This window comes from Oncorhynchus tshawytscha, linkage group LG01 (genome assembly GCF_018296145.1).
Source record: "Oncorhynchus tshawytscha isolate Ot180627B linkage group LG01, Otsh_v2.0, whole genome shotgun sequence".
In the NCBI taxonomy this organism is placed as follows: Eukaryota; Metazoa; Chordata; class Actinopteri; order Salmoniformes; family Salmonidae; genus Oncorhynchus; species Oncorhynchus tshawytscha.
Window position 1 is genome coordinate 28,838,543 of NC_056429.1, and position 144,179 is coordinate 28,982,721.

General features: G+C 43.4%; 2 protein-coding genes across 3 annotated transcripts; both read right to left on the reverse strand.

Annotated features, from left to right (window-relative positions):
* Positions 1-36,681: 36,681 nt before the first annotated feature.
* On the reverse strand, positions 36,682-100,183 carry prdm5 (PR domain containing 5). The gene is made up of 16 exons (XM_024418410.2): positions 99,930-100,183; positions 99,074-99,157; positions 95,635-95,757; positions 93,944-94,112; positions 92,000-92,177; positions 91,222-91,320; positions 90,958-91,079; positions 89,411-89,490; positions 86,979-87,063; positions 86,713-86,870; positions 79,002-79,095; positions 66,145-66,305; positions 61,843-61,936; positions 47,212-47,297; positions 40,252-40,356; positions 36,682-37,285 (listed from the first exon to the last, which is right to left on the reverse strand). The coding sequence occupies exons 1-16, from the start codon at positions 100,026-100,028 to the stop codon at positions 37,121-37,123; spliced, it is 1,902 nt and encodes a 633-aa protein (XP_024274178.2). The 5' UTR covers positions 100,029-100,183; the 3' UTR covers positions 36,682-37,120.
* A 16,683-nt stretch (positions 100,184-116,866) lies between these two features.
* On the reverse strand, positions 116,867-128,274 carry LOC112248948 (protein NDNF). Of its 2 annotated transcripts, XM_024418422.2 has the most exons (5): positions 128,064-128,134; positions 127,364-127,745; positions 121,115-121,318; positions 120,545-120,669; positions 116,867-119,000 (listed from the first exon to the last, which is right to left on the reverse strand). In XM_024418422.2, exons 3-5 carry the CDS (start codon positions 121,312-121,314, stop codon positions 117,607-117,609), a joined length of 1,719 nt encoding a protein of 572 aa, XP_024274190.1. In that variant the 5' UTR covers positions 121,315-121,318; positions 127,364-127,745; positions 128,064-128,134; the 3' UTR covers positions 116,867-117,606. The 2 variants fall into 2 exon arrangements, with proteins under 2 accessions (XP_024274190.1, XP_024274199.1); XM_024418431.1 differs by lacking the exon at positions 127,364-127,745 and having other exon boundaries at positions 128,064-128,274.
* Positions 128,275-144,179: the final 15,905 nt, after the last annotated feature.

The following is a 144,179-nucleotide window of genomic DNA, read 5'->3' on the forward strand; positions in this document are numbered from 1 at the left end:
TACATGCAAGGAAAAAGGCTAATAACGTAGTCCGGGAGATCAGGCAAGAGGTTGATGACAGGAAATCTGATACAAGCAGGGAATAGCAGGGAATATATGCAGGGAATAGAAGGGAATATAGGCAGGGAATAGGCAAAAAACATTGTTAGTGAGGATGGCCAAAAACTACAATACATGGGAGGACCCTGAAAAGCAATCTTTATTATGGAAGAGGAGTGAAAGACCCTAGAATTTCACAATACCCTATGGTTATTACTGTCAAGGCCTTTTATTGCATTCATATCCTCTATGCTGTGATAAATATGCTATACATATTTAAGAAGTTATAAAGGCACATAGGTTTTCAATCATTGGCTTTCCCCACATAGATTATTTCCCCTTCATTAATATGGCTTCATCATAGCTTTTGAGGAAACTTCAAAACCGTTAGACTCGGAATACAGACAATACTGTAGGTAGCTAATATTCTTCATTTATTGTTTCCTCTATTAGTTTACTTGTAATCTCTCCTTTCCCCTCCGGCCCATGTTCCAATAAGACCTTTGGCCTCAGGGTAGAGGAGTAGAGGAAGAGGAGGCGGGGAGGGGGGGGGGATAACAGGACACACATGTATCAAAGTCTCTCACTCCACTCCTCTGGCCAATAGAGATTGAGCAGGCCAGGGATCAGAGGTCAGGGGCTGTACATTAGTCAGGCATATGTGGTGGCAGTTACTGATGCCAGGGTTTGGATTAGTGGTGGATACTGGATGGAGCATTGGACTGCTAAAACGGGCTAAAATCTGAGTAGGTGTTACAGTGGGTGACAGAAGCTTGGTTACAGTAATGCACACCACCCCTGTCATCCTTATTTTCCTGCGATGCTGTTGATACAGCATATTACTTTGAACCTGAGGGTGGTAGGTGAGTGTACAGAGCCCTAGAACCTGGGACCTGGGTGTTGGGGTGGTCTCACAAGGTCTAGTACAGATGGTAGAAAGATGCTCTGCTACTTTTCCCTCTCCTCTGGGAGACACGACACGGCAGCCCTCTATCACCCCCAGTGTGACCCTGGACCGTGGCATGAGTTCAAAGGTATGTGCAGCCTCCCAATCACCTTAAGAATCTCTCCCATCTCTCCCGGTCTCCTCCCCCCACCTCCCGGGCTGGCATCTGTCTTATTTCCATATATCAGAGGTGAGTGTTGGCCGTAAAGGGGATTACTCTGAGGGGAGTGTGCATCCATTTCCACCATTAAACAAGATTCAGGTGGGACTGCCTCTTCTGCTCTCCATAGGCATCCTGTGAGTAATGGATACCATGTCTCTCTCTCTCTTTCTCTCTTTGCACTTTCTTATCTGCAGTCTGGAGACACACACAGACGCACACACACACACACACACACACACACACACACACACACACACACACACACACACACACACACACACACACACACACACACACACACACACTGCACTTCCCTTCAGTTATCTGCAGTCTGGAGGTACTCAACTCTAATGTACCACCCCAGTCCTTCTCTAGCCTTGAGAAGCTCATCCGCACATGACGCTCTCTTCAGAACATTGTCATCGAGACTCCAAGTTTAATCTTTAATTTGATGAATTTGTGTATTAATAACTATAGTCTACACTAGGGTTCTCCAACCCTGTTCCTGGAGTGCTACTGTCCTGTAGGTTTTAGCTCCAACCCTAATCTGGAGCACTTGATTCTAATAATTAGCTTGTTGATAAACTGAACCAGGTTAGTTACAACTGGGGTTGGAGTGAAAACCTACAGGATGGTAGCTCTCTACAGGAACAGTGTTGTAAAGTCCTGCTCTATACAGTCCCTTTGTGATCAAGGGGAATGAGAAGATGGACCACATCTTTTAGGTGCATTGTGAAGACAGAATGGAATCTCTTACTGTATGTTGCCGGGGTTGTCTTTGGGTGCAGTGACTATGAGTCCTCAGATCAGGCTGGACTGTTGCTAACACTCCATTGGCCTGACCCACACTGAGTGCTAAAAGCCTTCAACACATGGCTTTACTGGCTCATCCGTAACACAGGAACCGTTTTCACGACTTCCTGGGAGGATGACAGTGTCAGAGAGGATTTATGTGGAAGGGAGGCCTGTAATAGTTGCAGAGATGAAGGAACTGTTGACCCTGTGATTTAGTCTAGAGAGACTGAGCGAGAGACAACGAGATGGAGACAGAAAATGTTGCCTTTAATTCTCTGGGATGCATCAACAGGTCACGCTATACAAAAGAACAAACCGATATTAAGAGAACAAACAAATCAGTACCGAACATTTGAGGCTCAGCAGTGGAGATTACCGGAAGAGCCAAAACATTTCCAGAGCTAATTATGCTTATTTCTCTGAGTGGTTGGAGGTTGTGTGGAGAAGACACTGCTAATTAGCCTGGGGCTGCATTGCCTCGGGACCATACTTTAGCTTTTAATTACAGTCATCAAAATATAGTCCTTGCGTTCTGTGTGTGTACCAGTGGAGCCTTGTGTTTGATGTATTTGATACCGTTCCATTAATTCCATTCCAGCCATTACAATGAGCCCGTCCTCCTACAGCTCCACCACAAGCCTCCTCTGGTGTGTACATCTCTCTCACTGCTTGTTTTCAGTTCCGCACAGTGAGGAGTAATTGGCAGCAGTACAGTTTACCTGGGTTTGTTGTCTATGAAGTTCAAGATATTTCAAAAGTATGCTAACCTTGTGTACAGGGTTAGGATTTTAATTTGATCACTCTGCTGCAGGAGAACTTTCCTGCCATGCTGGACATTTAAAACTTTTAGTGTATTTCAGGTTTAAAAAGGCTTCCCATTTCGAAATTTCAGACTTGAAATGTATCAACACCTACACAGATGTCCAATAATTACAATCAACATAATAATTCACATTCCCTAATGCTGCAAGATCATTTTCCTGCTGTAGCAAACTGGCTCAAATGAAGATCCTACATCTGTAGTAATGTAGGACTGGAGCTACAGGAACAGCGAGAGACGGCATGTTAGAACAGTAATAGAAGGTTCCATCTGAATCAAAGGCTGGAAAGAGAAGCCACTAATTTAGTCTCTTGAGCTTAGATCTAACTCATGCTTTCCCTCTACTTTCCTCATCATCCTCCCTTGTCTTCAATATACACTCAGTGGACAGTTTATTAGGTACACCCATCTAGTACCTGGAAAATGACCGATATGGATATTTTGGTATTTTGGTATTTTATTAGGATCCCCATTAGCTGTTGCAAAAGCAGCAGCTACTCTTCCTGGGGTCCACACAAAACATGAAACATAATACAGAATGACATAATACAGAACATCAATAGACAAGAACAGCTCAAGGACAGTACTCCATACATTTTATTTAAAGGCACACGTAGCCTACATATCAATGCATACACACAAACTATCTTGGTCAAATAGGGGAGAGGCGTTGTGCCGCGAGGTGTTGCTTTATCTGTTTTTTGAAACCAGGGTTGCTGTTTATTTGAGCAATATGAGATGGAAGGAAGTTCCATGCAATAAGGGCTCTATATAATACTGTTTTCTTGAATTTGTTCTGGATTTGGGGACTATGAAAAGACCCCTGGTGGCATGTCTGGTGGGATAAGTGTGTGTGTCAGAGCTGTGTGTAAGTTGACTATGCAAACAATTTGTGATTTTCAACACATTGTTTCTTATAAAAAGAAGAAGTGGTGCAGTCAGTCTCTCCTCAACTCTTAGCCAAGAGAGACTGGCATGTATAGTATTTATATCAGCCCTCTGATTACAATGAAGAGCAAAACATGCCGCTCTGTTTTGGGCCAACTAGGTCTTTCCTTGCACCACTGGACCACATGACTGGACAAGAATCAAGATTAGACAAAACTAGAGCCTGCAGAACTTGCTTTTTGGAGTGTGATGTCAAGCAGAGCATCTCTTTATTACGGCTAGACCTCTCCCCATCTTTGCAACCACTGAATCTATGTGTTTTGATTATGACAGTTTACGATCAAAGGTAACGCCAAGTAATTTAGTCTCCTCAACTTGTTCAACAGCCACACCATTCATTACCAGATTCAGCTGAGGTCTCAAACTTAGGTAATGATTTGTACCAAATAGAATGCTCTTAGTTTTAGAGATGTTCAGGACCAGTTTATTACTGACCACCCATTCCAAAACAGACTGCAACACTTTGGTAAGGGTTTCAGTGACTTCATTAGCTGTGGTTGCTGATGCGTATATGGTTGAATCATCAGCATACATGGACACACATGCTTTGTTTAATGCCAGTAGCAAGTCAATGGTAAAAATAGAAAATAGTAGAAGGCCCAGCGAGCTGGCCTGCGGTACACCACACTTTACATGTTTGACATTGGAGACTGTTCCTAAGTTTGCCCACTTTGACAATGAAATAATCATTAAAATAATTGGCAACATCAAATGGTTTTGTGATGAATAAGCCATCACTTTCAATGAAAGATGGAGTGGAATTTGTCTTTCTGCCCATAGTTTCATTTAAAGTACTCTAAAGTTTTTTTCAGCGTTCTTTATGTCATTGATCTTGACTTCATAATAACGTTTCTTCTTCCTTTTGTTGAGTTTAATAATATAATTTCTCAATTTGCAGTAAGTAAGCCAGTCAGATGTACAGCCAGACTTATTAGCCACTCCTTTTGCCCCATCTCTTTCAACCATACAGTTGTTCAATTCCTCATCAATCCATGAAGCCTTAACAGTTCTAACAGTCAGTTTCTTAAAAGGTGCATGTTTATCAATAATTGGAACAAAGCAATTTCATAAATTCATCAAGTACAGTGTCGGATGTTCCTCATTAATCACATCAGACCAACAAATATTTTTAACATCATCCACATAAGAGTCACAGCAAAATATTTTGTATGATCTCTTATACACTATTTTAGGCCCAGCTGTTGGAACTTTGCCTTTCCTGGATATAGCCACTATATTGTGATCACTGCATCCAATGGGTATGGATACAGCTTTAGAACAAAGTTATACAGTATTAGTAAAAATGTGATAAATACATGTGGATTATCTTGTTCCTGTAGTGTTTGTAAACAACCTGGTAGGTTGATTAATAACCCGAGCCAGATTACAGACACTGGTTACAGTGAGCAGTTTCCTCTTGAGCAGACAGCTTGAGGAAAACCAGTCAATGTTCAGGTCCACAAGAAAGTAGACCTCTCTGTTTACATCACATACACTATCAAGCATTTCACACATATTATTTAGATACTGACCGTTAGCACTTGGTGGCCTAAAGGAACACCCCAAAAGAAAAGGCTTTAGATGTGCCAAGTGAACCTGCAACCACAACACTTCAATAACACATGACATCAGAACTTCTCTTCTCTAAGCATTACAGGGATATGGCTCTGAATATATAACTCCTCCCCCATATAACTCCTCCCCCATAAGCATTTCTGTCTCTTCTATAAATGGTATATCCTTATATCGCTACTGATGTAGCATCAAAGGAATTATCTAAGTGAGACTCAGAAATGGCTAATATATATGATAGTTATTTATTTCATGAACCTTATTTCTAAGGCTACATTTATTCATATGGGCTATTTTCATCCCTTTCCTGGGTAGCTTATTTATGAGAGATACTATTGACATAATATTGATAAAGCAAGAGAAAAAAATATACATTCAGCAGTCCATTAATCAATTGTTGTGTGTGTGTGCTGCGGGGTTGAGGCTACGAACCCATAGGCTTGGCTCTCTCATCCCTTTAGGGCCAATAACGATTTTGGGGGGTTAAGGAGGCCGATGGCCAATATTTTAGGTTGCTTCCCGACTCTCAGCTTGCTTCCCTCAACTTGCTTCCCGACTCTCAGCACACATTGTTACAGAATAACACCTCACCTAAGAGAAGCATCAGGGAGTACTTTAAAAAAAATATATATTGTGTCAGGTGGAATGACATCAGGTCCGGGAGCCACTACAGGCTTTCATGCCTCAGCCGGATTGTCAGGCTCCCCTGCCTCAGCCAGCACAACAGGCTTTCATGCCTCAGCCGGATTGTCAGGCTCCCCTGCCTCAGTCGGTCTGTCAGGTTCCCCGCGTCCCAGCCAGCGACAGGTTCCCGTGCATCAGCAGGGGTGACCGGTCCGCTCCTGATCCCCAGGATCGTCCCTTGGGTTGGCGTCCCACGTGTACTGTCACGTGTGATCCCTCTCCGGCCTCTAGGTCACCAGGCTGCTCATTATGGCACACGCCTATCACCATCGCTACGCGCGGCATCAGACTCACATCGACTCCATCACTTCCCTGATTACTTTCCCTATATATGTCAGTCCCTTTGGTTCCTTCTATAAGGGTACAAGGCGAGACCAAATGCAGACACAGGAGGCAGATGGGTGAGCTCCGATATTTATTATACCATAAGGGGTAGGCAAAAAGCAGGTCGGGAACAGGTGAGAGTTCATAAACCAGGTCAGAGTCCAAACAATACAAGGGGTTAGGCAGGCTCCAGGTCAGGACAGGCGAGAGTTCATAAACCAGGTCAGAGTCCAAACAATACAAGGGGTTAGGCAGGCTCCAGGTCAGGACAGGCGAGAGTTCATAAACCAGGTCAGAGTCCAAACAGTACCAGGGGTTAGGCAGGCTCGGGGTCAGAACAGGCAAGAGTTCATAAACCAGGTCAGAGTCCAAACAGTACCAGGGGTTAGGCAGGCTCGAGGTCAGAACAGGCGAGAGTTTATAAACCAGGTCAGAGTCCAAACAGTACCAGGGAATATGCAGGCTTGAGGTCAGAACAGGCAAGAGTTCATAAACCAGGTCAGAGTCCAAACAGTACCAGGGGATAGGCAGGCTCGAGGTCAGAACAGGCAGCGGTTCAGTGAACAGGTCAGAGTCCAAACAGTACCAGGGGATAGGCAGGCTCGAGGTCAGGACAGGCAGGGGTTCAGTGAACAGGTCAGAGTCCAAACAGTACCAGGGGGGTTCATAGGTCAGAGTCCAAACAGGCTCGAGGTCAGGACAGGCAGGGGTTCAGTGAACAGGTCAGAGTCCAAACAGTACAAGGGGTTAGGCAGGCTCGAGGTCAGGACAGGCAGGCGCATTCGGCGTCAGGACAGGCAAGGGTCAAAACCAGGAGGGCTAGAAAAAAACAGAGACTGGGAAAAATAGGAGCTAGGAGAAATACTGGTTGACTTGGAAAACAAGAGGAGCTGGCACAGAGAGACAGGAAACACAGGGATAAATACATCGGGAACTAATGGGGAAAACAGGAGACACCTGGAGGTGGGTGGAGACAAATCACCAAGACAGGTGAAACAGATCAGGGCGTGACACCTTCCCCAGGCGTTATTGTTTCTGTTTCAGTTTCATGTTTGTGCGTTGTTCGCGCTTCTCGTTATGTTGAGTTTATTTAATTTAAACACTCACTCCCTGAACTTGCTTCCCGACTCTCAGCGCACATCGTTACAATCTGCCTCTTCATACAGCAAACCAAATGACTCACTGTCTGTAGGTGCAAACCATTTTTGTGTACAGGGTGATGTACCTAATAAATGGTCTGGGTTGTATATTAGAATTACCGAGACGGCAGCCATATTAAGCATCTGGCAGCGGCACAGCAACTGCAGGAAAGGTGTTGTCTCTCTCAACAGACAACCACACAAGTGAAGACATTTTAGAAAAACATTCCCAAGTTCATTATGGAACTGTTTGTTGCTAATGTACATCCACGCTGCTGCTTAATGACAAACATGGCTGTGTAGCTTTGTTCCTGCCCCAACATGGTTAGAGGCAGTCAATGTTGAATTGCCTTTGATACTCTCATAAAAGCTGCTGGCTGTTGTGATTTATCACGCTGGTTAGGCGGTGATATGAGGATAGATATGGAAAGGGCCGACGTTTCAGTATATGACACGGCTTTCTAAAAATAACAGTCCCTCATCAAACCCTGAGCGCAGGCCATAACTCAAAAAGCATGTAACCAATTACAGGCCTCTCCCTGTATTTCAGATTTCTAACTAATAAATCATCTCTAATATTGTAGTGATGATGGTGAGCTGGAAGGCTGTGTGGCGTCAATTTGCCACCCGCCGTCCTCTCACTACACCAAAACATCTCTGAAATGCTTTGAACACAACCTGGCCATGTTTAATCACCGGTGCTGAAAGACGGACATCAGGAAAATGGAGTGAGGTGATCACAACTCAGGTGATTTTACGCATTGACGCATTTGACGTGGTGATGGACTCGAAATGACTCAGGGGCTCCATGTCCTAATGGGGCTGTGGTTACCTAGTGTGTGTGTGTGTGTGTGTGTGTGTGTGTGTGTGTGTGTGTGTGTGTGTGTGTGTGTGTGTGTGTGTGTGTGTGTGTGTGTGTGTGCGCGCCCTATGATGTATGGGCTGTGTATTTCATCATGGCTGTAGTGGAGAGAGGGCTCGTAGGAGCCCCTGTCAGTGTGGAGTCATTGCCTGCTACCAAATAGGGTAATCTGTAAGAGGCTTGAGATTCTGTACTGTACATTAAGGAAGACTGGCTTGTCAGTTGAAACTTACTCTAAGATGTATAAGGCCTGTTGTATCATAGACCTGACCTTAACCCTCTCCCTAAACCTAGCTTAATGTCCACATCCAGGCTCAACCCTAAACCAACCCTAAGCCTATGATCCATGTTTTTTTGGGCCAAACCGGTAACAGCCCACAAGGCTTGTAGACTAAACACTAAAGTAATCTCATGGTGCCCAAGGCAGGAGAGAGGGCATTCAGTGTTACCCGCTGGCCTCTGCAGACTGAGGACTGAGGTGTGAGGGGTGACATTGCCCTGCGTCAAACAGACATCAGGGAAAAGAGCACAGGGGAAACTGATGTCATACAGCACACATGGCTGCATTGGGGCGGTGAAATAAAACTCTCCCCCTGCCCAGGCCATGTGTTTGACGTGAAACATTCCAGAAGCGTTCAAATGATTCCTGAACGAAACCCAATCCGTCCCCCGGTCGGGTTTGATCATGCCACCGCAGTTCAAAGTTGTCCTCCATGAAAGGCTGCTGTTTTTCCCCTGTTTACTTCCTGCATTACAGGTAAACGTCCATAATAATTTATGTCTCCTGGTTTGGGAGAAGAACATCTTTGATGAATGAACCACCCATATGAAAGGGGACCAAGAAGTGTTTCTGAGGAGCTCAGGTTATTCATCAAAGACCCTCCACGCTCCACCAGAACCATAACATCAGTTACCTCCCTCAAACAGCAAAGACTTCTGGAGGATCCTCCCGTGGAGCCTCACTAGAACACCTGAAAGGACACAGACTGCTGGGAAATTCCCTACCCAGAGGCCTATCACAGAGACATGCCATAGAGAGGAGGTCTGTTGCTCTCAGAGCTCAGAGACTACTATGTAGCATGTAATTACCTGACTTAGATATATCCTTTACTCTATCTCAGAACTCACAAATCAAAGCCAATACTAAAAGGTGAGAAAAATGAGACTACTCCTCAGCGATAAATAAAGGAAGTATTATTGTGAACTATTTAGCATAGAGTAAGTACGTGGATGTGAATTTACGCTGTGTGCATGTGAATGACTTTAAACTATGTGTTTCCTAACTATAGAGAGAGTGTTATTGCCTGTGACTAAAGAGCATGTGGGATTTTAGTTAGTGTGTGGACTGATGTTGGGTCTTCATATTTTGCCCTGACTCAGGGTGAGACAGAGGGGACAGAGGGCAACTTAATGAGATGTATGAGAGGTGACTTGATGACAGATGCCAACGGGGGACCTTATACAAACAAACCCACTGAAGACAATGTCAATCAACAGGCCCAGATTAGAGCTCAGAGTTTCGGGCTATTGCTCAAGACTAGAATCCTTCATCTCCCCTTGAAGAGGACAAAGCGCAAAGAACTGAACTAACCCACAGATAGACTACAGCACAGCAACCTGGAACAGGCCGCAGACATAACTTCTGTCCCGTTTGACTGTGAGAAGACTGCATTCTTTAAGGCTAGTACATCCCTTTAAGGCTAGTACAACCCTGTGTTTAAGGGAATCGTTCAACAACACCCACTGAGCACAGACGTCAATTCAACGTCTATTCTACATTGTTTCAACATCCTTTTTGTGAAATTACATGGAAACAACGTTGAATCGAGAAGTGTGTGGTGATTGTTTTTGTCCATAGAGCTATTATATCATAGCCTTCCATAGTGACTAATCTGATAATGATTAGGGCAAGTTGATGGGCAAGTTTTGCTGTTTAAAGCATCTGGTCTCTGTGAAGTTTATAAAGGCTGTCTGACTGTCTCTGGCTATTCCCCAGAGCCCCACACATAGAGATTTCTATCACCAGAAACCAGGTGTTTATTTATAATTGGCTAGCTGGGCAAGCGATCTGAAATACCAGACTTATTCCCTGAAGTACCTAACTACCATGGAGATTGTATGTCAGACATCAATTGAAATACAGTATTCTGTAGAATATTGATGCAGGAATGTTTACAATTGTTGTAGTGAACTACAGCATGGGCTTTGGTCTGGTCTATCTCTTGATGAGCGATGACAGTTGTGAAAATAATGCATAATCAGATAAAAAAGTATGAAAACAGCTTTCTGATAGCATCTGATTAAAGAAACGTCTATGTTCTATGTTCTATGTTCTCCACAAGCAGCTGATCTGTCAATGTTTAAAAAGCCTTTGTGCTTTTGTCATCCTGGGAAGCCCTCGTTGGTGATGAGGTGAGGTGTATATTTGTGTTTCTATGTTTTTAACGACCAGTAGTTATTGTTAATGTGACTTTGGATCAGTAGTGTGGTAGGATGAACTACTTGCACAGAGTCGATGTGGAAAGCAGGACGTTAATAGAAATGACCTCAGCTTCTCACCAGTTTACGTTAGACAATGTGGTATTGTTATCAGGATAAGGATGTGGAAGGCTACCTTTCTCTAGAAACTAGAAAACCAGATCACTGTATAGACCGCATGCAGTATATCTGACGTAATGACAAACTGATGACATACACTATGTGATATCTGTATCGAACAAGAAGATTAACCCCCAAAATTATATTGTTTTCTCGTTTCGTAATATTGTTATTTTACAATGGACAGGAACTTGTAGCATTACACACTGTAATGCATGCAGTCACATGGACCCAGGCATGCACAAACACAAACACACGCACATACACACACGCACGCACATACACACATGCACGCACATACACACACACACACACACGCACATACACACACGCACGCACATACACACACACACGCGCACACACACACACACACACACACACACACACATACACACACACACACACACACACACACACACACACACACACACACACACACACACACACACACACACACACACACACACACACACACACACACACACACTCTCTCTCTCTCTCTCTTTTCTTGCTTCAGGGGTGAAGAGTGCGTAAACACGTGTGATTCCCATCGTCTCTGCTGATAGTTAGCTCTATTTTACAGACCTGCCTTACTCATAAATCTACAGCTGTTTCTTGGGTGTTTTTTTATAAAAGTGAAATCACCCATTTTATATTTATAGATCTCACAAGCTCTTTTCCACACTCCAGCAACACTTGTAAATGCAATCTCTCTGTGGAGGGTTTTATGGAGTAACCCAATGATTTGCAAGAGGAGCCAGAATGGATTTGGGTTATTTTTCAATAGCTGCATGTGTGTGTCAGAGCAGGTCCGGTAATGTACAGTCAGGTCCAAAACTATTGGCACCCTTGATAAAGAAGAGCAAAAAAGATTGTATAAAATATCTAAGGCAAATACTGAGCTACATTGTGTGCTCAAAAAATTAGACAATTTGAATATTTAATACTAATACTGTTGCTCAGAGGAAAATATTTAGTTTCAAATAAATATATATAAATATCTAAAAGGTAGGTTTAAAACATTTTGGTAGCCTTGTTTTCAGTAGTTTGAGCAAATCAAATCAAAGTTATTGTTCGTATACACATATTTAGCAGATGTTATTGCGAGTGTAGCATAATTATTGTCTTCCTAGCTCCAACAGTAAAGTCATATCTAACAATACACAACAACACACATTAATTTAAAAAGTAAAATAATGGAATTAAGAAATATATAAATATTAGGACAAGCAATGTCGAAGTCCGGAGAATATATATATATAAATATATAAAGCATATATATATTAAACTGATATATACAGTACCAGTCAAAAGTTTGGACACACCTACTCATTCAAGGGTTTTTCTTTATTTTTACTCTTTTCTACATTGTAGAATAATCAGTCAATAATCATCAAAACTGAAATAACACATATGGAATCATGTAGTCACCAAACAAGTGTTAAACAAATCAAAATATCTTACACTTAGATTGGTCAAAGTAGCCACCATTTGCCTTGATGACAGCTTTGCACACTCTTGGCATTCTCTCAACCAGCTTCACCTGGAATGCTTTTCCAACAGTCTTCAAAGAGTTCCCACATATGCTGAGCACTTGTTAGCTGCTTTTTCTTCACTCTGTGGTCTAACTCATCCCAAATCATCTCAATTGGGTTGAGATCGGGTGACTGTGGAGGCCAGGTCATCTGATACAGCACTCCATCACTCTCCTTCTTGGTCAAATAGACCTTACACAGCCTGGAGGTGTGTTGGGTCATTGTCCTTTTGAAAAAATATATATAGTCCCACTTATCGCAAACTAGAAGGGATGGTGTATCGCTGCAGAATGCTGTGGTAGCCATGCTGGTTAAGTGTGACTTGAATTCTAAATAAACCACAGACAGTGTCACCAGCAAAGCACCCCCACACCATCACACCTCATCCTCCATGCTTCACAGTGGGAACCACACATGCGTAGATCAACTGTTTACTACTCTGCGTCTCACAAAGACACAGAGGTTGGAACCAACAGACCAAAGGACAGATTTCCAGCGGTCCAATGTCCATTACTCATGTTTCTTGGCCCAAGCAAGTCTCTTCTTATTATTGGTGTCCTTTAGTAGTGGTTTCTTTTGCAGTAATTCGACCATGACAGCCAGTTTCACACAATCTCCTCTGAGTTGATGTTGAGATGTGTCTGTTACTTGAACTCTGTGAAGCACTTATTGGGCTGCAATTTCTGAGGCTGCTAACTCTAATGAATGTATCCTCTGCAGCAGAGGTAAGTCTGGGTCTTCCATTCCTGTGGCGGTCCTCATGAGAGCCAGTTTCATCATAGCACTTGATGGTTTTTGCGACTGCACTTGAAGAAACTTTCAAAGTTCTTGACATTTTCCAGATTGATTAATCTTTATGTCTTAAAATAATGATGGGCTGTCGATTCTCTTTGCTTATTTGAGCTGTTCTTGCCATACAGATGCTTTACCAAATAGGGCTATCTTCTGTATACCACCCCTACCTTGTCACAACACAAATGATTGGCGCAAATGCAGTAAGAAGGAAAGAAATTCCACAAATTAACTTTTAACAAGGCACACCTGTTCATTGAAATGCATTCCAGGTGACTACTTCATGAAGCTGGTTTAGAGAATGCCAAGAGTGTGCAAAGTCATGTGCTGTCATTTAAAATTAAAATGGTTTATTTAACCTTTATTTAACTAAGCAAGTCAGTGAAGAACAAATTCTTAAATACCAAGACAGTCTACCCTAGCCAAATCCTCCCCTAACCCGGACGGCGCTGGGCCAATTGTGCGCAGCCCTATGGGACTCCCGATCACAGTCGGTTGAGATACAGCCCTGGATCAAACCAGGGTCTGTAGTGACGCCTCTAGCACTGCGATGTAGTGCCTTAGACACCTGCGCCCCATAGGGTATCATCAAGGCAAAGGGTAGCTAGTTTGAAGAATCTCAAATATAAAATATATTTAGATTTGTTGAACACTTTTTTTGGTTACCACATGATTCCATTTGTGTTATTTCATAGTTTTGATGTCTTCACTATTATTCTACAATGTAGGAAATAGTAAAAAATAAAGAAAACCCCTGGAATGAGTGGGTGTGTCCAAACTTTGACAGGTACAGTATATACACTATATCTACAGTATACAGTGCGTCCAGAAAGTATTCAGACCTCTTGAACTTTTCCAAATTTTGCTATAAAATGGATTTGAAAAAATTATGAAAAAAATACCTTTTTACCTTAAGTATTCAGACCCTTTTCTATGAGACTCAAAATTGAGTTCAGGTGCATCCTGTTTCCATCGATCAACCTTGAGATGTTTCTACAACTTGATTGGAGTCCACCTGTGGTAAATTCAATTGATTGGACATGATTTGGAAAGGCACACACCAGTCTATATAAGGTCCCACAGTAGACAGTGCTCATCAGAGCAAAAACCAAGCCATGAGGTTGAAGGAATTGTCCATAGAGCTCCAAGACAGGATTGTGTCAAGTGTCAGATCTAGGGAATGGTACTAAAAAATGTCCACAGCATTGAATTTTACCTTTTTTTAACTAGGCAAGTCAGTTAAGAACAAATTCTTATTTTCAATGATGGCCTAGGAACAGTGGGTTAACTGCCTGTTCAGGGGCAGAACAACAGATTTGTACCTTGTCAGCTCAGGGGTTTGAACTTGCAACCTTCCGGTTACTAGTCCAATGCTCTAACCACTAGGCAACCCTGCCGCCCCAAGAAGGTCCCCAAGAACACGATGGCTTCCATCATTCTTAAATGGAAGAAGTTTGGAACCACCAAGACTCTTCCTAGAGCTGGCCACCCAGCCAAACTGAGCAATCGGGGGAGACGGGCCTTGGTCAAGGAGGTGACAACAAGATTCAACAAGATTCTCTGGTCTGATGAAACCAAGATTGAGATCTTTGGCCTGAATGCCAAGCGACACGTCTAGAGGAAACCTGGCACCATCCTTATGGTGAAGCATGGTGGTGGCAGCATCATGCAGTGGGGATCATTTTCATCGGAATGGACTGGGAGACTAGTCAGGATCGAGGAAAAGCTGAACAAAATACAGAGAGATCCTTGATGAAGAGTGCTCGAGAGTGCTTAGGACCTCAGTCTGGACCGAAGGTTCACCTTCAAACAGGACAACGACCCTAAGCACACAGCCAAGACAATGAAGGAATGGCTTCGGGACAAATCTCTGAATGTCCTTGAGTGGCCCAGTCAGAGCCCGAACTTGAACCCGATATAATATCTCTGGAGAGACTTAAAAGCTGTGTAGCAATGCTCCCCATCCAACCTGACAGAGCTAAAGAGGATCTTCTGAGAGGAATGGGAGAAACTCCCCAAATACAGGTGTGCCAGGCTTGTAGCACCATACCATAGACCCGAGGCTGTAATCGCTGCTAAATGTTCTTCAACAAAGTACTGACTAAAGGGTCTTAATACTTACACTACCAGTCAAAAGTTTGGACACACCTACTCATTACAGGGTTTTACTTTATTTATGCTTTTTTCTACATTGTAGAATAGTAGTGAAGACATCAAAACTATGAAATAACACATGGAATCATGTAGTAACCAAAACATACTTTATATTTGAGAGTCTTCAAAGTAGCAAACCCTATGCCTTGATGACAGCTTTGCACACTCTTGGCATTCTCTCAACCAGCTTCACGAGGTAGTCACCTAAAATGCATTTCAATTAACAGGTGTGCCTTTGAATTTGTGGAATTTCTTTCCTTCTTAGTGCGTTTGAGCCAATCATTTGGGTTGTGACAAGGTAGGGGTGGTGTACAGAAGATAACCCTATTTGGTAAAAGACCAAGAAGAGCTTATTTAAGACATGAAGGTCAGTCAATCCGAAACGCTTCAAGAACTTCAACGTTTCTTCATGTGCAGTCCCAAAAATCATAAAGCGTTATGATGAAACTGGCTCTCATTCGTCCCTCCACAGGAAAGGAAGACCCAGAGTTGTCTCTGCTGCAGAGGATACGTTCATTAGAGTTACCAGCCTCAGAAATTTGGTTATTGGAAAAGTGGTTATTCTTTGAAAACGTGATGCACATGGCTACAGTAACATAAAGTAATGGAAATGCTATTGTATTATTTTTAACAGTAACTTTGTTTGTATAGTAATGATACCCAAGACCTTCATGAACATGACCAAATGATTGTTTTTCCAATAGCATTCATGAAATATGTTTATTAGACTGTTAGAATGTTGGAGTCAAAATGATTCCTCATTGGCAGGAAGGTGAGTGAAACGAGGCCTTTCTAGAGTTAACAAGGGCCCCCGGACCAGTAGAAGCAAAACAGCCTCATGACACAAAAGATCCGCCACCATATTTACAGTAGGTGTGAGGTTCTTTTCTGCATATGCATCCTTCTTTCGGGGTCCAAACAATCACTGGTGAGCCTGGCCAAAGAGCTCTATTTTTGTCTCATCTGACCTTAGCGATCCAACTGCCAATGCCATTTAGCAATCTCCTGGCGTTTACATTTTTTGGGTGCTTTCACGGAGGTGGCGTCTATCAGCAGATATGAAGACTTGGTGACCGCAACATTCGTCCAAGTTCTGTAATTCTCCAACTGTGGCCCTTGGAGTTTTCTTTGCCTCCCGAACCATCTTCCTCACTGTGCAAGGGGACAAGATACACTTGGGTCGTCTACCAGGCAAGTTTACCACTGTTCCAGTGGTTTTAAACTTCTTCATTGTTTCCCTAGTGGTTAGTGGGTTTTTGTACCCACTGGCTGATTTATGGTGTCAACAACCATTTGTCTATTTTCATTTGTGAGTTCATTGCCTTTCCCCACGGTGATGGGTGACAAAAGGATTTAATGCAGAGTCTTTAGGGGTCTTTCCATAGATTTTTTTACCTGTTGAACAAAATCTCTTTTCCGAGCAATTGTATTCATAGAAAATAATATAATCTTCCACAAAACAAAGTAGCATATAATATAGCTCAGTATTTTCATTTTGTTTGCTAATCTTTATCAATGGTGCCAATCAAATCAAATCAAATCAAATCAAATTTTATTTGTCATATACACACATACATGTATGGTTAGCAGATGTTAATGCGAGTGTAGCGAAATGCTTGTAGCATAGCATCATTTTGGAGGTCACTGTATATATGACTTGATAACGATTGGGAAGTCAGACCAGAGTTGGAATAATAGACCCACCTGGTGGGAAAAAGCCTATATTTTTAGTTTTCAAAATCAACTTTAACAAAACCACAAAATAACACATTTTCTGTAACAACACAGTTCAAAAAAAAGTTGTTAACAAGTGAATGCAGTGAATGCTGTTGTCAGTCTGTCTGTTGTTTGATTTAGTGAAAGGGCAAGGTCACTGTGTCTATGACGTTAGTACAGATGTAGGATCTTAATTTGATCATCCTGTTGCGCAAGAACTTTAAAATATGTATTTGAGGTATTAAAAGGTTTCAGATGTTTGTAATTTTCACTTTAAAATATCAGACTTTATTTTTTTTTTACCTTACCAAAAATGTATCAAAGCCTACAAAAATATCCATTAATTATAATCCACATAATATTTCAGGTTTCTTGTTGCTGCATGAATGTTTTTCTGCTGTAGCAAACTGGCTCAAATTAAGATCCTACATCTGTATGGACCTTATGGACCTCACTGAAATCCAAACCACAGAAAAAAAACATCAGAGACATGAAATGTATTTTGGCACCACTGACTGCTCATGGGCCATTTGATATTTAACCCCAACTATGTTCATCAATATTCAATTAGTTCTCTCAGTAACGTCAGCGTCTTTGTCCAATTAGACAGGAGAGAATGTCTTATGTTGTAATTGTATGCATTTTTCTTACATCAGTCACAATCATAAAACCTGAAATCATATCATGATTCTTCCCATTCCCATCTGCACCAGACAAATCCAACATGGCAGCCGAACACAGCCAACATAACCTAAACAGGCTATCTGATCACAGCCAAAGAAAATTGTTACATGGCACCATAGAGTAACTTCAGCATTGGCATGCAGCAGTATACATTTATACATAAACATCAGGCATTTCAGGGCTTCTGAAGGTTCCTCTCTCCACTTATAGAGGCTCAACTGAGACACATGATACGTACGCTGCTTATTAAATAGAGCTTACTGTAATTACCCTCACAGACGCTTCAGTTTGAGATGCTTTTTTCCATGTCTTCTCCTCCCAGAGTGATGAGTGAAGAGTAATGGGTTTCATAATGTGTTACCGAGAAATGACAGACTGTTGAAAACCGGGAGACAGCTACGGCAAGAACTTGCTCCTTACAAACTCAATTAAGCCAAACACTTTTTGTTTAGCACTTGATGAACATGGTAAATGAAACCTAATCTCCAAAGTCATGTTCTTTTAAACTGCCCCAGCATTTATTATGTCTACGAAGTTAATGTAAGTGATATGGCAGTGTAATTATGTCTTATATGCAGTAATATAGGTGAACAAATGTATACATGATACAGTATACTACACGTGTTGTGCAATATAGGCCTAGCTGAGGACCTGAAAAATCATCTTTATCGCTCAACATACAAACCATTCATGATAGGTGAAAACAGAGGAGGCCATTGAGATTAAGACAGGAGAGCCCCAAACCCTCCTGTAGTCCATGACCTGACTCTGGATGTCACTGTGCTTCCCCAACTGACATCATGTGCACAGTTTATGAAAGGAAGTCTTTCTCTCTGTTTGCCTGTTTATACCGAGAAGACAGAGCAGATAAGCAGAACAAGTCAACCTGAAGATAATGGCCACGTTGAAAGATTACGATTAAGATTGAGATTGGGATAAATGGCCCCGTTTTGAATCCATCAACATCCTTTGTTTAACCATGCCACTAAAACAAGGAAGCACTGTAATGGAATTAGTATAGCTTCAGTGTACCTTATGGACATCCAGAAGTCAATAACATACAGGTACAGTCTTATAGCTGACCAGTCAGACTAAATGTGATGCAACATGTAACCCAGCCGTGTAGTGAGGCAGGAAGCAAGGTTTGCCCTGTGCCCACAGCAAGCTAAAAAATGGCATCAGGAGCTGGTCCTGGACTGCTGCGAGTGTTTCTGGTTCTACATGTGTAGGCCACCGACACCTCACTCCGGACCTGCAGAACACACAGAACACAGAAATGTGTTTTACCGAAACATCTGGCAGCATGCAGGTCTTTCTCTGCTCCCTTGCCAATTAGTGTTTTTCATCACTTCAAAAACCTCACTCCTACACATTCCCATTCTGGCATACAGAGCACATCACCTTCCTCTCTCTGTTCTGTTCTGAACCTGCTCTCCCTCACCAGGTTGGACACACAGGGACACCAACATGAAAGGAAACCCATAAAAAAGGGCTAATCTCCCCATTTTAAAACATGGAGAGTTTATTTTTACAGTCTCCAGCTGGACTTCCCCTTCAGTGTTTGGAAACAATCAGTAAACAGAGAGAGAAAGAGAGAGAAAGAGAGAGAAAATAATTGCGCGATCACAGACTTGTGCGTCACCAAGCCCTTAGGATAACTTATGGAACTCATAAAGTGCTTGTTGAAATAAATTCTGCTGTGAGTGCTTGTGCAATTGTCTCAGCAATTGATGCAGCATTGTTGCCTTTTTGTCTGTGGAGGATGAAGGGTTGTTTTGTGAAAATTGAAACATTTGCTTTGTGTGTCTGGGCTACATGCCCATCATCAGCCCTGGAAAGCCACTTCAAAGCCCCTTAGTCACTCAACGGAATGTAAGAGAACACCAAACATTTCCATGTCTTTGTCTCATGTTGTTTCTATTGATGTACCCAGGAAGTCATTGTCAACCATATGACTGATATTATGTGACTGTGATGTGTGCATTGCATATGAGCGTGCCTCAGCATTTTTAATAATAGACAAACTGCCCATCCAATAATGACTGTGTTCTCTATCATCCAGCATTGTATGAACAGTGTCCCAGTAGAGTACACTAGTAGAGATGTAGAACCATTAGCAGGAAATCCTTCTTTGAACAGCGAAGAATGTCTTCCTCCGTCCACCACATGGGGTGTGAGTGAATGTGCACTTTCAAGTACTAATATATACAGTAGGAAGTGTTTAACATGTGTCACAGGCAGAATTCAAGTGTGAACTTCCCGGTGGAAGCATATGTTGTATGTACCTTTTTGCTTAGGTGGACTAGTATGTGGGCATATGTCTGTGTGTAGCGTCGGTGAGATAAAGCCTCATTGAACCTGGCCAGGAACCTTGGTGCTCCCAGGGGCAGAGTATGACTCTCCTGTGCTCCTGTTGGGCCTGTTGGTCTGACAGGCTGTAGGTCTGATGGATGTGCTCTGTCCATGTGGCCCTGTGCTTTCATCAGGCCCTCTCCGGGCAGACAGGCCAGGAGCGATGGTGGAGCATCCCATGCTTCCTGCACAGGAGATAAAACGACCATCCCGTGTCACCACGCGGAAGATAAAGCAATCCTGCTCTTCACAGATCGTGCATCAACGTTATGCAGACGGACGCCAGGAAGCGGCAAGGCATGCTGGGTAGGTGACACACCTCAGAGATGGATGTCTTTATCTGAGGCGTAAACACATAAAGTATCCTACAGCTCAGGAGACACTTAGCAATGGGAAGATGGTTTCAAGTCCGAAGATTAACAGATGTATGTTGAAGTTGAACAGAGAATACCAGCAAAAATCACTAATAACCATTGAAACTGTTGATAATAGTAATTATTTGATCTTCCCTGATATTATTTCCTCACTTGTGAACCTGGCATAATTTACAATAGAAATCTATCATAATAGGCCTCCTGAGTGGTGCAGCGGTCCAGTACGGGTTCGATCCCGGGCTGTAGGACAATCCCGGGCTGTAGGAACCCCGATCCCCGTGATCGGGATTCCCATAGGGCGGCACACAATTGGCCCAGCGTCGTCCAGGTTAGGGGAGGATTTGGCCGGAGGGGCTCTACTTGGCTTGTGTGTTGCTGGAGATGGATAGAGTTGTGGACGATAATAATGTACTCTGGGTAGAAGGGGGCTGACATCAGACTTTCATTGTATCGTTTGGCGGTTCCTCCTGTGTTCTCCACATTTCAAACACAATTACACTTGATTGTTCTGTTATCCTGAGTGCACTGAGCTCCAGCCACCCCGTCCTCCTCCTCCTTGCCGATTACCAAAATGTGGTTTTCATCTCCCTAACATGGTTTAGATTTCTCTTTCGAGGAGCAGGGCTGAGTTTTCCCCTTTCTGTGACCGTGAACTGGGCAACTGGGTGGATTACGGCGTGGTTGAGACGCCCGCTGCTTGCGGGGGGACTGTTTATTTGGAGAGCTTGCCCTGCCGCAACACTACAACACTACCACCCAGATGAGAGCACTACATGCCTTAATTATTGGAGTTTGAAATGAGGCACTATTAAAATGAATGACCTCCATTAAAGCAGTATTAGCTAGAGGACAGATGCCTTTGCTGGTGGGGTGAACGTGGAGCACAGGGGGGGGTACACTTGACCAGACGCACAAGTGCCTGAATAAACAGCTTGGCAGCTTTTTTCTTTCTCCATCAATTTTTTTGAAGCCCCACTACGACTGACTTCAAGATTACAACCACCTGGCAGTACAGTCCAGTCCCCCCCTTCACCAACCATTTTAATCATGGATGAAATTCATTTATATGTTGCGATAATTGTCCCTAATTGTTTCTTTGAAGGGGAGTAAGGCCAGCAGCATCTGGTTGACATATGGCTAGCTGCCTGCCTGCCCCGCCTGGCTGTTGGGAGAGTAACTTTGTGCCCAGCATGAAACTGCGGGTCCTAATCCTTTCCCTAATGCCATTTGAGCCAAAATGGACATGTGCCCTGAATGATACCTTTGAGCCGTAATGGAGGCGTATGTCTTGGTGTTGACCTTCTGGCTGAGGAGGTTATACCCTGGATAGGTGAAATGTGCTAATCCTCTCCCCGACTGTGTGAGCCCCAGTGGAACTGTTCCATCACAGGGACTGGCTGTCTGGTCTGGACCTGTTCTCACGCTCAGGAATTCAGCATTCCTACTCTTTAGTCCTCTATCTGGGATTCCCCTGTCTGATTATACATTCCATTTGAGCCGCTTCGAGCAAGACGTGCTCCTCACAAACACATCTACTGTAGTGTATGTACGCAAACTAACAGTATACACATGCGAACAGACACACACTTCCTTAACACGCAAAGACATGCTCATAAGCATACAGAAAAGCACTGCCACTTTCACACGCATAAACTGAAGCATGCCCCTTGTGTTGATAGATACACACACGGGTTGGCACTGAAGAGGCGATTATTTTTCTCTCTCTGCCTGAGTGATGTTTCAATCCACTTTGAGAGCCTGTCACTCATCCCCCCCTTCGGTGGGTGTCGTTGATGCTGACCTGTCACATCTGGAAGCTCTTCTGTGGGTCTGCTACGTAGGCATTCTCATAGACATTTCTCTGCTTTCCTATAGGCTGGGAGTGTGAATCTCCTGCGATTATGTGTAGGGGCAAACCACGACCTCATTGTGTTGAAGTTCAAGTAGTCGGGACACACATAGTACACCAGCTCAAGGATTTGGTTGTCCAATAAGAAAATATTTAAATCATTCCTACTATGCCATTTGGGCTATATGTCCTTTGCTGTAAGGATGCGTTCACACCTGGTTTATTCTGAAGGGATTTCTCAGGCTGGAATTTAAAAGTACGGAATGTTTAAAAAATTCAAAGGTATGGGCATTTTTAGAAATTTGGTTTGCACCCTAAAAAGGTGTCTAAAACTAAATTGATGGAGAAACAACCCTTTGATGCCATTTCCATTGTACAGGTGTGGCAGCAACCTAAGTAAATGCAAATCTTACCTACATACAACATAGCAATAGCAGTGGGTACAGTGTACACTTGTACACTGTTGTCAGTGTCACCCTATGCCAGTTAGTTCTGACAGTGACCTGTTTGGGCCCTTGGTTCCTGTGGAAAGGGGATGGTAAGTGTGCTGTACTCTGTCAAGGTGTTTCCTTGGCCAGAGGAGAGGGTGAAATAACCATTAATGTGTCTGAGGGGTGCAATGTACTATGATGATGTCATGCACACTGAATAAATGTGTAGCCGTCAGGCCTTGTAAGACTAGGATAATGTTTCACAGGAGAAAGTGACACTTTGGTCCAGATTGACTCCCAGGTACTGAGACATACTCACACACACACGCATGCACACACACACACACACACACGCACCTATTCACACACACACACAACACTAATGTAACAATGTCCACACATCCGCCGAGATGAGGCCAGTCTGCTTCCAGTTAGATTGCACACTGTTCCTCTTGGACTAGCTGGTGTACAAAGGGATGGATCCAATTTCAGGACATGCTTTTAATGAAACTCAAACTGGAACACATTTCAGATCACAGAACAAAGAGGGAGAATCAAAAGCGTTAGAGGTGACCTGGGGTAGAGTGTGCTCTCGGCTCTAAACACACGCCTCACCATGATGGCCCAACTGTAAACAAGACGTCTCCGAAGCAGCCAGTTCCCCATCTCTCTCCCAAACAGGTAGACAAATGAAAGCTGCATGTTTTAATGTTGGTGCCTAGAGTTCCGTATTGTTTTTAAAGCTCAATGGCATAATCATAAACTACAATTAAAGTGGTTTTGACTTCCAGAGCAGTAGAGGCCGAGAGCAGAGGCTACTGAAACTAACTGGCTAAGCTTTGAAGATGAGAAACGATTTCAAAAATCTGTTAAATGAACGGTAATCCTTAACAAATGTGCTCTCAAAGACATTAAGTGTTGAGTTATCTCAGACGCAGCGAGGACACATGAAAAGTATCGAACGCAAATGGAACAACATGTATGTCGGCAGATAAGTTATGACTTTTCACAGCAGCTTTAAAAAGCCTTACAACTCCATCCTACACAAACGTATGTTGCTGTGAAAAAATGATGGAGTGAGAGATTTATTGGAAATGAAAATTACTTACTGAATGTTATAAATCACTAAAGTATCTGTTGTTAAGCAGTGGGGCGTTCCACCCAGAAGAACCCAAGGAAACGCCATGCAGCTTCAAGCCCACCTTGGACTGCCTCCACCCAAGTAAAACATTCATTAAACGCCACTCAAGCTATGTACCTTGCCATTGCATCGTGGAAGGTTTTTGATTCGATGATTGGATTGTTTACTTGAGCAGATTATATTTCATTAGTCTAAAGATTCATAGATCTTCCCTTTAGATTGCCGATGGGTTTAGAGTGATTGCAGGTGGGTTTAGATTTAGATTGCAGATGGGTTTAGAGTGATTGCAGATGGGTTTAGGTTTAGATTGCAGGTGGGTTTAGATTTAGATTGCAGATGGGTTTAGAGTGATTGCAGATGGGATTAGAGTGATTGCAGATGGGTTTAGGTTTAGATTGCAGATGGGTTTAGGTTTGGATTGCAGATGGGTTTAGAGAGATTGCAGATGGGTTTAGGTTTAGGTTGCAGATGGGTTTAGGTTTAGATTGCAGATGGGTTTAGGTTTAGATTGCAGATGGGTTTAGATTGCAGATGGGTTTAGGTTTAGGTTGCAGATGGGTTTAGGTTTAGATTGCAGATGGGTTTAGGTTTAGATTGCAGATGGGTTTAGAGAGATTGCAGGTGGGTTTAGGTTTAGGTTGCAGATGGGTTTAGGTTTAGATTGCAGATGGGTTTAGGTTTAGATTGCAGATGGGTTTAGATTGCAGATGGGTTTAGGTTTAGATTGCAGATGGGTTTTGTCACGCCCTGGTCTTAGTATTTTGTGTTTTCTTTATTTATTTGGTCAGGCCAGGGTGTGACATGGGTTTATTTTGTGGTGTGTTTGTGTATTGTTTTTTTTTCGTAGGTTTTGGGATTGTGGCTTAGTGGGGTTTTCTAGCAAAGTATATGGTTGCCTGAGGCGGTTCTCAATCAGAGGCAGGTGATTCTCGTTGTCTCTGATTGGGAACCATATTTAGGCAGCCATATTCTTTGAGTGTTTCGTGGGTGATTGTTCCTGTCTTTGTGTTAGTTGTCACCAGATAGGCTGTATAGGTTTTCACGTTCCGTTTGTTGTTTTTGTATTGTTCGCTTTTCTTCTTTATTAAACATGTATGTAAATTACCACGCTGCATTTTGGTCCGACTCTCCTTCGACGGAAGAAAACCGTAACAGAATCACCCACCACAAGAGGACCAAGCGGCGTGGTGACAGGCAGCGACAGCAACAGCAGCGAAAAGAGGAATGGACATGGGAGGACGTTATGGACAGCAAGAGTATGGACTATACTACTTGGGAGGAGATAGACAGGTGGGCGGTCGATCCAGAGAGAGTGCCGGAGCCCGCCTGGGATTCGCTGGAGCAGTGCGAGGAGGGCTATAGGAGAATGGAGTTGAAGAGAAAAGCACGGCGGCGCAGAAGGAAGCCCGAGAGTCAGCCCCAAAAATGTCTTGGGGCGGGGCTCAGGGAGAGTGTGGCAGAGTCAGGGTTCAGACCTGAGCCAACTCCCCCTGTTTATCGTGAGGAGCCAAGGAGGAGACCAGAACCAGAGCCGGTGTTGGAGGTGAGTGAAGCAGAGACTGTGAAGGAGTTAATGGGGAAAGTGGAGGAGAGAGTTATGAGGGAGTTGCTAGGTTGGTGCTTTAGGTACGATATTCGCCCGACGGAGCGTGTCGGGGATTTGATGGCACCTGGTCAGCGCTCCATACTCGTCCGTGTTAGTGCGTGTTAGTCGGCTGGTGAAGATTGTGCCAGCCTCACGCACCAGGCCTCCTGTGCACCTCCCTAGCCTTGCACGTCCTGTGCCAGTCCTGCTCTCAGGCTCTCCAGTACGCCTTCACGGTCCGGTCCATCCTATGCCACCTTCACACACCAGTCCTCCGGTGGCAGCTCCCCGCACCAGGCTTCCTGTGCGTGTCCTCGGCCCAGTACCACCAGTGCCAGCACCACGCACCAGGCCTTCAGTGCGCCTCAATGTTCAGCGCTGGCAGAGCCTTTCTCCTCTCCAGTGCTGTCGGAGTCTCCCGCCTGTTTAGCGCTCTCCCGCCTGTTTAGCCCTTCCTCCTCTCCAGCGCTGCCGGAGTCTCCCGCCTGTCTTGCGCTATCAGTCTTCCTCCTCTCCAGCGCTGCCGGAGTCTCCCGCCTGTTTAGCGCTATCAGAGCCTTCCTCCTCTCCAGCGCTGCCGGAGTCTCCCGCCTGTCTAGCGCTATCAGAGCCTTCCTCCTCTCCAGCGCTGCCGGAGTCTCCCGCTTGTTTAGCGCTGCCAGAGCCTTCCTCCTCTCCAGCGCTGCCGGAGTCTCCCGCCTGTTTAGCGCTGCCAGAGCCTTCCGCCTCTCCAGCGCTGCCGGAGTCTCCTGCCTGTTCAGCGAAGCCAGAGCTGCCAGTCTGCATGGAGCAGCCAGAATTTCCAGTCTGCATAGAGCAGCCAGAGCTGCCAGTCTGCATGGAGCAGCCAGAGCTGCCAGTCTGCATGGAGCCGCCGGAGCTGCCAGTCTGCATGGAGCAGCCGGAGCTGCCAGTCTGCATGGAGCAGCCGGAGTTGCCAGTCTGCATGGAGCAGCCAGAGCAGCCAGTCTGCATGGAGCAGCCGGAGCTGCCAGTCTGCATGGAGCAGCCGGAGATGTCAGTCTGCATGGAGCAGCCGGAGGGCCAGTCTGCATGGAGCAGCCGGAGATGCCAGTCTGAATGGAGCAGCCGGAGATGCCAGTCTGCATGGAGCAGCCGGAGATGCCAGTCTGCATGGAGCAGCCGGAGCTGCCAGTCTGCATGGAGCAGTTGGAGCTGCCAGTCTGCATGGAGCAGCCGGACCTGCCAGTCTGCATGGAGCAGCCAGAGTTGTCAGTCTGCATGGAGCAGCCGGAGAGCCAGTCTGCATGGAGCAGCCAGTCAGCCAGGATCCACCAGTCAGCCAGAATCTTCCAGATCCGCCAGTCAGCCAGGATCCGCCAGTCAGCCAGGATCTTCCAGATCCGCCAGTCAGCCAGGATCCGCCAGTCAGCCAGGATCTGCCAGAACCACCAGCTAGCCAGGAACTGCCAGAGCCTACTACCTGCCTGAGTTTCCTCTCAGTACTGGGCCTCCTCTCGGTACTGGGCTTCCTCTCAGTACTGAGCTTACCCTCAGTGCCGAGCTTCCCCTCAGTGCCGAGCTACCCCACAGTCCCGAGCTACCCCTCAGTCCCGAGCTACCCCACAGTCCCGAGCCTCCCCTCAGTCCCGAGCTGCCCCTCAGTCCAGTGGGGTCCTTGGTGAGGGTTATTAGGCCAAGGTCGGTGGCGAGGGTCGCCAATCAAAGGACGCATTACAGGGGGACTAAGACTTGGTTGGAGTGCGGTCCACGTCCCGAGCCGGAGCCGCCACCGTGGACAGACGCCCACCCGGACCCTCCCCTATGGGTTTTAGTGTGCGGCCGGGAGTCCGCACCTTGGGGGGGGGGGTTCTGTCACGCCCTGGTCTTAGTATTTTGTGTTTTCTTTATTTATTTGGTCAGGCCAGGGTGTGACATGGGTTTATTTTGTGTTGTGTTTGTGTATTGGGGTTTTTTCGTAGGTTTTGGGATTGTGGCTTAGTGGGGTTTTCTAGCAAAGTCTATGGTTGCCTGAGGCGGTTCTCAATCAGAGGCAGGTGATTCTCGTTGTCTCTGATTGGGAACCATATTTAGGCAGCCATATTCTTTGAGTGTTTCGTGGGTGATTGTTCCTGTCTCTGTGTTTGTTGTTCACCAGATAGGCTGTATAGGTTTTCACGTTCCGTTTGTTGTTTTTGTATTGTTCGCTTTTCTTCTTTATTAAACATGTATGTAAATTACCACGCTGCATTTTGGTCCGACTCTCCTTCGACGGAAGAAAACCGTAACAGGTTTAGAGTGATTGCAGATGGGTTTAGGTTTAGATTGCAGATGGGTTTAGGTTTAGATTGCAGATGGGTTTAGGTTTAGATTGCAGATGGGGTTAGGTTTAGATTGCAGATGGGTTTAGGTTTAGATTGCAGATGGGTTTAGAGTGATTGCAGATGGTTTTAGGTTTAGATTGCAGATGGGTTTAGAGTGATTGCAGATGGGTTTAGGTTTAGATTGCAGATGGGATTAGAGTGATTGCAGATGGGTTTAGGTTTAGATTATAGATGGGTTTAGAGTGATGTACGTCTGTTTATGGGAGTTACATGTGAGGTTACTAGAAAAGCGCCTCAAGCAAGTTAGATTGCGGGTGCTGATGTGCTTTGATATGCTTTTCTATTGCATTATGTGTCATCCATTTTACAGTAAACATCTTCAGCCCAACTACTCCACATAGACTATAGGCCTTCAATCCTCGAGCCCTGGGGTCACAGTGAGGTCAGTGACCTGACCATTGGACCCCACAGTGTTATAGGCCTACTGTACAGCCCTGCCCCTAATACCTCTCCCCTCTGAGACCCCAGTGTTTGGTGGGCCGCCCGGCGCCCGGCCGCCCCTGAAGCCCTGGTCTGTAGGTCAGACTGCACCTGTGGCCAGCGACGTTCAGAGCCGATAAATAACTCTGCCTCTGCTTAATGGAGCTTGGGAGGAGACGCTCACTGCTCATTGGCCGTGAAGAACACGCCGTTTGAAATGACTCGGAGCACAATGGTTCTTACAGAGTGGTAGAGCGCACTGCAGCGTGAGCGGTCCACAGTTGTGTTGTGCATGAGTAAACTGGTGATGGTATCAGTTTAAACTAACTGGCAGGATAAAGAGATGTGAGATCAGTGATTGTAAAGGTTTGCTGCAGAGGTTAAATATGCGGGTTGCCCACATTCACGGGGAGAAACAAGTGGAAAGTCCTACACACACCATTGTGTGTTATTGAAGCAGATCGAGAGAGGTTTGGAGTTTAGACACAGGGCCCTGGTCTACCCCACACATCAAAGACTATCTCAAGGACACAGAGGTAAACAGTCTCAGTCACACACAATGGGATCTGAGGATAGGATCAGGGTCTTTCATTCGTTTTCAGATTCAATGGTTGTTTAGATTCAATGTCCGGTTGTTGTCTATCTATCCGATGAACACAAACAACAGTAGGGCATGTCATGTTTCTGTGCCTGTTTTTAATCGTTGTGGTCCGTTGTGTGTGATCACTTTCTTCCTTGCAAAGATGATGCACATGATGCTATCAGCTATTGACTGTGGCTTACAGTACACAGAAGCCTGGTTCCTCCAGTTGCAGAGTGTGGACAGCCAGGTTTGTATTTATAATAAGGGAATAATGGATGGTTGGGTGAAGGGCCCGGCCACTCTGTCCCCAGGTCAGCCTCTCTCTGTCTGTGTTTCATCCAGAAGGCTGACAGGACTGTCCAGGGAAGGGCTACTTGAGTTATGGGATCAAGGCTGATGGCTCCCAGACCACCGCTCGCTCCGGGAGCAGGTATCTAATACACTTCCGTATTTTAGCAGCTTACCAACAAGTGAACATGAACGCATGCCTCCGTAAATCACCGGGCAGCACAGAAGCAGTGAGGGAGAGCACTATCTGATCTCATACAGATGCACTATCTTAATTTGATCACTGTTGTCGCAGATCATTTTCCTGTGCAGCAGGAAATGCAAATTATAGCGTATTCAAGGTTTAAAAAGGCTTCTAAAATTGTAATTTCCACTTTAAAATGTCAGACCTGATTTATCGTGAATAAAAATGCATCAACAAAAATGTGAATTAATTATAATCCACATAATAATTCACATTTTCTGTTGCTGCTGGATTCTTTTCCTGCTGTAAGAAACTGGGCAAATGAAGATGGGGCATCTGTACTGTACATGTGTGCTGCTTTTTATTACCATGGCAACGTACTGTTACAGTGCTGTCTTTTGTAGTACTGTTTTAGTCATCTTTAGTTTGAATCCCAGGAAGTTGGTAGCACCTTCATTGAGGACAAGGGGATTGTGGTAATGGCTGGAGCAGAATTGTGGAATGGTATCAAATACATCAAATTTGAGCTATCCTCCGCTCAGCAGCCTCCAGCGGTTGGAGTGTAATAGACAGGTGCCAGCCATTTACTGTTGAAAGTTTCTCAGTGGCTTTGGCATCTTGAGCTCATATCATTTGAAATATGTCCAGGGGCCACCATGGATATCACCAAATTCAATATGGCATCCAAAGTAGAATATTAGGTATGGGCAATTCACATCTAATGTGACAATACTACCAATATTTTCTGCCATCATAGTGTCATAATGTCACCCTTGATGTCCCCAGAAGAAACACCACTAAGTAAATACACGTGAGAGTATGTATGTGTTCAGATAAGCTGCTCTCGGTGCAACAGAGGCAGTCTGGGTTTGCAAAGCACTGAAACCACAATGCATATGGGAGTGAGCCATTTTTTATGAAGCAGGACCTCCGCCTTGCTCTTCTGTCTCCACTCTACAGTAGCTGGGTGTGTATATAGGGAAAGGGGACACTTAGTCAGTTGCGCAACTGAATACATTCAACTGAAATGTGTCTTCCGATTTTCCCATCTTGCCGGCTTGGCCATTCAAACCAGTTATGGTTACTGGCCCAACGCTCTTAACCGCTAGGCTACCTGTGTGTGTGTGTGTGTGTGTGTGTGTGTGTGTGTGTGTGTGTGTGTGTGTGTGTGTGTGTGTGTGTGTGTGTGTGTGTGTGTGTGTGTGTGTGTGTGTGTGTGTGTGTGTGTTTGAATCATGTGAACTGTGTTTGAGTGTGTGGACAGTGTGTATAGGGGTGTGTTAGAGTGTGTTTGAAAGATGCAGTCACGGTCAAATGGCTCAAACAAAAAAGACAGAAACACTGGATTAATTACATTTGTTTGACCAATAACTTCCTGTGAAAGATAGATGTGTTTTGGCCCAGGCAGCTGTTCATTCTGACAGCAGAGTCACTCCCCTTGCATAATGTCCCTGTATGCTGGGGGAATTACCATTCAGTGCACGTATGTGTGTGTGTCTGCCTGTGTGTGTGGTCTGGGAGTAGCAGGTTCAGCGTGTCTAATGTAAAGAGCTCAGACAGAGGCCCTGTCTCACCTCACATAGCTGTGAAAAGGACAGAGACACTGCATGTCATTCTCAGTGTCTAAGTCACAGCTCTGTGTGTGTGTGTGTGTGTGTGTGTGTGTGTGTGTGTGTGTGTGTGTGTGTGTGTGTGTGTGTGTGTGTGTGTGTGTGTGTGTGTGTGTGTGTGTGTGTGTGTGTGTGTGTGTGTGTGTGTGTGTGTGTGTGTGTGTGTTTTCAGTGCAGGCTAAGTCAGCACATAAAAGGTGTGTATCCTAGGGTTGCTCCTCTCCCTGCTCTGACGGGAAACAGACCTTCAGTCTGGTGTTTGGTTTCTCCATCTCTCCCACAAGTGGGACTCTGTACAACCAGCTCACTTTCAAACACAAACACAAATCTAAAACAGAGCTTCATCCTACAAAGGGACAACTACAGCCTTATGTCAGTGTTAACATTCAACTCCCTGCTGTTTACTGATATTACATATCATTACATGTATTTACTTGTGGTTCTGCGCGCCTGTGTTGATAATGTATCAAAGCACAAATGGTGTGAGTCAGTCAATGGCTACATTTACCCGTGCTATTGTGCATGTCTGTGTGGGTGAGCCCTTGGGCCTCAGTGTATGTCTCTCTGTGTATTCTGGCGTTGAAACATTTCTTTGCGTGTCATTACCCTTGGCATCTTGTCTTAACTGGTTCATGAGCTCCAGTGTGCTCTTGGGAGATTTGTGCTGGGCGTTTCAATGTAGCTGAACCCTGAAAGACGTGTTTAGGAGGACAGAGAAAAAGAAAGAGAGAGGGAAGATGGAAGGAGAGGGAGGAGGCAGGTATAGGGATGAGTAGAAAGTGCGAAAGAGAAGAAATAGGGTGGAACTCTCATCACATTTGCACAAATGTTTAGACTAGACCAATTAAGACTTCTCTGTCATCGCCAATCACCTAATTCCCAGAACAGCTATCAGTGAACACTGTGGGAAGGAAATGGGATTTTGTAAAGATGTAAAGATTGTAAAGATTTTTGTAAAGATGGTAAAGATGGTTTGGGGAGAGGAGAGACATCCAATACACAGCAATAGCCTTCCCAAACATTCCCAAACTAATAAGAAATGATGTGTTGAATTAGATTATGTGGTGGCTCTTGACATTTGTTTCTAGTTTTCGTGAGCTACATTGAACTTTGGCAAACGCTCAGAATTTGATAGGGTTTTCTGTTAAAATGAGTTTTGGTCAAGAACATTTTGGATGGAGAAAAGTTCAATCCTCTTAGGGGCGATTCCACGACAGCGGAAAATGTTTTTTTAGTATCTCAGATTGTTCTGCCAATTCTCACATAGAAACTTCATTGGGAGGAAGAATTTTTGACATGTTTTTACATTTGCATCACTTACCATTTTTTTGGAAAATCATGATGAAAGTTGCCATTTTAGGCCTTTCTAGACCTATTGGATACATTCCTACTGTAAGACCCTATGATGTGTGAACCGTACATGACACAGACAACAACACAGTGTCAAAGCATTTCAAACACAATTCTTCTCAATGAAGTTTCTATGTGAGAATTGGCAGAACATTCTGAGATACCGCAAATATTTTCTGCTCCTGCTGCCGTGGAATCGCCCTCAGTTGTTATGTGAGATGTGAAGTTGAACCCTGGTCATTTTATCTGTATACTGTACACGCTCTCTACACAAGGTCTCATCGTGAAGAGCACACCTGATGTCTGTTTCAGTTTAAAATGAACAGGGCAGAGGAGATTCTCCTTTTCTTTAGGTATGATAATGTGCTCGACGACATTCCCCAAGTCTCTCCCGGTCGCGGCTTGTAAAGGTGCAGACGGGGCTGTGGTCACGAATGACACTGCAGAGTAAAGGCACACGCAATGCACCCGATGACAGGACTGAAGACCGCTGGGGCTATAGAGGTGGACTTACTGACTGATGCCTTTTGCTCTTCAGACATTTATTATCAACATCCATGTTTTCTCTGTGGTATTTTACTTTTCTCTCATCCTGCCTCTAGACCTCTGTCCAATTCTCCTCTTTCATCATCCCCCTCTCTCCGCCGAGAGAAAAAGAGGGGAAGAGTGTTTGTTGGATCAAGAGAAACCTCAACACATTCATCAGATATTGGTTAGAGCCTGTATTTCAGAGCCCAGGCCTGAAATGCAGTTACTGCTCAGAAGGAACAGCGTTTTTGACAGAACTGGAAAAACAGTCATATAAAAGAAGCTGACATTCTTGAACTGAACATTGTTTCGGGACAATGCCTGTCCAGCTTTGTTCTCTGTACATTGTTACATTTACGGCATTTCTCACGAGCTTCAGCCTCAGCCTGGAGTCTAAGGCATCTTGTTCAAATCAAGTCCCACATCCTGGCATTTACAGTAAATCAATAAGAACACAATGTCTGAACTCCAAATCTGCATCTTCTCAAACAATGTGAGAACACCACTGTTCCTTTCTCACTTTTCCCTGACTGTGAAAAGCCAACTGAGATTTGAGGTGTTGAACTGTTGCACCCTCTACAGCCACCATGGTTATAATCTGACCCTGCTGGTCATCTATGAATGGATGTAAATGTGCTTTATAAAATACATTTGATTGATAAATGCATCTTGCTTGTGATACTGGGCTGAATACTGTTAGAGGAGGATACCATTTTCTCAAATGCATTTCTCATGTTTTGAATCTTCAGGAAGCGTTTATGTTGGTGCGTGTGTGAGGCTGGGAATTGGGGGATATGCCTTTCCCAATTTGCTACTAATTAAATAATCCCTGTCTACCTGACCTGATAGACCCCTCCTTTTCCATGCAGTCTGGGAGACTGGAGATGAGGTTAGACCGTCTCCTCATTTAAATACGCGCACACGCACACAGAACAAGGACAGATACAATTGTGTTGAGTATTTCACTGCAGTGCTTTCTTTGACCAGCAGAGGCTTTGAGGTCAAACTAGAGATATTTAATCTTTCTCCACCTACAACACTCAATTATCTTTACTACTCTTTTCTTTTTCCTGCTGGTGTTGTCTTACTGACTGTCAAGTTCTTGACATCTAAGTGGTTTTGGGCATCAGGGTTTTTTGGTACCCAGCTTTAAAGGAATGTCCAGGAATGTTGGTACAGAGGCCCAGAAGAGACCCACACACCCTCCCTACACAAAATGCACATGGATGGCACCCTGCACATGGGCACCCAACAACTCCGCATTCCCCTGGTCACGGAAGTGTTCCGGACTATCCGTTACCACGCAACGGCGACCAAACAGCGTGGCGAGACAACAGTGTCCGTGTGATTCCCGACGTGATGGTGGTTTTGCTGTAAACCCCAGCTGGTGTGGTAATGACACTCCATGGCAGTGGGCGTAGCTGGCGTGGGGAGCTGTGGGTGGACGCTGGTCTGGTCTGGGCCCAGTCTGGTCACACTCACAGATGGGGAGGCAGAGCAGGGAACTGGGGCTTCCAGTAAAAACATGTCATTAGAAACACATTGACTTGCTGGAAGCCCCGGTGTGCATGATACTACAGCTCAGTATGTGGAGATGGGGGGCTGTCCCATGAAAACACACACTGCGTTGAGGTGTGGAAACGGTAATTCCACGGTTGAGAATATTGACTTTGTTTACAATATGAAAAAAAATGACTGTTTGAGAGCGTCAGCTCAGCCCTGAGGCCTGCCCACTAAGAGCAGACAGTGGGCACAGACAGCGAGCACAGCCGGCCCAGTGGGCAGAGTGTGTGCAGGGACCTATGTGCTGGCTGAACCACGCCCGGCCCGGACAGCCATGTGGTGAACCCAGCTTCAGAGGGAGTGGAGGTTAACATGGCCACATCTGATCTGAGAATCCTGCAGAACAGCCAGCCGCCCAGTCCTCAGGAACACTGGGGTTTTGAATGGAGAGGCGCATGTACATGTCGCTTCCCATATCCACCATCTCCCATGTGTTTAGCACGCAAGAGTAGCATATGCCTAATCAGTCTCTGGGGGGTATAGGTGTTACCAGTTTAATACATCTGATTTATTGATGGATTTTGCACAAAAACAACAACACAAACAAGCACCCAAACACAGAAAATAAACATGCCGAATGCATTGGTTTTATAAACCAGAGTATGTGTTTGCGGAGACTGACTGTCAAACATGACAGGATTTATACCCACTCTTAACAGACTATTTGATGACAAGTTTAGAGACTCCCAGCTCTGGGAGTCTGATCCAGCATCCAGATGGCATTCAGGAAATTCTCACAGACTCAGTAAACTCTTCAAAACAGACGCCTTTGAACCTATCAGGAGCTTCAGCAGTGGGTGAGTGTGAGAAATGAGTCCCTTTATAGCGAGAGGAGAGAAGAGAGTAGAGCAACCATCAGATAGCCTCTTTAGTGGGTTGCTTTTAGATCAGGCAAAGTGGGAACTGTAGAGATCAGGCAGCGGTGATCAGTGGTGACAGTGGCCACTGGGGGGGAGAAAACACTTCAATTAACTCCCAGCAGACTGCCAGCCAAACCAAGAATAAGGGTTAAATTAACAACAACAAAGCAAACAAATTTAATCAACTCAAGTGTTTTCCGAAATACCCCAACATCAACAGTTAATCGACACATACTTAGAATTAACAGAGTAAATGGCTGTTTGGTAAGTAATGAGGTTTTTATGAAGTACATTTCAAAACAGGAAAGTGTGATGTGAAATATTCACAGTTTGAGATGAATAGTAAAAGATACAAAATGTGTAACAGTCTGTGGAACACAGGAAGGCTATGGTCTGACCATGTAAAAAGAACAGATAAACATACACAATTGCACCATCCATTAAATACATTATCCATTTAACATACAGGATTTAAAAAACAGGAGTATAAACAGAAAGAAACTGCTTGGTCCCTCAATATATGAAATAACCATATAAAACAGTCTTAGCAGACATGAAATACAGTATTATGAACAATTTGTTGCTCTTCTTTTGACAAACAGTAACAGTAACTTTGACAACAGTAATAAGGAATTTATTGCATTTCCAGACAATGCGTGGGCTGGAGGAAGGGAGTAGGCTGGCTGTGTTTGGTAAACATCTCTGTCTTTCAAACTCTTTGGGAAGTGTGTTACCTGGTCATATAGCTGTAACGGAGTAAGGCACGGTACGGTTGGCATAAGATGGGAACCTAGAAGCCGATAAGCAGGAAAGAGACTTTTGGAGCGAGGCTAGTTATTGTATCGCGCTGAATTGTCTGGACATGCCACTCCCAAACTTTCCTATTAAAACTCAATTGAATGTAAAGTATAAACAGGAAGCGAAGAGCGGTTTGGAAGCAGATCAGAACAGCGTGGGTCTTGCGCCTCATCCAAACCCCCTGTGAATTGAATATGTACTCCATACTCCATAATTCCTATGTGCAGGATATGTTCCGATATTGAATTCTAATCTTTTCCATATTTTGCATTTGTATATATTTAATCGTAAAAAGAAAAGACTGCTTATTGCTACATCTGAAATGCATAGCAGGCCATCCTGTACGTTTAACACTGTAAATATACAGTGAACTCCAAAAGTGTTGGGACAGATAAATGTTTTGTTGCTTTGGCTCTGTACTCCAGCACTTAATAATAATATTAATGGGACAAATTAATTAATGGGAGCCACAAGTTAAGTATTTGGTCCCATATTCATAGCACACAACAACTACATCAAGATTGTGAACCTACAAACCTGTTGGATGCATTTGCTGTTTATTCTGGTTGTGTTTCAGATAATTTTGTGCCAAATAGAAATTAATGGTAAATAGTGTCATTTTGTAGTCACTTTTATTGTAAATAAGAATATAATATGTTTCTAATGCATTATTTACCATTCATTTCTATAGGGCACAAAATAATCTGAAACACAACCAAAACAAACAGCAAATGCATCTGACAAATTTGTAGTCACAAACTTCATGTAGTCATTGTGCGCTATGAATATGGCACACAATACTTAACTTTTTACTACTTTAATACACATACTGTAAGTGGATTTGTCCCAATACTTTTGGGCCCCTAAAATGGGGGCACTATACAAAAAGTTCTGTAATTTTGATATGGATGAAAATACCTTCAAAGAAAAGCTGACAGTCTGCACTTTAACCTCATGGTCATTGTATCATTTAATATCCAAAGAGCTGGAGTACAGAACCAAAACAACCACAAAATGTGTCACTCTGCCAATACTTTTGGAGTTCACTGTAGTTTATCTTCAGTAGTATCATATACAGTAGATGGGTCCTAGCCCTCTGTCTCCCCGTGAACATTCTCCATGTGCACTTTGAGGTAGTCGTTCCTGGTGAACTTCTTATGGCACAGCGAGCATTCTGCCATGGGCCTGTTGGGGTTGTGGGTCAGCTTGTGTCTGCTCAGCATCTTCTTCAGACTGAATGACAGATCACACACCTACAGAGAGCAGAGGAGAGAGAAGTGTGTTAGTTAGCTCTGTCAGAGATTAGAACGGATTAGACCTTAACTACAATACATACACATCTCTGTTATAGTAGCTCTCTGATGGATCTTACTGAATTAATTCAGTCCTAAACTAAACAAGTATGCTGCAGAGCAATATTAAGCTTTACAATCCCTATTATGGGTACTGCCAGCTGACTGAACCACATTTAATTGGTACTGGAAATCACACGAGAGAAGGCTTAGATAGAAATCCTATTTTCCCCGACATAAAGAGGGATTAAATTAAACATAACATCCATCACAAATGATCACTTTCACACCCCAAAAAAACGACTCCATTTCACACTACCAGTCATCTTAATCCTGCATTGGTATGGGTGCAGCAGTTCAACACCCGGACTCAGGCTTCCCAGCATGTCTTCTTCACACTTAAATATCATCCATTCAAAATGCAACCCGTAGAGAAGTCCCCTAAAGTTCCTGTGACAGAGTGTGTGTTTCTGTGATCACATCACCAACCAGGTTTAATCACCATTTAGGATGCACGTCATAACACATAGACGGCTGGAGATACAAAATACCAAAGGAATTGCACTCAAAGTCTTTAATAGTGAATCAACAATGCATTTCATAAATTGAATTCAAACACATCCTTGAAATTATTAAAAATAAAGAGATGGCCTTAACTGATAACAGTACTGTCCTTCGTTTCCCGAACCCCCTAGTGCTAACCCAGCCAGTCTGGGCTTAAAAGACCCATCATGTCAGAGGGTTCTGAGGGTTAAGGAAACAGCCAATTTGATTGGCTTTGAGATGTAAAACTCTAGTCATTTAAAAAGACACAGTTGTGGGTCTTCCATAAAACAGAATAAAAACAGTGGAAGGAAAGATGTTTTCAATTTCCAGACATGGTAAGAGGAAAGTGAGGGGGATCCAGAGACTTTAACAGGTCTTAAAAGATCCTTCCAGAGCATCAGCAGGACCCGTGGTCGCGTGTTTCTCTCTGAGAATCATTATTACTCCTGCGGTATTATAAACAGAGGGTAATTTCTCCCTCTGATCTTCTCAATGTGTTTACGTGAGATCAGTCGACTAGACCTCTCCAGAGGAGAGAGATCTTTATCTTCCTCATATTGAGTTTTAGCCCACATCTGGCCCCGTGCCACAGTCTGGCTGAGCAGAGTACATGCACACACAAGCACACATTCATAAGCGTGGACACAAAAGCACGGGCACACACATATGTACACATACAATCAGTGCCAGTCAAAAGTTTGGACACACCCACTCATTCCAGGGTTTTTCTTTATTTGTACTATTTTCTACATTGTATAATAATAGTGAAGACATCAAAACTATGAAATAACACATATAGAATCATGTAGTAACCAAAAAAGTGTTAAACAAATCAAAATATATTTGAGATTTGAGATTGTTTGCCACCCTTTGCCTTGACAGCTTTGCACACTCTTGGCATTCTCTCAACCAGCTTCACGAGATAGTCACCTGGAATGCATTTCAATTAACAGGTGTGCCTTGTTAAAAGTTAATTTGTGGAATGTCTTTCCTTCTTAATGCATTTGAGCCAATCAGTTGTTTTGTGACAAGGTAGGGGGGTATACAGAAGATAACCCTATCTGGTAAAAGACCAAGTCCATATTATGGCAAGAACAGCTGAAATAAGCAAAGAGAAACAACAATCCATCATTACTTGAGTACATGAAAGTCAGTCAATACAGAACATTTCAAGAACTTTGAAAGTTTCTTCAAGTGCATACGATAAGTTCATTAGAGTTAACAGCACCTCAGATTGCAGCCCAAATAAATGCTTCACATAGTTCAAGTAACCGACATCTCAACACCAACTGTACAGAGGAGACAGCGTGAATCAGGCCTTCATGGTCGAATTGCCGCAAAGAAACCACTACTAAAGGACACCAATAAGAATAAGAGACTTGCTTGGGCCAAGAAAAAAAAGCTATGTACTTTAGACTGGTGGAAATCTGTCCTTTGGTCTGATGAGTCCAAATTGGAGATTTTTGGTTGCAACCGCCGTGTCTTTGTGAGACACAGAGAAGGTGAACAGATTTCCGCAAGTGTGGTTCCCCCCGTAAAGCATGGAGGATGAGGTGTGATGGTGTGGGGGTGCTTTACTTGTGACACTGTCTGTGATTTATTTAGAAGGCACACAACCAGCATGGCTAACACAGCATCCTACAGCGATACACCATCCCATCTGGTTTGCACTTAGTGGGACTATCATTTGATTTTCAACAGGACAATGACCCAACACCTCCAGGTTGTGGAAGGGCTATTTGACCAAGAAGGAGAGTGATGGAGTGCTGCATCAGATGACCTGGTCTCCACAATCACTCGATCTCAACCAAATTGAGATGGTTTGGGATGAGTTGGACCGCAGAGTGAAGGAAAATCAGCCAACAAGTGCTCAGCATATGTGGGAACTCCTTCAAGACTGTTGGAAAAGCATTCCAGGTGAAGCTGGTTGAGAGAATGCCAAGAGTGTGCAAAGCTGTCATCAAGGCAAAGAGTGGCTACTTTGAAGAATCTCAAATATATTTTGATTTGTTTAACACTTTTTTGGCTAATACATGATTCCATATGTATTTCACAGTTTTGATGTCTCCACTATTATTCTACAATGTAGAAAATAGTAAAAAATAAAAAATAAAATAAAAAATAAAATTGACTGGTACTGTATCCCCACACCATTTGGAGTTAAGGTTAAAGTGGAAATATGTAACTTTTGGTGCCACCTGACCAAATTCACATTGAAATGTGATTTATAGATCTATAATTCTACTTGAAAGCAAGTCTAAGAAGTGGTAGATCTGTTCTATGTGCGCTATTTCTATGCTTCCCGTTCTTAAGTTTTGGTTATGCGTCTTTTACTTAGCAATCAGGAAACGGCGGAGCAACTTCAAAGGCCCAGAACTTACATCACACTGGAAGGGTTTCTCTCCGGTGTGGGTTCTCATGTGTTCGTCCAGACCTCTCTTCTGACTGAAGGCCTTGTTACATTCACTGCATTTATATGGCTTCTCCTGCAGGGACACACAAACAAACGCACACTTACAGACAGATCACCTCTCAACACACAGCCAACCCGTATACTATACACAAATACTGTACTCAAACAGAGACATGGACTCTCACACAATGGACACCCACAATCACACACACACCCTCATATCCTCTCACTTCAAACCCCACCGCCCCCCTAGTGAGTTTATGAAGATATGAAATGAGAGATTGTACAGCCCCTGCAGTAGGGAGGAAATGGCAAGCGTATGGGGCCATAAGGAACACATGGATCCCTCTAAAGCGTAAGAAAACACGGCACAGAAAAGCCCTTTGAACATGTACCAGTGCGCCGGCTCACTGGGGCTGTAGAATATCACCCTCTTCTCCACACCTCATCAGTTTACCAAAGAACATTTCCTCTGTGCCTTTCAGAGGCCTGTCTGGGTGTCACTCAAAAGCTCCTATCGCTCTGTGGGGGTGTGTGTTTTGTGTGTGTGTGCGTGATTTTCTGGGTGGACAGACACTCTGTGGCTCTTTTTGACAAAACTCACTGATAGCAAAGTCTCTACCCATTTAGTGCACAGTTGTCATGGGAACCGGGTGAATACAGGAAGTAAGGGTCCTGGGAAAAGAGCTATCATGTGGGCGGGACAAGGAGTGGCCAATGACACAGGATACAACCGGAGGTAAAGATCAGGTTCAATGCATATGTCTGTGAGTGTGTGTATATGAGTGAGTGTGTATGAGTGTGTGTGTGAGTGTGAGTGAGAAAGAAAACGAGAGACGCCTAACAGTGTGTGTGGGTGTGTGAGTAACTTGGGTGTGGAGACCAAACCAGAACATAAGTAACGGTTTGTGTATTGTAAACCGCCAGATAAACCTGCTAGTTTAATTGGTATCACTTTTCTAATAAAGCATCACTTTCACACTCAGGGGAAAACTTCCTCCTGAATGACATATAGAAAACCAAAAAAAGGTTCAAGTTCAGAGGTCAAGAAAACACACAGATGTATAGGGGTGATGTGGAGGACCCAGAATGCATCACTGTGACCCCAGTAACATCTGTATCTGCTCTTCGGCAGATGTTCACCCTTGTGACATTCAACCTGACCCTTTGATTGGCTCATTTCTGAATCTGTCCAGTCAGGAGCCAGCGGGGTTATGAATGGAGGGATAAAGCTCTGTTTATGTACTCTAAGAGATCCAGTAGGATCACTTTTCATATCAAACGTGGTCAATGGTCATCTCTAAACCAACATCCTCTGTAATCCAATACAAAATCAAACCCATATACCCCTAGGCACTTCTTATGGCTTTGAAAGAATTGGAGGTAATTAGCAATATGGTGATGCTTCCGCCTAGCCTACTAGAGGGCAAGGTGGAGCAACTGCCGTATTGCTAATACCCATCTAAACTGGTCCGTTCACTTAATGCTGTGATGAACCAATCAGAGACTGCTATATTGGACCAATAAGGACCAGCTATAACTGACAAATGAAAAAGTGTTACAGTAAAACCCGTTCAGAGGTTTCCAAACTGAAAACAGAGGAGCTTGGAAGATTCTGATGGAACTTCAGAACTCTGGGCCAAAGTCAAACAAAATCAAACAGGCACCCCCACAGAGGGAACCAGTGGAATTTTAATCAGTGTGTTTACAGTCAGATCACTCTTGTCACCATCAGAGAAACTTAAAGAGATTAATAAAAAATCTCTGACCAGGCAACATGTCAGACGCTTTATACGAATCACATGTGTTCTATTGTAGTTGCCGATGGTTTGCTATGTGGGATAAACACACAAATCTAAACAGATCCATCTCTAAACTATACATTAACACTGAGCTGGAGCTCCTTCAGCCAAATGGCATTTGTTCTGCTGAGGGGTGACTTCATCGTCCAGCTCTCTGCTGTGTGTCAGCTCAGCCCATATTTCACTACTGCAGTCACGGTGCTCTGAGCAAAGACAGAGCCGGGGACACACAAAGCCATGTCTCAATTCAAACATGAATGTTTCATCAAGTCCTCGCTAGAGAATAGGAGCTGATAGGAGTGTCCCTGTGCCGCCAGCTGCCTGTTTCCACTGTACTATTTTAGGTCAGAAGCTTTATACTGTACCTGCAGTCCAGGTTCATAGAGTGCAACGTACTGATGTGTGCTTGAGCAAACAGGAAATGTACTTGAAACATGTCAACAAAACCGACAGGGCATACTCGTATGAATTAACGATCATGTAAAAAGTCATAAATAAATACTTGTACATAAATATACAGTACCATGGCCACACACACACACACACACACACACACACACACACACACACACACACACACACACACACACACACCTACCTCATGGAAAGTGGTGATTAGGTGATTAGGTGGAGAACTTCAGTGGGTAGAGAAGTAGTGCGGAGGCACGGGCAGGAAATGACCTCATGAGAGAGCAGGGTGACCATGCTCTTCCTCTCCCCACCCTGAGCAGCTTGGTCCAAGCTCTGAGTCAGTGTACATTTACATGCTCATCGTATCAACACTAACGACACCTGTCATGTCCTCACAATGTACAGTCAGGAACCCAATCACAGTCTTTCAAACTGTGCTCAGTGTCTGCTGTGAGATTGCTATTACATGTGGATGTATTCTAGTCCACCATATACAGCTCTATGTAGTAATCATTATCCTCCCCAGACTTTAAAAAGAAATAACTGTGGGAGAAGCCTACGTGAGTGTCCTGGAATCTCCTCATGGAAAAAAAAGTCCTTCAGCTTTCATGTTTGCAAAGCGAGACACTGACTGGCAAGACAGGACTCCTCTCTATTCCTGGCTGCCTGGCAGAGGTGTGTGAACCTCTATTCCTGGGTGTTAGGTTCTACAGCTTGGCTGAGCATGGAGCAGATCAACTAAAGCGTAGCGCTGGAGATGGGTAGATAAGCATTTATGGACACCTGGGACTGGTACACCATATATACACAAAAGTATGTGGACATCCCTTCAAATGAGTGGAATTGGCTATTTCAGCCACACCCATTGCTGACAGGTGTATAAAATTGAGCGCACAGCCATGCAATCTCCATAGACAAACATTGGCAGTAGAGCTCAGTGACTTTCAACGTGGCACCGTCATAGGATGCCACCTTTCCAACAAGTCAGTTCGTCAAATGTCAACCCTGCTAAAGCTGCCCCGGTCAACTGTAAGTGCTGTTATTGTGAAGTGGAACAGTCTAGGAGCAACAACGGCTCAAGGGGGAAAGTGGTAAGCCACACAAGCTTACAGAACACGAAACACCCGAGTGCTGAAGTGCGTAGCGCATAAAAATAATCTGTCCTCGGTTGCAACACTCACTACCAAGTTTCAAACTGCGTCTGGAAGCAACGTCAGCACAAGGACTGTTCATCGGGAGCTTCATGAAATGGGTTTCCATGGCCGAGCAGCCGCACACAAGCCTAAGATCAACACATCAATGTCCAGCGTCGGCTGGAGTGGTGTAAAGCTTGCCGTCATTGGACTCTGGAGCAGTGAAAATGCGTTCTCTGGAGTGATGAATCACGCTTCACCATCTGGAAGCCTGACGGACTAATCTGTGTTTGGCCAATGCCAGGACAATGCAACCTGCCCGAATGCATAGTGCCAACAGTAAAGTTTGGTGGTGGAGGAATAACGGTCTGGGGCTGTTTTTCATGGTTCAGGCTCGGCCTCTTAGTTCTAGTGAAGGGAAATATTAACGCTACAGCATACAGCTGAAGACAGAAGTTTAAATACACCTTAGCCAAATACATTTAAACTCAGTTTTTCACAATCCCTGACATTTAATCCTAGCAAAAATTCCCTGTCTTAGGTCAGTTAGGATCACTTTATTTTAAGAATGTGAAATGTCAGAATAATAGTAGAGAGAATGATTAATTTCAGCTTTTATTTATTTCATCACATTCCCAGTGGGTCAGAAGTTTACATAGTGTACACTCTATTAGTATTTGGTAGTACTGCCTTTATATTGTTTAACTAGGGTCAAACGTTTCAGGTAGCCTTCCACAAGCTTCCCACAATAAGTTGGGTGAATTTTGTCACATTCCTCCTGACAGAGCTGGTGTAACAGAGTCAGATTTGTAGGGCTCCTTGCTCGCACACGCTTTTTCAGTTCTGCACATACATTTTCTATAGGATTGAGGTCAGGGCTTTGTGATGGCCAACCCAATACCTTGACTTTGTTGTCCTTAAGCAATTTTGCCACAACTTTGGAAGTATGCTTGGGGTCATTGAACATTTGGACAAACCATTTGCAACCAAGCTTTAACTTCCTGACCGATGTCTTGAGATGTTGCTTCAATATGTCCATATAATTGTCCTACCTCATGTTGCCATCTATTTTGTGAAGTGCACCAGTCCCTCCTGCAGCAAAGCACCCCCACAACATGATGCTGCCACCCCCGTGCTTCACGGTTGGGATGGTGTTCTTTGGCTTGCAAGCCTCCCACTTTTCCTCCAAACATAACAAGGGTCATTATGGTCAAACAGTTTTATTCGTTTTTCATCAGACCAGAGGACATTTCTCCAAAACGTACGATCTTTGTCCCCATGTGCAGTTGCAAACCGTAGTCTGGCTTTTTATGGCGGTCTTGGAGCAGTGGCTTCTTCCTTGCTGAGCGGCCTTTCAGGTTATGTCGATATTGGACTCGTTTTACTGTGGATATAGATGCTTTTGTACCGGTTTCCTCCAGCATCTTCACAAGATCCTTTGCTGTTGTTCTGGGATTCATTTGCACTTTTCACACCAAAGTACGTTAATCTCTAGGAGACAGAACACGTCTCCTTCCTGAGCGGTGTGGCAGCTGCGTGGTCCCATGGTGTTTATACTTGCGTACTATTGTTTGTACAGATGAATGTGGTACCTTCAGGCGTTTGGAAATTGCTCCCAAGGATGAACCAGACTTGTGGAGGTCTACAATTTTTATTCTGAGGTCTTGGCTGATTTCTTTTGATTTTCCCATGATGTCAAGCAAAGGGGCACTGAGTTTGAAGGTAGGTCTTGAAATACAGCCACAGGTACAACTCCAATTGACTCAAATGATGTCAATTAGCCTATCAGAAGCTTCTAAAGGCATGACATAATTTTCTAGAATTTTCCAAGCTGTTTAAAAGGCACAGTCAACTTAGTGTATGTAAACTTCTGACCCAGTGGAATTGTGATACAGTGACTTATACGTTATATAATCTGTCTGTAAACAATTGTTGGAAAAATTACTTGTGTCATGCACAAAGTAGATGTTCTAACCGACTTGCCAAAATGTTATTTTGTTAAAAAGAAATTTGTGGAGTGGTTGAAAAGGAGTTTTAATGACTCTAACCAAAGTGTTTGTAAGCTTCCGACTTCAACTGTACATTCAAGACGATTCTGTGCTTCCAAATCTGTGGTCAATGCCTGACCTCACTAATGCTCTTGTGGCTGAATGGAAGCAAGTCCTCACAGCAATGTTCCAACATCTCGTGGAAATCCTTTCCAGAAGAGCGGAGGCTGTTATAGCAGCAAATGGTTGACCAACTCCATATTAATGCCCATGATTTTGGAATGAGATGTTTGACAAGCAGGTGTCTGCACACTTTAGGTCATGTAGTGTATCGTAGACACACACAATTGCAAATATAAACACAGTAGCATGTGTAGATGTTCCTACATAAAAACAGAAAAGTATGCTTAAGGATATTTCATGTGACTTATGGAATACACCATAAGTCATGTCATAGTAAGAAGTTATTTCCTAGCTCATTTGGTGGTTAAAAACATCCGGCAGCAAAAACAGCTCTCAACGAAAACAGATCCAGAATGTTACTGTTATTCCTTGGTAGGGTTGGGAATTGCCAGGGACCTCACAATACGATATTATCATGATTCGATATGTATTGTGATTCGATTAGGGCTGTCACTTACCCCTCAAAAAAATATTAGTCAATCAAGTCAATTTTTCTTTCAACCAATCAATTGGTCAAAATGTTTAAATATCTATTTTTCCATATATAGACACACCCTATGTGTTTTTATAAAATCAACTATACGTACTAAACTTGTCTGATGTTTTAAGCACGCTGTTTGATTAAATAACTAAGACACACAAATGACTCAAGAGGGAGCCAGAGATCAAGATAGCCTAACCAGAAAAAATATATATTCCCGACCCCCCTCCTCCCGCTGCTGCTGGCCTTCACAGATTTTGCCATTACACTCCTGAAGTTGCTGGTAATAGGCTACACCAGCTTTGTAGGTTACACCAATATATCTTACCATTTCTATCGACCAGTCAACTAAATGGGGTCAGCCCTAGATTCTATACTGCAATTTTGTTGCGATTTGATGTTCCAAACATATTGCTCACAATGTCTACTACAGAGAGACAAGAGAGAGCAATGAATAAACGAGTTTTGATCAGTCATTAAATAAAAGCGCTGAAAACATGTTGGCTCACTATTTAAAAAGAAGATGGAGAACAAGCTATAGAATGAAAAATATCAGAGTGTTGGTTCAGGTACAACCGAATAGCGCTAGATAACTACCTGCAGTAGCAAAAAAGAAACTGGGGACTTGGGAGTCAAATATTGATATGATATTGTACAAACCTGATATTGTGATATGTAACTGTATACATTTCCATCACCATCATTATTCCTTGGCTTTCATGACTGGTTTTTACACTCAAATACATACAGAGACATACATGTGTGAATACACACACGCGTAGGGGTGTGAGGATGGAAAGAGGAGGAGAAGGAGGTAAAGGGGAATCTAACCAATTCCATGTGGCAGAGAAACACCAACACCTCAAACTGTTCCTGGAACAAAGAGAGGAGAGAGTGTGTGGTAGAAGTGGGTGTGGAAAAGAGACTTACCCGAGTGTGTGTGCGAATGTGCATCTTCAGTCCATCATTCTTGCTGAATGCTTTGTCACAGTAAGGACACTGGTATGGCCGCTCACCTAGAGAGAAGCATCAACAGAAGGATCGACACACATCGGCGAGAAGGAAACATCAAAATCAATAGAGAGGATTACAAATACAGTGTGCAGATGCTCTTAAGTAGTTTAGATAAGCGCACATTTGTCTACACACTAGGCAGTATGCAAAAAACTCTTTGAAACACAAAATACTACACAATGATCAAACACTAGACATATATACACACACATCCACCCAAAACTACTATGACCACGGTAATCTTCAAACAGAGCAGATCTAAGCTCAGAGGAATTGGAGGCATGAAAAAAATGTAGGGGGAAAATCCAAATTTTTGCGCTGCGGCTGGCCACATGCAGACCCTGATCAAAGTTATCTGTTTCCTGCCGGCCGGGCCTCCAGCTCTGATGCAGTGCCGCAGAGAGACGGGAGGGGAGATCTTCATGTTTATGCCACCCCTGCCCCTAAACTAGAGCTGCTGGCGCTGCCATGCACCGATGCACTACACTGCACTCTGACACTGATGGGGGCCACAAAAAATCTGAACTCATCATGAGGGCCACAGTGGCTCATGGGTCTGCGTACCCACATCCATACCCACATGCAGTCAGAGCCAGTCCTAGCCTTTTGGGGGCCCTTGCGAGCAAAACATTTGAACAGCCCCCTTCTTGATAGCAAAGAAAAACAAGTTTTATATACTTCATTTCCTGCAATTCTACACATTTTGCCATGGGGCGTAGACAGTGCTTAATTTGAGCCGGATCCTGTCGGAACAGGATCTGGCACCTCTCAGTTTTGGACTGTTTCCTTCCAGGAACCCATTTGCCAGGATCTGGTACCCCTCATGGCATAATTCTTTTTTTCACTGTTTGCAATGTAAAAAATGTAATAAAAGCAATCAGGGTTAATTCGAGTTGCCTCCTCTGTAATTCCCCTTCCCCCTAAAAAACATTGTGAAAACGTGCCTGATAAGAAATGATTTGAGTTTGTCCGGCCCAGGTTTTTGGATTGCACAACATTGTAGCCTATAGACAAATGCATGTCCATTGCTGTGGGGAGAGAGAGAAGCATGCCTGTATCTCTCACAGAACTAGAATGCCATTTACTTTCTATGATCGCTCTCCCTCTCTCTGCTCTGATAGACATTAGCCTGCAACTCATCTCTCCAGCGTTGTACTTATGTACTCATAGCCACGGGAAGGGTTCTGGAGGTTCTGGCAGCAGCCCTGATGAATTGAAATACATTTGCCAAGAAGTTATAGAATTACTGCTGTCTGTTCAGAAAGAAATGCAATAATTCAGAAGACTACACCTGAAGTAGGCCTATAATTTAGTCACAGAAGATCAATAGCTTATTTTAAATTTTTTTTAAATGTGTCTAGCTGTGGATTGTGTGTAGCCCAATAACAGGCCATGCCTACAGTTGGGAACATGTGGCAAATCTGTCAGTGAATAGCATGCAGCCAAAACAGGGCTTTCGCAATATTGCAAATACAATCGTGGGAAAACACAGATTGGAAAGCAAATGGCTCCTGCTGAAAAGAGAAGACTAATCTGCCTTTAGGCTACCAAATATGTTACCAACTTCCAAATAGGCTTATTGAGCAAACAGCATTGTTTTGCAAAGGAAAACAAGAGAGAGGCTTTTGACACAAGGGCATCAGCCATTGCTGATGAGTGAGCTGCGCATCATTGGATGATTCAGTTAAACTGGAAAGCTTTTTTAGGACTATAATTTCCTCCTCATATTGTACAATATGTGTGTCTCCACACACCTCGGCCTTGGCTATTGATGGATTCAAGACGTTTTTAATGATCTCAGTTTCAGTGTCAAAGTGGCCTGTCATTTCAATACATTTTTCGGCATTGAAAAAGATTCTGCCAAAGTCTGCAGTCATGTAAAATGATGTATAAATACATAATAAAGGTCTTCCCGGACCCTAGGCTACAAACTTTTTGTTCCGGCACCTGCCAATTTACAAATGAAGCACTGGGCATAGAAAATATGTTGCAGTATTAACTAATTTCATACAATTGTACTCATTTTGCCATGGGGAAGAGAGAAATGTTTGCAGTTTTTAATAGGATATCTGAGTGAGAATGACTAACAAAATCAAAGGGGTCCCGCAGTTGGTCATTTGACCATGATTACAAGTTTAGATAGGTGGCTAGACTAATTTACCAATCTAAACAATGTTAGGTGACATGAGTGAGTGAATGTCAGTAAGTGACATAAGAGAAAAACTGCTGATGCACAGCCAAATATTTTAATTGCATCTTGTGTATTCATTCTACTATTCTAACTTTCAATAGTAAGTTGGTCCGTGGACCTGTGCTGAGCATAAATCTGGTTCTTCTCAAGGCCCTTTTCTCCCTCTAGCCATGCTGCCTCTGGTTGTGCTCTGATGCTTTTCTATGCAGGGAAACCCTTCTCCAGGCTGTAGGTCCTCACAGGAACTACAATTATGAAGGGATTCTATGGTTGTTAGGTTCGGGTAGAGGTTATTATGATGTAGATGTGTTCTGAGAAGATCCTCACTGGGCAATGATGAAGAAAAGCAAACAGAACTCCCACAAACCTTCTCAGAATCAGATAAAGTCAAATATCCTTTTATCCAGCGTTTCCCAAACTTGGACCTCGGGACCCCAAAGGGTGCACGGTTTGGTTTTTGCCCTAACACTACACAGCTGATTCAAATTATCAGCTGTGTAGTGCTAGGGTGAAAAACTAAACGTGCACCCCTTGGGGTCTCGAGGACCGAGTTTAGAAAACCCTGCTTTTAATCTTATTCGAATCAAATAAAATGGTACACACTCACAAATCTGCCTATAGTTTTATGTGAGGAAATAATGATTGATTATTTGTCACACTAATCCATGTGTTCTTTCTAGTGAGAGAAAAGGCCTCACAATCAGTAGTACCGCTTGTCTCATGAAAATACATAGCTCCAAAGTAAGAACACATAGTCAGGCTGGCCCGGCTGAGCTGAGCCCGGGCCCAGTGGATCAAAGACAGGCCAGCCTAACTCCCAGAGATCCTATCTGAGCACGCTCTGTACGATGGCAAAGAGGATGTGACAGGCTGTCAGTCAAACAGCCAGCAGACACGTGGATCTATTTACCCCAGAGCTGATCCGCAGCCCAGATAGCACAACCAGCACTGATTACCAACCTATATATGGAATATGAGGTAACTCATATAACCGCAGTGAAAATACCCCTTCCAAAGGAAAATACAGTGCAATACTTGTAAGGTAGTATTTTGGGGTTCCACCATGGTTACAGTGTCTTCAGAAAGTATTAAGTAAAGCCTGAATTCAAAATCTACACACAATACATCAGAATGACAAAGTGAAAACATGTTTTAACAAATGTTCAAACATTTACTGAAAATGAAACACAGAAATATTTAATTCACGTAAGTGTTCACAATCCTGAGTCAATACTTTGTTAAAGCACCTTTGGCAGCAATTACAGCTGTGAGTCTTTCTGGGTAAGTCTCTAAGAGATTTCCACACCTGGAGTGAGTAACATTTGCCCATTATTCTTTTCAAAATTCTTGAAGCTCTGTCAAATTGGTTGTTAATCATTGCTAGACAAACATTTTCAGGTCTTGCCATAGATTTTCAAGTAGATTTAAGTCGAAACTGTACCTCGGCTATTCAGGAACATTCACTATCTTCTTGGTAAACAACTCCAGCGTAGATTTGGTCTTGTTATTTTCCTGCTGAAAGGTGAATTAATCTCCCAGTGTCTGGTGGAAAGCAGACTGAACCAGGTTTTTCTCTAGGATGTTGTCTGTGCTTAGCTCCATTCTGTTTCTTGTTTTATCTTATGAAAAACTCCCCAGTCCTTAATGATTACAAGCATACCCATAACATGATGCAGCCACCACTATGCTTAAAAATTCAGAGAGGGTACAACTGTAGTAATGTGTTGTATTTGCCCCAAACCTAACATTTTGCATTCAGGACATTGCTCTGCCACATTTTCTGCAGTGTTACTTTAGTGGCTCGATGCAAACAGGATGCATGTTTTAGAATATTTTTTCTATTCTGTACAGGCTTCATCCTTTTCACTCTGTCAATTAGGTTAGTATTGTGGAGTAACCACAATGTTGTTGATCCATCCTCAGTTTTCTCCTATCACAGCCATTAAACTCTGTAACTGATTTAAAGTTACCATTGGCCTCATGGTGAAATCCCTGAGAGGTTTCCTTCCTCTCCGGCAACTGTGTTAGGAAGGACGCCTGTATTTTTGTAGTGACTGGGTGTATTGATACACCATCCAAAGTGTAATTCATAACTTCACCATGCTCAAAGGGATATTCAATGTCTGCCTTTTAAAAATCCATTTAACAATAGATGTCCTTCTTTGCGAGGCATTGGAAAACCTTCCTGATCTTTGTGGTTGAATCTGTGTTTGATATGCACTGCTAGACTGAGGGACCTTACAGATAATTGTATGCGTGGGGTACAGAGATGTGGTAGTCATTCAAAAATCATGTCAATCACCATTATTCATACAGAGTAATTCCATGCACCTTATTATGCGACTTGTTAAGTAAATGTTTACTCCTGAACTTATTTAGGCTTGCCATAACAAAGGGGTTGAAAACGTATTGACATTTCAGCTTTTCATCTTTAATTCATTTGTAAAAATGTCAAAAAACATACTTCCACATTGACATTATGGTGTATTGTGTGTAGGCCAGAGACCAAAAAAATCTAAATTCAGGCTGTAACGCAACAAAATGAAGAAAAAGTCAAGGGGTGTGAACGCTTTCTGAAGGCACTGTATTTTACTGCTTCTGAACAACTGAAGTCAGGAGAATGAAATTCCTTTCACAGAGAATCACAGTAAATTATAGTTAACTAGACCACAACAGTCACAACCAGGTAACACCAATGTATGAAACTAAAGACAAGACTATTTTGGCTCATTTCTGGGTTAATAGAATCAGGGTATTTTGGACAAAATTAGTCCCCTCAGAATAAGAGCTGTTCCTGCCAGTGTAAATAGAACAGTTCCAGGGGGAGAAGTGAGACAGCAAAATGGTAACTTAATAAAACACTGCCTTAAGAGATACTGATGACTGTGTGTGTGTGTGTGTGTGTGTGTGTGTGTGTGTGTGTGTGTGTCCTTGTGGGTACCACAATCTAATTCCTCCTACACTTTGTTGTAGTCTAATACCTCTTCACTGACTCAAATTTTAAGAGGAAAAAGCGAGAGTTTTTTAATTAGATAGAGGAGGAATTGATGGAGGAGATGTTTTGCTCCTGTATGTAATAAGGTTAATAAGACGAGTGTCCCGGGGAGACAGGGAGTTAACATGCAGAGATGCCTATTCAATCAGAGGAACCACAACCACCCAGAGAGAGAGAGAACATCAGCAGAGAAATAATCACCCATAATAAACATTTAGCTCTGTTTGGGGCTAATTCCCCACTGACACAAACTCAACTCAAATCCATCATGTACTGTATGGGATTATGTGGTTTTAGGTTAAACACTACATTATTGTAGGGCATTGTCTATTACCAGACTTTTTTGAGAGTGGAACAGTCAGCGAGGGTGCATCCTTTACAGATTCACTCATTTTCAGGGGAGGAAAAAACATTTCCAATCTGTTTAAGTCCTCTCTAACTCAAGGATGGGATTCTATTGATTTGTTTTCAATTGTGTCTGACCATTTCTTCCAACCCAGTACATTTTTGCCAGTCAAAGTTAGGCTAGCCATCACTTTGCTGTCCTCATAAACCAGCAGTAGCCACAAGGGAGCTAACCAGGACCAGGGAGGGACAGAGCAGTACTGTCCTGTTTCATCCATCCAACACATAGCTTGTAAAGGGATAACAACAGGCCTCGTACAGTACAGAATGATCACGCATTCAGAAACGTGCAGAGACGGCAGCTCAAAACCCCAAACCCCAAAAATCCTTCTGCTCAATTTCAGTCTCTAGAAGGCCTTTGTTGACAAACAGGAAAATCTGAATCCCAGATGTGCATAGAGGCAGAGGAGAGAGAATCTGTCTGTTATGTAGCATGCCAGGGTATCAGGTTAAGGCCTGGGAGAAGGCATTAGTGTGTTTTAATATGGTCGGCACAGTGTGCTCTGCTCTGTGGCTTAGAGCGCATCCCTCTGGGTAAGAGCAAAGGACGAGGCTGATATACTGATACACTGTACAGACACCCACACCCTGCAAATAGAGAGCTCGGGCAGTAGTCCTCACCATTGTAGCAGCAATACAATGTGCTCGCTACAATCAAACGTACATGTTCAGTAACATTATGCTTCATCCACAGCTGACTGACACACAACCCCAACTCTTTGGCACCGCTCACATCAAACCAGACCAGCTCTCTCTAACACACGCCTGACACCAGAATAGTCTGAAAAGGTCAGCTCAATCCTTTACAGGATACAAACATGGGCCAGAAATAGCAATCATTTCAGGAATCATTTCCTTGAGCTGGTATGGTTCATATGAGAGGCGCTATCAACTTTCAGTTGAACACTACCGTAATTGGAAACCATCCACTTATTATCTAGATTGAGTGAGATGGTTTGTGGATTGTGTGAGGAGGCTGGGCTTTGTGTGGTGGAGATGGTAACTGATTTAGCATGTGCTGAAATGGGACACCATCTCCCTTTGACCCTGAGTCTTCCTGCCACCCTCCCCCCCACTGTGCTCCTCACACCCCTTGTCTGCTAATCGATCCGTTTGGCACCTCTGACAGTGTGCCTGTGTGTGTGCTTGTGTGTGTGTGAGTGTCTGGTAAACAGATGGTCTTGCTCGTCGCATGCCTGCCACACAGCATTCGTGTTACGGAGAACGCTTTGTAGCTCCAGGCCCTGGTCTGAAAGACATTAGCGCTGTCCATCAGAAATTAATTCCTGGCTTCCTCCAGTCCAGCCAGACATTGGCCCTCCTCGGCCCCTCTCGCTCTCTGCATGCCGACAGGGGCCACTGTGGTAATGTGATATCGATCCATTTGAGCCGATAAGCGATTTGACTTTGATCAGCCCCAGAAATGCCCAACAACTTTACACTTGACCTTTCTATTATGACCTGGGCCTCCAAAGATTGATTTACTTCCTCAAACGGTTCTCTTAAAACTGGCCGATGTGAGACAACCTGTATCAGAGAACTTCACACCCTGCCCTCTATCTACCACACACCCAATAATGACCCACACTTTTGAAACAACCCTCACCACACACCTTGTTCAGTGGAAACTACCCCTCAGTAGGGGGGAGGAGAAGAGGAGGAGAGGGTTGTACTAGGCATGGGCGGTATCCAGATTTTCAAACCATCATACCGTTCTTCTGCCACCCCGGGATTTACATTATTACCGGCATAGCACACAAGGTAAAAGTAATAGCGAAATCTCATGGATGCTTTTAGCTAAATGCTAACGAGCACAAACAAACAAATTGCAAAGACAGGAAAATCCAGCTCCTAACGTTAACTAGTAGCTAGTATAGCTACTAGCTAAGTGGTCTGTCAGTGTTCCCAGAGGTCTGCCAGATGTACATTTGGATTGCATCTGAATCCCGTTGTGCCCGGAGAGACTACTGCATACTTAACAACTGTGAAGACACTGGTCTCCAGCAGAGTACATGTCCCTTAGAATTACCGATCGTCTTCAGTCCATTAGACACACCACTACTCAGTCTTTTCTGGCCGTTTTCGAGGGAAACTAAAGACATCTGCTTCACTGTCTTTATAATGACATGCAGTACAATATCTTTACACATATCATGCAGAGTGATGGGTCAAAGGTGGAATGACTCAACCGTTTTACTCAACTCATGTCTTACATGGAGGACACAGGGTTTTTAAACCAAACTGCCAATTTATCTCGATTTCAATGACGCCTGTTTGAACAATAACTGCAAAGTTCACTGTTTTACTGTACGTAATATGAGCCAGTCATACATTAGGAACCCTAAATGTTACATTTCCATAAACTGAATCAAAATATCACATAAAGAACTTCTCTGTTTAGAGACACTAAATAGTTGAACTGGGTGATTCTATAATAGTGACAATTTGTGAGCGACAAACTATGACATGTGCTATGATGTCAGTGACACTCAGTGGGCACTGGGTTCTGTGAACACTTCCTTGGGCGTAAGCACCTTGGTCAACCCCAGGACTGTCATACATCATCACTGCACACTGTAGAAAACTGTCACACTGACCTATGATCTATTTATGGTCATTTGCATTTACACCAGTCTCAACATTAATCATCAAATAAGGGATGGACTCTCTGGAAGAGTCATACTCTCTGGAATCACCTGCTAATGAGAATATGAGGGAGTCAGTCATCACGGAAAATCGCTGTGAGGAAAAACCTTACAAAGCATCCTGTGTGATTAGTGTTTACCAGGTAAATAAGTGAAGCTGTGCTGTTCCTGTGTGGGGACAATGTAAAAACAAACAATACCAGGCGTTTAACTTTGTACCATCCAGAGAGACTGTCGACACACGGGCCTTTAACCTCAGCTAGTTTCCGTCCTGCTCAGGTTACACTGACTTCAATACAAAACCTAGGAGGCTTGTGGTTCTCACCTCCTTCCATAGACTTACACAGTAATTATGACAACTTCCGGAGGACGTCCTTCAACATGTCAGAGCTCTTATAGCATGAACTGACATGTTGTCCACCCAATCAAATGATCAGAAAATTAATCTAGTACTGAAAGCATAAGCTACAGCTAGGTATCACTGCAGTGCATAAAATGTGATGAGAAGTTGACTCAAAGAGAGACAATTTTTTAACAGTTTTGAACAAATTAATTTCTTCAAAAATGAAGGAGAAGCGAGAGATGGAGAAAGCTAGCTGTATTTCATAGTTGTTGTTTTTTTAAACTTTGACATACTTAGTAAGGGAATGCAGCTAGCTTGTTAAGCCTACTCAAACACTTGGCTCAAACAGAGAGGGATGCTATGTTGGCTAGCTGGCTATCCAACACTGGAACTCTTCCAAGTCAAGGTAAGCGTTTGGTTTTATAGATGTATTGCCAACGGGGCCCGCCGGTGCAACTGCTAAATGCCTTTGTGACTGTACTGCATGATTGTAGCGGGTTTATTAATGCATTAGTTCTAGTAGCTATGTTGGCTATGACATTATATGGTGACAATGATGAAGGCTGTGTGTAGCGGTTAGCGGTTATGATATGAAGGTTTGGCTTGGAAAGGTTTTTTCGCCTGGTCTCAGACAACTGATGTATTGTGCACTGAATTCCACAAGTGAAGGGAAAAGATGAGGAGAGTACATAGATGCAAGAAGAAATTCTACAACGATCATTCTGTATTGTATGCATGTGTCTGCTATGAAAGTGAACTGTATTTGCGTGAGATCAGGGGTGTATTCATTCCGACGATTCTGCATATAGTCTTTTCCTAAACAGAAGCACACGGAACAAAAACGGGGATAGAAATACCTAAATTTGTCCAATAGACACTCTCGTTGTCAACTGTTGTGACTAATAATTACACCCTAGATCAGCTAGATGCAGGCAAGAGTGTGCACGGCGGTATTGAATGTGTCAATGTTTGTCACCTTGATTACTCAAATTTCTCTCGACCTGTGCACCTACGTAGTAAACTTTCATTCATAGGCTAGGTTGTAGCAACCTCGTGATGGGTACAGGGAAAATTTGAGTATCATGTAGTAGCCTAAACCTATCGCTGTTACATTGAACTGGGTGAATGGAATATGAATGACAGTCATCCAATATGTTATAATAGAAATAAGGCCATGCTCATGAAAAACAAATTGCGTCCTCCCTCATCTTAAATGGCACCGACCGCCACTGGACTCTACCCCAATTAAAATACCCCCACCACTGATTCAGTTCATACAGAATCCTTTGTAAGCCCATACTAAGCATCCAATGTATATTCAATGTATTATGCTACACTAACTAACACTTCAAATTACTCTGGAAAGAACTGTATGCCCAACCAATTACTCATCAATGTGAGAGAACAAAATGAGCATTGTCAAGGTTTTTTATGGGAACTACTCACACTTTTCCTCAATCTTATTTTTCTTTACTCAAGAAACAACAAAAGCTTGGGCGAGTGAGTTCTGGGCTATAGAATGAGAGGACAGATTTACAGCCAGTCAGGGTCAAGGGTCATCCTGCTGGATGCTTTCTTTGGAGTGGTCTTTTCTCTCCTTCCTCCTTTCTTTCTTTGAGGTGTCCCCTCTGCTCCCACCCTTCCCCCTGCATTCCCCCATGGCCCGCTCTTTTGTTTAGATATAAATACAAACCAGACTCAGCCATGTCCCACACTGCCACACACACAAGCACATACAGTGCACTTGGAAAGTATTAATTTCCACATTTTGTTACGTTATAGCCTTATTCTAAAATTGATTCAATTGTTTTATAACACTCATCAATCTACACACAATATCCCACAATGACAAAGCGACAACTTTTTTTTAGATTTTTTGCTAATCAAAAAAAACGAACTGAAATACCTTATTTACATAAGTATTCAGACCTTTTGCTATGAGACTCGAAATTGACCTCAGGTGCATCCTGTTTCAATTGATCATCCCTGAGATGTTTCCACAACATGATTGGAGTCCACCTGTGGTAAATTCAATTGATTTGACATGATTTGGAAAGGCACACACCTGTCTATATAAAAACTAAACTGTCCGCTCAGCCAAACTGAGCAATCAGGGGAAAGGACCTTGGCCAGGAAGTTGACCAAGAACCCGATGATCACTGACAAAGTGCTAGAGTTCCTCTGTGGAGATGGGAGAACCTTCCAGAAGGACAACCATCTCTGCAGCACTCCACCAATCAGGCCTTTATGGTACAGTGGCCAGATGGAAGCCACTCCTCAATAAAAGGCACATGAAAGGCACCTAAAGTCTCTCCAAACATGAGAAACAAGATTCTCTGGTCTGATGAAACCAAGATTGAACACTTTGGCCTAAATGCCAAGCGTCACGTCTGTAGAAAACCTGGCACCATCCCTATGGTGAAGCATGGTGGTGGCAGCATCATGCTGTGGGGATTTATTTCAGCAGCAGCGACTGGGAGACTAGTCAGGATCGAGAGAAAGATGAATAGAGCAAAGTACAGAGAGGTCCTTGATGAAAACCTGCTCCAGAGCGCTCAGGACCTCAGACTGGGGTGAAGGTTCACCTTCTACCAGGACAATGACCTTAAGCACACAGCCAAGACAATGCAGGAGTGGCTTCGGGACAAGTCTCTGAATGTCCTTGAGTGGCCCAGCCAGAACCTGGACTTGAGCATTTCTGGAGAGACCTGAAAATAGCTGTGCAGCAACTCTCCCCATCCAACCTGACAGAGCTTGAGAGGATGGGAGGAATGGGAGACACTCCCCTAATACAGGTGTGTCAAGCTTGTAGCATCATACCCAAGAAGACTCGAGGCTGTAATCGCTGCCAAAGGTGCTTCAACAAAGTACTGAGTCTGAATACTTATGTAAATGTGACATTTCCGTTTTTTATTTCTAAAAAACTGTTTTTACTTTGTCATTATGAGGTATTGTGTGTAGATGGATGAGGAAAAGGTCAAGGAGTCTGAATACTTTCTCAAAGGCACTGTACATGTGTATGCACTTTTGCAGACACCCCCCCACACTCTTTATTTTATGCTTTTGGAAACTAGAGTTTGAGTTGATCTGAGCTGGCAATAAAATGGTGTTAGACTAAGTCCTTAACAAAATAGGTATGAATAGGTATTATTCTTTGTCCCGAAAGCTCTAGGCGACCAGTTTTGATAGCCTTTAGCCGTACCCTCATCCTACTCCTCCTCGGGTGATGAGGAGATAAACCCAGGACCTGCGTGTCCCCAGGCACCCTCATTTGTTGACTTCTGTGATTGAAAAAGCCTTGGTTTCATGCACGTCAACATCAGAAGCCTCCTCCCTAAGTTTGTTTTACTCACTGCTTAAGCACACTCCGCCAACCCTGATGTCCTTGCTGTGTCTGATTCGTGGCTTAGTAAGGCCACCAACAATTCTGAGATTTCCATCCCCAACTACAACATTTTCCATCAAGATAGAACTGCCAAAGGGGGAGGAGTTGCAATCTATTGCAGAGATAGCCTGCAAAGTTCTGTCCTACTTTCCAGGTCTATACCCAAACAGTTTGAACTTCAAATTTTAAAAATTAACCTCTCCAGAAACAAGTCTCTCACTGTTGCCGCCTGCTATAGACCCCCCTCCGCTCCCAGCTGTGCCCTGGGCACCATTTGTGAATTGATCGCCCCCCTTATCGGCAGACTCAATAGCCTTGGTTTTTCTAATGACTGCCGCGCCTGGTTCACCAACTACTTTGCAGACAGAGTTCAGTGTGTCTAATCGGAGGGCATGATTGTCCGGACCTCTGGCAGTCTCTATGGGGCAACCACAGGGTTAAATTCTCAGGCAGACTCTTTTCTCTGTATATATCAATGATGTTGCTGCGAGCAATTCCCTGATCCACCTCTACGCAGGCGACACCATTCTGTATACTTCTGGCCCTTCCTTGGACACTGTGCTAACTAACCTCCAAACGAGCTTCAATGCCATAAAACACTCCTTCCGTGGCCTCCAACTGCTCTTAAACACTAGTGAAACTAAATGCATGCTTTTCAACCGTTCGCTGCCCGCACCCGCCCGCCCGACTAGCATCACCACCCTGGACGGTTCCGACCTAGAATATGTGGACAACTATAAATACCTAGGTGTCTGGCTAGACTGTAAACTCTCCTTCCAGACTCATATTAAACATCTCCAATCCAAAATCAAATCTAGAAATCTACTTTCTATTTCGCAAAACAAAGCCTCTTTCACTCACGCCGCCAAACTTACCCTAGTAAAACTGACTATCCTACCAATCCTCGACTTCGGCGATGTCATCTACAAAATAGCTTCCAATACTCTACTCAGCAAACTGGATGCAGTCTATCACAGTGCCATCCGTTTTGTTACCAAATCACCTTATACCACTCACCACTGTGACCTGTATGCTCTAGTTGGCTGGCCCTCACTACATATTCGTCGCCAGACCCACCTGCCCCAGGTCATCTATAAGTCTATGCTAGGTAAAGCTCCACCTTATCTCAGTTCACTGGTCACGATAACAACACCCACCCGTAGCACACGTTCCAGTAGGTATATTTCACTGATCATCCCCAAAGCCAACACCTCATTTGGCTGCCTTTCCTTCCAGTTCTCTGCTGACAGTGACTGGAATGAATTGCAAAAATCGCTGAAGTTGGAGACTTATTTCCCTCACCAACTTTAAACATCAACTATCTGAGCAGCTAACCAATCGCTGCAGCTGTACATAGTCCATCTGTAAATAGCCCACCCAATCTACCTACCTCATCCCCATACTGTTTTTATTTTATTTACTTTTCTGCTCTTTTGCACACCAGTATCTCTACTAGAACATCATCATCTGCTCATTTATCACTCCAGTGTTAATCTGCTAAATAGCAATTATTCGCTCCTATGGCCTATTTATTGCCTAACTCCTCATGCCTTTTGCACACACTGTATATAGACTTTCTTTTTTCTACTGTGTCATTGACTTGTTTATTGTGTTATTGGCTTGTTTATTGTTTACTCCATGTGTAACTCCGTATTGTTGTCTGTGTCACACTGCTTTGCTTTATCTTAGCCAGGTCGCAGTTGCAAATGAGAACTTGTTCTCAACTAGCCTACCTGGTTAAATAAAGGTGAAATAGAAAATAAAAAGATTAGGCTAATAAATATATGAGCAAGCTCATTAAAACTGTCAAAAGGCATTTTGATTGCTTAATCATAGTCTAGAGCCCTGATTAGGTAGCTATGATTGGAAGATGAGACATAGTTAATTAAATGGGATGGTGGTCAGTGATAGCAGTGATGGTTGTGATAGTGATAGATGCCCTAGTGAGGATGTGATAGTACTGATTGTGTGCTTTGGATCTCAATGGCAGAAAAGCCTGGTTAAAATCGTTAGTACTAAAGCTGCAAACACATTCCCGAGATGAAGGGAATTGGGAAAGAAAACAACCATTGTTTGTTGGGAGCTACTTAGTTTGAGATGATTTCAGCTGATGTATCTGTGGCATGAAAACAAGATGAGTGGACTGGAGTGAGGATTCAATCTCAAATACAGGGAGGGCAAGAGGAGGATAGGGAGAGAGCAGGAAATATAGGTAGGGGAGAGTCTCTAAGTGGGAGAAAGACAAGAGCCAAACAGACAAGTAGATGTAGAGAAACAGAAAGAAAAGGAGGGAGGGAGAAGGGGGTAGATGGAGTGTGTGCAACTGTGCCAGGTTTCTGCGCTAGTCTGTTGGTAAGGAAACAGACTGGAATGTGTGGCTCTCCAGTTAAAGGCAATTTAATGAACATCCACTTTGGGATACTGTTACCACTGGGATCTGGGGGAGCAGACTGGCCTTGTGTGGATCTGGTAGACTGGATTGGTGTTTATCTTACACCGTTTTATGTGACGTTCAATGACAGTTGATGAATTTAACTAAACAATGATGATAATATATTGTCTTATTATGGCAGGGCCACTGACCTGTATGGCTGCGGATGTGGACCCTCAAAGTGCCGTTGCTGGCGAACTTCTGTCCGCAGTATGGGCAGATCTTCTCCTTTTCCCCTGTGTGCGTCTGGTACGGCAAAGATCAGAAAACATATTGTCGGTATTTAGGAAAGACAATTGTAACATTCAGTGGTACATCTTTCCCTCGTTACAAAGCACATGATGATCAATGCTAGAGCATACCAACCACTTGGATACTATTAGCTCTGCTAAACCTCTTGGATACTAAACAGAGAAACTTTGAAAGGTTCCATTCCAGTTAAATGCCCTATGGTTATATGCCATTTACAACGTCTATTTAAATAAAGTGTTGGATAAGCTGTCAAAGTTGTTTAATATATATTGTCACTCAAAAGCTACAAAGCCGACCCTCTTTCAGGGTGTATTCAAGGGTGGTCTTCTGACAAATATTTGATGTCAGTCATTTAACCAGAGATCTGTTCAGCACTGGGAGTGCCCACTGAGAGACCAGACCTCCCTGGTGCTAGACAGGAATCTGCATGGCGCAGATAGAGCTAGACACTGTTACTAACACTGGTGTTCATATGAACTGTACAGCTCTCCAATTGGAACTCTACAGGCTCTGAACTCCACTGCTCTCTAGTGAGAACTCTGTGAGCTCTGAACTCTACAGCTCTCCAGTGGGAACTCTCCAGCTCTCCAATTGGAACTCTACAGGCTGACATTAGGGTGGTTTCAGTCTCTCTGCGGAAAGCTGGATTAAAGAATCCAAACGATTCAGCAGGCCTATCATTAGAGTCAAAGAGCCAGGAGGTTGAGGGTGAGGAGCAGGGTGGAGACCAGAGGGATCTGCTCTGCCTGCATTCCTCTTCCCCTCCTCGACCTGCCCTCTCCCTCCTCCTGTCCTCGCTTCGAAAAACACACTCAGGTCAGTCTTTTCTCTGAGGTCCAGATTGACGGACACTGTATGTATACACAGCAGAAAATGTGTGCAAAAAGAGGAGCGTGCTGCACCCCTCAGGAAGGCTAAATGTCTCTCACCCTCCCTCTCTCTCCTCCTTCATTCTCCTTGACTTCCTCTCTCTCATTATTTCTTTCTTTCTCTTTCTTCCTGCTGAAAGGTAAGTATGATGTGAATTCTGCTGCTGGCCTGATGTAAATTCCCCAGAATAAACACAACTATTAGAAGCTCAAATTCTGTGTGACAGTTTAAACAGCAGTACAACAATACAGACAGGAATACCACCTTTCCTTTCCACCATCCTCTTCTCTCCATCCCCCCCATCACCCCCACGCTATCGGCATTAGGTTACATAAACCCTTTCCTTCACTCTCCCTCTCTGAGACACACAAACACAGACAGATGTCTCCCAGATGCCTCAATGTACAGTTGTTTGGTTTGTTGTTTGCATTCTTACTTCATAAAAGGCTTCGTATTTTTAACTGGGGAACATTATGTTCCAAAACAGACCATGGGAAAGTATTGGGGTTATACATAAACATTACACCATCCTTTTAATATGAATAGTATGGATGTGACATTAATAACTTGGCTAACACCTCCATCATTTTTTCACACACAAAACATAAACACAAACAAATGCAGTGCAGAATAAACAATGTACAGGTACTGTACAGGTAGTGCACACACACCACACAAATGATCCATGTACACAAATCTCTGCCTTTAAGAATGATTACGGCAATTTAAGGGTGTTCTGAGAGGAAGTCTAAACTAGGGCTGCCAGAGAAACACATCATTACTGTTCATTTTCAGATCAACCTGGCAGCTGAGAGGACACCCAGACAACACACTGACAAAAGCACCTGGAGGAAAACAAACACAGATGACAGGAACAAGACGATCCATAGTCTCTTGCCATGAGTGGAATAGGAAATGGAGGATAAAGACTGTCCTCTGTATAGTATACTACAGCACACAGAGCACTATGTACTCCATGTTTTCCCCAGATCCCCAGTCAGAGTTCTGGGTTGTGTCCCAGATGGCACCATTTTCCATATTTAGTGCACTACTTTCAACCAGAGGTTTAGGCTCTTTTGACCAGGGCCCTGGGTTAAAAGTAGTGCACTACAAAGGAAATAGGGTGCCATTTGGGACCCGGTCCTGGTGTTCAGTCCCAGCCAGGTTTCTGAGGTCAGCTACCTGTCTTTAATCACTGCCAGAACCGAGCACTCTCTCAGCAGTCTCCAGTCTCTGAACACCGACCGACCGAGAGACAACTCATGTGTCTGTCTGTTTTCAGTCCTACTGTGCTAAGGCCATGTTATGTTTGATTTGTTTCTTTTGCCATGTGCCAAGAAACTGTTTGGTCTCAATCTGATCCATAAACCAAGCGGGCAATGTCAGATTGAGGCTGGTAATCTGCTCTGGGATCTGTCCTGTGCTTTGAAACCCTTTGGAGCTAATGTACTAAATGCCATGTGTAATTTACAAACAGAGACCGGATGATTCCTGGGCTGCATTGGGAACAATGGTGGAGGATGACTATACACTGTAGCCTAGTTCCGGTCCAGCATACAAGAGAGATCACAAGAAAACATCAAATGTCAATTTTCTCTACTTTTCTTTAAAGGAAAAATCCACCCAAAACCACTCATTCCTTTAATTTACAGTGTTAACACTAATATGTGAGAACAACATTTGTTGTGAAAAAATGTTTCCTTTTGGCGTTATAAATAAGGTTGGTAGCAACGTGGAAATTCATCGTGGAAATCTGTTGCAACTCAAGTCGACTACAAAATCCACAATGCAATGCTCTCTCTATGAGCTGGCTTGCTAGTTAGTTAGCAAACGTAGCTACACACAATAAAACCAAAGACAATATCAGCATGTGACGTAGTTAGCTGTACAATCGCCTAAACAAACTGCACTATCAGTTTAGGAGTCTACAACGTCACCATGTTCAACCTGCAGATCGATGTGCCTCACAGTGGAGTTTAACATTTACAATGGCAGATAGAATTTTGAGGCGATGGGAATGTTGCCCGTGCTAAGTCATTGGGGGCACCGGTGCATTCTGGACAATTCTGGGACAAGGAGCGCTCTCCTTCAAAGAGTGAATGAGAGTCTATTGGGCGCTAGCTCAAAAACTCAACATTAGCATGAATTTCATCAACAAGAAGTATAACATGACAAATCTTTTCAGAGATTGGAGATAATTAACTCGCCATTTGTAGTATCGTATAGCTTTGGAATTGTGACAACAGGCACCTTCCTCAACATATACACTGACTTTGAGAATGCATTGTGTGACGGTAAGCTTAGCAACCGCGTCACCCAGCATGACAACGTGAACGCGATTGGCCGACAGTCTGCTGGTTTGGGAGTTATACATTCCTTGATTTATGGAATTCTTCAATTCAATTTAAGGTGTTTTATTGGCATGGGAAACATGTTTACAATGCCAAACCAAGTAAAATAGATAATAAACTAAAGTGAAATAAACCATTAAAAAATGTACAGTAAACACAAATGTTCCAAAAGAATAAAGACATTTCAAATGTCATGACTATATACAGTTTTGTATATAATATTTAGAATGGTGTTTGTTCTTCACTGGTTGCCCTTTTCTTGTGGTAACAGGTCATAAATCTTGTTGTGATTGCACACTGGTATTTCACCCAATAGATATGGGAGTTCATCAAAATTTGATTTGTTTTCTAATTCTATCTCCTTTCTATCTCCAGGGCGGCAGGTAGCCTAGTGGTTAGAGCGTTGGACTTGTAACCGAGCTGACAAGGTCAAAATCTGTCTTTCTGCCCCTGAACAAGCCGTTAACCCACTGTTCCTTGGGCATCATTGAAAATAAGAATTTGTTCTTAACTGACTTGCCTAGTTAAATAAAGGTAAAAATATTATAGCTAAAAAGTATGTTCAATGGCTCATTTGAGAGAAGACATCGGCCAGTATTGAAATCTGACATGTATGATAGATGTTTTTCGCTATCTAAAAGTCGTATTCTTATTAACTTCCAGTGTAGTGATAGAGACTTTACCATGGTGGTATGTAATACTGGCCATATTTCTACCTGCTTGAACCCCTATAACTCAGATACACATGAAAACATTAAATGACCCAGGGAATCGATAGAACATCACTCAGAGATACACAAAAACAATATAACATTCAAAATGGGTGAACCTATCCTTTAACATTTGAAGGATATTCTTACATAGGAAATGTAGGAAGAAACACAAACATACAGGATCATTATTTTGAAAGAGGATTTGCTCTAGGAGAGACTGACAATGTCTGGACTGGGCTCTACAGTACGTCAGACTGGCTGAACTCACCTTCTTGTGGCTCTTCAGAACAGAGGGAGTGACGAAAGCCTTCTCACACAGGTCACATTTGTACTTCTTGTGTCCGTCGTGCACCACCTGGATGTGCACGTTGAGCGTGTCTTTCCTTTTGAAGGTGGCGTCACACTGGTCACACTTGAATGTCCTCTCACCTTCAGAAATGACAAAAGACCAACCCAACACAGTAAAGAAAGAGCAACTTTCTGTCACTTATTTCTGCACCCTCTTATTTTCTGGGGAGAATGACAAGAAAGAGAGGGATCCATTGTTGTATCTGTGAAAGCATAAACATCACTCACAGTAGGCCTGGAAACAATTTCTCCAGGCCAATTGTATGGGCTAAAGAACATTGTGTCTTACATTACTGCTCCCTGCAATTTTCTTTACAAATGATCTGGACTGTACTTATTTTTATACCTTTACCTTGTACCCTTTCTCAAAAATGATGCTCATCTTGCATCCATAGCAACCCAGACTGAAGGAGAGGACAGAAACAGACTGACGCTGATCATACAGAGCTGCTTGCTCTTCGAATGCGTCTCTTATTTCACAGCAATAAAAAACACCAACCAACACTTACATTTTTCATTCACTTAAAAACATTAAAAACACCAGACATCACTCTGACATGAAACAAAAGCACATCTGTCAGCTGTTCCCAAACCAGAGCCATATAGACTATAGCATGGTGTTATTCTTTACGCCTTAACTCAGTGACTCCATACAACAGAGGCTTTTGTTGAAAAGTGCCTTTTTCCATTATAGAGGGATCAGTGGGTTGGTTTCCATCGAGTGGTTTGGAGAGCGTGTATGCTTGGCAGAGTGAGCCTTGGCCCCAAACGTGTGTTCATTCTCCCATTACGAAAAATGAACATGATGGTCAGCACAATAAAGTAGGACACAAGTAGAGGCCTGTGTCCTTTAATGCTCTAGTAGTCAAATAAAACCATTCCCTCCATTAATATTAAAGTCAGGTACTCAACCAGACACAGACTTCATTAATGCTGAGGTTTTAAGTCATTCACAAACATGACTGATTATGAGATGAAGGGGTATTCTGTGGAGGGCTTGACACAGAGAGTGACATTTGACCCTACTTTAAAGGTCAAATCAAAGCGTATTGGTCATATGCACACAGTCAGTGGCGTGTATTCATGAATGCAAGGGAAGTCAGTGAGTATTTGGCCTCCCATAATAAAAAAAAGTTTTAAATAATAGCCAATTACTGTTGAGCTAAACTGAGTGAGTTCAATTGTTAATGGTCCTGACGCACCAACAAAAAGTATCAAGACATGCCAGCTTGGATTTGGCTTCACTCCTATCACAGAGAAATATTTAATCGACAGAAACAACTTGAATTGTTGCGTCTCGTTGTGTTGTCCTCCGGTGGCTGGCCCAGCTAGCTAAAATTGGCCCTTTCCTAAATTAGCCATGGATGGGGATCGGGAATTGAACTTGTGTTTTTACTTTATTCTCCATACTGGCCAATGATTATAACAGCAATTCTGATCCGACCATAAAATACATTGTGCCCCTGGACAGAGAGGATGAAAGCTAGATGTAGAAGGCTAATGTTAACTAGCTAACGTTGCTCATGAAAGGAAGTTAGGCTAGTGAGCAAGCATTTTAGCAAGGTAGGCTAGAACAACAAAAAAATAAAAGACTGTACTGTAATAACAGTCATAGACTGTTTCGTCAGCATGAAAGAGAGGAGGATGGCATTGGCGTTTCTCTACAAGTAGGGTGAGTCAACATGTTTTGTCTACTTGCACAAACGCGCACAAACACACACACACACACACACAGACAAATCAGAACCATGGACAGCCACATCATATTTAGCTTACGTTGATTGGACTAAATTGTTTTTGGTATCTTTTAGTTGTCACTGTATTAAACTAAGCAGAGGTGTTTTGATGATGTTGAAATGGTGCTGAAATAGTGGAGGCAGCTCCTGTTTCCTTTTTGACTTTCAGTAACTCGACATGGTTCTAAATCAATAGAAGTGTAGTAATCTGAAAATGTAGGAAACATTAACTTTCTTGACCATGCTGTAGGTTATGTAACTGTTTGTTACATGCTATATGCTTTGTGGACTTCACTGAATAGATGTTGCTCTCCGGTTTTGTGATGAAACAAAGGTGTGGTTGAATTAATCCTGCCACTGTGTCTTTTTATTTTGAGCTTCGGAGTGGCGCAGCGGTCTAAGACACTGTATTTAAGTGCAAGAGGCTTTACTGAAGTCCCTGGTTTGAATACAGGTTACATCACATCTGGCTGTGACTGTGACTCGTCTGGGTTTGGCCATCATTGTAAATAAGAATTTGTTCTTAACTGACTTGCATGGTTAAATAAAGGTAAAATATATACAGTGGGGCAAAAAACTATTTAGTCAGCCACCAATTGTGCAAGTTCTCCCACTTAAAAAGATGAGAGGCCTGTAATTGTCATGATAGGTACACTTCAACTATGACAGACAAAATGAGAAGAAAAAAAATCCAAAAAATCACATTGTAGGATTTTGAATGAATTTATTTTCAAATTATGGTGGAAAATAAGTATTTGGTCAATAACAAAGGTTCATCTCAATACTTTGTTATATACCCTTTGTTGGCAACGACAGAGGTCAAACGTTTTCTGTAAGTCTTCACAAGGTTTTCACACACTGTTGCTAATATTTTGGCCCATTCCTCCATGCAGATCTCCTCTAGAGCAGTGATGCTTTGGGGCTGTTGCTGGGCAACACAGACTTTCAACTCCCTCCAAAGATTTTCTATGGGGTTGAGATCTGGAGACTGGCTAGGCCACTCCAGGACCTTGAAATGCTTCTTACAAAGCCACTCCTTCGTTGCCCGGGCGGTGTGTTTGGGATCATTGTCATGCTGAAAGACCCAGCCACGTTTCATCTTCAATGCCCTTGCTGATGGAAGGAGGTTTTCACTCAAAATCTCACTATACATGGCCCCATTCATTCTTTGCTTTACATGGATCAGTCGTCCAAGTCCCTTTGCAGAAAAACAGCCCCAAAGCATGATGTTTCCACCCCCATGCTTCACAGTAGGTATGGTGTTCTTTGGATGCAACTCAGCATTCTTCGTCCTCCAAACACGACGAGTTGAGTTTTTACCAAAAAGTTATATTTTAGTTTCATCTGACCATATGACATTCTCCCAATCTTCTTCTGGGTCATCCAAATGCTCTCTAGCAAACTTCAGACGGGCCTGGACATGTACTGGCTTAAGCAGGGAGACACGTCTGGCACTGCAGAATTTGAGTCCATGGCGGCGTAGTGTGTTACTGATGGTAGGCTTTGTTACTTTGGTCCCAGCTCTCTGTAGGTCATTCACTAGGTCCCCCCCCCCGTGCGGTTCTGGGATTTTTGCTCACCGTTCTTGTGATCATTTTGACCCCACGGGGTGAGATCTCGCGTGGAGCCCCAGATCGAGGGAGATTATCAGTGGTCTTGTATGTCTTCCATTTCCTAATAATTGCTCCCACAGTTGATTTCTTCAAACCAAGCTGCTTACCTATTGCAGATTCAGTCTTCCCAGCCTGGTGCAGGTCTACAATTTTGTTTCTGGTGTCCTTTGACAGCTCTTTGGTCTTGGCCATAGTGGAGTTTGGAGTGTGACTGTTTGAGGTTGTGGACAGGTGTCTTTTATACTGATAACAAGTTCAAACAGGTGCCATTAATACAGGTAACGAGTGGAGGACAGAGGAGCCTCTTAAAGAAGAAGTTACAGGTCTGTGAGAGCCAGAAATCTTGCTTGTTTGTAGGTGACCAAATACTTATTTTCCACCATAATTTGCAAATAAATTCATAAAAAATCCTACAATGTGAGTTTCTGGAAAAAAAAATCTCATTTTCTCTGTCATAGTTGAAGTGTACCTATGATGAAAATTACAGGCCTCTCTCATCTTTTTATGTGGGAGAACTTGCACAATTGGTGGCTGACTAAATACTTTTTTGCCCCATTGTATATTATTGTCTCTGCCTTTAGGCCTATTTACAGTATCACGGTCGCAAGGCATATGAAATAACAGGTTATAGAGAAGAAAACACACAATTATCACAACACATAGGTTGTAATATCGCTTTTTTTCTGGCTTGGCTTCACCAGTGATTTTACCCACGCACCGCTACTGCACACACACGTTGCAAAAATAACGATTTCCCTAATAATGCTGTTTATTTACATGGACACATCTGAAGATCAGGCCACCTGATGGGACTTTGATAAATGCAGAAAATCCCCAATCAAAATAAAAGTTCTACCACCGTAACCATGTTATGTTTGGGAAGCCTATTTGATTCTTTTGAGTTCGGAACTATACAATTTGTTCAGTTCTTCCCAAATTCACTTCACTCATGCAAAATAGGGAAGCTAGCGCTGCTGGTGCTAGCACATGTGCAGATCAAATACACCTCTGCAACTCTGATTAAGGTGTCTACATGCCCTAACAACTCGAAAGAATGTTTAGAAACCCAGGTGTTTTAATCAGCATATGCTTACTTCGATTATGACCTTACGGCGTTTAAGATAAGCAGAGTAAGGTGTTTAAGTGAGTAATGCCATACTCGGCCTACTGACATAATCAGTTTACCATCAAATTATTAGTGTGCATGTAAATGTACTCCATGTCTGTGTCATTTAATCTCAGTATTCACTTATTTCAGCAATTTTGCGGGTTTATTTTTGTGAAGAATGATTTTTGTTTTTCTTGCATGTCCTAGATAATTACAGTATCAAGATACAATACAAATATGTATAGTTCAATAGGAAGAAAACAAACTGTAAATGTAAAAACAAAAAAAAACATACAAATAAAAAAAATTCTAAACAGATTAAAAGACAAATATGTTTCAGTATTTCCAAATACAAATCGATCTATTCAAATTTAATTCTCAAAGGCTACCAACCCAGAGCCACATAGGAAAATAGATTAAAGACTGAGCATGGCAATGCTATCTCCCATCCGCACGACCAAACATTGTTGTTAAATTAGCTCTTGCAAGTGGGAGATACCATGTGACCAATTGACCAGAGTTTCGGGCTTGGCCCCACACAGTCTGGCAGTGAATCTTTCCAGCTGTGCAATGTCCAAGTTCATAAGCAACCAACATCTGCAAAGGGCAATACCCGGTTCAAACCTACTCCTTAGAATCGTTTTTCTTCCTGCTGTTATTGCAGCCATAACAATCCGCCTCTCTTCATAAGATAACTAAATGCTAGGGCTGCAACCCAGCAGGAGCAGGGATGGGCAAACAGGTAGGCTCCTGCCGAGAATATCAATTCAAATATTAACTAAATGAACCCAAAGAGACTTCACTGGTACACAGCTCCAAAACCTAAACATATTATTGCCCAGCTCAGATTGGGTACATTTATTACATACATCACTATCCATAGGCTTTATCTTGAACTTTTGCTCTGGGGTAAAATAAAACCTGTTAGTAAATTGATAATGAATACATTTATGGGCATTTATATGCTTTAACCCAGAACAAGGAAGGTGCTGAATTCTAATTACATGAGACTTGGACTCCTCTATTTTCCACCAAGGCACATCAGATGGAGAGTCAAGCCAAATACTCAGTGACCTCAGCTGAAATGCCCCATAGTAGAGTTTAAAAGGGAGAGAGAACCCTCCAAACTTTTTGGGGCATTGTAAGGTGGAGAGACTAATTCTCTGATGTTTCCCATTATCCTCAAGATATTCATGTCCTTAAGAATGAAGATGGGGGAGGAAGGGGAAGCATTGAAAACAGGACATTTATACATGGGAGGACATTCATTTTTATAACCAAAACCTTTTTTTCCCAATATCATTATTTTTTCTTCTCATTCATCATGAGTTGCAAATTGGATCGAATTTGAATGCCCAGGTATGTAAATCCCTTATATTCTAAAGTGATAGGTAAAGAGGGTAATGTCACTTGTTTGGCTGTGGGGTTTAGAGGCATTAAGATACACTTGGACCAGTTCATTTTATAGCCGTAGAAAAAGCCGAATCCTTAAAGTGGTCAAGTACGTGTGGTATAGAATGAAAGACATCGGACAAATATAGTAAGATGTCATCAGCGTACAGGGAGATATGGTGGACTGTTTCTTTGATCTTAATAGGCAAGATGTTAATATTTTGCCTAATGGCCTGGGCTAGCGGTTCTAATGAAAGGGAAAATAGGCCAGGACTCAGAGGACAACCCTGTTGTGTGGATATTTTTAGGACAAACTCTGGGGCGGCGGAATGGCCAGTTTGGATACGGCCAGTGGGGTCGATGTATAGGGTGCGGATCACACTAATAAATGATCAACCAAACCCAAAACGTTCCAAAACAGTTCATGAATACCCCTATTTCACACCATCAAATGCCTTCTCTATATCTAATCAGGACAGCAGAGTTTACAATATGGAATAGGCGGAGTATGTTGTCCGAGGCCAACCAACCCTTTATGAATCCTGATTGGTCAGGATTAACCAATGATGATGATATGCAAGTCTCTAATATTTTTGACAAGACCTTCACAAAGAGTTTAAATCACAGTTCAAAATTGATAAGGGCCTGTAGCTTGAACAATCAAGCAGGTCCTTTCCACCTTTCAATGGCAAGGAAATAAGAGATGTCTTTGGTCCCCTATGGAAATTCCCAATCTCCAGTGAGTGGCAGATTGAGTCCAGTAATACAGACCAGACTAAATCCCACACTGCCAACAATAATTTAGGAGGGATACCATCCAACCCTGGCGACTTGGATTTTGACATTGAATCTAAGGCGGTCTTCAGTTCTGCCAAGGAGATGGGGGCATCTAATAGACTGATTTGATTAACAGAAATGGAAGGAAGATCCAAGGAACTTAAAAGAGATAACATCTTCTTAGAGTCTTCAGGAAACTCCAAGGTATACAGATTGGAATACAAAGTAGTTAAAGTATGATTAATATGGGAGGGAAGGTACAAAGTTCACCGTTATTGTTCACATCAATACATTAACATTTTTTTCAGTTTGCTTCAGTTTCACTGTCCCTACTCAGTCTATCCACATTCTCATAGTCACATTATCACGTTCTCATAGACTTGTTTTAAAATTAATACATTCAGCCCTAGAACTAGTCACCATCTTCGGCTCAATTTTAAATGTGGTGAGTTCTATCTTCCCATTTTTTTAAACCTTTATTTAATTAGGCAAGTCAGTTAAGAACAAATTCTTATTTTCAATGACGGTCTAGGAACAGTGGGTTAACTGCCTTGTTCAGGTACAGAACGTCAGAATTGAAATAGCCCGTCCAGAATATCTTGGAACCTCTCGGTTACTAGTCCAATGCTCTAATCACTAGGCTACCTGCCTTCCCATCTTCAGTATAGTTAGACTTTTGCATCAACTCTAGACGGGCTATTTCACTCTAATGAAGAAATCTGAAGGTTGTGTGTTTTAATCTGATGTGATGAGAAGGAATTACAAATATTTCTCTAATGCAACACTTAGCTACTTCCCATAATGTATGTGGGTCTACCCCTGGTTGTGCATTAACCTGTAAGAAATCCTTATTGCCAGTCAAAATTTGGGAAGTCTAAAAAGCTTCACTTCTTAAAAAAGGATTCATCAAAAGAATATGGTGCATAAATGGAGGACAAAAAACATGATTTAGTGCCATTAATAGTAACAGAGGCATTATAATACCATATTTCAGGGTATCCCCAGAGACCCCCACCTTCATAGGAAGTTTCCTGTTAATTACAATCATCAAACCCTTTGTCTTTTGGGGGGGCACAAGAGTACGCTATTATCTTGTTTTAAAAAAAATCTGAAATCTATTGATATCATTGGCTGTCAAATGGGTCTCTTGTAGGAAGGCAAAATCAATATTCTACATCGTAACTACTCTAAACAACAAATTATCTTGACAGGGCTCTTCAAGTCTCAAACACTTAAAGTTAAAAGGTTAAACAAACATCTGTCTCTGAATGGGTCCAATAATAGCTAATGCAGTCGAAGTGTGGAGACAGGCCAATAGACATCTCATGATGTCATGATCTCATTTCCTTTTCACAGCCATTCTCCATGATGGAACAATAACCTAATCTTATCAGGCTCAAACCCTTTGTTTTTCCTCAATGGTCTAATAGAAATATTTTCACCCTCAGTGACATCTTTGATCATTTCGGTATTGGAACTTTTCAAGACCTTAAAGAATCATATAATCTCCCAGTGACTTCCTTTTTTGTTGTTGCTTAGACTCCGCTCGGATCTAAAAGCATACGCAGTACCCTGGGATTCCCTTGATGCCACCCATCCCATGGTTGAATACTCCCAAATCTGTTGGACTGGTCTCCACTCTCTACTCCACACTTAACTCGTCCGACACATGCGGTCACTTCCATCTGTAACAGAACTCCTAGGTTTTGGAGAACAGTTGAACTGGAAGGTGACATAGAACAATGTTTTCTCATCATACATTTTTTACTCACCAGTTAATTTAGTAATTAATTCCCAAAAAAATGTATACACCATATCGCCGCTTCCATAATCTCGATAATCAGTTCAGTCTTGGTTCAGTTTGGACCATTAGCCAGTTTATTAGGTACACCACCCCATTCATTAAAATGGTTCGCTGCTATGGCCGGTTTCCTGAGCTTTTCAGGCACTACAGTGTCCAGGGTTTACAGAGGATGGTGCGACAAACAAAAACTATCCAGACAGCAGCAGTCCTGTTGGCGAAAACAGCTCGTTGATGAGAAGTTGAAGGAGAATGGCAACAATTGTGCAACCTAACAGGTGGGCAACAAGCAGGCAAAAAAACATAGCAAAACAACCAACGTGCAGAACGGCATCTCGGAACGCACGACTCGTTGGTCCTTGTCACGGTTGGGTTATTGCAGCAGACGTCAACAGCAGATTCCACTCCTATCAGCTAAAAACAAGAAGAAGTGGCTCCAGTGGGAACTCGATCACCAACACTGGCCAAATGAGGAGAGGAAAAACATTGCCTGATCTGACAAATCCCTGTTTCTGTTGTCTCATATTGATGGCAGCGCCAGGATTTGGCATAAGCAGCATGAGTCCATGGTCCCGTACTGCCTGGAGAAACTGGGGAATTTAGGAGGAACCAGGTTGGACAAGCCCCCACCCTCATCAACGGGCCCACTGTGGAAACAGTCAATAACTTCAAATTCCTCTGCACACACATCTCAGAGAAGCTGAAATAGTCCAACTATATCAACACCGCGGTGAAGAAAGCACGACAGCAACTCTTCAACCTCAGGATGCTGAAGAAATTCGGCCTGTGTCAGAGAACCCTCACAGTGTTCTACAGGAGCACCATCGAGAGCATACTGTCGGGCTGCATCACATCCTGGTAAGGAAACCAAACGCACTGTTGGGTGTACACTACCTCCCCTACAGGACACCTAAAACACCAGGTGTTGCAGGAGGGCCAAGAAGATCATCAGGGACCCCAGCCACCCAATCCGTGCCCTGTTCTCCCTGCTTTAATCACTCAGACACATCATGCCAAAAACTGAATGACTGGCCAATATTTTCTACCCTCAGACCATCAGGCTGCTGAATAGCCACCACCAGTCAGCTACCTGCTCCCTTCAAAAGGACAACCACTCTGCAACACTCCACCAATCACCAAAGGCACATGACATCCCGCTTGGAGTTTGACAAAAGGCACCCGAAGGACTCTCAGACCATGAGAAACAAGATTCTCTGTATTTCCCTAGAACTGTTAGCAGGGTAGCTCGTCTAGGTGAGAGGCACCGGGGTTCGCCATGCAGGTGGTTTTCCATTTATAAACCATAATCGTTAGTAGTCCTTGCCACATGCGTCTGGCGTCAGTCATTGAATTGCGATTCGACTTTGTCCCTGTACTGCCTTTTCTGTTTGGGATTTGTACCCTTGTCACTATTGGGCCAACGTCTTCTATGAATTTCCTAATGAACCACGTGACTGAGTCTGTGTACTCGTTGACGTTATTGTCGGAGGCGACCCGGAACATTTCCCATTTTTCTAAACAGTTCTGTAGCATAGATTCTGATTGGCCAGAACAGCTTTGTACAGTCATTACCACGGATGCTTCCTGCTTTAATTTCTGCCTATAGGCGGAGAAGTAGAATGGCAGCATGATCTGATTTGCTGAAGGGGTGGGGAGGGAGGGCCTTGTAACCGCCCCAGCTAGGCAAATAACATCAGGTTTATTTTCTACCATCGGGCCATCGGACTGTTGAACAGCTAGAACCTAGCTGTCTACTCGCCCGCACCTTAGAACCGCCTGCATTGACTCTCCAAACATGCACATTCACCACTGCTGTTACTATCTATTATTATTATGTGAGCCATTGATTTTAAATCAACAACTTTATTTCATGTCAAAATGCTATGACAGCTGTGGTTCATTTTCTCACTGTGAGGGGCACACACAAATCTCATAAACACACAGAACACATACACTGATATTTACTCTCTCTCTGTATACAGTATCAGTCAATTGTTTGGACACACCTACTCGTTCAAGGGTTTTTCTTTCTTTTTACTATTTTCTACATTGTAGAATAATTGTGAAGACATCAAAACTATGAAATAACACATATGGAATCATGTAGTAACCAAAAAAGTGTTAAACCAATCAAAATATAATTTATTTGAGATTCTTCAAAGCAGCCACCCTTTGCCAGGATGACAGCTTTGCACACTCTTGGCATTCTCTCAACCAGCTTCATGAGGTAGTCACCTGGAATGCATTTCAATTAACAGGTGTGCCTTGGTACAAGTTAATTTGTGGAATTTCTTTCCTTCTTAATGCATTTGAGCCGATCAGTTGTGTTGTGACAAGGTAGGGGTGGTATAAAAAAGATAGCCCTATTTGGTAAAAGACCAAGTCCATATTATGGCAAGAACAGCTCAAATAAGCAAAGAGAAACGACAATCCATCATTACGTTAAGACCTGAAGGTCAGTCAATTTTCAAGAACTTTGAACTTTGAAACTGGCTCTCATGAGGACCGCCACAGGAAAGGAAGAGCCAGAGTGTAACGCTCATCGGTGGAAGAAGGTGAGGACCAATGCGCAGCGTGGTCATTTTTAATAACGTAATAGAACACTGAACAAAAACAACAAAGTGAACAAACAAAACCAAAACAGTTCTATCTGGTGCAGATACAAACACTCAACAGAAAAGGCTACCTAAGTATGATTCTCAATCAGAGACAACTAACAACACCTGCCTCTGATTGAGAACCATACCAGGCCAAACTCAAAACACAACATAGAAAAACGAACATAGACAACCCACCCAACTCACGCCCTGACCATACTAAAACAAAGACATAACAAAATAACTAAGGTCAGAACGTGACACAGAGTTACCTCTGCTGCAGAGGATACATTCATTAGACTTACCAGCCTCAGAAATTGCAGCCCAAATAAATGCTAACAGACACATCAATATCAACTATTCAGAGGAGACTGTGTGAATCAGGCCTTCATGGTCGAATTGCTGCAAAGAAACCACCACTAAAGGATACCAAATATAGGAAGAGACTTGCTTTGGCCAAGAAACACGAGCAACGGACATTAAACCGTTGGAAATCGATTTGGTTCCAACCGCCGTGTCTTCGTGAGACAGAGTAGGTGAACAGATGATCTCTGCATGTGTGGTTCCAACCGTGAAGCACGGAGGAGAATGTGTGATGGTGTGGGGGTGCTTTGCTGGTGACACTGTCTGTTATTTATTTGAATTCAAGGCACGCTTAACCAGCATGGCTACCACAGCATTCTGCAGCAATACACCATCCCATCTGGTTTGCGCTGAGTGGGACTATCATGTATTTTTCCTCAGGACAATGACCCAACACCTCCAGGCTGTGGAAGGGCTATTTTACCAAGAAGGAGAGTGATGGAGTGCTGTATCAGATGACCTGGCCTCCACAATCACCCAACCGCAACCCAATTGAGATGGTTTGGGATGAGTTGGACCGCAGAGTGTGGGAAAAGCAGCCAACAAGTGCTCAGCATATGTAGGAACTCCTTCAAACTGTTGGAAAAGCATTCCAGGTGAAGCTGGTTGAGAGAATACCAGGAGTGTGCAAAGCTGTCATAGAGGAAAAGGGATGGCTACTTTGAAGAATATAAAATAAAACATATATTTAGATATGTTTAACATTTTTGTTGGTTACTACATGTTTCCATATGTGTTATTTCATAGTTTTGATGTCTTCACTATTATTCTACAGTGTAGAAAATAGTAAAAATAAAGGAAAATCCTTGAATGAGTAGGTGTGTCCAAACATTTGACTGGTACTGTACAGTATATATACAGACTTTCACACACTTTCTTCCCACATGCTATTTCTCTCATTCTATTTTTCCCCATTCACACGTACACACACACTTAAGCACCTGATTCATAATACCAGCCCCCATGGTCCAGTATCCAACTGATTTGTGTGAATAGTGATCTGTATCCAGAGACACAGGAAGGAAATGCCTTGAGCTTCACATTCTCTGTGTCATCTGTCTCGACTCGGAGACCATTCAGGACTCCATCCTGCTAAGACCAACTGTCTGCAGGGCTCCTCAGTCCTCAAGGACCACTGTCTCTGTCTGCAGGGCTATGACACTCAGGGCTAGGAGGACCACAAAAGACCAGAAGGAGGCTGTGGAAGCCCTCAGTATCTGCTGGTAAAGAGAGGTTTGAACTAAGGGCTATAGCATCTATAGGAATTTGGGAACCGTAAGCTTATGTGTTGGTAGGGGCCTTGAATGTAGGTACTAGTGGCTACAGTCAGTTAAGGTAGTATGAACCCACTCTTACACTCAGAGATACACACAAACACCCTTATACTTACTGTTGTGGATGAGTAGGTGGCGCTGTAAAGAGAAGGGGGTGCGGAACAGGGCTTTGCACTCCTCACACTGGAAGGGCCTTTCCTCTGAGTGAGTCTGGAGAAAGAACAGGAAAGCACTCATGGTTAAAGGGATACTTCAGGATTTTAGCAAATGAGGCCCTTTATCAACTTCCCCAGAGTCAGATGAACGCGTGGATATAATTTTTAGGTTTCTGTGTCTAGTGTATGAAATAAGTTTGAGGTAGGTTCATGAGCCAATGCTAACTAGTGTTAGCGCAATGACTGCATGCTAGCTAACTCTAGTTAGCATATTGGGCCATGGAGGCTGGTGTGTGTGTACGGGGGGAATAGTCATTGCTAAACTCCAGAGGTATGCCTTTAAACACTTCTTATGGCTTAGATCCCGCTACCGGGATCGATGTGACAACAGCCAGTGAAAGTGCAGGGCGCCATATTCAAACAACAGAAATCTCAAAATTAAAATTCCTCAAACATACAAGTATTTTACACCATTTTAAAGATAAACTTGTTGTTAATCCCACCACAGTGACCGATTTCAAAAAGGCTTTACGACGAAAGCACACCAAACGATTATGTTAGGTCAGTACCTAGTCACAGAAAAACACAGCCATTTTTCCAGCCAAAGAGAGGAGTCACAAAAAGCAGAAATAGAGATAAAATGAACCACTAACCTTTGATCTTCATCAGAGGACACTCATATGTTTTTTTTCGATAAAGTTCATATTTATATCCAAAAATCTCAGTTTACATTGGCGCATTACGTTCAGTAATGTTTTGCTTCCAAAACATCCAGGGATTTTGCAGAGAGCCACATCAATTTACAGAAATACTCATCATAAATGTTGAAGAAAATACAAGTGTTGTGCATGGAACTTTAGATAAACTTCTCCTTAATGCAAACACTGTGTCAGATTTCAAAAAAGCTTTACCGGAAAAGCACAGCATGCAATAATCTGGGTACGGCGCTCAGACACAAAAACAAGCCATACAGATATCCGCCATGTTGTGGAGTCAGTAAAAGTCAGAAATAGCGTTATAAATATTCACTTACCTTTGATGATCTTCATCAGAATGCACTCCCAGGAATCCCAGTTCCACAATAAATGTTTGTTTTGTTCGATAAAGTCCATCATTTATGTTCCAAATACCTCCTTTTTGTTTGCGCCTTATGTTCACAAATCCAAATTCACGATGCGCAGGGCAGACGAAAAGTCAAAAGATTCCATTACAGTTCGTAGAAACATGTCAAACGATGTATAGAATCAATCTTTAGGATGTTTTTAACATAAATCTTCAATAATGTTTCAACCTGAGAATTCCTTTGTCTTTAGAAATGCAATGGAACGCATGTCGCTCTCACGGGAGCGCGCATGATCAGCTCATGCCAGACACCTGATTGAAAGAACTCTCATTCCCCCCTCCTTCATAGTAGAAGCCTGAAACAAGGTTCTAAAAACTGTTGGCATCTAGTGGAAGCCTTAGGAAGTGCAATATGACCCCATAGACACTGTATATTCGATAGGCAATGACTTGAAAAACTACAAACCTCAGATTTCCCACTTCCTGGTTGGATTTTGTCCCAGGTTTTTGCCTGCCATGTGAGTTCTGCTATACTCACAGACATCATTAAAACATTTTTACTAACTTCAGAGTATTTTCTATCCAAATCCATAATATGCATATCTTAGATTCTGGGCCTGAGTATCAGGCAGTTTATTCTGGGCACCTTATTCATCCAAGCTACTCAATACTGCCCCCCAGCCATAAGACGTTTTAAGGTACACGGCATCACTGAACACTACTCCTCTTTACCAGTGGAGGCTGCTGAGAGCTCTTAATAATAGCTGGAACAGAGCTAATGTAATGGCATCAAACCATGTGTTTGATGTATTTGATACCATTTCACATTTTCAGCTCAGCCATTACTACAAACCCGTCCTCCCAAATTAAGGTGCCACCTACCTCCTGTAGTCTCTACATCTTGGTATATACAGTGGGGAGAACAAGTATTTGATACACTGCCAATTTTGCAGGTTTTCCTACTTACAAAGCATGTAGAGGTCTGTAATTTTTATCATAGGTACACTTCAACTGTGAGATGGAATCTAAAACAAAAATCCAGAAAACCACATTGTATGATTTTTAAGTAATTAATTTGCATTTTATTGCATGGCATAAGTATTTGATACATCAGAAAAGCAGAACTTAATATTTGGTACAGAAACCTTTGTTTTCAATTACAGAGATCATACATTTCCTGTAGTTCTTGACCAGGTTTGCACACACTGCAGCAGGGATTTTGGCCCACACTTCCATACAGACCTTCTCCAGATCCTTCAGGTTTCGGGGCTGTCGCTGGGCAATACGGACTTTCAGGACCCCCAAAGATGTTCTATTGGGTTCAGGTCTGGAGACTGGCTAGGCCACTCCAGGACCTTGAGATGCTTCTTATGGAGCCACTCATTAGTTGCCCTGGCTGTGTATTTCGGGTCGTTGTCATGCTGGAAGACCCAGCCACGACCCATCTTCAATGCTCTTACTGAGGGAAGGAGGTTGTTGGCCATGATCTCGCGATACATGGCCCCATCCATCCTCCCCTCAATACGGTATAGTCGTCCTGTCCCCTTTGCAGAAAAGCATCCCCAAAGAATGATGTTTCCACCTCCATGCTTCACAGTTGGGATGTTATTTATGGGGTTGACTCATCCTTCTCCTTCCTCCAAACCCAGCGAGTGGAGTTTAGACCGAAAAGCTCTATTTTTGTCATACCATATGACCTTCTCCCATTCCTCCTTTTAGATCATCCAGATGGTCATTGGCAAACTTCAGACTTGGCCTGGACATGCGCTGGCTTGAGCAGGGGGACCTTGCGTGCCCTGCAGGATTTTAATCCATGACGGCATAGTGTGTTACTAATGGTTTTCTTTGAGACTGTGCTCCCAGCTCTCTTCAGGTCATTGACCAGGTCCTGCCGTGTAGTTCGGGGCTGATCCCTCACCTTCCTCATGATCATTGATGCCCCACGAGGTGAGATCTTGCATGGAGCCCCAGACCGAGGGTGATTGACCGTCATCTTGAACTTCTTCCATTTTCGAATAATTGCGCCAACAGTTGTTGCCTTCTCACCAAGCTGCTTGCCTGTTGTCCTGTAGCCCATCCCAGCCTTGTGCAGGTCTACAATTTTATCCCTGATGTCCTTACACAGCTCCTTGGTCTTGGCCATTGTGGGGAGGTTGGAGTCTGTTTGATTGAGTGTGTAGACAGGTGTCTTTTATACGGGTAACGAGTTCAAACAGGTGCAGTTAATACAGGTAATGAGTGGAGAACAGGAGGGCTTCTTAAAGAAAAACTAACAGGTCTGTGAGTGCCGGAATTCTTACTGGTTGGTAGGTGATCAAATACATATGTCATGCAATAAAATTCAAATGAAATTACTTTTAAAAAATCATACAATGTGATTTTCTGGATTTTTGTTTTAGATTCCGTCTCTCACAGTTCAAGTGTACCTATGATAAAAAAAATTACAGACCTCTACATGCTTTGTAAGTAGGAAAACCTGCAAAATCGGCAGTGTATCAAATACTTGTTCTCCCCACTGTACATAATGTACCAGTTTCCTTCTTTTCTATTTAAATGTATTGATATAGAGTGAATAAGTATCTAATGTTTGCGGTCGGTTCATGAGAACACCTAGCAGAGCTAACAGTCCTGACACCCGCTAAATATATCTAAACAGTTCTCTAAACTTCTCATCTTAGTTCAATCTGAGCGCTGTCTCCAGTCTGTGTTGATGTGGGAACAGATGTTTGACCATTGGTGTTGTGGATAGAGCTTGGGTTAGGCTCCATGGCTGATTTGGTTTGTTGACTTGATGAAGACAAGTAGCTTGAGGGGCTTAGGTTCAAAGTGCTTGTGTTTATCTGTTCCCCCGCTCTGACCTGTGTTTGAGTGATACCCCATTCCCTTAGGTAAACATGGGAGTCTTCAGGGGGGAGACAGGCCACTGACCCTACAGAACCCCAAAGACAACTGAAGAGACCTCTGGTTTTAGGCTACCAATAATAATATTAGCTCTGAACCAGTCAGAGTATGCTTGTGTGTTTGCTTATGTGTATGTACAGAGCATTCGGAAAGTATTCAGAACCCATTACGTTTTCCACAGTCTGTTACAGCCTTATTCTAAAATGTATTAAATTGTGTTTTTCCTCATCAATCTACAGACAATACCCCATAATGACAAACCAAAAACAGGTTTTTGCAAATGTATAAACTGAAAAAAACTCAGCCTTGAGTTTTCTTGGGTATGACGCTATAAGCCTGGCAAACCTGTATTTGGGGAGTGTCTCCCATTCTTCTTTGCAGATCCTCTCAAGCTCTGTCAGGTTCGATGGGGAGCGTCGCCGCACAGCTATTTAATGGTCTCTCAAGAAATGTTCAATTGGATTCAAGTCCAGGCTCTGGCTGGGCCACTCAAGGACATTCAGAGACTTGTCCTGAAGCCACTCCTGCGTAGTATTGGCCTTGTGCTTAAGATCGTTGTCCTGTTGGAAGGTGAACCTTCACACCAGTCTTTGGTTCTGAGCGTAATGGAACATAAGGTTTTCATCAAGGATTTCTCTGTACTTTGCTCCGTTCATCTTTCCCTTGATCCTAACGATTCTCCCAGTCCCTGCCACTGAAAAACATCTCCACAGCATGATGCTGCTACCACCATGCTTCACAGTAGGGATAGTGCCAGGTTTCCTCCAAACGTGACGCTTGTCTTTCATAAGTTCAATCTTGGTTTCTTCAAACCAGAGAATCTTGTTTCTCATGGTCTGAGAGTCTTTAGGTGCCTTTTGGTAAACTCCAAGCAGGCTGTCATGTGCCTTTTACTGTGGTGTGGCTTAAATCTGTCTACTCTACCATAAAGGCCTGATTGCTGGAGTTCTGCATAGATGGTTGTCCTTCTGGAAGGTTCTCTCATCTCCACATAGGAACTCTGGAGCTCTGTCAGAGTGACCATTGGGTTCTTGGTCACCTCCCTGACCAAGGCCCTTCTCCCCTGATTGCACAGTTTGGCCTGGGCGGCAAGCTCTAGGAAAAGTCTTGGTGGTTCCAAACTTCATCCATTTAAGAATGATGGAGACCACTGTGTTCTTGGGGACGCTGCACATATTTTTTTTTTACACTTCCCCAGATCTGTGCCTCGACACAATCCTGTCTCTGAGCTCTAAGAACAATTCCTTCGACCTTCTGACTTGGTTTCTGCTCTGACGTGCACTGTCAACTGTGGGGTCTTATATAGACAGGTGTGTGCCTTTCCAAATCATGTCCAATCAATTGAATTTACCACAGGTGGCCTCCAATCAAGTTGTAGAAACATCTCATGGATGATCAATGGAAACAGGATGCACCTGAGCTCAATTTCGAGTCTCACAGCAAAGGGTCTGAATACTTATGTAAACAAGGTATTTCTGCTTTTTATTTGTAATAAATTTGGGATATTTATTTAACCTTTATTTAACTAGGCAAGTTAGTTAATAACAAATTCGTTCACAATGTCAGCCTACCAAAAGGCCTCCTGAGGGGACAGGGGCTAGGATAAAACAAATAGGACAAAACACACATCACGACAAGAGAGACACCACAACACTACATAAAGAGAGACCTAAGATAACATAGCATGGTATCAACACCACCTGACAACAACATTAAGCAAAAACATGGCAGCAGCACAAAACATGGTACAAACATTATTTTGCACAGACAACAGCAAAAAAGGCAAGGAGGTAGTGACATCAATACATTACACTGTGTTAACAACCCTCCAGGCAAGCTTCAATGCCATACAACTCTCCTTCCGTGGCCTCCAATTGCTCTTAAATACAAGTAAAACTAAATGCATGCTCTTCAACCGATCGCTGCCTGCACCTGCCCGCCTGTCCAACATCACTACTCTGGACGGCTCTGACTTAGAATACGTGGACAACTACAAATACCTAGGTGTCTGGTTAGACTGTAAACTCTCCTTCCAGACCCACATCAAACAGCTCCAATCCAAAGTTAAATCTAGAATTGGCTTCCTATTTCGCAACAAAGCATCCTTCACTCATGCTGCCAAACATACCCTTGTAAAACTGACCATCCTACCAATCCTCGACTTCGGCGATGTCATTTACAAAATAGCCTCCATCATAGTGCCATCCGTTTTGTCACCAAAGCCCCATATACTACCCACCATTGCGACCTGTACGCTCTCGTTGGCTGGCCCTCGCTTCATACTCGTCACCAAACCCACTGGCTCCATGTCATCTACAAGACCCTGCTAGGTAAAGTCCCCCCTTATCTCAGCTCGCTGGTCACCATAGCATCACCCACCTGTAGCACGCGCTCCAGCAGGTATATCTCTCTGGTCACCCCCAAAACCAATTCTTTCTTTGGCTGCCTCTCCTTCCAGTTCTCTGCTGCCAATGACTGGAACAAACTACAAAAATCTCTGAAACTGGAAACCCTTACATGTATCTCCCTCACTAGCTTTAAGCACCAGCTGTCAGAGCAGCTCACAGATTACTGCACCTGTACATAGCCCACCTAGCCCAAACAACTACCTCTCAACTTCCTCTTTTCCCTACCGAATGTATTTTATTTATTTATTTTGCTCCTTTGTACCCCATTATTTTATTTCTACTTTGCACATTCTTCCACTGCAAATCTACCATTCCAGGGTTTTACTTGCTATATTGTATTTACTTTGCCACCATGGCCTTTTTTTGCCTTTACCTCCCTTATCTCATCTCATTTGCTCACATCGTATATAGACTTGTTTCTACTGTATTATTGACTGTATGTTTGTTTTACTCCATGTGTAACTCTGTGTCGTTGTATGTGTCGAACTGCTTTGCTTTATCTTGGCCAGGTCGCAATTGTAAATGAGAACTTGTTCTCAACTTGCCTACCTGGTTAAATAAAAGTGAAATAAAAATAAATAAATAAAGATTTCCGCGAAGCTGCCACAACAGTCAGTAAGAATGTCCATGATTGAGTCTTTGAATGAAGAGATGGAGATAAAACCGTCCAGTTTCAGTGTTTGTTGCAGCTCGTTCCAGTCACTAGCTGCAGCGAACTGAAAAGACGAATAACCCAGTGTGTGCTTTGGGGACCTTTAACAGAATGTGACTGGCAGAATGGGTGTTTGTGGAGGTTTGTGGAGGATGAGGGCTGCAGTTGGTATCTCAGATAGGGGGGAGTGAGGCCTAAGAGGGTTTTATAAATTAGCATCAACCAGTGGGTCTTGAGACGGGTATACAGATATGACCAGTTTACAGAGGAGTATAGAGTGCAGTGATGTGTCCTATAAGGAGCATTGGTGGGAAATCTGATGGCCAAATGGTAAAGACCATCTAGCCGCTCGAGAGTACCCTTTTACCTGCCGATCTATAAATTATGTCTCCGTAATCTAGCATGGATAGGATGGTCATCTGAATCAGGGTTACTTTGGCAGCTGGGGTGAAAAAGGAGCGATTACGATAGAGGAAACCAAGTAAAGGGGTATGAGTACTTTCCGAATGCACTGTATGTGCTTGTTGATACTAGGCTAAACATGTCATCACTTAAAAATCTTGCCTCAGTTTCAGCATTATAGAACTTGCATATTAATAACCACCCATTTAAATCTGGAGCTTTCAGACCCTTCCTGTTCCCTGCTCACCTTCTTGTGGTTCTTGTAGACATTCCGGTGGGCAAACTCCTTCCCACACAGCTTACACTTGTAGGGCTTGTCTTCGCTGTGGATGATCTTATGGGCCGTCACCTGGTCCAGACGCTTGAACGAACGACTGCAGATCTCACAGGTGTACGGACGTTTCTCTAACCAGAGACAGACAGACAATCAGAGAGAGCGAGGGAGAGATAGTGAGATAGTATACAATGTCTGAGTGTAGCTCTGAGTGTACATGGGTACATGGACTCTCTTACCTGAGTGAGTGATCATGTGGCGCTTGAGCTGATTGGTAGAGATGAATTTCTTATCGCAGGCAGTACAGTCAAATATCTCGTGTACCTAGAGATACATACAGTACCCAAAAGACCAGACACACAGGGTGGTTAAGTAAGAGTTAGAGATCGTGGTGTGAAGTGATCAGTGTTGAGGTCAATTCTGAATTGCTCTTTAATTCCAAGGAAGCAGAATTGTAATTCAACTTCAATGAAAGGAGGTAGAATTTAATTCAATGAAATTCAAATGGCTTATTTATTCTTCACATCGCATAGACATTTTTATTTTGACATTATGTATGGTTACCAAAACCATGTAGCATAAGGTTGAACCATTTGCTTTTTAAAACTCATTCTTCTAAAAAAATATATATAATAATTACATTGGTAAGGAAATATTCTAAGATCATGTGGTGGGTTGTCTATAATAATAATAATTCCCTTAATGTTTTTAAATATCAGAAAAAATACATTTATCAGAATGCATTAGATCAAACACTGCAGTATGGAAGTGAACAATCTTAACATCTCATTACAACAACAAAAAAATCTGTTTGACATCTTTGAGTTATAATCAAACGCATATTTGAAATAGTATGTTTTTGACCCCAACCCTGGAGGTGACACAAAAAGAGAGCATTTCTGGGCTCGCTGTGTCCTGTACATGACACTGTGTGACTTTTTCCACACTTGCAGGTAGGAGAGTACATTCAGAGACACACAGTCACACTTTTACTCCTTACACAACTACGTCTGCAGACAGAAATATAATTAAACTGCTGAAAAGTTTGAATCCCTCGTCTGCTCTGAGCATGGTTGTAACAATAGCACATTTGATAGCTCTTCTGCCTAATGCTACAAAATGCTAAGACTGAATAGCTCCTCTGCTCAGAGCTTCTATAATAAAACTAAGATTGAGCAGTTCAGGCAAATTATCACAATAGCTGGTTTAAGAAGCTTTTGTGCAAACTTGTCTTTATGGAAAGTTTGATCACTCTTGTGCTACGTTCTAAAGTGTCTTTGTCTGAAGTTCAGCAGTAATATGTCTTCTGTTCCATAGAACTTCGCTCCAACAATTCTTTCCTCTTTCTTTGCGTAATGCTTTTTAAACCTCCGAAAATGATTCTTCCAATGACTTTTAAAACCTTTCTGAATAACCTACATCATACAAGAGAAGAATGAAGCACTCATTGAATTCAAGTTTGTGACTGACCCACATCTCCCCATCAAATCACATTTTTCTGTGACTACTGTCAATGAGGAAAGAGCCTCTCACAAAGACAAAGACATTAACACAGCAAATAACGCTAAAAACGTATTCAAGTTCACATGTACCACATATAGAATTTATAGAACTGACTTTTGACAGCATGAAAAAGGTCCGAATATGGCAACGCACTCAAATACATAAGGTGGAAGTTTAGAAACACAATATGAAAACTGATTGACTGACTTGGCAGGTTGATTGGTTGGTTGGTTGATAGGTGGATTGATCTGTTGTAGAACTATCTAAACATTTCTTAATGATTAACAGTTGCTGATAAAGTGTGTTCGTGATGAATCCCTTCTGACCCTGTTCAGTTCATTAGAGTGGAGTAATAGTAATGTCTTCTGACTAATCTATTGGATGGATGTTGACAGGGAAAATGAAGCCTTACCCAAACACCAGCTGAGTTCACTGGTCATAAATATCAAACCCTCATTTGGATGGGAAGCCAAACCAATCACAAACCAATCAAATAACTCACTGCAAACATATTTCATTTCATGCAGAGGAAAATGCCTCACTGTGAGATAGTTTGTGATGGGAATACCTTACCTCCATTAATCTCTAAAAGTAATGTAATATAATGGTTTTGTGGTCCTGTCATTTTTCCGTTTTATTTTTTTTCCTAAAGAGGTCAATCTCTGAGAGGAAGAATCCTGACGCCAGTGTTAGCCTTGTTGTCTACTCACCATGCCTCTTAAGTTTCATGAGAGTCTGTGGGGATGAGCTTGTGAAATAAAAACCAACCTTTCTCTACTGTCTCACGGTCAGAAAATGTAACAAATTTAGCATAAAGCCAAACTCCTACTGAGAGAGAAGAAGAGTGAGACAGGAGCAGATGGTGAGCATGGGATTAGGAAAGGGATAGGGACACAAAGGAATTGAACAAAAAAAGATGGATGGATATGAAGGAAATAGACCTTAAAGGAAGAGACATGGCCAGTGTGAAATCAGCACTAGCCCCGGACCCTAATACCAGAGGGATAGGTGGGGCCAATAAAACATACAGCTTACACCTATCCAGTCCTTCCAGATCTCTGAAGGACCAAACTGTGTCTAGGAATACAGGCTAAGGGTTGGCCAGAGACAGTGTAACAGTGAGACAGTTAGGAAGGTGAGACAGTGATGTTGTAGGTAGGAGCCAGACCTTACGATGTTCCTGGAGATTCAGTAAGGAGGAGCATTTCCTGTTGCAGATGGTGCACATAAGCTTCCGCCTGGAACTTCCTGAAACACAAGGAATGGACAAGCAGAGTGACCAATCCTGCTCTACATGTCTCAATTTACAGTGTGATAATGTGGTGGCTAGCAATGACAACAATGGTCAGGGCATTCCACATGTTAGTGAACAGCATCATCGCTCACCTGATAGCAAAGCCACTTCCATCTGAAGCACAGCCAGACAAACACACATATTGAATCAGATAATCACTTGAGGTCAAAGTTGAACTACCAGATGTACATCCAGGTCCAACATTATTGGCACCCAAATCGGAAAATTATATTATTTTATACTAATACAATCTCTCAGAGAAAGAGATTTTGTTTTGACATCCTTTAAAAAGATAGGGGTCAAAATGATTGGCAAACCCCTGTTTTCAGTACCCCAGCACCCTCTCCTTGGGAGGATAACAACACAGCCTTCTCTAAAATGTTTCATGACAAACATTGGGAGGGATCTTAAGACCATTCCTCCATACAGAATCATACAGATCCTTGATATCCTTCCGTCTGCTAATATGGACTGCCCTCTTCAATTCAGACCACAGGTTTTCAATGGGGTTCAAGTCCGGAGACTGAGCTGGCCATTGAAAAATGCTGATAGTGTGATTAATTAACTATTTATTTGCGGATATTGATGGGTGCTTAGGGTCATTGTGTTGCTGGAAGGCCAAGTGTCAGCCTCTTGGCAAGGCAACAAGGTTTTTAGCTCAAATGTCCTGGTACATGGTAAAGTTCAAAATGCCATTAACCTTAATAAGGGCCCCAGGATCAGCGGACACAAAATAGCCTGATAACATTGAAGATCCACCACCATATTTGACAGATGATCCCTCACAGTGTGTTCTCCAATCTCATGAAACATTTTAGAAAAAGGCACAGTGTCATCCTCACAAGGGGAGGGTGCTGGAGTATTATTGAAAACAGTGGTGCCAATCATTTGGACCCCTATCGGTATTTTATTTGTATTACTTGTTAAACAAAATCGGTTTCTCTGAGCAATTGTATTAGTATAAAATAACATCATTTAGCCATTTTTTTTTCGCACACAACGTAGCTCAGTATTTGTATTATTTATTTCATGCAGTCTTTTTTGCTCATCTTTATCAAGGGTGCCATTCATTTTGGACCTGACTATGTTCTCTTCCGACTGTCGGGGAAACCAAGACGTAGCATAAACAAGACACTAATAAAAGCCGTCTGCCACCACTGGGCTCATCGACAAATTTACTGGACCATTAAAGCTCAATTCAGTATAGTGATGAAACCTGAACTCCCCCATTCTCAACATTTATTTATGAGTCACGTGTGCCACATATGTAGAGTTAAACCACATCCCCCCTCGCCTACACACTCCTGATACTGACCAGACCGGTTAAAAGATCAAGGCAGATACGTATTTCTACTCATCATCATTGTTGGCTGCGTCTGTATATACTGACTACCTGCGTATGTGTGAGAACTGAAACCGACCTGTGTGGACGTTCCCTTTGTGTTTCTTCAGAGCGTCTTTGCTCTTGAACCTCTTCCCACAGCTCTCAGCCTTACAGATGAACCTGGCGTCTCCTCTACACGCCTCCTTGTGCTGGTCATAACTACACGCACAGGGAATACAGACACAAGTCACTCACACACACACACACACACAGGAACTCATACAACAACTCAGACAGATAGCAGCCCCTGTGTGCATGTTATGCTACTATGTGGGTTTGTGTTCTAGTTATGTAGGCCTACCTGGACTCTGAGCTGAAGGTGATGTGGCAGAGGGAACACTGGTGGTGGCCTCTGGAGGAGTCTCCTGAATGACCCAGGGTCTCAGCACAGTGCAGAACACTGAGGGGAAGATAAAGGAGGTGTAGAGTCAGACAGGGGTAATAAAGATATTAACAGAAATGCTGTAGAAGAAAACAAAAAAAATATCCAAGTGGCCTACATTCAAAGATTCAATCATGGACACTCTTACTGACAGTTGTGGCTGCTTCGCGTGATGTATTGTTGCCTCTACCTTCTTGCCCATTGTGCTGTTGTCTGTGCCCAATAATGTTTGTACCATGTTTTGTTCTGCTATCATGTTGTGCTGCTGCCATGTTGTGTGGCTACCATGCTGTGTTGTCATGTGTTGCTACCATGCTATGTTGTCATGTGTTGCTACCATGCTATGTTGTTGTCGTCTTAGGTCTCTCTTTATGTAGTGTTCTGGTGTCTCGCTTGTCGTGATGTGTGTTTTGTCCTATATTTCAAAAATGTATTTTTAATCCCAGCCCCCTTCCCCGCAGGAGGCGTGTTTTGCCTAAAGAAGCATTTGTTCTTAACTGACTTGCCTAGTTAAATCAAAAGTTAGATATTTTTTATAACAGGAAACTAATAGAGAGGATGAATCGGGTGGATACATTTTTTACTGGAGTGTGTGCAAATCTGTCAGTTCCACTATATGTTCCATTTGGTAGCATACTTCTGTGTAACTCAAAGAATGTCAGGTAAGTAGAGTAGAGAGATGATGTAGGCTACACACTGGCGCTGCAAGGCTTGTTTGATGGGGAACTTCTTGCCACAGTTCCTGCACTTGTACTCTTTCTCCTCTGTGATTGGTCTCTGGTGCAGGCTCTGGAGGTGGGCTGCTAGGATCTCCTCGCTAGGGAAGCTGCTCTCACACAGCAGGCACGGGTGGTCCTCCTTCTTGATCACCAGTTCTATACACACAAACACATTACACACACACGGACACGCGCGCACATATTACACCTTACACCGGACCATATCACCTCCACCCTACCTGACACCCTTGACCCACTCCAATTTGCTTACCGCCCAAATAGGTCCACAGACGATGCAATCTCAACCACACTGCACACTGCCCTAACCCATCTGGACAAGAGGAATACCTATGTGAGAATGCTGTTCATCGACTACAGCTCGGCATTCAACACCATAGTACCCTCCAAGCTCGTCATCAAGCTCGAGACCCTGGGTCTCGACCCCGCCCTGTGCAACTGGGTTCTGGACTTCCTGACGGGCCGCCCCCAGGTGGTGAGGGTAGGCAACAACATCTCCTCCCCGCTGATCCTCAACACTGGGGCCCCACAAGGGTGCGTTCTGAGCCCTCTCCTGTACTCCCTGTTCACCCACGACTGCGTGGCCATGCACGCCTCCAACTCAATCATCAAGTTTGCGGACGACACAACAGTGGTAGGCTTGATTACCAACAACGACGAGACGGCCTACAGGGAGGAGGTGAGGGCCCTCGGAGTGTGGTGTCAGGAAAATAACCTCACACTCAACGTCAACAAAACTAAGGAGATGATTGTGGACTTCAGGAAACAGCAGAGGGAACACCCCCCCATCCACATCGATGGAACAGTAGTGGAGAGGGTAGCAAGTTTTAAGTTCCTCGGCATACGCATCACAGACAAACTGAATTGGTCCACTCACACAGACAGCATCGTGAGGAAGGCGCAGCAGCGCCTCTTCAACCTCAGGAGGCTGAAGAAATTCGGCTTGTCACCAAAAGCACTCACAAACTTCTACAGATGCACAATCGAGAGCATCCTGGCGGGCTGTATCACCGCCTGGTATGGCAACTGCACCGCCCTCAACCGTAAGGCTCTCCAGAGGGTAGTGAGGTCTGCACAACGCATCACCGGGGGCAAACTACCTGCCCTCCAGGACACCTACACCACCCGATGCTACAGGAAGGCCATAAAGATCATCAAGGACATCAACCACCCGAGCCACTGCCTGTTCACCCCGCTGTCATCCAGAAGGCGAGGTCAGTACAGGTGCATCAAAGCTGGGACCGAGAGACTGAAAAACAGCTTCTATCTCAAGGCCATCAGACTGTTAAACAGCCACCACTAACATTGAGTGGCTACTGCCAACACACTGTCAATGACACTGACTCTACTCCAGCCACTTTAATAATGGGAATTGATGGGAAATTATGTAAATATATCACTAGCCACTTTAAACAATGCTACCTTATATAATGTTACTTACCCTACATTATTCATCTCATATGCATACGTAGATACTGTACTCTATATCATCGACTGCATCCTTATGTAACACATGTATCACTAGCCACTTTAACTATGCCACTTGGTTTACATACTCATCTCATATGTATATACTGTACTCGATATCATCTACTGTATCTTGCCTATGCTGCTCTGTACCATCACTCATTCATATATCCTTATGTACATATTCCTTATCCCCTTACACTGTGTATAAGACAGTAGTTTTTTTGGAATTGTTAGTTAGATTACTTGTTCGTTATTACTGCATTGTCGGAACTAGAAGCACAAGCATTTCGCTACACTCGCATTAACATCTGCTAACCATGTGTATGTGACAAATAAAATTTGATTTGATTTGATTACACACTTCAAGCAAACTGTTGGACCGACAAAACAGGGTTTATAAACATGGTTGGTGTAAAACTTTGATAGGCATGTACCCATTTCAATAAGATGTTTGGCCTCTTTGCTGTCTTCATCTTCCTCTTTGATGATTTCCTCTTCCTCATCCTCTTCCTCTTCCTCCATATCACTGTCCAGGTAGCCTATCAGCATTTCTGTGTCTGTCTCAATGTCGTCCACTGCCAGGTAGAAGATATTCTCTCCATCCTGAGAAATCAGAACACACACACACACACACACACACACACACAGACAGAGGAAGAAAGGGGTTAGCTGAAGGTTGAACTCATTGAACCTAGACACTCGTCTGCTAAGGCTTGATTAAGGTCAGAGGTCAAGCACTCAAAATCCTAAACATGTCGTCATTAACTTCCATATACCTAAAGGTCATGCTCTAACGAAATCAAAGCGTAATTTTCTTTTGGCTAAGGGATTTATAAATAGACATATATATTAATTTAACAGGGTAAAACACAATAAATGTCACTTTTGATGTAACACAGAGCTCTAACACACATGAATGACCTTTGAATAAGTAATCACTTTTAGCACTCTGGAATTAATGACAGAACCTCAGCCAGACGACCACAGGTCCTGTTCTTCTTCCCTTCCTTCTACAGTTGTTTTCCCTTCTTCCTCTAGTGAACCATTACGTTCTTAGAGAGCTGACATTTCCCAGGCCAAACCGTGTGTGTGTGTGTGTGTGTGTGTGTGAGAGAGAGAGAGAGTGTGTTCGGTTGAACTATCCTTGAAGTTCTCACAAGGATAGTAAAACAAAGGAAAATTCGACAAGTGGGGACATTTTGCTGGTCCCCACAAGGAAAACTTATATTTTAGGCTTGGGGGTTAGGTTTAAGGTTACAATTAGGCTCAGGGTTAGGAGTTAGGGTTAGGGGTTTAAATTAGGGGAAATAGGATTTTGAATGGGAAAATCCTATATTTGTGGGATTATGGATATAATGAATCTGATCTTAATCACAGTGACTGACATGGTTTGTTCTATTTAGAAGGGATGTTTGCTCCCCACGAGGACAGTAAAAGAAAGGTGTTTGTGAGTGGCCTAGGAACAGTGGGTTAATTGCCTTGTTCAGGGGCAGAATGACAGATGTTTAGCTTGTCAGCTGCTCAGGGATTCAATCTTGCAAACTTTCGGTTAAAGTCCAATGATCTAACCACTAGGCTACATGCCTCCCACACACATGATGTGTGTGTTCATGACTTTGGCTAATAGATCTGATTGTGTATGGGTTGTCTATGTTTGTGGAATTATGGATGTAATGAATCTGATCTTAATCACAGTGACGGACATGGTTTGTTCAATTTAGAAGGGATGTTCATCTGTTGGAATGTAAGCGATGCACAAGGTACTAGAGAAGATTTTCATCGTAATTTCAGACACCGAGTGGGAGTTACTTACAGCTACGAAAGACACCTCATGTTATTGTCATCAAGCAAAACCACCTTCATATCTCCTTCTGATATGGCAGGCTTGATCAGCAGCACATGGTGCGATCTGCACAGGCAGACAAAACAAGAAAATCCATATTCTCCATCTTCACTTCACTCCCACTATCAATCTCAACTCACTAACATTCCCTCTTCTCTTTTATCGTTTCCCTCCGATGTCCATCTTCTCTCTCTGAGATGTGTGCTCACACAGAGCTCTTCCTGTGTCTGTCCCTGTGGAGATAGTAACACCTTCAGACCTATCTTCAGAGTGGGGCTGTACCTGGATGGCTGCCAGGTTCTTCTCTTCTTGCGATGGCGCCTGGTGGACAAACCGCAGCCAATTGGCATGGCGAGGGTTACTGGCATCCAACACATAGAGCACATCGCCTTTACTACCTCGGACCTGCAACAGAGAACAAACATGCCTATCAAGGACATGAAATACTGTTGACATGTCTTATTTCCACACAGGTTTAGCATCTTGATCTAGCTTTCTGTTCATCTGGACATGCAGTTTTAACAAACTAAATCACAGTTGCTATGGGAAAAAAAACCTGGGATATAAAACAATGTGGTTCTATCCAATATAACATGACAGTTATAGGCTGCTAGATGATTATACTGTCATTTCAGATGTAACCACACCTGAATTCTTTATGGCTTACAGATACACATAATCTCACTGATCAGAAATGTTATTAAGCATGTCCCTTATATCAAATCAATTCAAAAACTCATGATGGGGATAAAACAGAATTGCACTTTGATTAACAGAGGCACAACATATGGGTGGAGTTTGCCAAGCCAAGACTCTACAGTCAAGAAGAGTATGTGCATCAAACTAGCTGCTCTGATTAGGCATCACCTGTGCTGTATCTGAACTGCCACAGAATTCAAGAGAGTGCATTTATTCAACTATTTATCCTTTCATTTTAATGGTAGGCCTACACTGAAAATAAATATAATGCATTGTATTATACACTGAGTGTATAATTGAGTTGCCCTCAGAACAGCCTTAATTTGTCAGGGCATGGACTCTACAAGGTGTCGAAAGCCTTCCACAGGGATGCTGGCCCATGTTGACTCCAATGCTTCCCACAGTTGTGTCAAGTTGGCTGGATGTTGGATGGTGGACCATTCTTGATACACATGGAAAACTGTTGTGCTTGAAAAACCCAGCAGCGTTGCAATTCTTGACACACTCAAAACGGTGCGCCTGGCACCTACTACCATACCCCGTTCAAAGGCACTTAAATCTTTTGTCTTGCCCGTTCACCCTCTGAATGGCACACATACACCATCCATATCTCAATTTTCTCAAGGCTTAAAAATCTTTGAGAAGAGCTTACCAAGAACAACTTCCAAAAGGACTAATTCAAGGCAAAAAGGAGTTGGAGCACCCAACCAAAAAAAGGCAGAGATTTATTTATTTTTTCTCACTTTAATCCATTGTACAGGACGAGAACAGGTGACTAACGTTTGGACATCTTCCTCAAGTGACCTGACCACTGCACGTAGCTCCTATTTATATCCCATTAACCCATTGAGACACAACAATGTAAAACAAGTATAATGATAATATGTTTCAAGGTAAATGGCAAATAATAACACAAAATAATAAGACAAAGGGTGTGTCTCGTTAATTAAAATGCCATGTCAAAATATACATAGGTGATTCTGGCACTACTCCTTAGACACTGTTGATCCTTAAGGTGCTAAACACTGCTTTTTTTTGGTTGAGTGCTCCAACTCCTTTTTTTACCTCAAATTAGTCCTTTTGGAAGTTGTTCTTGGTAAGCTCTTCTCATGGTGGCTGTCATTATTGTTGAACCTCCCTCCTGTCCTTTGTTTGCTGAAGCGCGAAAGCCCATCTGAATGCTTAAAAATCCTTCTTTAACCTGTCTCCTCCCCTTCATCTACACGGATTGATATGGATTTAACAGGTGACATCAATAACTTCTAGGTTAGACTACTGCAATGTTCTACTTTCCGGCTACCTGGATAAAGCACTAAATAAACTTCAGTTAGTGCTAAATACGGCTGCTAGAATCCTGACTAGAACCAAATAATTTGATCATATTACTCCAGTGCTAGCCTCCCTACACTGGCTTCCTGTTAAGGCAAGGGCTGATTTCAAGGTTTTACTGCTAACCTACAAAGCATTACATGGGCTTGCTCCTACCTATCTCTCTGATTTGGTCCTGCCGTACATACCTACACGTACGCTACGGTCACAAGACGCAGGCCTCCTAATTGTCCCTAGAATTTCTAAGCAAACAGCTGGAGGCAGGGCTTTCTCCTATAGAACTCAATTATTATGGAATGGTCTGCCCACCCATGTGAGAGACGCAGACTCGGTCTCAACCTTTAAGTCTTTACTGAAGACTCATCTCTTCAGTGGGTCATATGATTAAGTGTAGTCTGGCCCAGGAGTGTGAAGGTGAACGGAAAGGCTCTGGAGCAACGAACCGCCCTTGCTGTCTCTGCCTGGTCGGTTCCCCTCTTTCCACTGGGATTCTCTGCCTCTAACCCTATTACAGGGCTGAGTCACTGGCTTACTGGTGCTCTTTCCTGCCGTCCCTAGGAGGGGTGCGTCACTTGAGTGGGTTGAGTCACTGATGTGATCTTCCTGTCTGGGTTGGCACCACCCCCTTGGGTTGTGCCGTGGCGGAGATCTTTGTGGGCTATACTCGGCCTTGTCTCAGGATGGTAAGCTGGTGGTTGAAGATATCCCTCTAGTGGTGTGGGGGCTGTGCTTTGGCAAAGTGGGTGGGGTTATATCCTTCCTGTTTGGCTCTGTCCGGGGATATCATAGGATGGGGCCATAGTGTCTCCGGACCCCTGCTGTCTCAGCCTCCGGTATTTATGCTGCAGTAGTTTAGGTGTTGGGGGGCTAGGGTCAGTTTGTTATATCTGGAGTACTTCTCCTGTCTTATCCGGTGTCCTGTGTGAATTTAAGGATGCTCTCTCTAATTCTCTCTTTCTTTCTCTCTCTCGGAGGAACTGAGCCCTAGGACCATGCCTCAGGACTACCTGGCATGATGACTCCTTGCTGTCCCCAGTCCACCTGGCCGTGCTGCTGCTCCAGTTACAACTGTTCTGCCTGCGGCTATGGAATCCTGATCTGTTCAACGGACGTGCTACCTGTCCCAGACCTGCTGTTTTCAACTCTTTAGAGACAGCAGGAGTGGTAGAGATACTCTTAATGATCGGCTATGAAAAGCCAACTGACATTTACTCCTGAGGTGCTGACTTGCTGCACCCTCGACAACTACTGTGATTATTATTATTTGACCATGCTGGTCATTTATGAACATTTGAACATCTTGGCCATGTTCTGTTATAATCTCCACCCGGCACAGCCAGAAGAGGACTGGCCACCCCTCATAGCCTGGTTCCTCTCTAGGTTTCTTCCTAGGTTTTGGCCTTTCTGGGGAGTTTTTCCTAGCCACCGTGCTTCTACACCTGCATTGCTTGCTGTTTGGGGTTTTAGGCTGGGTTTCTGTACAGCACTTTGAGATATCAGCTGATGTACGAAGGGCTATATAAATACATTTGATTTGAATAAGGGATCATACAGTAGCTTTCACCTAGTCAGTGTTTGTCATGTAAAGAGCAAGAATTCCTAATGTTTTGTACACTCAGTGTATATAGTATATTTATCATCTATCTATTGTGCCTATGAAGAGAATTATGTGCTGTGACTGCAGTGCTATCACCTCCCACATCAGTCTGGTGTCCGTGCTCTCATCCAGCTCACTCTGCAGTTTCTTTTCTCCAGCAAAAGGGCCAAACTTTTCCCCCTTGGAAAAAACACACATTGTCAGAAATAGGGTACAGGATATTCACTTTCTTTTTTACTAGAGGTCTTGTCCAGAACTGTCAGGGGCTATGTGAAGGTAACCATATATAAATTGTGCGATGTAATAAAGGCCCCCAAAGAATGTGCCGTTTTACAACAGTATAGGACTATATAGTATTATAATAAATAGTATTGTCCTTGAATCCATCCTATGCATTTCACTTTGGACCCACTAGTAGTAGTAGACTAGTTAGAACATGCTACAGGGAAGGGGGGGGGGATCAATGTGTTCCAAATGAATGAAGCTTTCACGGTTAAGTTTTGAACAATGTGAGATTACATAATGAATTAACTTCCAAGTTTAAAAAAAAATGGTTTGTACCATTGTCAACTTTGCTACAATATTGTGGAATAGCCTATATAACCCGATTAATGTTGAGTATGAAAGTTAAATGACAGCAATATGCAATGAAGCAATGTTATAATGTATCAAGAAATGTGCTAAAGTGTAACATACGGGAGTCCTGACTGGACATGGTGGAGTGAGCTACAGTAGTGCTGAAATCACAGTTACAGTATCTAGCTACGTGGCACTTTACGTCAGAGCAGCTTTCGTGTAGGCTACGGCTTTAGGTTTTGGAAGCGACTCGCAAAAGAACACAAAATGCGAACAGAAAACTGCCTATTTCTCTATTTCACCGAAGTAGTTTTGCACGTTGGTAAATGTATTCATACCCAAAACATACAAAGTTGTCCTGGCCAAAAGAACAAACCTTTTTCACTCGTCTCGCCGTGTAAAGCCCGATTCCATCCTGGACCTTAGATGACTTCAAAGAAAATCTATCTGGCACATACATACCCAACATTGTCATTACTCTAAACGAATCCCTAAAGTGATCATTCGAAACAATGCCGACGGCAAAAGTAATGAATATTGTCTGTTTTCGCACAGAGCAGAGAGTTTTCAGCGGGTTGTTTTTCCGTAATTTGGTCCAGGTTCAACTTCCACTCTTGCTGTAAGACTGTAGCGGAGCGTCCTGATTGGTTGAAAGTTTGTTACCAGGAGCTACATATTTAGTGAAGGATGCTCGTGCACTTTGAAGTCCCTCTGTCCCCTAACTTTAGATGACAAACGGTAACCACAAATACGTGCCAAAACTAACGTTAAGCAGGTCATCACGGTTACCCTGTATATAAAGTTGAAGTCGGAAGTTCACACACACCTTAGCCAAATATATTTAAAATCAGTTTTTCACAATTCCTGACATTTAATCCTAGTAAGTTAGGATCACCACTTTATTTTAAGAATGTGAAATGTCAGAATAATAGTGGAGAGAATGATTTATTTCAGTTTTTATTTCTTTCATCACATTCCCAGTGGGTCAGAAGTTTACAAACACTCAATTAGTATTTGATAGCGTTGCCTTTAAATTATTTAACTTGGGTCAAACGTTTTGGGTAGCCTTCCACAAGCTTCCCATAAAAAGTTGGGTGAATTTTGGCCCATTCCTCCTGACAGAACTGGTGTAACTGAGTCAGGTTTGTAGGCCTCCTTGCTCGCACACGCTTTTTCAGTTCTGCCCAAAAATTTTCTACAGGATTGAGGTCAGGGCTTTGTGATGGCTACTCCAATACCTTGACTTTGTTGTCCTTAAGTCACTTTGCCACAACTCTGGTAGTATTCTTGGGGTCATTGTCCATTTGGAAGACCCATTTGCGACCAAGCTTTAACTTGACTGATGTCTTGAGATGTTGCTTCAATAGATCCACATAATATTCCTACCTCATGATGCCATCTATTTTGTGAAGTGCACCAGTCCCTCCTGCAGCAAAGCACCCCCACAACATGAATCTGCCACCACCATGCTTCACGGTTGGGATGGTGTTCTTCGGCTTGCAAGCCTCCACCTTTTACCTCCAAACATAATGATGGTCATTATGGCCAAAACAGTTATATTTTTGTATCATCAGACCAGAAGACATTTCTCCAAAATGTACGCAGTTACAAACCATAGTCTGGCTTTTTTTATGGTGGTTTTGAAGCAGTGGCATCTTCCTCGCTGAGCGGCCTTTCAGGTTATTCCGATATAGGACTTGTTTTACTGTAGATATAGATAATTTTGTACATGTTTCCTCCAGCATCTTCACAAGGTCCTTTGCTGTTGTTCTGGGATTGATTTGCACTTTTCACACCAAAGTACATTCATCTCTAGGAGACAGAACACGTCTCCTTCCTGAGCGGTATGATGGCTGCGTGGTCCCATGGTGATTATATTTGCGTTCTATTGTTTGTACAGATGAACTTGGTACCTTCGGGCATTTGGAAATTGCTCCCAAGGATGAACCAGACTTGTGGTGGTCTACAATTTTTTTTCTGAGGTCTTGGCTGATTTCTTTAGATTTTTTAATGATGTCAAGCAAGGAGGCACTGAGTTTGAAGGTAGGCCTTTAAATACATCCACAGGTACACCTCCAATTGACTTAAATTTTGACAATTAGCCTATCAGAAGCTTCTAAAGCCATGACTTCATTTTCTGGACTTTTCCAAGCTGTTAAAAGGCACAGTGAACTTAGTGTATGTAAACTTCTGACCCACTGGAATTGTGATACACTGAATTATAAGTGAAATAATCTTTGTTGGAAAAATGACTTGTGTCATGTACAAAGTAAATGTCTTAACCGAGACCGTCAGTGAGTGGATGGAGATATTGGAGGAGAAAGAATGGAGAGAGTTATTGAGTTGGTGAAGGATGCATGACATTTGCCCTAAGGAGCATGTTATCAGTTTAATGCCACCTGAGTCAGCTCTCCGTACTCGTCCTGAGGAGCGTGCTATCAGTCTGGTAAAATCTGTGCCGGCTCCACGCACCAGGTCTCCAGTACGCCTTCCCAGCCCTGTATGTCCTGTGCCAGCTCTCAAAACTTTCCTTGAGGAGTGTGTCATTTGTCCGGTACCATTTCTGACGGCTTTACGCACCAGGTCTTCAGTGCGCCTCCACAGCCCAGTACGTCCTGTGCCAGCTCCTCGCACTCACCGTGCGAAGTGTGTCATCGTTACGGTACAATTGATGCCGGCTATACGCACCAGGTCTCCAGTGTGCCTTCACAGCCCAGTACGTCCTATGCCTTCTCCTCGCACTCGCCCTGAAGAGCGTGTCACCAGTCGGGTGCCACCTGTGTCAACTCCACGCATCAGGCCTCCAGTGCGCTTCCCCAGTCTGGTACGTCCTGTCCTCCTCGCACTTGCCCTGAAGTGTGTGTTACCAGTCCGGTACCACCTGTGCCGGCTCCACGCACTAGGCCTCCAGTGCGCCTACCCAGGCTGGTACATCCTGTGTCTCCTCATCGCACTCTCCCTGAAGTGCGTGTCACCAATCCGGTACCACCTGTGCCGGCTTTACGCACTAGGCCTCCAGTGCGCCTACCCAGTCCGGTACGTCCTGTGTCTCCTCATCGCACTCGCCCTGAACTGCGTGTCCTCAGTCAGGTACATCCTGTGCCTGCTCCACGCAAACGCCCTGAAGAGCGTGTCAACAGTCCGGTGCAACCTATGCCAGCTCCACACATCAGGCCTCCAGTGCGCCTCCCCAGTCCGGTACGTCCTGTATCAACTCCCAGCACTCTCCCTGAAGTGCGTGTCACCAATCCGGTGCCACCTGTGCCGGCTCCACGCATCAGGCCTCCAGTGCGCCTCCCCAGTCCGGTACGTCTTGTGCCAGTTCCACGCACTCACCCTGAAGTGTGTGTCACCAGTCCGGCTCCACGCACTAGGCCTCCAGTGTGTATTCACAGTCCAGAGCCGCCAACGAGGGTTCGCAGTCCAGAGCCTCCAGCAACGTTTAACAGTCCAGAGCCGCCAGCGAGGGTTCACAGTCCAGAGCCGCCTACGAGAGTTCACAGTCCAGAGCCGCCAGCGAGGTTCGCAGTCCAGAGCCGCCAGCGAGGGTTCGCAGTCCAGAGCCGCCAGCGAGGGTTCGCAGTCCAGAGCCTCCAGCGAGGGTTCGCAGTCCAGAGCCGCCAGCGAGGTTTCGCAGTCCAGAGCCTCCAGTGACGGTTCCAAGTCCAGAGCTTCCGGCGACGGTTCCAAGTCCAGAGCTTCCGGAGATGGTTCCCAGTCCAGAGCTTCCGGCGATGGTTCCAAGTCCAGAGCTTCAGGCGACGGTTCCCAGTCCAGAGCTTCCGGCGACGGTTCCCAGTCCAGAGCTTCCGGCGACGGTCCACGGTCCAGAACTTCCTACAACAGTCCATGGTCCGGAACCTTCTGCGACGGTCCAGAACCTCCTACGACAGTCCACAGTCAGGAACCTGCGGTCGACGGCCCAGAGCTTCCAGGCAAGGTGTCCAGTCCCACTCCAGGGCAGGAGTCTTCCTCTGCGCCGATGTACAGTCAAGGCACGGTGCTCAGTCCCGCTCCGAGGTCGGAGTCTTCCTCTGCGCCGATGTCCAGTCAAGGCACGGTGCTCAGTCCCGCTCCGAGGTCGGAGTCTTCCTCTGCGACGGTGTCCAGTCAAGGCACGGTGCTCAGTCCCGCTCCGAGGTCAGAGTCTTCCTCTGTGACGGTGTCCAGTCAAGGAATGGTGCTCAGTCCCGCTCCGAGGTTGGAGTCTTCCTCTGCGACGGTGTCCAGTCCAAGCACGGCATCTAGTCTCGCTCCTAGGCCCGAGCCTTCCTCAGCGCCGGTGACCAGTCCAGGCACGGCTACCAGCCCAGCTCCAAGGCACGAGCCTTCCTCTGCGCCGATGCCCAGTACGGGCACGTCGTTCAGCCCGGCGCCATGGTCGGTTCCGGGGTCTGGGGGGGCTATGACCCGCACCGGAGCCGCCACCAACACTAATCACCCACCCTACACTCCCCATTTGGTTTCAGGTTTTGTGGCCGGAGTCCGCACCTTTGGGGGGTTTATTATTTCTAGGTGGTGTTGTAGTTTATTTTTCTATGTTGGTGATTTGTATGATTCCCAATTAGAGGCAGCTGGTAATCGTTGTCTCTAATTGGGGATCATATTTAGGTAGCATTTTTCCCACTTGTGTTTGTGGGATATTATTTTGTGTTTTGGCATGTGCACCACATAGTCACGTTTCGTTGTTAGTTTATTGATTTATTTGTTTTGTTCTTGCTAAGTTCGACTTTATAATAAATATGTGGAGCTCAACATCCACTGCGCCTTGGTCCGTCTCTCCTCACGTACGCGACAGCCTATTAAACCAGACTAATTGAAAGCTTGATGACAATAATTGCATTTCCACCATGACATTGCTTTTATCTATGATTAATACAGATAAATGTAACATAATGGCATAAACAGTCATGGCAGCTGTTTCATGCTAATTGACTTGGCCTTCCTCTACCAAACTAGCTTACCTGGAGTTTTATGAACCCCTTATGATAGAAGGTTTAAGTGTTGGCCTAACAGTAGGAACCCAATCACAGTGGGTGTACAGCATAATATCAGTTACTGCTCTAGGGCCAACACTGAGCCAAAATCAGCATTTTGTTTCCAGTGCTTTAAAATAACCTTTTCAAAGAACTATGGTACTCTGATCCAATTGCTGTCCCAATATTGTCTGTATATTCTCTGTATGGCTTCTGGTGTGTGTGCGTGTGTGTGTGTGTGCATGTTAATATGGTGGATTTGCTATCCTTAGCTAAACATCTTGCACTTTTTCTACATTGTAGACCTCATGTACCTCCTAATCTGCCTATCTAGGTCAGAGTATGATACTACGGCCAACTTACTAGAAAATATACCTTTCTGTATTTAGAAACCATCTGTGCAGGCGGACATCACACTGTCTAAGTGACTTCACATGTGGAAGGTGGATGAGAGACTATAAACAAATACATTAGGTCTCAGTTCAAACTCAATCTCAGACCATTAGTGAGGGAGAAATACATCACCCACCTTGATTTGTTGACTTTTACCCCGCAGGACAGAGATTAGTGTCATCAAGTACACATATACTCTGGTTCTGTTGGTGTGTTTGTCTGTCTGAAGAACTGTATATGTTGTTGGATGCACATCTTCAACAAATCTCCTTTCTCTCTAATCAGTGTTGTGTCAGCATTGTGATAGTGTTGTTTACAGTGTTTGTAGCTCTTGTTTATCTTAATGACTTCCTGTTGCATTATGGGTCCGTGTTCCGCACTGCCATGATTGATTCACATGATCAGTGTGAGTTGACTAGGTTACCACAGTGCCTTTGCGTCATGATGTTCTTGTTTACTGGAGAGTCAATGAACTGGCATGCATCTCTGCTCTGTTTCTTTGAAAGAGGATGAGTTTCCATGGGTAGGAACATTTGTTTAAGACTCAGCACTCTGGACTCCGTCGTCCAAATCCTAGTTAAGCTGGTGATTGTTTGTTTCCCTTTCAGTGTTAAATTTAAACGGTGTCTATTTTGTGTATATTTCTCCTTTCAAAGACACAAAAACAAAACATTTTCTTTACTACCAATGTTTTTTCTCACATAGTATATGGGCAATTCATTGGTAACAGAATGACACTGAAGTGACCATTTTTTTTCACTTTAAAAACAAAACCATTGATTGCAAAGCTAAACAAGCCATTCAACTACTGTTACGGCTTCTAGGAGTAGTGGGTGGAGGAGTCAGGCGCAGAGAGCAGGTAGTTCAGAACGTGGATCTTTATTCCAAAGACAGTGAAAACGGACATGCCAAACACAAGGGCGCATAAAATACCCAGTCCAAACAAACAGGACTAAACTGTCCGGAAAAATAGAATCCACAAACAATCCAACACCATGAACAGAAAACAAGCCCGCACAAAATCCGGCGGGCCTAGTGCCCTTAAACAGCCCACAAACAAAACTACACTCAAAACAGGTGTAACCAATCAGACTTAATTAACAGAAACAAAAAAGGGAATCGATGGCAGCTAGTAGGCCGGCGACAACGACCGCCGAGCGCCGCCCAAACAGGAAGAGGCACCATCTTCGGCGGGATTCGTGACAACTACGCACAAGGACTACTTTTAAAAAATTCCACTGAAAAGTTTACAAAAACACAAATACTTGAAGAACAGTGCAGATGTCAATTTTCTACTCTGAATTAAGATTTCAAGATGTCTTCAGAAAAAATACGGAAGGGAGCTATGATAGGACACCTTGAGATTGAAAAACCTTTTAATTGAACAACAGTAAATTAAGTGGATTAACATCTGATAACGTAGTGACAGTAACAGAATGACTTCGGGGGTCCCTGATCTGTACTATACTGTACATACAGTGCCTTCAGAATGTATTCAGAACCCTTGACTTTTTCAACATTTTGTTAGGTTAGAGTCTTATTCTAAAATTAATTCAATATTTTTTTCCTCATCAATCTACACACATTACCCCATAATGACGAAGCAATAACAGGTTTTTAGATATGTTTTGCTCATATTATTTTATTTTTTTAACGAAAATATAACATTTATATAAATATATTCAGACCCTTTACTCAGCATTGCTGCACAGCTATTTTTGGTTTCGGTTTTAAGTCCGGGCTCTGGTTGGGACACTCAAGGACATTCAGAGACTTGTCCCGAAGCCACTCCTGCATTGTCTTGACTGTGTGCTTAGGGTCATTGTCCTGTTGGGAGGTGAAGCTTCACCCCGGTCTGAGGTCCTGAGTGCTCTGGAGAAGGTTTTCATCAAGGATCTCTCTGTACTTTTCTCCGTTCATCTTTGTCTCGATCCTACCTAGTCTCCCAGTCCCTGCCACTGAGAAATATCCCCACAGCATGATGCTACCACCATGCTTCACAGTAGGAATGGTGCCAAGTTTCCTCCAGACGTGACACTTGGCATTCAGGCCAAAGAGTTCAATCTTGGTTTCATCAGACCAGAGAATCTTGTTTTTCATAGTCTGAGAGTCCTTTAGGTGCCTTTTGGTAAACTCCAAGCGGGCTGTCATGTGCCTTTTACTGAGGAGTGGCTTCTGTCTGGCCACTCTACCATACAGGCCTGATTGATTGTGTGCTGCAGAGATAGGTGTCCTTCTGGAAGGTTCTCCCATCTCCACAGAGGAACTCTAAAGCTCCGTCAGAGTGACCATCGGGTTCTTGGTCACCTCCCTGACCAAGGCCCTTCTCCCCGATTGCTTAGTTCGGCCGGGCGTTCAGCTCTAGGAAGAGTTTTGGTGGTTCCAAACTTCTTCCATGTAAAAACGATGGAGGCCACTGTGTTCTTGGGGACCTTCAACGCTGCAGATATTTTTTGGTACCCTTCCCCAGATCTTTGCCTCGACACAATCCTGTCTCGGAGCTCTATGGACAATTCCTTCGACCTCATGGCTTGTTTTTTTGCTCTGACATGCCCTGTCAACTGTGGGACCTTATATAGACAGGTGTGTGCCTTTCCAAATCATGTCCAATCAATAGAATTTACCACAGGTGGACTCCAATCAAGTTGTCGAAACATCTCAAGGATGATCAATGGAATCAGGACAATTTCGAGTCTCATAGCAAAGGGTCTGAATACTTATGTAAAAAAGGTATTTATTTTTTTATATATATAAATTTGCAAACATTTCTAAAAACGGCTTTCGCTTTGTCATTATGGGTTATTGTGTGTAGATTGCTGAGGATTTTGTTTTTTAATCCGGTTTAGAATAAGGCTGTAACGTAATAAAATGTGGAGTCAAGGGGTCTGAATACTTTCCGAAGGCACTGTAAATGCGTAATTATAGATATGTGATGTATTCATTGTGATGTATCCTGACTAGTCATACAAATGTAGAAAAATGCAATATCCTCCATTGCATTTTGGTGTATTATTCTGTTGTTATTCTTTACTCATGAGGGGGGGGGAATTTGAAAATATCTTAACGATTTGCAGGTTTTTTGTAACAAAATGACATGATACAATGAAATATTTCTTAAACTTACAGAAATCATTTCTGAAAAATTAAATATAAATGTTGAAATTAGTTGGCAGGGGTCTTAACTTCAACATTAATGTGTTTTGATGTATTTCTAATACCTTTTAAGACTTTTCTGGTAGATGTGGTCTAAGACTCCTTTTTCATCTGTTTGACCAGAAATCAAACATTTTGCTTATTCCGAATTTTAGGAAAATGGAAAATGAACTTCACATGTTGGTGCTCATTTGGGTTTAATGCCGCATTCATGTGCTAGTTGGAACTAGGAACCTCTGAAATTTCCAACTTGCTAATTGGTTGTAGATATACACGTGCCACATTCAACCAGTTAGCGAGTCAGAAATTTTAGAGGTTCCTAGTTCCGATTATTACGTGAACGTGGCATGCTGGCGGGAACCGGGTTACCACGATTACCTGCCAAAGCCCACTGCTCTTTCCAGAAATGAATAATTGTGAGAAACATTCTTTCTATCAACAGTGTGATCTGAAATGGAACTGTTAAATTATATGCAAAGTCTAAATCTGTCTTAATACAGCCATTTCTGCTCTGATATCTGCATGATCAATAATCAATGCTCTGCCTGTGTGTCTGTTTGTGTGCGGTAGCCTACCATATTTACTTACACAAAATCGCCATGAATTCAAAGCGGACACATTGTTCATGCTGAAACTGTACATGCCACCTTGAAATGCAGTTGATACGGTAACAAAATTGGCTCCAACTTGTCCCTTACTTTATATCATACGAGACCTGAAGGAACTAATCTTCGTATTCTTTAAAATTCTTGTCTGTTTCTCCTCGTCTGTTTGTGTATTGTCTCAGTTCACCTTTGTATTTGAGGTTGTCTAACCGCTAGCTGGTGTTCCAGGTGTGTTATAAGACCCCACTGACATTATAGAAGAGCAGTAGGGGGGAAGTCTACGTGGATCTATTGGATGACAGGAGTGACCAGTGGACTGAGAGGCTCTTTCTGTGCCCCCAGCCCCCCTTCCCGTCCTGTCCCCTTCTGACATCCCTGTCAGTGCCACGGTCGGGAGGGTCAGGACCAAGACGATTAAAGGTCATGAACCCTTTCTCCTTCTTTAGACCCCTGTAGAACCCCCCTACCCATAAACTTTCACTCAGCTTTCATGACTACCCATTAGGTGATCCAGACAAACCCTGGTCATCTACTGTTGACCAGTAACCATACATACACACACACACACACACATTCAGATACACAGTCAGACACACAGTCAGACAGACACACTAACATAACATGGCCACCGGTTTCCCTGGGCTTTTCATCAGGTCTTGTGTTAATGTGCCTTCTTCAGTAAGTCGCAAAAAAGCTGGATGTACCCGGACTGCTAAATTCAGGTTAGATCAGCAACAGGGTCCTATCATATCATCTATCAGACCATTATACTGAATCAAAAAAGGCCAGAAGATCACTAACACAACAGGACCAGGACTTAGAACACAAAGAGCAATGAGCCATGGAACCTAGGATCCAGCTATCTTCTCTCTGTACTGCCAATGACGAGAGGGCCACAGAGCACAGAAATCACATTTAGGACATGGCAGAATATTGCACTGAAATAAACACTTTCAGTTTCTTTTTTTCTAAATAAATATTTTCACTGCAGGGAAACCTCAGATTGGCAAACACACAAATGGTTCCATACAGGATTTTCCAAATGTATGAGTGCATTTTTATTGAAATACTCAAACCTGATACTGTAGGTTTAGAGGCCAGACCACCTTTTCAGGTTTCACAAACCCCCTCAGTCCCCTACCACCCCAACCCCCTATTTCAAGGCTATTGTAAAACAGCCAGCAAACCATTTCCTGCAGCTCCGAGGTCACTGGATAAATTATGTTTTCGTTTGTCAACCCCTGGTCCCCGGCGGACCCTGTTAGAGAAGGTTCTTCAGAGGGCGTCTACAGAGATTACAGTACTGATGAAGGGTGAGAAATTACAGGCACTTAGGAGTGAGCAGAGAACCGAGGGACCACCCCTACGAGGGTCCTCCTAGGCATTCATACTGTAATAAGTGTACACAAACACATGTTTCCTTTCATGTTCATGTATAACACTCATGAGCACACACACACACACACACACACACACGCTCCATACATATACATAAAACGTAAATAGACTTAGTACACATTGCACACATGCATAGACACACGGAAACACACACACACTCCTAGATGGTAAATGACCGGCAGTTAAACAGTGAATTCAGTGTTAGTGTATTATCACTGCAGCCATACATTGGTTGAGTCCTTCAGCTGGGGTTTGCAGATGGAGGTTGTTTGAAGACAGGGGGTCACAGGTCTCCCTCTCCCTGCCCTGGGACAGGACACTGAGGGCTAGGGATGGCTCTGGGCATCAGCCCCAGACTTCCGCCTGCCTGACCTTATGCTGTTTTGTAGCAGAACCCCAACAATGATCTATACCCTGAGACGCAAAAGTAGAATCATGTTCATCATAGTCTACCCCTCTGTATTGTCCTGCCAGGGCTCAGTATGTGTGTGTGTGTTCGTGCGCATGTGCATGTGCATGTGTATATGATTTGTATTACACTAATTTTGAAAATCGCAATGCCCACGTTATGGAGTTGAGATCCTAGAAAAAGATTAAGTTGGCCCCAGTGTGGAGCTGAAATGTCTGACTAAACCCGTACTCAGTCCACATCTTATTTTCCCATAGTAGCCTAGGTGCCTTGGATAGTAGCCTAGGTGCCTTTGATAGTAGCCTCGGTGCCTTGGATTGTAGCCTAGGTGCCTTCGAAAGTAGCCTAGGTGCCTTGCATAGTAGCCTCGGTGCCTTGGATTGTAGCCTAGGTGCCTTGGATAGTAGCCTAGGTGCCTTGGATAGGAGCCTAGGTGCCTTGGCCTCATTCTGCTCCACAAAGCTTATAACAGTCATCAGAGAGTCTACAGTTTCACTGCTTTCTCTGCCAAAGGGATAATCATCTCTGAGAAGTGTTCCATGCTATTCTTTAGTTTCAAATCACATGAGAGTGTCGTGAACAGAGGCTGTGTTAGTGTGTGTGTGTGTGTGTGTGTGTGTGTGTGTGTGTGTGTGTGTGTGTGTGTGTGTGTGTGTGTGTGTGTGTGTGTGTGTGTGTGTGTGTGTGTGTGTGTGTGTGTGTGTGTGTGTGTGTGTGTGTGTGTGTGTGTGTGTGTGTGTGTGTGTGTGTATGTGTGTGTGTATGTGTGTGTGTGAGGTGCATTGCTGTCTGTCTCTGTGGGTCTGTATGCATACCTGCCACTCTAGTGGCTATTTCTCCTTCACAAACTCGACAAAATTGTACATTAACGATTACCGGGATCCCTGGAGTGTCAAATCTTTACATTTCCAGAAAAAATAAAATCACAAGACAAAATGTGTCCCCCAATGTCGAATTTATGCAATTCCACAAAATACACAACATGCCTGCCCCAGATTTTCAAAAAAGAAAAAAGCACATTTTCCAAACAGGTTGTTGTTGCTTGGAAGCCTTTAGCCTAGCTGATTTACTGGCCCAGGCCTAGTTCTACATCACATCAATTAAATGCTCCCAAACCCGATAAAAATACAGATTTTTAGAAAACACTACAGTAGGCTATATTGATTTAAACTGGGTTTGAGAACAAAGCTCCCGAGGTGGGCTGTAGAGGAGTGAGGAAATGAGAAAACAGCCATTAGGCATAGAAAAAGCGCAGAAAGCAGAAAACTCACCTTGGTGATGATCAACTGAATGGAAATACTGGAATAAAGTAGGCTAATACAATTGAAGGCGTTTATCAAATTCTTACTTATGCTAAAACTCCCAAAATCGTATCCAATCGTTATACTAATATAAAGCAATAGTCGTAGGTGGGCACCTAGATTATTTCAGCATCGTTTAGACACAAGCATGGGCCGACTAGATAAATCAGAAATGATCAGATCAATTAGTGTCAGATTTTTGTTTTCACTGAATCTCCCTTTGGATATTTGGTAACAATTAGCACGGGGAAATTTTAGCTAAATTGAGATGAGTGCGAATGATTTTCTTTATTCTAGTTTGCTCATATATCAGCTGATCAGACATTTTTTCTAGCATGTTATACAATTGGATGTTGATCTTCAACTCCCGAACAAAAGTCCGTGACTTGTCTGAAAATCAATCAATGTGATTTTGTTGAACTGAATCTCTGTCTGTATATTTGGAAGATCTCTGGCTGGACAAGTGGAAGTGGTAGCTCATGTATTCGTTTGCTCATCTATCAATGATCAAAATAATTTTGCATGAAATAATGTAGCCTAAATCAAGTGAATTATCAATGTAGTGACTCATGTAGTCGCCTTATATAGAGCCTAGGCTATTTTCCTATTTTTCCAATCCCACTGAAACCCAAAATCCTGACTCATGTCTCGCATGAAAATTCCTAACTTTATTCTGTAATCCATAGGTTGCATTATCAAAGCACGTCTCGCCTATGTATGTCAAAATACCGCTATAACATTTCCCCTGCTGTCTCGTTTTGCTGCCCTTATGAGAGTTTCCGTAGACAATGTGTGATCAACTAACGATACGAGAGTAGGTAGATATGGGCTTAAAAAAAGGAAGAGTTGGTCCCGTTAAAATACCTTGACATTAAACAAGTTCCTCTATTCATCTCCCAGTTATTCATGAGCTGATCTGCTATCCGTATAATCATCAACTCCATTTTGCCAAATAGAAGATATTCTGTAGTTCGTTGGAGGTTATGTAGCAAGTTTAGCAACTTGAGTCAATTGACTTTTGTTTGACTGCAATTAGAAAGTTTGTATGATTCGAAAACGCTATAGCCTACTCGGGGTGCACGCTCTGAGTCCTGAGCACGCTCTTTCTCTAGGGCCTACTGCTGAAATGCGCTGAAATTATTGAGGAACAAGATAACGCTCGGAATTTATGAAAGGCCTGTTTCGCAATTCACAACGATGTCATTAGCGATCAGTTACTCTATGATTACTTAATAGCTGTGAAATCTTTACATGGTGGAGCAGCCAAGCCTGTAATGTTGCGCAGGGACAACCTAATTTTGGGAGAACCCTGGCATAGTGACCATATCTTGATTGTAAACGCTTTAAAATAGGCACTTCCGATTTATGAGGTACATTCCGAGACTCTTGGGATAAATATAAATAAAATTATAAATTATTCACGGTATTTTCTAGGCAAAAAATGACTGTATATGCTCACACACTGCCATGTATCTTTTGTAATTATACTTCTAACATAATAATATATTGTTTCTCTGACAATATATTAATGTCTATCTGCTGCGTTTGTGCTCAACTAGCAGTCCTGTGATTGTTAAACTGGCCCTTGCCTCAGAGCAGTCTGCCATGCCTCACACTGGCCTAGGTAACTTCCCGACACCAGCATAGTGAATTTGAGGGGCAGGCAAGTCGTGCTAACTCTGGCCAAGGATCAAAGCTGGGTCTCCGGCGCACAAGTCTCGCCATTCTACCATACCTGTAGTGTTATGGATGTCTCCACTCTTCATTCAGCTGCATATACAGTATACATAACTCACAGATCAAAGCATTACCATGTTAAAAAACAAATATACACAGCCCACCAGACTGAATTACACTTTGACTCTGACGTTCTAATAAAATGTGTATGCCAAACAAAAAAACGTTTTCTATTTAAAGGTTTAACAAACCAAACAACTCTATGCAGAAGGACTACTTTGAACAATTTACACAGAAAATGTCACAAAAACACATTTACTGGAATATCTGTCCAGATGCAAAGTTTGGTGATTTTTTTGTTTAATGAGTCAATGACGGCATACACCAGAAAAACCGTAACCAAGACAACATTGGGCCAATTGTTCTCCACCCTATGGGAATCCCAATCACAGCCAGTCATGATGCAACCTGGAATTGAACCAGGGTCTGTAGTGACACCTCTAGCACTGAGATGTAGTGCCTTAGAATGCTGCACCACTCAGGAGCCCAGTGATAAGAGTTAGGGTACAATCTCCATCTGTCTTTTAGGCAACCACGTTTTCCAAAAACTCAGTTAAATATCGACTCTGAATTGGGATTCAAAGATGTCTGCAGAAAGAATGGTGTGTCAGCTATGACATGACACCTTGAGTTTGAAACATTTATTTTGGTTACTGAACTACAGTGTGGTAGGTGAATTGGATTTACATCTGGTAAAGTAATTAAGCAACGGAATTACATCGTGGGTCCCTGATCTGAACTATACAAAAGTGCATAATTATGGAAATGAATATCATTCTCTTCCTGGGTATTATTGGGTGGTATTCTACACACAGGCTATAATTGTGATGAGTTCTGCCCCCAAACAAGACCATATTTGTATGGTTCAGACCAAATTTCAACTACTTTTCAAGGTTCATGGATGTCCGGTGTTGGTCTGTGCTCAGTGGGAGAGGATGCTTCTTACAGGTGGCAGGTAGCCTGGTGGTTAGCATGTTAGACTAGTAAGCAAAAGGTTGCAAGATCAAGTCCCTGAGCTGACAAGGTACAGATCTGTTGTTCTGCCCCTGAACACGCAGTTAACCCACTGCTCCTAGGCTGAAAATAAGAATTTGTTCTTAAGTGACTTGCCTAGTTAAATAAAGGTAAATCACAGTAAGTCAAAGAGGGTAGGTGTCAGTATGATTGGGGAGAGGTGACAAAAACTAGAGAGAGAAAGCCACATCTCCTGTCTGTGAACTCTGGAAAATAGGCTTTTCTGTGTGGCTTACTCTGTGGTCTGTGTGGATATCAAGAAGTGTGAGTTTGTATTTTTTTTAAAGTGTATACCTCCTAAGTGACTAGTATAGAGAGAACGAAGGAGGGCCTTGGCTTCATTAAAACTCCATCTACCATTCAGACCTTATTCATGAGTATATTGACCCCCAGAGCATATCACTAGCATTCCCTACTTACTGGCGTTATCAGTAGGAGTTTACAGTCCATGACATTCCCTACTTACTGGCTTTATCAGTAGGAGTTTACAGACCTGTCCATGACATTCCCTACTTACTGGCTTTATCAGTAGGAGTTTACAGGCCTGTCCATGACATTCCCTACTTACTGGCTTTATCAGTAGGAGTTTACAGTCCATTACATTCTCTACTTACTGGCTTTATCAGTAGGAGTTTACAGGCCTGTCCATGACATTCCCTACTTACTGGCGTTATCAGTAGGAGTTTACAGGCCTGTCCATGACATTCCCTACTTACTGGCTTTATCAGTAGGAGTTTACAGACCTGTCCATGACATTCCCTACTTACTGGCTTTGTCAGTAGGAGTTTACAGGTCCATGACATTCCCTACTTACTGGCTTTATCAGTAGGAGTTTACAGGCCTGTCCATGACATTCCCTACTTACTGGCTTTATCAGTAGGAGTTTACAGGCCTGTCCATGACATTCCCTACTTACTGGCTTTATCAGTAGGAGTTTACAGGCCTGTCCATGACATTCCCTACATACTGGCTTTATCAGTAGGAGTTAACAGGACTGTCCATGACATTCCCTACTTACTGGCTTTATCAGTAGGAGTTTACAGACCTGTCCATGACATTCCCTACTTACTGGCTTTATCAGTAGGACTTTACAGTCCATGACATTCCCTACTTACTGGCTTTATCAGTAGGAGTTTACAGGCCTGTTCATGACATTCCCTACTTACTGGCTTTATCAGTAGGAGTTTACAGGCCTGTCCATGACATTCCCTACTTACTGGCTTTATCAGTAGGAGTTTACAGGCCTGTCCATGACATTCCCTACTTACTGGCGTTATCAGTAGGAGTTTACAGGCCTGTCCATGACATTCCCTACTTACTGGCTTTATCAGTAGGAGTTTACAGGCCTGTCCATGACATTCCCTACTTACTGGCTTTATCAGTAGGAGTTTACAGGCCTGTCCATGACATTCCCTACTTACTGGCTTTATCAGTAGGCATTTACAGGCCTGTTCATGACATTCCCTACTTACTGGCTTTATCAGTAGGAGTTTACAGGCCTGTCCATGACATTCCCTACTTACTGGCTTTATTAGCAGGAGTTTACAGGCCTGTCCATGACATTCCCACAGCTCTCTGGGAGCTCCACATTATTCCAGGGCAACAGCAGGTTAATGTAAGCCAGATGGAGCCTTCTCTACACTTCCTCTGAACGGGGTTGTTTGATTGACAGGGAGTTGTGGTGGAGAATAAGAGCGTTACTGCTCAGAATCGAGTTGTGATGGAAACATGGAGAGTCACAAGGAACAGCTGTTTGTCTTAGCCACAACAGTCAGGACTTCTCCACTCAACTGTGACCACTCTTAATTACAACGTGTGGATGTGTGTGTGGTCGTGTCTATGTCGGTGTGTGTCAGTGCATGCTGAACTCCTCTTCTCTTATATGTGGTAAGTGTACTGTATGTGTGGTTAAAACTGTTACCCTACATCCTAAAACACATGTAAACACAAAACGATCGCAGACACTGATGTGACATTAGTTCTACATTGTTCCGGTGTAGAGTACTTTTGGCAACTTTTGACACTTGGCATATGACAACATTTACCAACATTCAAATACGTTCATCCAAATAATTCACTCTGGCAGTCCCATTCACTCTGGTACTGTATGTCCATGGGAAATTGTTCTTATGTCAGTAATCATTTATATCAAGGATCATGTTATGCGTTCGTGGACATAATGTAGGCTTAATGTAAAATCTATAAACACTCCTATTCTCCTTTCTGCTGATACACTGGTGCAGTGCTGTCTGACACCCTCCATATATCTACAGTATGTGGTGTTAACTAGCCCACAGAAGAACATGACACCCAGGGTGACACAGGGATTACTTGTTCTATATTTAGTGTTTATGTACATGAATATTGGCAGGACAACTCTGTACATGTGACACACACAGCGATACAGTGGTAACACACAGACCTCCAGCACAGAACACATTTACAGACAGGCTCTAGAGCGCACACTGGCTGAGTTACACAACGGAATGTCTCCACAATGACAATTTCCTCATAGAATTTGAATGATTTCTTCATAACAGTAATAGTCATCATGATCAATAAAAACAAACAATCAAATCAAAAGAGGCGAAGTATAAAATAATTTAAATCTCTCCTAAATGTAAATGATGCTCTGAGAGAACTATACACGGCTGTTATCTATTTTATCTCTGCAGGTCAACTTAAATTCAAACTGAAGTAACAAACCATTTTGACAGAGGAACGCAAGAGTCATGCAGTGACAGAGAGATGCACAAGATGAAACAGTCTCTTCTCTGAAGCTGTGAAGTCTCCCTGTTGGCAACGAGATTCTGGGACCCCAAGCACAAGGCGATCCATAGGTGAGCACCTCTCACTTATGGATCGCCCAAAAACATGCCAACAATGAAATGTAAACATAAATATACAGGTTGATATCTCCCTCTGCAAACAGTTAAGTCTCTGCCACAGGCTCATCAGCTGTGTGAGTGGTCAGTCTGTATACACTCCTTAGTAGAATATCACTTAGAGTTAAATAAAACTTTTTTAATATATATATATATATAATAGATTTATTCTGTGCAGTCTTTTAGCAGTACTTCCTCGTTTTCACCAGTTTGCTCTGATATTTGACTGAGTGACCACTGTGGCCCACAACATAAACGTCCAGCAGATAGGTCTTGCCCGGCTCCAGCCCTGTGATGGTTTCCGTGGTAACGGCCTTCTGCAGGTTTGGGCTGTGGAAGTACTTGCAGAGGACCTTCTCTGACTTCCTGCGCGTCTCAGGCCCGGCACACTGGTTCTGCTCACGGCGCCGCTGCTCCTCGCCGTAGCTCTCAGACACCTCTTTTTTGTAGACGCAGAACTTGTTGCGGTCCTGCGTTCCCAGCCAGGCCACAGTAGCAGAGGAGCAGGTACGCAGCTTGTCGAAGGCCTTGATGCGTGTGTCCTCGGGTAGCGATGGGAAGGGCTGCTTGCTGCTGGGCTTTGTGGTGGCCAGCACCTTCAGGGTGGACGCTCCTTTCCTGCTGCCTCGCAGACGGATCAGGTACTTGGCCTTGGGCTTCCCTCGCAGCTGGAACTGCCGTACACCCTCCACATTCTGGGAGAGCAGCAGCTTGCCATCACGCCTAACCTGCACCTGAACAGAGTCCAGACAGGCATGTACAAACAGAGTGACCCTCTGGTGGGAGGAGACAGGGGCGAAGCGCAGGAACTTACTGCCCTTCCTCTTGATGAAGACGTCGGACACTTTGCCATCCTTCAGTTCCACCGTCTTCTGCCGAGCCTCCTCTTTGGTGCGGGCGAAGGTGCCCACATAGGCGGTGCTGGTGTTGGTGGCAGAATTCACAGCGAACACGTCAAAGTAGTACTGAGTGTCCGGCTTCAGGTCCGACACGGTGAAGATGTTCTTGTTGCCGATGCAGACTTTCTGAATGTCAGAGGCCTTGGGTTTGGCTGTGTAGGAGCGGGAGATCTTGTTGCTGGTGAGACCTCGGTTTAAGTTATTGTCTGAGTGGACAAAGCCAAAGTGAGCAAAGTCGAAGGGGCTGAAGTCCCGGCCTGGCTTTGGAGCGGCCATGAAGGCATCGTCAGCACTGATCTTTGCCTCGGCAGCACACAGGCTCTTGAAATTGTGCTCCTTGTTGATGACCACACAATACTGGACGGGCTGGCCCATCAGAACGCCTGTAGGGGTGGGCTTCCAGGCCAGGGTGACGGTGGTCCGGCCCAGGGCAGTGATGTCCACCCGGGGATCGTAGGGCAGCTCGGGGTAGGGCTGGTCAGACGCTGGGGTGGTGGTAGCGTACACCTTGAAGTTGCTGTCCTTCTCTGTGGAGAGCATCTCCAGCTGATAGAGGCCGGAGGGAGAGCTGGTGGCCACGTAGGACTCCACATCATTCCCCTTGTAGGAGAAGAGCTCTGTGCCCTCATCTACTGTCACCTGTTGCTGCTTCTGCTGGTCCAGGGGCTCTGGCTCACCTGGAAAACACACAAACTTAACATGAGTTCCTTTCATATCACAGCATCCCCATCACCTCCTGAGATATTTTTTGCTAACCTCCCCTAATGTTTATTTTTATTTTTTTCGGGCTCTGAAGTAAAATAATTTCCACAGGTGGCTAAAAATGACCCGTTTAATGTGTTGATCCTGATGAGGTCATGGTAAAGCTCTCTCCGAGCCGTACGGACGATTAGCCCCTCATGAGCCAGCGACCATGTTTTCACTCTAAATATCCCCAAAAATCCCAGGCTGGTATTCACTTGGCCCTTCCTGGGAACTTGTGAAGCTATGCTACAAAGAGGCACCTTGTAGCCTATCTATGAGGGAGTCAGTCACAGGCCTTATTTCAGCTGAGCAAGGAAACATAATATTATGCTTGTCAACCAGAGAGTGTGCTCAACGGTGTTCTAAATTAATGCTGAAAGATCCGAGGCCGAGACATTCAGCAAAGAGAGGAGCAAACATATGAACAGACAGAGAGGTTGTGCATTTGTGTATTTACACTGGAAACTAATGCAATCCTGACGGCTAGTGCTCCACTCAGCCTATGTGAATGGCTGCTCGGTCTATGTTAAGCTGCCATGTGTAGCACATATTGGAGATGAACTGTGTTGCAGTATTTAGTCTCTATTCTACTGTATAATCTATTAGGACAGTGAGTGAACATCAAAAAAGCAGGTGGTATCAGGCAAGGAGCCCATTTATTCATTGGCACAGACACATGCATACCCATAAAGTCCTACACGTGCACACCCATAAAGTCCTACACGTGCATACACATGTACTTTCACACCCTCACATTATGCACACTCTAAAACCACCGCTGCAGTCCATGTCTGTGCTCTAATGGGACTGGGCTTGAGGGAGTTGATTGATTTCTTGTGTTTCTAAGACAATGTCCAGATGGAGAGAGAGTGACTGAGTGTGTGAGAATGAGAGGGTTGAGAAAGAGCGAGCGAGAGAGAGAGAGAGTCTTCCCTTTGGAGGACAAAGGGAGTATACGTTAGGAATGGACAAGGGGGGTTATTGTACCTAGCTATATAAAAATGTTTATGGGGGAGGAACGAGGAAGGCTTAATCACATTCTAAACTCTTTACTCATACACTGTGTTTGTCTGCCAGCCAACCAACCAGCCAGCCAAGGGCAGTCTGTTCTACTCAGAGCTCTGTGCCCTTTTCACAGACTACAGAGGTGTGGTCAATTCAGACTTCAGTGTGGTCAGTTCAGACATTGTGTCACTAGTTAGTTAATAACCATATCACAACCACACCAAAAAAGCCCACCAGCAACGCGGCCCAACCACAACAAAAATGTACCAAGTCTTTCTCATTTTATTCAAAACTATATCAATCAAATGTTTATGTTGCTGTTAGTTTATGTTCATCCTGATAAATTAGTGAGATGATTGTTTATGTACTTGTTGTACATCAAACATATATTACACAAGTTTTACAATGTAATTAGTGTAATAGCCCAATTTACATTAGCTATTAGTTCTATAAATCATGTTTATGTAAATACCTGATCCCTCTCCACTGGCCTCCTCAGGCAGCTCCTGCAGAGTTAGCTTCCACTCCAGAGGAGCATCACATGGTGTCACCGTCACAGACAGTGGGGTGTTGTCCTCCTCCACCACAAAGTAGTACCTTCAGAAACAAGAAGTATTGCCCAGGTAAATGACAGGGATCAAACAGAATGCAGGGTTAACTGCAGGGTTAACTACTGAAATCACTCTACACACTAAGTCTATGGTCACTCTATGGAATGCTAATGACATGGGCCTCTATCAGCAGACATTACCCAAATCACATGAACATCTCTTTCTCATCTATAATGCATTTCCTCATCCTAGTATACATTACAATGCATTCCATATTCCCCATGCATCCATTTGCCATTAGTCATCATACAGAGCCTACAGTGCTATTTAGTGGGGGCTACGACGCTGTTTTTGAGCGATACACAACCTGGCCTCATGCATTTGGTAAGATAAGACATACAGTACATGTACATGTTTGGAGCAGTAAACCTACATGTTGGTAATGGTTGTTGATAGTGATGGTTGTCTTTACATAGACCTAAACTCATTACCTTTTGGGCGTGTCCCTGAACAAGTATCCACTGATCTCGGCTCCGTCTGGGATGATGGAGGAATCATGGAACAGGGTTTTGTCTCTGATCTGCATCTGGAACAGGCCCTCGTCTCGCGTGGGCAGCTTCTGGCCCACTACAACCCCCAGCAGTAGAGCCAAGGCCAGAGGCCAGCCCTGAGGTCCAAAATCCAGCCTCATCCTCCTGCAACACATAAATCAGACATGCAGGACCGTCAGAACAAGTAGAATTCACGTTAGAAAAGCAAAAGTAGTGAATATTGGACATCTTTCAATCAATGCTTGGAAGAGGATCTTGAAAATGTACTTCCAGTTGTGCCTGTTAAGTCTATCAGAATGGAAGGGAAACCAGTAACTCGCTGCCGAAGAGAGGAAACTGAGAGACAGAGATGGACAGAGAGGCCCCATCTCTTGGAAAAAGAGAGAAAGTGGAAGGCAGACAAAAAGAGAGAAGACACTTTGGACCAGAAAGAGGGAGAAGATCAAGAGGAATACAGCGGCTAGTGTGAGAAAGGTTCCCCAAGGTCAGAGAAACTAGATTGAAGGGGATAGAAGAGGAGAAGAGATTGGCACCAGCCGCTAAACTGTACTGTTCAGTAGATACCCCCACGGCTATGGGACGTGGCTCAGTACACAGGTCTTTGCAGCTCACTGAAGATCAGGAACACTCAGATATCCTCTGTCTATTGATTTGGCCACATTGATTGCAGCTGATGAGAAAGGCAAATCCCTGGTGATTTAATCAGGATAATGATAGCAGATTAGCCAGATACTTTACTGCCATTTACAGCAAGTGAGAGTGTGTCCTTTTAATGACCCCTCTCTCTCCCTCCTTGCTCTCCTTTTCTCGCTCCCTCTTTCTTTTCCACCATAGCTCTCCATCTATTTTTCTGCTGCAAATATAGCTCATCTTTGTCTCTTGCACACACATACAATCTCTATCCCTTCTCTTTCTGTCCTTGTCACACAGACATCCTATCATTCCTCCCTTCCTCTGGAAAGACAGATAAGTCAAACCAGAGAACCCAAAGCTGGACATGCTTCCATGCTACAAACATGGCTTCGTTACTACATTGTCTTCCTTTTAAAACACAAGCCAGAGAAAAGCCCTTGACAGCTGTGTCAATTTGTCCCTTTAGGCCTCTCGTGTCTGAGCTGAGCCTTCCCTCATTCAGCCAGACTTCAGAGAGGTGGAGGAAAGCCTTCTAAGTGGTACTTTGAGATTTGACTCACAGAGAGAAGATGCTTATCTCCGCTTGTCTTATTCCACTTCAGAAGCGTGTCGGTCTGAACAAAGACATGTCTATTAATACTCGAGACAGTCCTGAGGTGGTATGTACAGAGCTCTACAGAGTTGTCTCTCACTCTTCAGCCCCAAAACAAAGCACAGAGGCTCCCAGAGGTCCCAGTCTCTGCTGCACCAAGCCCACATAATGACACTACTGGACTGATGTCATCAGATATGGGACATGTGCGCTCTCAATTATTAATTAGTGTGGAATCGTCCAGCAGATTTGCTTGCATAATCCAACATGCACTTGATGTGCTGTTTCCAATGTAAGCAACTTGCCCACCGCGTGTGGTAATACTGATTCAAACTAATGGCTCGGGTTTGAATTGGTCAACGTGCTGCAGTATCCCAAGTCTGAGAAGCGTTACCACTAAATGCTACGTTCCTCTATCCAGACTACGATCTCATGTATGAGCCACTGCTGAAAGAAGACACCTGCACATTAAAACAGTTGGATTTGACTGTGCTAATGTCTAGACCTTGAGGTTGTGTGGTGCAGCACAGGCAGTATGTATGGGTCATGTAGGCTGGAATCTGAAATGTTTGTGCATGCATGAGTCTGCAGCCCTGCCTCTACCATTCACAGGCTCCCTTTACCAAAATAAAACTTCAAAAAAGCTGCATCTGGAACAAATAAAGCCTAATGTTTAATTAGAGTGAGGGAGAATGTATGATAGTAATTTGGGGGGAGGATAATTTGAAGGCAGAGCCGGCCACAATCGTGTCAACTTTGTTTTGCTGCTGTTTTTTGTATATTTATATATTCATTTATTTTTCAGTGTCACTCCGACTGGAACTTTGTTCAAAACTTGAAGCTCTTTTGGTTGTTAAAGAAAAAGTCTAATGCATAATAAATGGTAAGTTGTGGCAGCTTGAGGGGTGGGGGGTAGGGGGGGGTAAGGATAATACTGAACAGGTTAGGTGCACAAAGCATAATTAAGATAGTAATTGATGGAAATAAAGGTATGTCACAGTTCAACTGTTTGACCCATAGTAATAACTACGTAATAACCATCTAAATTATATGACTTTACAATGACGGTTAGTTCTCCTATGACAACAACAAATGAACCCGTGTTTACCCTGTGCCTATATCATGCCTTTACCAGAACTATGTGTATGACAACTTAGCCAGATAACAATGTCAAAGGGATACCTCTGGATGGACTCGTGGATACTATTTTTATGTCTCACTCAATCCATACATTAAACAAATGAAATGTATTACATGATAAAGAAGTCATTGTGTGTGGTCAGTTTGGTTGTAGGACGTAGATGTTTGTTTATGAATGTTTTTATGGGTGTGTTCGTAAATGTAATCTGGAGTGCGCTCTGGGCATTCGTAAATTCATAGCATTGTCAGATTGTCCGTTCGTAAAGTCAGAGCGTTTCGCACTACACTGGACACTCTGACCGAGGAGTAGGGTTGATCTGAGCGTTCGGATCTCACAACAGCAGTCAAGCACCCAAGCTGGCTAACGTTGGCTAGCTTGCTAGCTACTTAAAGACACAAATCAGAGAACACCTCACTGACCATTTTACTCATCCTGCAGAGCTGGTTAGGCTGTTTTCATGTTATCCAGAGTGTTGATGAATGTAACTGGGCTTCTGTCAACAATTTAATTGCACTTTTTTTGCAGAATATTACTGACACCGGCCATATTCAACGAGCGTTCATAAATTCATCAGTTATTCTGCGCTCTGGCACACTCAGACGAGAGTGCTCTGAAATCGGAGTAGATAGCCAGTGTAAATGTCTGAACTATATACTATATGTATGTACAGTTTGAGATCAGTTGGTGAGTCAGGGAGTCAGCTGGTATTCAGTCGGTCATTGTGAAGCTAGCCCAGCACAGCCTGATAACTAGCACACCTAATCAGTGTTTCTGAGTGACAGAGAACATGTATGCACAACGGAGCAGCTTACGCCTGTCATTCACACGGCCCAGCAATAGTCCTGCCCTCCACATGTCCAACTTGAAAGACCCATGTGGAGTGTGTGTGAGGGCCTCTGCGTGTGTGTGTGTGTGTGTGTGTGTGTGTGTGTGTGTGTGTGTGTGCGTGTGCATGCGTGTGCGTGTGTGTGTGTAAGCATATAGCATATGTATGTAAAAGAAGATTGTGTGTGCGTGTCTGCGTTTTTGCCTGCCAGTGTGTATACCAGGCCTCCGACTACCACTACACTACCACATCGCCCCTCCGTCTCTCCATCCCTCCAATGTCTTCTCTGGGTTGCCCTCTCCATCCAGCCGCAATCCCAACCTCATCCTCCCTCCAGCCTCCCACACCCAGCTCCATGACTCCCTGTCAGGACGGGTAAACCTCATGCCTGCTCCCACATGGAGCTCATTAGCAGGACGGGAAGGAAACAAATACACTTTAATTTCAACACAAATAAAGAGACATTTCAGATTCTCCCCAAGAAGACTCCTGGCAGGGCTCACAGGACCTGGAGCCTTTGTTTGATTTCTTAAAGCTGCTCTGAAGGCAGATTTACGGTCGGTAGTTCTTCAGTAGCAGACTCCATCACTGCTGTGATTGGGGATACAATCATTGGGGATACAGACAGGCAGACTGGGCTGAGGGCTAAGAGCCTGAGATGGAACCAACCACACATAACCTGGGCCCATTCTGATGGAGAGCCAAACCCAGAGCACGTCTGGTGCTCTTGGAGAGCCAAACAGCTCATTAATGAATTGGTAGAGACTGTGGTTTAGGCTTCTGTCCAGGGGCAGAACTTTTGTCTGTGCACAATATGAGTTTCTCTGTTTGTGTATGTCTTCTAAACCGTCAAATTCCTCAGAGTGTGTATAAGTCTACATCATCACTCATATTCTGTCTCTAAACCACCCACATCATCATCATCATCAGCCCACAAAGACTCAAAGACTTTGCTGCTGCTGGCACAAGAGCGTGTTCAGGAAGGGGAGCCTATTTTCCATCCCTGCCTGCCTCTCTCTTGTTCTGTTTTATGGTCCATCTCTGAGCGAGGCAGCGGTTAACACGGCATCCTGGAATGTTGCTTGGTGGAGCGGGTCAGGTCATAGGGCACTTTCTATTACTGCACAACAAATGAGCCATTCAAATGAGGGGCGCACCTTTGACTGATGTGCACTTCGTTGCTGTCATTATGACTAAAGGGAAGCGCACACAAGATTAGCCCACAAAAAGCCCCATGGGAAAGAAGTGGTCCACTCTCTGCCCATCAGCATATCAACGATAAGGGCATAGACCAGCATCGTGGGAAATGAGGCAGTCATGTATCCATTATGTTCCACTGGGCAGAGAGCACAGACCCCTTCTTCAGGAGAGAGATCCGTCAGTCTGAGGGCACTGCCTCTGCTTGTGTCCATTTGAAGAGGCATAATGAGGGATTTGCAGAGTGAATGTTTTGGACACTGGGAGAGGGTGTGGGTGGATAAAATGAATAGTTTAATTGAAGGGACTAAAAACCTGTCGCTATGTCCTTAATCTTCCAGCAACGACTCTGGACGTGACATCCCACTCCAGCGGTCCGCACAAAGCAAACGCAACGAGAAGAAGACTGTATATACTGCAGCTCGTCACTTCTCCGGACGCATAAATTGCAGTAGCAACACTGGCGGAATTCTTTCAGCCCAGAGTTTTCATATGCAAATCACGGTTTAGTTACGGTATGCAACACAGACCTTCCCATTTTCAGACTTTTTGTTCATGATTCATTCTCCTGAGAAAGTACGGGAGGCAGTGTGGCTTCTCTCTGCTACTAAATACAGTTATTCAAATTCCCATTCTGAGTCTGTCTCTCATTATACTCCTGAGCCCAATGGGGAATGCAGCTGGGGGAAAAACAAGTCTCACCAAGGGATGGATGAGGTGAATAACAGAAGCACAGAACTTGGAATTCCTTCCCTTCTGATTTCCTTGCGTAAAATTCATAACGTAAAATGCATTAATTTATACCAATTATTTATAAACGAATAACACGTTTAATCAATGAAAAATATCTTATTACGGCTCAAATAAATGTATTTCTAAAAAAAAGTTAATAAGAGAGAATTTGTATGATCAATGATCAATTGTTTAAAAAAAATGCAGTAGTTTGTTTTAAATTTAAGAAGATTTTTAAGGGTCTCCAAATGTGAATATATTTGTGTAAGAGAGTAATCAGAGCAGGATAGCGGTTATTGTGCAGGTGCGGGGGCTCGCACAGGGTTGAGTAAAACTATTCCAAAAACTGATGTCCCATTTAAAAAAAAACAGATGTCCCAACATGTGTGACATGTTGCATCGGCAGCACCACTATAAAAAAGGGCAAGTGAAGAGAATGTATGCCACGCACTATAGAATGGGGTGATAACGCATCTTGGTGAATTGCGTCTGGCGGCTTTGGAGGGTGCTCCGTCACCCCTGGGAGCATGGGAACCCAGTTAAGAGCACAAAGCAGCGCGCCTCAGATCCAGAGCCCCGAGCTCGAGGACACTGCCTTCCGCGTGTCCTTTTCAACTCCCTCAAAAGTGTATCTTTTTTGCGCGACATGAACCTTGCCAAGTGAAATAATGGCCACAGCCAAACTAAGGAAACCAAATTAAAAGATCATGCGAGCCCGGGCTTGATTGAAATGTGTTTGAAAACCTTAACTTCCCGGAGTTGTAAACCACAAAACCCTTTCCCCTCTATCTGGCAGTATTTTCAAAGGCAAGCGTTATTTAATCGGAGAGTCCCTCTCTGTTTTTCTTTTTTTATGGAACCGTCTCATTATCTTCAAAAAGCGCTCCACAAACCATATAGAGTAGACCAGGCTACTACAAAAACGCAAGCATGTTGCCCGAAAGCAACGTTTTCAATCGATGTGATTTGGCATTCGTAAGTTTAGGCTATTTCATGGGATATTTATATAAAACAGAGATCTAATGAGCCACTGATACATTTAAATTATTGTGTGAATGAGCGTCTTACCTTTCAGTTTTAGGGATGATGAAAATAGTTGGAAAGTTGTATGAATATGTTGCTTTTTCCTAACCAGTGAAACAATTATGAGACCACAATAAAAAATGTAAAAATGAAGAAAAAAACGCTAAACAGTTGTCCTTTTCACTGTCCAATAGATTCCTCGAGTCAGTTCTTGTATGGTGGCAATCGGATTACAGGTCTAGTTAGTTGGTGGCAGTTCTGGAGGGTTGAGTCTTGTTTCAGAATCTGAGTGGGTAGGTATCCTGAGTTCTGGCTGCGCGTCCGTCTCCTGTCGCGCGGCTGCTATTGAGATTCCGACTGGCAAACTGGTGCGAACTTCTGTCTCTGCGCTCTCCCTAGGTGCACTCCGATAACCAGCCCACTCCTCCTGGACATCACAACCCCAACAAATAAAAAACCAACCAGAGACCAGCCAGAACCAGCAACGGACCTATCACAGACATGAACTTAAACTGACATCACTTTATGAATGAAAAACCTATATTTCTACATTACTTTGGATTTACTTTGAATGGCTATAGCCATACCAAGTAGACCTAATTTGTATAAATTGGATGACAATTACACACGTTTTACATACATTGTATTAAACCTTTTTTCTTTGCATTCAAAATAAAACTTTAAAAACATTTTTCCATCGAATAAGGTAATATCCCTACAAGGCGAACACTAAGGTTGAACTTACCAGAAATACTTGAGAGACGTGTCTGTAAACCTAGAGCAAAGCAAAACAAGGCATAGATCTGGTGTCTTCACCTCTGTTATTTTAAGAGCGGGGATCCCCTGTGAGCTGTTTACGTACGTCGTAATGCGCGCAGAAAACGAGCACACTTGGGTAGGACCCTTTTCAAAGTCACGCAACCCTCGGGTTACATTTTCTGTGTTGTCAGTGAGCAAGTTTTATCATGAGCCTAGATAGATGTGTAAGCACAACCATTTTATTCCTTCATCTGTCGTGTGTAATGTATCCATAAAGAGCGTTTTCTCTGGGTTGCTTTCGTTTGTCCGGAGTGTTTACACCAAAACAATTCGACTGGGCCGAATGTGTTTTTGTTGCTTACAATACATTATTCCGTGTAGCCTAAAGGTGTGAAAACGCCGGCGGTACAGAGATGCTTTTGTCTGTTCCCGGGCCATAACCCAGGGAAGTAAATATTTATCCAAGATAAGAGCCTTTGACTGAGTTCTGTCGGTGATGTGAATTGTAAATAATTTACGACTTTATGGGGGTTGCCGAGCTCAGCAGAGTAGCCCGAGTAAAATGATGCCTTTATCCCACCCGTCCAGAAAATAGATAGGAGCGTTACCGTTTAAAACTGTTGTTTCATTACCCCGAATCCCTTGACTCATTAGCAGGAACAAGTGTAGCAATAATGCATAGTATATATAAAGGGTTAGCATACTCTACCTCGTTAAAGGGAGAGGGAAAGGAAAGCAACGTTGGATAGGAGAGAACGTGGCAATTATTTAACATTATGTTAGAGAACAGTTGGCCTAAATATGTAGATAATTTTCCATCATACATTTCCAATTTGACCTCTAGCCTAATCATATCACTTAATGCAGACTAATTCAATATGCGTAGCCTATTCTATATATAATATATTTTTCAGCCAAAAACAAATATATATGCGTAATTTCGCACATTATAGTATCAGTATAGACAGTAAGTAGGCCTAACAAACATACCGCAATTAAAGTAAAAACCATTGAGTGAGACGCCTTGGTGCAACAGCATCATCTAGCGTCAGTGGTCTCGTTGGAGGCGTAAATCCGCGCACACTAGCCTAGACTGGTTAGCGCGCTGGCTAGGGAATTACCGAGTGGACTTTCTATCTCAGGAAATTGGTGGCACCTTAATTGTGGAGGACGCGCGCGTGGTAATGGCTGGAGCGGAATGATATCAAATACATCAAACACACGAAGTTTATGGACATGGCACTTGTTATGTCCACTGTAAACTAACGGTTCTCCAGGCACATGGCTGCCGCCATGGCGAAGTGGTCTCGTCAGCGCACAGGGTTTTATGCGTTTGAGTCATTCGGACAGACTATGCTGCCACAGTGGTAGGTGGGCAAGTGCTGGCCACTCCTGTCTCCTCGCATGGTCCGGACTGTCTGGATCCTGTAGGGAAGGTTGCGTCAAGTTTGATAAATGATTTGGGAGCAACTTGAAGTAGAGCTCCAGACCCCTGACTTCCTGACCTTGCATCTCACATCCTGCTATCACTCAGCATAATGCAAAGCCATTCTTTCTCTCTCGCTCGCTGCTCTCTCGCGCTCGCTCTCTTTCTCGCTTGCTCTCTTTCTCGCTTGCTCTCTCTTTCAATTCAATGTCAATTTAAGGGGCTTTATTGGCATAGGAAACATATGTTTACATTGCCAAAGCAAGTGAAATAGATAATAAACAAAAGTGAAATAAACAATACAAATTAACAGTAAACATTACACTTCTAAGTTCCAAAAGAATAAAGACATTTCAAATGTCATATTATGTCTATATACAGTGTTGTAATGATGTCCAAATACTTAAAGTACAAAAGGGAAAATAATTAAACATAAATATAGGTTGTATTTACAGTGGTGTTTGTTCTTCACTGGCTGATCTTTTCTATTAGTAAAAGGTCACACATCGTGCTGCTGTGATGGCACACTGGTATTTCACCCAATAGATATAGGAGTTCATCAAAATTGGATTTGTTTTCAAATTCTTTGTGGATCTGTGTAATCTGAGGGAAATATGTGTCTCTAATATGGTCATACATTTAGCAGGAGGTTAGGAAGCTCAGTTTCCATCTCATTTTGTGGGCGGTGTGCACATAGCTTATCTTCTCTTGAGAGCCAGGTCTGCCTTCAAATGCCTTTCTCAATAGCAAGGCTATGCTCACTGAGTTTGTACATAGTCAAAGATTTCTTTAATTTTGGGTCAGCCACAGTGGTCAGGTATTCGGGGCCAAATAGATTTCTAGTTTGCTCTGTATTCTTTGTTATTTTTCCAATGTGTCAAGTAATTTTCTTCTTGTTTTCTCATGATTTGGTTGAATCTAATTGTGTTGGTGTCGGCAGCAAACACAAACCGATCCCACAGAGCCCCAGGACCAGCTTCTGTCTATCCCTCTCTCTTTCTCTCTTTCTCTCTCCCTCTCCTTCTCTCTCTCTCATACACATACACTCACACAGACCAGATTCAAATTGGTGCCAAATTCAATCTGGTCTGGGCTACACCCCTGAGCTAGGAAAAGGAATCCACTCTGGGGAAGGACAATATCAAACACACATTATCTCTTTCTCTCACTCTCAGAGAGAGAGAGAGAGAGAGAGAGAGAGAGAGAGAGAGAGAGAGAGAGAGAGAAAGAGAGACAGAAAACAGTTTGGCTATTGACATGACAAAGATTTGGAAAAGTATCCACAGTAAGGACATTATACCACAGATGGGAAAAGGACTGAGGGGGATAAAGAGGTGAAAAATGTTCATGGCATAATTCTCTCCACTGTACTTCAGCCCCATTGCAGGGCTGATCAGTATCTCATTTTCACACACATTCACTGACAAAAGCATTCCATGCACATGCCGGTAAACTATTAGACACCTTTTAGCATTACACTACCTATAGCCAATTGTGATTAAAAACATTATGTTAAAGTGGTGTACTTTTTCTAGACATACATTCCATTCAAATGCTTACTGTAATGTTGAGTCAGCTTCAGCCCATACATTATTATAGCCCACTCCTAACATTCATCAGCATGCATCTTTTTGCACCTAATCCTGGATTGGTCATCCTGTTAGAGTGGAGATGCGTTCTCTCATTGTTATCACTGACCTGGAGTCTGTTAGCATTGGGGGATGCTGTACGGCAATGACTGATTGTTACCTCTTTTAAATGTTCCCCTTACACACTTCTCAACTACTCCCCTAAGCTATTAATGCAGGGAGGATGGAATGCCATAGCTTATCAGGCTGGAATGTATTTAGTGTGTGTGGAGGTGGTGGCTAGTGGTGTGGGGTGAGGGGGGGGTGTATTCACACTAGATACAATAAGATAATTGTTAGGGAGAAACATGGACACCAGACAAAAAACATAAACATACGAAATCAGAAACACACACTCCGAGATACACACACATACACTCTCTAGGTTATCTATGGGTCTCCTCCTCAGAGCTGTGGAATGCTAACTAGGAGGCTGTTCCCTGGCCAGTGTCCCCTGCTGACTAACAAAGCAGTCCACTACACATCACAGCTAATCATTTACTCTGGACAGACATTAGCTTGTGCCATGGCAACAGTTGCTGTGTAAACAGCTTTCACCATTTATGGTTTCCCCTTCCTGTTGTCCTGTTGTGTTTGTGACAGGACCAGAGGGACCAGGGACAGATTAGGCATAAAGGCTGATCTCTGACCTCCAATGGCCACTACTTCTTCTTCTAGTCATTCAAAGACATTTGGCAAAATATATTGTTACAAAGTTTCCAAGGAAGAGAGCAGAGTGGGAGAGAAGCAAATGGGGCTACAGTTCAAGGTAAGGAAAGAGGCAGGGGAGGATGATAGCAGTAAGTAAACTTTATCTGAACACAACTTGTCTTTCAGTAAATATCGCTCAGATGAAAGACACCTGTAAAAGAACATAAACTATGTGGAAGAGCCCCTTCTGTTGGACTAACAGTTTTAATATATCTCTGGTTGTGTCAGCAATCCATCATTTTTTTAAATCGAATTGGTCTTTTGAACAATCCAGGCAGCTCTGAAAAAGGTCTGATGTGAAAAGATCTGATGTGAAAAAGACCATTTAGTAGAAAAAATATCAGAATTGGGCTGCCTGTTTAAACGCAGCTGAAGATGCTCAGAAACAGGACACACAGATTAACATCACTGGACTTTTTAGTGACATGAATGATTAATTGTTCGGGAAAATGTGTCTATCCTTCCTGCCCTCCTTCTCTCTAAAAATGATATTTCAATCATGGGGAAAGGGGGATACCTGGTCAGTTGTACAACTGAATGCCTTCAACTGAAATGTGTCTTCCGCATTTAAGCCAACCCCTCTGAATCAGAGACGTGCGGGGGACTGAGGTAGAAGACGAAAAGCTACAATTGAAGCCAGACGAAAGAAGACAAGGGTGAAGAGTGAATATCGTGTCAGTGTCTAACTTCCTCTTATCCAATAAGAGCGCGGTGTGTCAGCGGCCGACTTCATCTTATTATCCAATAATGGAGCAGCATGTCAGTGGTGCCCAAAATACCCAGGGGACAGTAGACATAAACATAGCCCAAAGTTTGGATTCACAATCACACACAGACACACACACACACACAAATATACTGTATACACACAGACGTTTAGTCCAGGCCTTTTTACTGCAACTCTAGAGCAAAGCAGCCAGAGGCATGGTATGTGCTTTGTAAACACAGCCGGGGAGAGTCAGAGTGAGACGAGTGGAGGAGAGCTTGACTTCCTACTCTGCCTCTCGTCCAGGCCACAGGAGGACACACTCAGAGGAAGCATTGCATCACTGGCAGCACAGCAGCATGGTTACACAACTCACCCATTTACAGAATTAAGATGAAGTTCAAATAAACAATGTGTCATTGAAGAGCTGCTAACAGGAAAACACTGGGGGGCCATACATGCAAACACTAGAAAAAGATCAAGGTTAAGTTTAAGAATCAGGCAATTTAAATTGTCGACGTAGAGGCATTTGATCAAAGGCTACATGTTAGCTGTTCCGATTACATAAACCTACAGATTTAGCCCTATGCTAACCTCACCAGATGGCCGTGATTATTTCCTGTAACAAATTCCATATCAGCCAACTAAAATCGTAGACGGAGTTGGACGTGTTTCAACACTTGTTCATAGAAGCATCCTTAACATACAGTACCAGTCAAAAGTTTGGACACCTACTTATTCAAGGGTTTTTCTTTATTTTTACTCTTTTCTACATTGTAGAATAATAGTGAAGACATCAAAACTCTGAAATAACACATATGGAATCATGTAGTAACAAAAAAAGTGTTAAACAAATCAAAATACATGTTAGATTTGAGATTCTTCAAAGTAGCCACCCTTTGCTTTGATGACAGCTTTGCACACTCTTGGCATTCTCTCAACCAGCTTCATGAGTAATGCTTTTCCAACAGTTTTGAAGGAGTTCCCACATATGCTGAGCACTTGTTAGCTGCCTTCACCTTCACTCTGCAGTCCAACTCATCCCAAACCACCTCAATTGGGTTGAGGTCGGGTGATTGTGGAGGCCAGGTCACCTGATGCACCACTCCATCACCCTCCTTCTTGGTCATATAGCCCTTACACAGCCTGGAGGTGTGTTGGGTCATTCTCCTGTTGAAAAATAAGTGATAGTCCCACAAAGAGCAAACCGGATGGGATGGGGTATCGCTGCAGAATGCTGTGGTAGCCATGCTGGTTAAATGGGCTCCTGAGTAGAGCCGTGGTCTAAGGCATTGCATCTCAGTGCAAGAGGCGTCACTACAGCCCCTGGTTTGAATCTAGGCTGAATCATATCTGGCTGTGATTGAGAGTCCCAGAAGGTGGCGCCCAATTGGCCCAGTGGCGTCTGGGTTTGGCTGGGGTAGGCCATCATTGTAAATAAGAATTTGTTCTTAACTGACTTGCCTAGTTAAATAAAGGTGAAATTAAAAAAATACAAATAAAACATGCAATTGTTATGGCAAGAACAGCTCAAATAAACAAAGATAAAAAACCATCCATCTTTAAGAATTTACAGTCAATCCGGGAAAATTTCAAGAACTTTGAAAGTTTCTTCAAGTGCAGTTGCAAAAACCATCAAGCGCTATGATGAAACTAGCTCTAATAAGGACCGCCACAGGAAAGGAAGACCCAGACTTACCTCTGCTGTAGAGGATAAGTTCATTTGACTTACCAGCCTCAGAAATTGCAGCCCAAATAAATGCTTCACAGAGTTCAAGTAATAGACACAGCTCAACATCAACTGTTCATAGGAGACTGCGTGAATCAGGCCTTCATTGACAAATTGCTGCAGAGAAACCACTACTAAAGGACACCAATAATAAGAAGAGACTTGCTTGGGCCAACAAACACGAGCAATGAACATTAGACCGGTGGAAATCTGTCCTTTGGTCTGATGAGTCCAAATATGAGATTTTTGATTCCAACCAAAAGGTGGAGGGATGATCTCCTCGTATGTGGTTCCCACCGTGAAGCATGGAGGAGGAAGTGTTGGGGTGCTTTGCTGGTGACACTGTCAGTGATTTATGTAGAATTCAAGGCACACTTCTTTTAACCTTTATTTAACCATGTAGGCCAGTTGAGAACAAGTTCTCATTTACAACTGCGACCTGGCCAAGATAAAGCAAAGCAGTGCGACAAAAAACAACAACACAGAGTTACACATGGGATAAACAAAAGTACAGTCAATAACACAATATAAACATCTATATACAGTGTGTGCAAATGGAGTAAGGAGATCAGGCAATAAACAGGCCATAGTAGCAAAGTAATTACAATTTAGCAAATTAACACTGGAGTGATATATGTGCAGATGATGATGTGCAAGTAGAAATACTGCTGTGCAAAAGAGCAAAAAAGTAAATAAAAACAATATGGGGATGAGGTAGTTAGTTGGATGGGCTATTTACTGATGGGCTTTGTACAGGTGCAGCGATCGGTAAGCTGCTCAGATAGCTGATGCTTAAAGTTAGTGAGGGAGATATACGTTTCCAACCTCAATTATTTTTGGCAGCAGAGAACTGTAAGGAAAGTCGGCCAAAGGAGGTGTTGGCTTTGGGGATGACCAGTGATATATACCTGCTGGAGGGCGTGCTACGGGTGGGTGTTGTTATGGTGACCAGTGAGCTGAGACAAGGCAGAGCTTTACCTAGCAAAGACTTATAGATGACCTGGAGCTTGTGGGTTTGGCGACGAATATGTAGCGAGGGCCAGCCGACGAGAGCATACAGGTTGCAGTGGTGGGTAATATATGGGGCTGTGGTAATAAAACAGATGGCACTGTGATAGACGGTTTTCTGAGTAGAGTGTTGGAGGATATTTTGTAAATTACATCGCCGAAGTCGAGGACCGGTAGGATAGTCAGTTTTACGAGGGTATGTTTGGCAGCATGAGTGAAGGGGGCTTTGATTAGAAAATAGGAAGCTGATTGGAGATTTCATTTTGGATTGGAGATGCTTAATATGAGTCTGGAAAGAGAGTTTACTGACTAGCCAGACACCTAGGTATTTGTAGTTGTCCACATATTCTAAGTCAGAACCATCCAGAGTATTGATGCTAGTCGGGTGGGCGGGTGTGGGCAACGATCGGTTGAAGAGCATGCATTTAGTTTTACTAGCGTTTAAGAGCAGTTGGAGGCCACGGAAGGAAAGTTGTATGGCATTGAAGCTCGTTTGGAGGTTAGTTAACACAATGTCCAAAGAAGGGCCAGATGTATACAGAAAGGTGTCGTCTGCGTAGAGATGGATCAGGGAATTGCCCGCAGCAAGAGCGACATCATTGATATATACAGAGAAAAGAGTCTGCCTGAGAATTTAACCCTGTGGTATCCCCATAGAGACCAGAGGTCTGGACAACATGCCCTCCGATTTGACACACTGAACTCTATCTGAGAAGTAGTTGGTGAACCAGGCGAGGCATTCATTTGAGAAACCAAGGCTGTTGAGTCTGCCGATAAGAATGTGGTGATTGACATTGTCGAAAGCCTTGGCCAGGTCGATGAAGATATCTGCACAGTACTGTCTTTTATCGATGACAGTTATGATATCGTTTAGTACCTTGAGCGTGACTCTGGTGCACCCGTGACCAGCTCAGAAACCGCGGAGAAGGTACGGTGGGATTCAAAATGGTCAGTGATCTGTTTGTTAACTTGGCTTTCAAAGACTTTGGAAAGGCAGGGCAGGATGGATATAGGTCTGTAACAGTTTAGGTCTAGAGTGTCAACCTTTTTGAAGAGGGGGATGACTCTGGCAACTTTCCAATCTTTGGGGATCTCAGATGATACGAAAGAGAGATTGAACAGGCTAGTAATAGGGGTTGCAACAATTTCGGCAGATCATTTTAGAAAGAGAGGCTCCAGATTGTCTAGCCCGGCTGATTTGTAAGGGTCCAGATTTTGCAGCTCTTTCAGAACATCAGCTATCTGGATTTGGGTGAAGGAGAAATGGGGAGGCTTGGGCAAGTTGCTGCAGGGGGTGCAGAGCTGTTTGCCGGGGTTGGGGTAGACAGGAGGAAAGCATGGCCAGCCGTAGAGAATTGCTTATTGAAATTCTCGATTATCATGGATTTATCGGTGGTGGCAGTGGGGGCTATACGAGTATCTGTTGTTGTATCTGTGTGTGTACACGGGGATTATAGCACATGACAGCATGTGTGAGGGTACGGTCATATTTTCTGTTTGATTATCGTGGATTTATCGGTGGTGACAGCTGCAGTGGGCAGCTGGGAGGAGGAGTTCTTATTCTCCATGGACTTTACAGTGTCCCAGAACATTTTGGAGTTAGAGCTTCAGGATGCAAATTTCTGTTTGAAAAAGCTAGCCTTTGATTTCTTAACTGACTGTGTGTATTGGTTCCTGACTTCCCTGAAAAGTTGCATATCGCCAGGACTATTCGAGGCTAGTGCAGTACGCTACAGGATATATAGGTGCTGGTCGAGGGTAGTCAGGTCTGGAGTGAACCAAGGGCTATATCTGTTCTTCGTTCTACATTTTTTTAAAGGGGAATGCTTATTTGAGATGGTGCGGAAATTACTTTTGAAGAACAACCAGGCATCCTCTACTGATGGAATGAGGTCAATATCCTTCCAGGATACCCGGGCCAGGTCGTTTAGAAAGGCCTGCTCGCAGAAGTGTTTTAGGGAGCGTTTGACAGTGACCGCGGACCAATAATGGATGCAGGCAATGAGGCAGTAATCGCTGAGATGCTGATTGAAAACAGCAGAGGTGCATTTGGAGGGCAAGTTGGTCAGGATAATATATATGAGGGTGCCCATGTTTAAGTATTTAGGGTTGTCACCTGGTGGGTTCCTTGATAATTTGTGTGATATTGAGGGCATCTAGCTTGAGAGAATGCCAAGAGTGTTCAAAGTATATAAAATATATATAAAATATATACGCTGTTTTGGAAAATACATGATTCCATGTGTTATTTCATAGTTTTGATGTCTTCACTATTATTCTACAATGTAGTAAATGTTAAAAATAAAGAAAAACCCTTCAATGAGTAGGTGTGTCCAAACTTTTGACTGGTACTGTAAGTCCAACAGCAATTTCTGATAATCAAAGCAACTTCATCACATGTTTTTGACTGACTGGTCAAATTGCACTCTGTGTAGGGTGCCTAGCTCCTCATAATTGTCACAGATTGTGGCAGGGGTTCAAATCTCTTAAGTTTTTCCCCCATTTTAAATGTATAATTGCATTTATTATTTTAGTGTGTAGAAGGGATGTAGCCTACAGCCAACAGGTTGAAAATGAGGATTAAGAATTAATTTAATAAGGAGCTCTATCTTTATTCAGCCTTGGGGACAAACACACTGCTATGGCCTCATAATCATGTTGCATGGGATATATTACATGGAGGTGTACATCTAAATGTAAGCCTACAATGTTTCACATGCGTTTTTATGGTCATATACTATGTCACATATGCGTTATGGTTAATTGATTGGAGAACACGCATTACGAAGACTAATAGAGTAGGATTACAGGTTGCACTCTCGTTATCGTCCTACCGATGGCAGTATTGCAGTTATTGTTAAGAAGTTTATCGCAGTCCAGACTCAAACCTACACTTAGCCTTCCATAAGTGAAAGGTACCACATTGACAGTCTTAATGGAGGAAGACACTTGGCTGTATCAGTATCAGATGATGAATTACTTATATTTAACAAAGTCTTCTAACTCTCTGATTAGCCCTTTTTGTAGGCTCCTTCCCTTAGGAAGGAGCCTGAGCATGCTCTGAGCATGCACTGAGCATGCACTGACCATGCTCTCTCTCTCTCTCTCTCTCTCTCTCTCTCTCTCTCTCTCTCCCTCTCACTCTCTCTGATCCCATGCAGTGTATGCCTAGGGAACAGTGCCCCCTGGTGGTTGACAGGGCCCTGACCTCCCTCTATCGTCCATCAGAACAGCTGCCAGTGACCAGACCAGGTCAGCATCATCTCCAGCTGGACCACTGGACCGGGTCAGGTCAGCCTCTACAGCTGGAACAGCAGGACCAGACCTGGTCAGCACAAACACTCAACACAAATATTAGTCTCTAAGCTTAGAGAGAACAACCCATATACGCTCAAACAGAAACTCTGACCGTACCCTCACACATACTGTCATGTGGTGTAATCCCTGTGTACACACACAGATACGACCTCGTATAGCCCCCACGGTCTACACATAAACACAGGCCGACACAAAGCCCCCCAACACAAGCTGTAGAACACGCTTGGCATAGAGACAGGAATGTAACTAGCCCTTAAAGTGAGGTCTGCTGTGGAGAAACAGGAAAAGTACTTGAGAAAAAGGAAACCATTCTTCCAGATCTCAATGTTTTTCTGGCATCATATTTAGTGCCTCCTCGGAGGCTCCTTGCTTATCTGCTGTACTGTGTTCTTTATAGCACCTCATCTGGGTTTCTCATGAAACCTGTTAAAGAGCACTTACTATACAATCATACACAGCAGCACTAACTAAGCAAACAGAACTTACACTGAGTTTGGATGAAACTCTCCAGATCTATAAAACTAACAGGTCTATATGTATTCATTAGCACTGTAATGATGTATCAGATGCACTGACTGTATGTAGTATGTAGAAGTAAAAAGCACAGAGGGTTATACAATACAGTATGTGTGGTGTTTTGGGGTTTGTATATGTAGAACACGCAGAGCATCATGGGGGTTTGTATATGTTGTCGATGATCAGGTTCCAGATAAATGGCTGGACTGAATTCCTATCTCCTGTCTCATCATTATTGAATTGTTATAAAGACGTGGTTATGAAACCCACGAGAAATAACAAAAGACTGGCGATGAGTAAGTCTGAACCTTCGGGAACTATTCTGTCTGGAAGAAGTCGGTTTTCGAAGTTTAAAACTGTTATTTTCAATGGTAGCCTACAGTCTGGGACAGTGGTCACCAACCTATTCTGAGTCAAGATCACTTTCTGAGTCCAAAAGCAAACCGAGATCTACAGTACCGCTCAGATCTACAGCACAGGAACGCCTTACCCCCCCCTGCAGGAACGACCCCCTCGAGCACCCCATTGGTCCTTGCATGAACACCCCCTCCCCGAGCACAACATTTTCAAGCTTGTGTGACACTTTTGAATGTGGGTCAAAATAAATCTTCATGCTTGTGTGACACTTTTGAATATGTGTCAAAAGTAAAATAACAGTATTCGCTGACTATTTCTGCCCCTGCCTACCAGAGTCCTCCTTGCTAGCTAGCGGGAGCAACACAGGTCAAGGCGATCTTGGACATCCCAGCTCCTCAGAATGTCAGCCAACTACGTTCTTTCCTGGGGTTACTCAATTACAATGAAAGCTTCTTTCCGAGCTCCGCAACGAAGCTGAAGCCGCTGCATCAGGTGCTTTAACAGGACAAAACGTGAAAATGGACATAACAATGCAAAGAAGCATTCATGAAAACCAAGGAAACAGGAGTGAAATTGAGGTAGATGCACTTCGATCTGTCAATGCCCATCCAACTAGCTTGTGATGCTAGTCCCTATGGTGTGGGAGGAGTCGTGTCCCATATTATGCCTTCTGATGAAGAGAAGCCGATCGCTTTCGCATCGAGGACATTGAAAAAAGCAGAAAGGAACTGCGCACAGAGAACAAGAAGCTCTAGGCACAGTTTTTGGAGTGCATCATTTTCACCAGTATCTGTACGAGAGGAAGTTCACCCTTCTTACTGCTCATCGTCTGCTGACGAGCATCTTTGGACCTCATACTGGAATTCCGTCACTTGCTGCAAGCAAAATGCAAAGGTTGGCTTTGTTGTTGTCAGCACACACCTACGACATGAACTACCTCAAGTCAGAACTGCACTGCAACGCAGATGGACTTTTCAGGTTACCACTACCTGTGGTCAAGCCGGAGTCACCCCAAGCTGACATCTTCTACTTCAGACAAGTGGTAAACGCAACAGGCACTTCATCACAAGTGCGGAGAAACACCAGAAACGACCTGGTGTTTTCTGAAGTGATGGAAATGAAAATAAAATCAAAATGAAATCAAAGTTTATTGGAACTGTACACAGTTTATCAGATGTTATAGCGGGTACAACGAAATGCTTATGTTACAGTAATCCGAATGCATCTATATCTTTATACATCGGTTGAATTTACACAACATATACTAAGAATGACATGTAGTAAAAGCAGTAGATATATTAGAGTAAGCTATTTCAAGAATCCAATATATAAATAAATATGAGGTGTGTATTAACATTGTAACTAAAATGCAATGTCCAGTAGTAGAAATATTAGAATGAGCTATGTCGAGAATACAGTATTTAAATACACAATACAAATTCCATGGCAAAATGGATAGAATTACAGAAAATTAGCTTCCGGACCAGAGTCCGGAATATAAATATATACACTGCTCAAAAAAATAAAGGGAACACTAAAATAACACATCCTAGATCTGAATGAATGAAATATTCTTATTAAATACTTTTTTCTTTACATAGTTGAATGTGCTGACAACAAAATCACACAAAGTATCAATGGAAATCAAATTTATCAACCCATGGAGGTCTGGATTTGGAGTCACACTCAAAATTAAAGTGGAAAACCACACTACAGGCTGATCCAACTTTGACGTAATGTCCTTAAAACACGTCAAAATGAGGCTCAGTAGTGTGTGTGGCCTCCACGTGCCTGTATGACCTCCCTACAACGCCTGGGCATGCTCCTGATGAGGTGGCGGATGGTCTCCTGAGGGATCTCCTCCCAGACCTGGACTAAAGCATCCGCCAACTCCTGGACAGTCTGTGGTGCAATGTGGCGTTGGTGGATGGAGTGAGACATGATGTCCCAGATGTGCTCAATTGGATTCAGGTCTGGGGAACGGGCGGGCCAGTCCATAGCTTCAATGCCTTCCTCTTGCAGGAACTGCTGACACACTTCAGCCACATGAGGTCTAGCATTGTCTTGCATTAGGAGGAACCCAGGGCCAACCGCACCAGCATATGGTCTCACAAGGGGTCTGAGGATCTCATCTCGGTACCTAATGGCAGTCAGGCTACCTCTGGCGAGCACATGGAGGGCTGTGCGGCCCCCCAAAGAAATGCCACCCCACACCATGACTGACCCACCGCCAAACCTGTCATGCTGGAGGATGTTGCAGGCAGCAGAACGTTCTCCACGGCGTCTCCAGACTCTGTCACGTCTGTCACGTGCTCAGTGTGAACCTGCTTTCATCTGTGAAGAGCACAGGGCACCAGTGGCGAATTTGCCAATCTTGGTGTTCTCTGGCAAATGCCAAACGTCCTGCACGGTGTTGGGCTGTAAGCACAACCCGCACCTGTGGACGTCGGACCCTCATACCACCCTCATGGAGTCTGTTTCTGACCGTTTGAGCAGACACATGCACATTTGTGGCCTGCTGGAGGTCATTTTACAGGGCTCTGGCAGTGCTCCTCCTGCTCCTCCTTGCACAAAGGCGGAGGTAGCGGTCCTGCTGCTGGGTTGTTGCCCTCCTACGGCCTCCTCCACGTCTCCTGATGTACTGGCCTGTCTCCTGGTAGCACCTCCATGCTCTGGACACTACGCTGACAGACACAGCAAACCTTCTTGCCACAGCTCGCATTGATGTGCCATCCTGGATGAGCTGCACTACCTGAGCCACTTGTGTGGGTTGTAGACTCCGTCTCATGCTACCACTAGAGTGAAAGCACCGCCAGCATTCAATGGTGACCAAAACATCAGCCAGGAAGCATAGGAACTGAGAAGTGGTCTGTGGTCACAACTGGCAGTACCACTCCTTTATTGGGGGTGTCTTGCTAATTGCCTATAATTTCCACCTGTTGTCTATTCCATTTGCACAACAGCATGTGACATTTATTGTCAATCAGTGTTGCTTCCTAAGTGGACAGTTTAATTTCACAGAAGTATGATTGACTTGGAGTTACATTGTGTTGTTTAAGTGTTCCCTTTATTTTTTTGAGCAGTGTATGTGAATGGTGTGCATAGACAGTATGGACAGCATGTGAATAGAAAGGGTGTGTATAACAGTACTTATATAGGATGAGCCATAACTAGAATACGGTATAAACATATAAAGTGGGTAAAACAGTATGTAAACATTCTTAAAGTGGCCAGTGTTCAATTACTCTATGTACGTACATAGGGCAGCAGTCTCTAAGGTGCAGGGTAAAGTACCAGGTGGGAGCCAGCTAGTGACAGTGGCCGTGTCCAAATACTCATACTAGCGTACTACATACTTAAACTGCATACTATGTATTCATCATTGCATTCTATTTAGCACGTTTAGTAAAAGGTATGCAGTATACCACGGCCGCAACACAGTAGTGTCTCCTGACTGGCTGAGTAGGTGGGGTGGAGCAGAGTGAGGATACATTTTTCAAAATTTAACAGTCATGCATCCCATTAAACACCCTGATAATAGCTCATTTACAATTCGATTAATTTCTCTAAACTCTAAATAGAATAGGAATGGAGTTATGGACCTACTCAGGCTGGTTATAGGCAGACTATCACATTCAACCCATACCATAGCACATCTAGCCTATTAAAAAAGGACTGAAGGCAGAAGCAGATCATTTGGTTCCATTTCAACAGTCAGTCAGGTGCATCGCAAATTTAGAACCGCTGGAGAACAACATAATAAACTGAAGCACTGATCATTGCTAAGCCTGATTAACATCACATCAATAACACAGCCACATCCAGAGTCTCTGGTGCTGACACGTTCAGAAATCAAAAGACGGTTTAGTATTTAGTTTAAAAGCTCTGACAAAGGACGAGAGAACAAGAAACACTTTTCAATGAGAAAACAGAAATTCACTTTGGGTAATAAAAAAAAAGAAGACTGTTTTCAAACATGTAGCCTATGATGCAATATCCTACCACCGCAGAAGCTTCGCTATTCGGCATCCTCCCAATTAAGTAGCGTAGTTTTGTTGTTTGGCTACTTGAAGAGAACAGCCCATCTCTTCCAATGCATTGTGGTAAAGTGTGCATCGAATTCTACTAGATTAAGAGCCGAAATTAGTATGACATTTTGGCATTTAAACCATACTTGATTTTCAATAATTAAAATACTATAAAACGTTGTATTTTTGGATACTTAGATTGCGTCATGGGCGATTTAGTTTTTACTGCTATTCGTTGATTTCGGTAGGCATCCCCATATTTAACTGATCCGCTGTTGTCAAAGCCGAAATGAGTATGACATCCGGGCATTGAAAGTGTCAAACATTTTCGAAAGGTCTCATACTATTAAACTAAAAAATATTTGCATTATCAAGCGGCCTACTATTTAGGATTCAAGTATGGGTATTCGGACATGGCGAGTGTCTAAGGTTCAGGGCAGGGTACTGGGTGGAGGCCTGCTAGTGGAGACTGTTTAACAGTCTGATGGCCTGGAGATAGAAGCTGTTTATCAGTCTCTCAGTCCCAGCTTTGATGCACCTGTACTCTCTGCCTTCTATATGGTAGCGGGGTGAACAGGTCGCTGCTAGAGTGGTTAAGGTCCTTGATGATCTTCATTGTCATCAAAGGTAAAGCTACTGGAGATGCTCCAGAACTGAATATGTACCTTTTCAGGA

Coding starts and splice junctions, on each gene's coding strand:
- prdm5 (XM_024418410.2), bottom strand. CDS start 100,028: ATGACAATGTTGGGTATGTATGTGCCAGATAGATTTTCTTTGAAGTCA. Junction 95,758..99,073: donor ACACCAGACTGATGTGGGAG/GTGATAGCACTG, acceptor TCTCTGTTGCAG/GTCCGAGGTAGTAAAGGCGA. Junction 37,286..40,251: donor AGAAACCCTTCCAGTGTGAT/GTAAGTTCTGGG, acceptor TGCTCTCTGTAG/GTGTGTGATCTGTCATTCAG.
- LOC112248948 (XM_024418431.1), bottom strand. CDS start 121,314: ATGAGGCTGGATTTTGGACCTCAGGGCTGGCCTCTGGCCTTGGCTCTA. Junction 120,670..121,114: donor TTCAGGGACACGCCCAAAAG/GTAATGAGTTTA, acceptor TTGTTTCTGAAG/GTACTACTTTGTGGTGGAGG. Junction 119,001..120,544: donor GGCCAGTGGAGAGGGATCAG/GTATTTACATAA, acceptor TGTGTTTTCCAG/GTGAGCCAGAGCCCCTGGAC.